At 43.1% G+C, this 112,158-nt stretch overlaps 1 protein-coding gene across 1 annotated transcript; it reads left to right on the forward strand.

Annotated features, from left to right (window-relative positions):
* The first annotated feature begins 43,128 nt into the window (after positions 1–43,128).
* Positions 43,129–103,095, forward strand: Ldah (lipid droplet associated hydrolase). The gene is made up of 7 exons (XM_040730774.1): positions 43,129–43,214; positions 57,370–57,525; positions 67,034–67,174; positions 69,419–69,588; positions 88,556–88,790; positions 94,893–94,975; positions 101,209–103,095. The coding sequence occupies exons 2-7, from the start codon at positions 57,372–57,374 to the stop codon at positions 101,398–101,400; spliced, it is 975 nt and encodes a 324-aa protein (XP_040586708.1). The 5' UTR covers positions 43,129–43,214; positions 57,370–57,371; the 3' UTR covers positions 101,401–103,095.
* Positions 103,096–112,158: the final 9,063 nt, after the last annotated feature.

Consider the following 112,158-nt stretch of genomic DNA (forward strand, 5'->3'; position numbering starts at 1 on the left):
GGCTGTACATGGGTAGCAGAGGCAGCTGCTGTGTGCCAAGAGGGTTCCTAAGAGGCTGCAAAGGAGGCTCTCGGGGCTTGAGCTTCCTGGGGTCAGCTCCTGTGGGGGATTGAAGGCCCTTGGCCAGGCAGGCATAGCCCCCTCCAAAGGCAATGTGTACTTACGCTTTGCCTTCAGATCTGTGCTGGCCTGTGTGTGCCTTTCACTGACATTCTTTGGCAGTGTGACAGTGACTGGACGTGAAGACACACACAGATGCTTCTGTTGGACCTAAAGGCACAGCCTGGACCTGCAGTGCAGCAGGAAGTCGGTCCTTGCTCCTAGACCAGTAGCGGTGGCCTTGGTGTGGAACGAGCAGGGTGCTAGCCTGTCTCCCATCTCCAGAATGTCTGCTCACACAGGTGTTTAGTTTGATTTCTTGGTGTCTGTCCTTCCTTTGGGACTTCTTGTCAATGGCTGGGAAAGAGAAATAATCTGGGCTGCACCTGTTGGAGGGCTTCCAGGACAGTGTTAACATTATGCTGTGTGTTCTCCTTTAGGCTGTGGGAAACTGTACTCTTGTCTTGGATGCCAAGGTCCAGAACGGTTTATAGGTATTTTAGTCCTTAGTGGTTATACTACTCTCCCTAGAGACAATAAAGATGAAGATTTAGATCCCGCAAATTTACTTAACAGCTCCAGCTGAGTTCTTTTCATTTTGTAAAATTCCCCCCTAAAGGGAAAATAACCCATATATAATTTACTCTTAAGATGAAAATTACTCTTATTTTAGAATGTGAACTTGTATGGCTGTGAATAGCTGTAACCAGAAAATGCAACAATTTCAGCTTTCTTTTTTTTAAAATTGCAAAATGGCTATTCTTGAAATAATTTCATCTTTTTTTTGGTGACTGGGCAGAGGTGTCTGTACAGGTTTCTGAATTCTGCAAAGGAAGTCTCCATCTTCCATTTTAAATGATGATTTTAATAGTTAGTGCTCTGAGAATAAAAATGGCACTGAAAGTTATATTAGAAAGTTTCAAAAAGTTAATGAAAATTACAGTTGACTATTAATTTTGAGGAAAATTTAGGGTATTTACTACTTTTTGGATAGAAACATTTTGTTGCCCCCCCACCCCATATGAGTAGGCCAAACAACTTTCGCATGAACATATCTTCATTTGATCTGGGCTGGAATACAGAGTGCTGGGATTTAAGTCTTGTGCTACTGTTGCCTATCAGGGAACCCTGCTCTTGAGAGCGCCAGATCCCAGGCTGCAGTGAGACTAGAAGCTGGTCTCTTGAGTCAGTAGGCAGAAACTCAGAGCTGTCATTGAAAACAAAAGCAAAAGCAAAAGCAAAAAAAATCCCAATAACCAGCCTGAATTTCAAGACTGCTCTGGCTGCTGCTGATATCCAATACTCCTAGCAGCAGGCCTGGCCAGTAAGCGAAGGTTCATTCCTCCCTCTCAGTGCTGACCTTGCAGGCCTCCTCAGCACCTGTGAAGCACACACAGGACTGGTGGATTTCACATGCATCCCTGTCAATGCAAGAGGGCTGTGGCAGCTACAGAAACTCCCTGAGACCCGTTTCTGTGTTCGCTGTGAAGGTGTGAGAAGCACATTGCGTTCATCAGGAGAACTTTCTAGAGTAGAAACTCTTCACTTGGAGGGAAGAGAGATTTTGTAGTCCAGACACTTCTTATCCTTTTCAGGGAATGTTAGAATAAACAAGGACATCAGAAAAGGCCCAGGGCCAAATCCAGGCACCGTAGGCGCTGTGCTATAGGCCTTTGGGATGAGGCCAGGCATTTTGCTTTTTTTTGGGGGGGGGTTCAAGACAGAGTTTCTCTGTGGCTTTGTAGGCTGTCCTGGAACTAGCTCTTGTAGACCCGGCTGGTTTCTAACTCACAGAGATCCGCCTGCCTCTGTCTCCCGAGTGCTGGGATTAAAGGCGTGCACCACCACCGCCTGGTCATCTATTTTGCTTTTGTATTTCTGTTTTTCCATCATTTGAGATGCCATGTGTTCTGCGTGCAATGCCCCCAGACTTGTGGCTGTCAGTATCCAGAACTATGTCTTGCTCTTCTGGTTATGAGCACACTGTGGACAAAATCAAGAGCTCTGGGAAAGCTGTTGCAGAAGTCCGGCTGAATTAGAAGTAAATGTGAACTGATCCACCAACAGCCACAATGTCAGCTCCCGTGTGGGAGTACCCATGGCCCTATCTATGCCTGCAAGCTGCTTGCACAGAGAAATTGCATATAAGCTGTCCATGCTTCCAAAGTCAGTACTTTCAGACCCCCTGACAACCTGGCTCCTTTCAGACAGCTCATGTGGACTATAGGCAGCCATTGTCTATGGTTTCCCTGTGTGAAGCCTGCTAGGCAGGGACATGATGTTGTGGGGGCCTTTCCCTGACACAGGAGTGAGGTCCCTGATGCCTCCCAGGGTATAGTAACAATTTGCCTCCTGGCTGGGAAACTAATGCTCCAAGCTGGGAACTGAGACCCTACAGAGAGCGGTTTCTGTGGCGTTCTCCACCTCAGATAAACCACAGACTAAACATGAGCACTCTTAGTGTAATTTTAATTTTGCATTTCACTTTCCACAGTGGGACAAACAGCTTTTGTCTTTGGTTCTTTGATAGAGTGTTATAATCTGGTGTTTAAGCTGCAAGATTTTCCACTCCAAAAGAATAGTTCATGCATTAAAAAACAAAACATGGCCTCCAAAACAATACAGAGAAACTCTGTCTCGAAAAACCAAAAACAAACAAACAAACAAACAAAAAAACCAAAACATGGCTTTTACTCTCGTCTTCCTCCCCATCTCATCTTCTCTCTTACTCTCATCTCCCCCCCCTCTTCTTATCTCTCTCTCAGCCTCTGCACGGATAGGTTACCTCTCACCCCCCTTTCCCTCCCTGTCCACCAATAAAACTCCATGTGGGATCGTTGAGTCATGGTCTGTGTCTCATTACTGGGTAAACCTATACATTTTAACAACATTGGTTCCCTGACCCGGACAGACTCTCCCTGCGGCTCAGGCTGCCTGCAGATCCGGCAGGTGACCAAGCAGGTAACCTGCAACATCGGACCAACGGCCCACTTTCCATCGACCAGAACGCTAAATTTTACATCCAACAGCGGCTGCAATTTGGTAAGGACCCCCCTCTAAGTTGGCATAAGCGTTTCCCTGAACCCTAAGGACTGACCGTTGAACATCTGGCACCCTTATGGTGTTCTTGGAAACGTGGGGAACTCACACAACCACGGCCTTCAAGGCCACGGTTGACCCCCATCATCTGACAATCATTTTCAGTTTGTTTTCCACTGGCACGGTCTATTGGTAAGTTTTTCGGCTCCTTTCTGAGCCTTCGGCGGCTTTTCATCACTCGGACTCTGGTTCCTTTTTTTGGGTAGTCTTTTCTGCCCTGGCTAGACTCTCGGGCTGACAAGTTCTGAAGAGTTGATCTTGCCATTTTATTTTCCTTTAGACCTGGCTCATGGGTAACAAACCGACAAAGGAAATTGACCCATCCTCTCCTCTGGGATGCCTCTTAATGCCTTAAGTCATCCAGACTCACTTATTTCAGTACATTTTATGGGACCTCTCTAGTCACTGCCAGCGATCTGTTCAATGGAAGGAGTTGCCCTATATTCAAGCTTTTCTCTACCTCTCTGTTAAACATTCTCTTTAACATTCTTCCTTCCTCTAAATCTCATTCTTCTAGCTTTAAAAGCGAAACCTACAAAACTCCATTGGTCACAGAGGCTTCCCACCACTTCCCATCTTGATTAAAACTGTCTCAGGGTGGGAACTGCCTTCCACCTGGGAGTGTCCTATTTTATCTCTCCTGTTCATTCAGCTTGGATTGGCAAATTCCTCTTTTCTACCCCGCTTTGCTTCTACCGTATTTCTTTTCCATACAGATGCCAAGAGCTTACAATGGGCTGGGTTGGGTTAGTGTCTGCTCGGGACACTAAGGAATATGCCTATGGATACAATTCATTTACTTTTTGACTCTAATTTCTTCTTTCACTGACTCGGTTTTTCATGGCATGTTTATGGAATACTGTGCCTTTCCAGGGTCCCCTGTTCTATCTGTAATAAATCTTCCTTCTCTTCACTAACTGTCTCTTTAAGTCTGTCTGTTTCCTATAAGTGTGGGTCAAATACTTTTACCCAATCCTGTTTAATGTATTTATATGTATGTGTGAAAAATAAGGTAACTTTAACTCAACCATACTAAATATCAAATATTTCTAAATTGTTATATCTTTTAAGTGATGATAAACATTTAAAATTATAAGGGTCTATTTCAAATTAACAAAGTATTTATAACACCCAGTCCTTCCTGTAAGCTGTTTACAAAGGTAAAGCTATTACAAAAGGGATTTTTCTGTAGTCACCAATGTACTTAAGACAAGTCACTAAAGATAAATTTTGTCTACTAAGATATACTAAACAAACAGTCCTCAAACGCTCAGAGATCTAGAGAGCATAACCTTTATTTTTTTTATCATGCAACTTTTTTTAAAATGTATTTTTCAGTTTAAATTTAGAAACAAGGTTGCTTCACAAGTCAGTTCCAGGTCCCTCTCCCTTTCCACCCCTCCTCCCGTGCCCTCCCCCCCCCAGAACATGGCCTTTAAATGTTTATTAAAAAGCTTTTTATAACAGAGAGGCAGGCCAGCTGTTGGCCCCACCCCATTTCCTCCAAGAAGACTGGTGGACACTGAAGAGACTCCACCCACAAAGTGGTAATGCTGGCCACTGAGCAACCCTACCCTTCACCTCAACTGCTTCAAAGGACTCTTCAGGCCATGAACAAGAGGACACTGGAATCAACTTTCTCCATGTTGCTTGGGCAACGGTAGGAAAGTCTTCCTAAAAAGTCCCCAATCCACAGGTCTCACTATCAGCAAAAAGCAGGTGTTCTTGTAGCCTCTGACTTCAACAACTGTGGAGGACCTTGGGGGTGGCTGTCCATGCAGTCAGCTACTAAGTCTCTCATTATCCTTCTCAAGAACTCTGATGCTTTTGACAGCTGGTAGCTTTGCCAGCTTAAAGTAACAGACAAGGCAAAGCTCTGTCATGAAACAGATTTCAGGAACAGGTATTCTAAGGTTTATCTATCTATATAAGATGGTAATATAATAAAATAAGTTGAGACATTAAAAAAAGTATGTTCCAGGTTTCTCTTTCATTATACTACTTTTCATAGTCTTAACATTAATCAATAAAGTTCTGATAAGCTACTAATCTAACTCCAACAGAGTGTTAAACAACTATACCACTATATAATCATAACTATAAGCTCAAAATTAAGGTACTTTTCATTGTGCTAAAAATATCTCAGTTTCAAAATGTTAATGTTTTCAGCCACATTATTTCTAACACAAATATGCTGCTGATATGTCTAATACTTATGTTTTCACAAACTCAAAGGATTCTTGTAAGTTCCAGAAAGCCAAATAGGACCCATCCAAACAGGTCAGATTCACTCCAGATATTATTCAACCTCTCCCTGGCCCTGGGACTCCCTTCCCTAATCTTGGGACCCTTCGGGAGCCCCTCTCTCATCTTACAATCTTCCCCTCAAGTAACAGGACCTAAGAAATAAAATTTTAAACATAACTTTGTCCTCTACTCTGCTAACATCTTGCCAAATCTACAGAGATGCCAGAGTTCCAGACAGCCAGGACTGCAATGGAGCAACCAGCTACCCCAGGATGTGGCAACACCCCAGCTTTCTCAAGTTCCCCCAAAGATAGTCAATGCCCCCTAGGTCAGCAGGAAGCAATCTTAAGAACTCAACGTCCTTGATCCCGAACCTGCCACGTCTAACACTCCCACCTCTTTTTAATCATAAATAAAGGTGGGAATGAAAGGTTCAGGCATTACGCTGGTCTGCCCTGTTACCTGGCAGGATGCACTCAGGCAGCACTCTGGCCAGCCCAGAGTTCTGTGAGAACCACACAGGTGCAAAGGACCCCTTTAAAGGGCTGACCCCTGCCCTCTTACACTCTCTCTTACTCTCCATCTCATCTTCCTCATCTTCTCTCTTACTCTCAACTTCCTCCCTCCCTCCGTCCCTCCGTCCCTCCGTCCCTCCGGTCCCTCCATCCCTCCGTCCTTCCGTCCCTCCGTCCGTCCCTCCCTCCCTCCCTCCCTCCCTCCCTCCCTCCCTCCCTCCCTCCCTCCCTCCCTCCCTCTCTCTCTCTCTTTCTCTCTCTCTCTTTCTCTCTCTCTCATATTATCTCTCTCTCAGCTCTGCACGGGTAGGTTACCTCTCACCCCCCTTTCCCTCCCTGTCCACCAATAAAACTCCACGTGGGATCGTTAAAAAAAACACAACAACAACAACAAAAACAAACCAAAACATGGTTTTACACACTATCTGTGACTTTCCCTTTTAGCGGATGATGTAAGTGGTCCTGGAATGATTTTTGTTCTGTTTTATGTGTAAATTAAGAGGCAGATCTTTCCAGTCCCAGCACTGTGAAGGCCATTGCTGAGTCCTGAACCTGCTTATGGTATGGTGCTGTGTAAGCAGGCCCTGGGTGGGCAGTGGAATGCAGCACACAGTGAGTGGCCCGGAGCTTAAAAAGTCATTTTAATCTGATTCTGACACTGTAATTTTAAGGAAATGGAAAAATGTGACGCGATGGTAATGCCACCAAGGCTCAAGTCCATGCTGCTCCCTCAGCAGCTAAAGACAGAATTAATTAGATTTAGGGGAAGTTGCTTTCATTTTGCAATGACACCTACTGTTCCTCAGCTTGGCTTCCTAAGAAGATGGGGCAGGCGCTGGGCAGGAGCCCTTTTGAAAACTGAAATCTCCTTGTTGGCGGTCTTCCAGCTCTTCAGAGGGTGATTCTGAGGAGGCCAAGCTGGACTTCTGTTCCCTCCCAGGCTCTGCTGTGCACAGGTTGCCCTTGGTGCTGTTCATTTCCGAGCAGGCTGGGGTGAAGGTGTCCTGCTGCTCCTCCACTGAGGATGGGGACTGCTGTGGTCACAGATGTGCGGAGCTCACATATCCTTGGAACCCGCACTCATTTGGTCAGAAAGACCAGAGATCTGGGGAGTCTTTTCCTCAGGGATATGTCACCAGTGCTGACTTCAGTGGGACTGTGGGTGTCTGCCGAGTCCTAATCACATGCAGGTGCACAGTGATGGCCAGTACCAGGAAGCCCAGATGTGCTCAGAGCCTGAGCTGGGTGGATTTGCAGAGGTGGGATTCTAGTCCCTCTGTGAGGGAGAGAGACCTTGCAGGTGCACCCACACCCTGTGGCTGTAATGGGTGCCCAGTCAGGGGTCACATTCCCATCCCAGAGAGGAGGGATTTTCCCATAGACATACCCAGGAAGGAAATCCACCCCACCGTGGGGAGGTCAGCATGAGCCCCTTCATCAGAATGTTTGAGGAATGTAATACAAAATGAGTAGGCTCTCCTCAGCCTGGCCATTGTCTTGTGTATTGTTCCTGTAATTCCCACTTGGGGTACACTGCAGGGTTAGAGCTCAGTAGTTAATAAGTCACATATTTGGTAGTTGCTAATACCTAAGCCTCAAAGGTTTTATAATTATAGAAGAAGAGAAGTAACCATTGTAGTCAGACCAGATGAAATGGGCCACAAGGGGTAGTGGCCTTGTTTGGTAGTTCCTTGGTGTCAGGAAGTGCACATCTGTCTTTGAATCTACTCTGATTGGGAAATGCAGACATGTCTCTGTCCAATACTCTCACTGTCATGCCTAAATTGAGGATGCAGAGGTCCTCAAATGGGACTTCCTGATAGTCTGACCCACTGGGAACCTGCATTCTGTGAGAGGTTGCCTGCTAGATATAGAAAAAAAAAGCTTAAGCTAATTTAGACAACCCAGCTCATACTGAAGTCTAGTGGCAGGACCTATCTCTGGCAGGCACAGAGATGATTCCAACTCCAGCCCACCTTCTAGAACTCTCCTTTAAAGGACAAGAAGGGATGACAGTAGGGGTCAGAAGGAGCTGCTGTCCCTGCAGTCATGATGCTGACAGGTCCAACAGTGTCATCGCAGCTCTCCAGGGGGCTGGCAAGAGAGAGTTAAATGGGGGCCCAGGAGGCAGAAGCAGTTAGCATTTTGGGACAAGTCTCAGGGCCTAGACATGATGGGAACTGGAAGCGGTGATTCTCAGGGATTAAGAGCAAACACACATGCAGAGGAGTGACTGTGTCAGGAACAGGGCACCTGTGCCTAGAAGGCTTGGCAGAGTGCATCCTTGATAGACACCAGCATGTGGGCTTTCCTCCTCCCAAAATAATCCTGAGAAAACTGGACAGTTACAGCTTTCAGTTCTACAAGTCTCACTCATGACCAAGCACCTCCTTTTACTTCTGCTTGTGTGTGTGTGTGTGTGTGTGTGTGTGTGTGTGTGTGTGTGTGTGTCTGGGGTGGGGTGGGGTCTCACTACCCTTTATGCGATTCCCTTTCCCATCCTTCCACTCCTGCAGGGTCTGCCCTCTGTGGCCTCCAGGAGGCAGCATGGTGTAGTAGAAAGAAGAAGGGGACAAAGCCTTATCTTTAGAGCAGTGGCAGCTCAACGCCTGTAACCTGCTGGCTAAAAAATGTTTTTAAAGTTTATTTTAATTATTTGTATTTGTGTGTGTGTGTGTGTGTGCATCTGAGTGCAGGTTCCCATGGAGCCCAGAGGCATCAGATCTCCCTGGATCTGGAGTTGTAGATGGTTGTGAGCATCCCAAGGGTGCTTAGAACTGAACTCATGTCGCCTAGGAGTGGTCTGAGCGCTTATTCCTTGAGCATCTTTCCAGGCCCAGCAGCTATGAAATCTTGAGTGAGGCAGGGCACTTTGCATCTAGGTTATTTGAACACTGGGTAAGTCAGAGCCTCCAAGGACTGGGAAGCCTGTATGTGAAACTGGGACAGCTCAGGCCATACCTTACCTGGACCTGTTCTTTATGCCAGACTGGTCCAATTGGGCCTGTTCTTTATGAGTAAAGGAAGTCCCTCCCACTCTCCCCTAGAAACTCCCTCTTCACAGAACTATAGCAACACCGTGTTCTCCATGGCCCTTGCCATGCTGCCAGGGTGCCACCTGGAGCTTCAGCAGGTATCATGTTCACTGACGACAGTCTTGGTCTGGAGGTGGTGGAGACCTACTAATTGTCCACAGCTGCTCCCTGCCTAGACCAGTGTGATCCTTTACCGCCATGTGTGTGGGGCCCAGACAGGAGTCACAACCTGTGAGAAAGCACAAGGACACGCGTAGGAGTCTTTCTGTCCTCACCAGGAGAGCTTTGCTCACATCCTTGGAGAAGTGTGTGTTCACAGAGCATGCTTGGCTCTAACCTTTGACCTCCCCTTAAGCCCCATGCCCAGGTGGAGGAGCCCAAGTATATCCTCCCCTTTGTGCCCAGTGGGAGAGCAGGGACAGTGATGCATCATGTTTTCTGAGAAACACTGTTTCCTGCATCCTTTGTAAGCCTTTGTAAGAGCATCCTAGGCTGTGAGGATGGGGGATGCATGGTCCACGTCCAGAAAGCTGAGTTAGGCCAGTGTTTCACTCCTGCACTGGAGCCAGGTCCAGGAGCCTGGAGACCACAAGCATCCTTACAACCTAGGCTGCTGAACCAGCATAGGCACCTCCAGTGCATTGGTGAGACTGAAGGAGTTTGCCATATTCTCTCTTTAGGTGTCTCTTATAGCAGGCTGGCCTTAAGGCAGACAAGATGTTGGCAGCTACATGCATGACCTCATTGCTTTATAACAAACAAAAGAAACAAAACAAAATGAAATAAAACATCTGTGACCCCCACCAAGCGTAACAAACAAACAAGCACAGCAACAAGAAAGCCCAATAGACAAGTGCTATTTTCATCCCAGCTTCACAGGTGAGAAGTTAGGAGGTATAGCAGGGATGAAATCTTATGTAGCATTGTGATGCTATGAATAAAAGATCTGGGATATAAACTCAGTTCTCCCTATACTGCACAGAAGAAATCTAATGTCTAGAGAAGAAACAATGAGAGAGAGATGCTGGAGAGAGCTTGCTGTTTTTGAAAATATTTTATACATCCCCAAATTATCACAAAGTTCCACAACATTGGCAGATCCAGAGGAAAGCATTTTCTTGTACATCATTCGTGAGTAAACTGACGCGATATATCTCAGTCTCTCAATACATCATTGTGTAACATATGTGTGGTGGTTTGAAAGGAAATGCCCCCCAAAGGAAGTGGTAATATTAGGATGTGTTGCATTGCTGGAGTAGGTGTGGTCTTGGTGGAGGAAGCGTGTCATTGTGGAGGCAGGCTTTGAGGTCTCATCTATGCTCAAGCCATGCCCAGTGACACAGCCTACTTTTTGTTGCCTTCTGATCAAACTGAAGCCAACTCCATGTCTGTCTGCACACTGCCATGTTCTACCATGATGATAATGGACTGAACTCTGAAGAATAAGCCACCACAGTTAAAGGTCTTCTTTAAAAGAGCTGACATGTTCATGATGTCTAAACTCTTAAGACAGTCATCATGGCCAAAGCAGAAAATCATTCCACGAGCATGCTAGCTCCACTGCATGTACTGACCCGGTTCCATGTGCTCCACTGAGTGGACTGACCTGTTTCATGTGACCACTGCATGGACTGACCTGTTTCATGTGCCCACTGCATGGACTGACCCGGTTCCATGTACTCCACTGAGTGGACTGACCCGGTTCCATGTGCTCCACTGCATAGACTGACCTGTTTCATGTGCCCACTGCATGGACTGACCCGTTTCCATGTGCTCCACTGCTGATTGCATCACTCAATCCCATGCCCGCTCGATGACTCCAGCTCCCTGAGGTGCCTCTCTACTTTATGCCAGAACACTAATTGCAGAGGAGGTGGGGGATTAAAAATAAAACAGGAGACCTACTTAATTTCAAATAGAAAAGAGGTAAAGAAAAGGGAGAGGAAAATATGTTTTATCTACGAAAGGTCTTAGTGTAGAGAGGGCAGAAGTACAGGTATTTCTAGTTTTATCAGCAAGTGAATTGAAAAGTTACAAGAAGTAAAAGCAAGTCCTCTCCCGCCAAGGACCCATGTGGCTCCTGGGATAGTAATAGCCAACATCTGTTGGATCTTTCCTGTGCCTGCGCTTGTCACTGCACTAAAGATTTAACTTGTGTTGCTTCACACAGTTCTCACCTTAAACCTTTGATGCAACTGCAGAATGGAGAAGTGGGGAACTTGCTCAATGGTACTTACATGCCAGGGCTCTTGCGACATTAGTCACAGTAGTCAATGTAGAGACCTGTCCATCAATACATAAACAAATACGCCAAATGTGAAATACACATACAATGGGAATGTAAATTGGCTACACAAGGAAATAAGCAAGCATCAAGAGACAAATACCCTATGTTTCCACTTACATTTAATATCTAGAATGGGCAGATTCTTTTTTGTCATTTGTAGTATTAGTCACATGATCCAGATTTCAAAGGTATCAAAGTTAATACCCTACTGGGGAGCTGGCTCAATGGGTAAGGCATGAGAATCTGAGTTCAGATCCTCAGCACCCACATAAAAAGTCAGACATTGCCTTGTGTGATTGTAATCCCAGAACTGGGAGGTAGAGACAGGCAGATCCTGGGAGTTCACTGGCCAGTCAACCTAGTCAAGATGGGGAAACTTCAGACTCTGTGAGAGTCCTGTCTCAACAGCATAAGGCAGAGAACAATAGAGGAAAAGAGTGGGTATTGTGTACACACACACATACACACACACACACACACACACACACACACACACACACACACACCAGTTAACATCCAAAAGCAAGTTTATCCCATCTTTAGTTTGTTTCCATTTGGAATCTCTACCCTTCCTCTACGCGAAGAATATTATCAATGTTTTTTTTTCTTTCTTTGGTGTTGGGAAACAAATGTAGGAACTTATGCATGCAAGGCACGTACTACACCACACTGTGGATATAACTCATATCCACTAAACTGTATACTTCAAATGATGACACAGATTTCATGTATTTTACCACATTCTTTTTTAAATTCTGAAATCACAACAAAGAGAACTTTGCAAAGTTCACAGCAGGCTTCAGGTTCACACATTTCATCTCACAGAGTTTTCTTGACAAGCATGCTCTTCTGCTGTCCAGAGGACATCAGCACTATTTCTGAGGATCTCTCAACAGGTCTTCAGTATCAGACCCTGAGATCATGGTATCCTTGGCCCACACACCTCTTTCTCGGATAGAATAAAGCCACAGCACCTCTCTACAACCATAAAGGAGAAGGTTGACCCCTAAATGAAACACATGTAAGTGGTTCTCAGCCTGCCTTGACCCTTGAAATGAAAGGGAACATGGTGAGGCATGAGGATGGAACCCTTTAGCCTGTCAGTGTGCGTACAAAGACATGCATTTTATAGACACTGCACTGTTCCTGGGTTCAGAGCAACAGAACAAAATGTCTCCATGGGTAGGAGATCCTCTCAAAAGTTAAGTGGAAACCACATGATACCAAGGAGAGGAGCCCACGCTGCACAGCACAGATCACATGGATGGATGAGCATGGGGTGAAGGAGACTTGCCTGCCTACCACCGTTCTCCCCTCCACTCTCAAAGGACCCTCATCCCATTCAGGCTTTCATTCTGATAGTTGCTTGAAATGGGTTCCCATTTGGTTCATGACCTCAGCTTTTGATGGTGCCCACAACTGTTGCTAGTCCAGAGGCAGTTATATGGCCTAGGCTTGATCAATTAGACCGGGGGAAAGGATTTATATGTAATCCATATTTTTTGTACATTAAAAAAGATTTATGATTATATGTGCATGCCAGAAGAGGGCACCAGAACTCATTATAGATGGTTGTGGTTTTTGGGAACTGAACTCAGGAACTCTGGAAGAGCAGTCAGTGATCTTAACCTCTGAGCCACCTCTCCAGTCCTATAATTCATGTTTTAAGGTCAGGTCTCTAGATAGACAGATAGACAGACATACGTGAGCAGTTAACCAGTCTGAAGATGAAGCAATGGCCAAGAACATTATTCTATGGATTCAAAGGTGGTTCCACTGCAGTGACACATTTCTGTACCTCTACCCAAAAATGTACATCATCATTTCTTCACTATACTGGTATTTTTATATGATTGTCCGGTGTTTTATATTATCCTAACTGTTCTTGGTACAATTGAAAGAGATTAAAAGGGCAGAGAACAGAAATATCATAATAAAATAAAATGACATAACACACAGAAACACACACACACAGAAACACATACACTCTCACAGAAACACACACACACACACACACACACACACACACACACACACACACACACACACATTCACTCATTAGGCTCCAAACCAGAAGCTGATCCTGGTATTCTGTTGGAGCTATCAGTGGGCCACAGGCTAAGAACTAAGCGGCCTCCCGGAAAAAGAGTTCAGGCTTTACCACACAGAGGTAAGATGGGTTGCAGATGTTGAAAACAGCCTCCATAGAACACTATAGAACTTGAGGAATTCCATACAAGTCTTTTACAGATTGGGAAGCACATTTACACTCACATTCAGCAAGACACTCATTTGGCACCAACACAGATTGCCACATACCAGGTTGCCACTTGAGGGCACACATACAATGTTTTCTATGTCTCCATGGGTTCACCACCTTGAAAAAGGGGCAGAAACAGTCCTAACCCTGATGACCTGTCACAAAGTTTAAGTTCATCCAGCAAGAGCAACCTTTATGCCAGTGTCCCAGAGCCCTGGATCGCTGGTTTTGCAAGGTGCCATGTCTTGTAATTGGATTTACCCTTGAAAAGGAACCATGTTCCACCCCCGTGTCTCTCTTCTCTTGTCTGTGGCAATCAAGGGCTTGGCTTACGTTCTCAGAAATGTGACGGCTTGACTAATCCTTCTTAATTCTCACAGTGGACAGGGGATGAGGGTGGCAGGCCCCTATTGTCACTGATATCATTCACTGCCATCTGGATCTTACCCTGTCTACTTCAGGGTGATGGAGGGCTAGGATGAGTACTAAGAGCACATGATGTGTTTTCAAAATATAAGCGTGTGCCATGTGAAGGCTCAAGGGCAGCTCTCTAAAGCCAAATGCCCTAAGGACACTGTGGATGAGAAGCTGGCTGAGAGCCTACACGTTTTCTCCTCCACCTGTTATTGTCACACCTGCCCTATCTCAGTTCCCAGCGGCTCCTAACATGAGAACAGATGCTAACTTCTAGCCTCGAGCCACTCCTACACTGGCTGATGACCACCTACACTAACAATTTCTCTGCCAGTTCACTGGAGCAGGGGCAGGCATGGGGAGGTAGGGGCTGAGTACTGGGGCAGGATGCCCAAGTTTCATCTCAGTGACAACTTCCAGGAGAATTCTGTTATAGGAGAGATGGTCAGAGCCACAAGTGAACTTCTACCCCCTTCTCTTTGCTTGTTTTTTCCTGGGCTTGAGTTTACTGTTGTTGTTGACCCTCCCAATGGCGAGCAGCAATTGCCACCCTTAGGAGACATCCATTGCTGTCTCTTTGAGTCTACAGGAAGCTGTTCTACAGACTGCTGGTCAAGAGTCAGACTGGAAGGGGAGTTCTGTTAGACAGTTCTCAGCCTTGCCCACACAGCCTCTTTCTACAGCCTGGGCCTTCTTTGTACCTGACTGCTCTTCTCAGCCTTCACATGAAAGAGGAGACAGGACCAGATGCAGGGGGCTGGGGGTGGGGACTGAGCCATTCCCTTTGCTGAAAGAATGCAAATGTGTTTGACAAACACTGAGTGCACAGGAAAGAGTGTGTTAATGAAATCTGATGGCATGTTCTTTTTTATTTTTTTTAATTTTAAATTTAAATTAGAAACAAGGTTGCTTCACATGTCAATCCCAGGTCCTTCTCCCTCTCCCACTCCCCCCCTCCTCCCATGCCCTCCTACCAAACACCCCTCCCCTCTCCCCTAATCCCCACTCTTTTCTCCAGGGAGGGTGAGGCCCTCCATGGGAGTTATCCACAGTCTGTCATTTCATCTAGGGCAGGGCCTAGACCCTCCCACAAGAGTCCAGGCTGAGAGAGCATCTCTCATTGTGTGATAGGCACCCAAAGTCCATTTGTATGCCAGGGATAAATATTGATCTACTACCCAAGGCCCCATAGATTGCCTAGACCTCCTCACTGATGCCCACATTCAGGGGATCTGGATCAGTCCCATGCTGGATTCCCAGCCATCAGTCTGGGGTTCAAGAGCTCCCCCTTGTTCAGGTCAGCTGTTTCTGTGGGTTAAACAAGCCAGTCTTGACCTCTGTAATCATCAGTCCTCCCTCTCTGTCTCTAGGTTCTTTGAGTTCAGCTCAGTGTTTAGCCGTGGGTGTCTGCCTCTGCTTTCATCAGTCATTGGTTGAAGGTTCTGTTTCCCAGACTCTCTGGAAGTGGGATTGTAGGCTGGTACTCCCCTGATCCACGTCTAAAATCCATATATGAGTGAGTACATACCATGTTTGTCTTTTTGTGACTGGGTTACCTCACTCAGGATGGTTTCTTCTAGTGCCATCCATTTGTGATGACATGCTCTTTAACATACTCTAGAAATACATCTTGTGCCACCTAAACTATGTGACTCAGTTGTGAAGAAAGCTGTAATTCTGGGCTGAAGAGATGCCCTGAGAGGAGCATGCCATTGAGAATTAAGTGCTCTTACCAGAAATGCATACATGCATCTAATAAGAAAACAATCAGACACATTCAGATTGAAAAAGATTCTACAGAATACCTGGTCAGACTCTTCAAAAATGTCTCTACACTACAAGGCAAACACCAGGGGACTTAGGGATTGCTTTAGACTACAAGATACTCAGAGACACGTGGGAACTTAACACTATTTGTGAGATTCAAGAAATTCTAGATTTGGCACTATCATCCACAGCAGACAAGAGGAAGAAAAGTGTCGAGTGTGTCCTTTCTTCCCTGGTGTGGAGTGGTATTCCACAAATCCCAGAAGGTTTTTTTCAAATTATAACCCTAGTCTAGACCCATCGCTCTCAGCTTGAGAGTACCTTTCTGTTCGGGGCTGTCTTTTATAATTCACCATTTTGATGAAGTCTTAACAACGAGTAGAAAGAGTCTAAACATTCAATCAGAGTCACACACTTGTAAATAAGGAAGATGCTCACATCCCTGCCTACCTCCTGTCAGTTTACAAAAACATGTGAATGTCAGTACTCATGGACATTCCCAGAACTTTGATAATCAAGTTCAACAAGACCAGAGAACACACAAGAAATGCTAATGGCTCTCCAGCTAATGCTTTGCTTTCTATTCTAGAGCTGCAACTAGCTCAGTCTGAATCCAGCATGAGGTGATCACTGGAGAGGGGCTGCAAAGACCCTGTCATTTACCAAACAATCTTTTTACCAAAAGGACTTTCTGTAATAACCAATAAGAATGCTCCCAGATCATGTGTCCCAGAGTTAAGGAAGGCAGTTGCTTTCCAGATAGTTTTGTGAAGTTAAGACGACTGAGACGATTGTATTGCACTAAAAAAGGAAAACACAGCAGCAGCCCTCTTCCATTTCAGGGTTCTAGTGAGACAAAGTGAAAGGGTGGGGGCGTGTTTCACAATCCATCCAACACATCTGGATCCGAGTGGTAGAGACAAGCACACTCTCAGACTATGAAGCGAGAATGATGAACTGCTTGCTGACTTTAACTACACAGGGTTCTGATGATGGCTAAAGAGTTAAAACACTGGATGACGACAAATGCCCGAGAACCACACGTTATTATTATTATCTGAAACAACTGCCTCATCTATTTCTGTGTGATCAAGTATTATTACTGAAAGCCCTGCAAGAAAATCTGATCTTCACAGAGTTTCAGCTTGGTTCTCAGAACAAAGCAACAAGAGTATCGTTTATCCTTGGAGCTGTGGACAGAGGCGTGGAGAGTATCTGGACAGCAAGAGAGTGTTTTTCTTGTTTGCCCATATTTCAACTCAAAGGAACGTTGTATTCATTGGCATAACCCAGAAAGCAATATGGTACTTTGGGAGAGGAAATAAAACACAAAAGATTTACATTCTAGAGTAAGGAGAGGGGAAAAATGGAACCTACCCAAACATTTTCAGTTGAGATGAAAACCCCTCCTGGCTATTTGAATACATTGCTCTTTAAGTAATTAAAACTCTAACCTATGCTCTTTAGTAAATTCTGGTAATTTCCACATACTTGGTTTCAAGTACTTTCTAGCTGGCAGTCTTTCCAAAGAGTACACCTGTGCATTAGTTGAACAATGTCTTACTCAAAGATGAAATGAACTAATTTTGTTTGATTTGGATCTTGGTTAGATATTTATACACAGAGTCACATAGAGAATACTGGCTTAAGTGATTCCACGGGGGACTGGAGCAAGACTTCCATTGAGCTGACAGAACATTAGAAAATGCTTAGCTAATGAAAATGATTCATCTCTGCTTTTCTATCAATCACAGTGGTGGGTGAGGGGAGCTCTGTTATTTTAGGTAAAGACTTGTCGTTATTTGAATTTTCTTCTCTTTAACACTGTGCCTTCTTAAGTATGTTCACTTTCTGTTTCTGAACTTTAAAAGTACTTGATCTGTTTTAATTATAAAAACTCAGTAAAACATTGTTTTGACTTTAAATTATTGATCTCCCTTTCCCATGTAAAACAAAAGCCTAATGATTCTTATTAAATGGGAGGAATTAAGTTTTTCACAATGACAATTTTCATTTTATGAGGACAATTTAAGGTTTTGCTTTTGCCCATTAATTATATGGGGGGATCTCAAATTCAAAAAGACAAGGTTTGTTTCCAATCTTTATTTCAACTGTGGTTATGATTTTGTGCATAATTCTTATGAAACAATTTCCTTCTGTCCCCTTAAGAGTACAGGTGTATTCAGTAAGAATCTAACGCCATTCACTGTGGTAATACAGTTTAAACAATCATGCTTTCCATGGAGTTTGTGACAGAATGGCCTCTGATGAGCTCCCCATCTTGCTGCCACATGTGTAAACCATCCTAGCTGTTCAACATGTGGGATTCAACCTGGCTTTGATGGAAAAGAATGTGGTAGCTTACCTGGTTGTGATCTGTGGAGCTCCAAACAATGACCGAGTCCAAGACTGAAAGAGAAATCACAGGTTAAAAAATGAGCCTTTGGATTGCTTTCAGAGTCCCCTAAGTTACTTCTCAGATATTTTGCAAACTGCCTTAAGGAAACAAATGTTTATGCATATTTAGAAGATTATTAAACCCTACAATAGTAATAAAAACTAGAGAAACACACAAATTAGGATAGGTGAAGAAAGGAGATATATATCTTGTAATAAACAGACAATGTAGATCATACTGTGTCCAAAATGGGTAGGAATGGATAAGAGAACAAAGAAAGAATGAACTCTACATGGCCATGAGATGTATTCCAAGTTCATGAGCAGCAAATACCTCTTAAACTCACCTTGCCTTAACTCACTACTTGGTTTGGAGTGCTTGGGGGGGTGTCAAGGGGTGGGGAGGCTCCTACTACGTAATTCTTCCACCTCATCTGTCTGATAGCTGAGATTATAGACATGCACTACAATGCCCAGTGTAGAGTATTTTTTTTTTTTGATTCGATGACAGTATTCACAGGACGTTGTAACTCTCAAGGACACTCATGCACCACAGAGCTGATACCCAATGAACAAAGTAGTCTCTGTAACTGAAGGTCATAAGTTTCTTTAGTTTATAAAACTTTAAACACAGGCATGCAGTGAAGGCCTAACTGTTAAGAAGAGTGCAGGTAGAGTTCCTTGACATAGTTCTTTAACTCTTACAAGCTGACCAAACAGAATTCTAGGCATCTGTAACAATGTCTTAGAGATGTCACACCATCCACTTACATTCTATGCAGCTTCTCCTACTCCATCCCTATCCTTGAAGTGGTAATGTCTTGACTGAAAAAAGGTCCACAGCCCTGAAGTCATGGTGTTTCATTTCACACATGAGAAAGAATAAAGCATTCTACCTCTGCATTACCCTTTATCACACAGACACCACACACATCATTAGCGACTAGAGCAAGTAACTCTAGACAGGGAGAATTCTGTTGTGGCCCCAACTAAAGATAGTCAGTTAGTTGTCAAGGGATCCAAAGAAGTAATGTTACCACAGAATAGTGAGAAATAACCTACCGGGGCTTATACTACTCTATCCCCATAATTTCCTTCTCCATTCTTTTCCTACCTCATCCTTAACTGACAGCTTGGACACTCAAATGTGGGGCTCATCAGCATGAGATCTCCGGGGAGCTTGTTAGGCATGGAGACTTTCCATTCCACACTGACCAACTCTACCAAGTTCCCTGGCTTACTCTGATGTACACTAAAGTTGGAGATGCAGCACTAACAGAGCAGAATTTGTGGATTCTGGCACCCAGTTTTACACATCCACTGTCACTAGCCCTAGAAGCGATGATCTGCTGTTCCTCCCTCTTTGTCCCTCTGCATAGACCTTTCTTTGCACCAAACTCTCCCGGGCAGCATTTGACTCCTGTGTCCATCCTTTTCCATTTCCGTAGCCCTGTCATGTGATCCTTGCTGCTTTCTTCCTGTTGACAGTGTTTGCACAGCTCCTGGGCTCTGATTGTCCTGGTCCCAGGCAGTTTGGAAATGCACCCCAAGGATTGGCTGTGGCTGCTTGATGGGCTCTGTCCACCAGCCTCTTCCTGTGCCAGATGTAATCATTCCCAGAGTACAGAAGTTTATGGCTTGTTTCTTGTATTTCCAAATTTGTGGTCAAAATGCCCTGGTGTTCAATTGGCAGGATAATGCCTTAAATGTTTTTCCAGTCCTGCTATTTCAGACCACTCCTTTCATGTTGATAAGTGTCAGTTGTATAAGAATATGAATGTCATGAAATATGGGGATTGTAGTCACCACATCTGCAGGTAAAGTTGATTTTGCTCTTTAGATACGTCCAGAAATAGTATCTGAAGTTCAAAAATGGAAGAGGTAACTTTTGGTAGTGATGTGGAGAAAATGGAATGATCATTCCTTGCAAGCCGGAACACACAATGGTGCCACCATGCTAGAAAATGGTTTGGTGGTTCCTCCTCACTGTAAACACAGAAGTTCCACACTGTTCAAGAAAGTTCACTTATAGGAAGCTCATGAAAAGAACTGAAAACAGACTTGGGTACTTCTATTATACCAATGTCTATTAGAGTACATCATTAGAGTCATTCACAACAGACCAGAGGGGGACATTCTGTGAACACTTGTAAGTCAATGGAGGTTTAATGTAGTTTATATACACACAAAGCAATATTACTCATTGAAAAGAAGGAAGTTGTGATACACGCAATGGCATGGATGAACCTTGTAAATTTAAAACTCAGTGAAATTATCCATGTCTCCATCGAAGGACAATGTCATATGACTTTGCCTTAAGAAATATCTAGAGTAGGAAAATGTATAGATACAGTGAGTAGGTGAAGACAGGGGAAACAGTTACTGGTGATGGATCAGGCTTCCATTTTTAATATGAAAACATTTAGGACACTCACAGGTGCTCCTTTGAGACACTGGGGCATTTTCAAAAGATTTGATAAGTCAACTTAAATTGGAACCACTTGTTGGCTGTGTGGCTTCATGTGTTTCTGAACGTCTTTAACATCCAACTTTTTATTCTGTATTCATTTTTTAAAAAAGTTTACTATGAATACATTTAACCTACTCTACCACATCTAAATTCTCGAACGTGTGATAGGGTCCCTAAATTAGAGGGCCATTGTGAAGGATTATGTATAACTGGCCTATCTAATACACTTTCATAATTAATTGTTATAATTTAAGTAATAATTGAATTGTTAATAACTAAAACTATTTCCTGATGAGTCAGGAAACAAAAGCCAAGTACAAGATGGTTGTGACCAAGCAGTTTATGTGTGTATTGTGACTCAAGGACAGAAAATAATGTACAAATGAAGAAATAACTGAGGATGAGATTAGTAATATCAGAAAAAAGGAGGGTGAGGACCAAGGGAAGACGGAGAAAGCATCTGAAATGATTTGGGTGTGGTCTGGCTCCACAGAAGTATGTGTTGAAAGCTGACTACTGATGCAAAGGTTTGAAAGGTGGGCAGTTAACAGAGATTGTTGTTCTTTGCTGCAGCTTAGGGCAATGAAACTTGATCCATCAAACTCAACAAACCCACATGGAGTTTATTGGGAAAGGGAGTGAAGGGAGGGATAGGTGTTTCTGTTCTGATCCAGAGCAGAAGTGGAAAGGAAGGAAGGAAGGAAGGAGGAAGGAAGGAAGGAAGGAAGGAAGAAGAGAACGAATAGGCGGTAGGTGCTTGCTTATATAGGGAAAGGGAATGATTTAGAAAGAGGCTCAGCAGTTGGGGCCATGAAATTGGAGTCATGGAGCTGCCACTGGCCCAGCTCCACAAGGCCCCAGTTCTATATGGTTTCTGCATGCATAGTCCTTATGCAGCCACCTAACACATGGCATGACACAGCCATGCAACTTTTGACAGCTTTGGCTGTTAGTGAGGAATGATCACCTATCAAGGATAGATCCTGGGGTGAGGGAAGGTCGCTGGGAGAAGAGCTATCCTGGGTCCAGGAGAGAGTTGGGGATTAGAGAGGCTCTGTCACCAGGAAAGAGTCCCTAAGGAGAAGGCCCAGGCCCATGAGAGGGCTGGTGACAGACTGATAGTTGGGTGCTGAGGAGAAACCACGGGGTGGGAGAAGGAGAGGAATCAGGAGCAGGAACAGGGCCAGGTTTCCCAGGACCTGGGGAGAGGGAGAAGCCAGGTTTCTCTAGAGACAGGATTCATCCTTAAGGGTGTAGATTATTCTTCCCAGAACCCATTTCTATAAAATGGGTGAGCCCCTTTCTCTCTCCCTTCTGTAAGTTCTGATTTCCCTTTCGCTTTCCCACTATCCATGGTGGGTGACATGGGGTCCTTATAGAAACTAAGCAAATTGTGGTGTCATGCTTTTGCAATTCCAAGAGCTAACTAAAGCCCATTTCTTTAAAAAGTACTTGATCTGCAATATTCCTTATACTGACAAAAAGCAGATCAATATACTGTGATCTCTAAGCCATCTGCCATGTTATCAGGAGCCATTCACTCAGGACAACATCCAGACTTAACTGTCCATCAACATTGCCTTACTTAATTCCTTGTGTTTGTGTTCATTCTTTCCTTTTTCTCCTCTCAAAACTAATCTAATCCTAGAATCAACAAAGGGGTGAAGTTCTCTCAGAGAACACACTAAATCCAGCCAATCTAAAATCAATACCTCTGATGCCAATTTACATATAACCAACTTGCTAATACGATCAACATTGTACTCCCACTGATGTTTATTATGATAATTCACCATTATAGAGTTTCTCATAAGGTAAGGCTGTTTGTCTTCTTAAGTTTTCTATGTGCTACATTGTGTTTTAGACACAGGTATTTCTCACCTCCCCATTTCTAATAGGAATTTATGTCCATCCACACATGAGTCATCAAATAGACTGAATTACAGTTTTTTATCTCTTTTTTAAATTCATATCTATGGGTTCATTGGCAGAAATCAGTCCAATTATTTGATGTGATTCTCAATGTGTTAGGAGAAAGTACAGGAAGCTTCCTGGCAGCAGTGTCTTTACTAGGTACTGCTAGTTTCATAGACATGAGAAAATAAAACTACCTTCCTCATAGCTAAGGACTGCAGGACCATGTTACAGTCATTTAGAGGTCGAGGCCACACATGCAGACAGAGACCTCAGCACAGGTTCTCTGATTCTGATATCAATGTTGCAGTCATAACACACAATTTTTCTTTCATTAACTCAAATGCTGACTGATTTGTACACCCAAACTGTTTGTTCTTGTTATAGTTAACTTCAATGAGGAAGATGCTTGTAGAATGAACAAATAGGTCACTTATGTAAAAGCTCTGGATCTCTGTCCATCAGTTTAACTCAGCACCAGGAAATACAAAGAAAATTAAACTAGGTCCTATGATAAGAAAAAAATAATAAATAAGATCAGGAAATAGTTGAGCAAACTAGCAAAGAAACACCCCCCTAAGAACCTAAGTCAGTACCTCTACATTGGAGAAGGTTTTATAATCTCATTGGACAGATATCATTGTCTAGAAACATTCTTTGTCACCACACCCTAGAGAAAGGGTGTTAATGGCACCTGATAGGAAAGGCCAGGGAGGCTACCAAATGTTCTACAAGAAGAAATGAGTATCTGGGTCCCAAATGTCAATTGTGTTGAGGTTGAAAATCCCCGTTTTCCAAAGCAGTTTATGTGCGGAGGTGGAACACAGTGTGCTTTGAAGATGGGCATTGACCTGGGAGAGACCCGTCTACACTGAAAGGCACCATGTCCTTCATCACGAGGCATTCCATGTTTTCACATTCATACCCACACGCCTGTTTCAGAAAGGAGTCTAGGTTCCTATGTTCATTTGCTGGCCTGAACCCTTGGGCGGGGCTCCGTTTGTCTGTCTGTTTTCTCTGGCAGCCTCTCCACAGACTCTCTTTATGAGGTTGACTATGGCTCTCCATGGAGAGGAAAACCATATTCTCTCGAGTTCTGTGTGTGCTCCCAGTCCCTTCCTTGAACCAGGCAGAGTGTGAGAGCTTCTGGCCAGCCACCCACTGAGTCCAGGGAAGAGTTCCTGTTCCTTCCCACTTGTCTTTCCATCATTGGCCTCCTAGTCTTTCTAGCCCTTTCCTCCTCCTCTCTGCTCTTACTTCAGAGGACCAGCTGCTGTCTTATCCCTGGCTGCTTGGTCAAACCTACTTCGTGCAGTGTCTGAGTCATGAAGCTATTTCTTTCAATTTTCCCTTAACCCCATTCTCAGATATAGTCACTTGGGATAGATTCATAAAGCTAATGACTGACAGGGCAGGTCATTACATCCACTCACAGAAAGGTCACTGCCTTTCACCAGTGACCCTATCTTAGCTCAGAAGCTGTGCTTATGGTCATCTCTAGGCTGTGCTACACAGAACACTCTTATTCTTTTCCTGTCTGGCACTCCGTGCTCCCTGAAAGGGAAACAGGAGCTTTGCAGGTGAAGTGTGTATAGAGCTGTGGGTTCCAGCTGCTTGGGTCTGCACACCCTCTCAGCAAAGAGCTCCTTCTTGGTGTAAAAGGGAACATATCCCTGGTAGTGTACCCTACATTTGTCCTAGAAGGCGCTACACTTTCCATCATCAAGAGGAGCCAGACTCCCTGCTTTAGGGGAAGGCACTGCCCTGCTCTCCCTCTGTCTCCTACCCTTTAGAGACACACAGGGTTGAGGTGATTCCAGAACAGCAACCCCTGGGAAACTACATCTTACAATGTTCAGTCACACCTTCCTTCCTCAGTTGGATCCTCAGAGGATACCTGCCCCATTAGAAAGTACTATGTACTGTCAGTTTCCATTCCTGTGATGTCTGTTCCTGTCAGTCCTTTCTGGAATGGAGTACATCAACCAAACAGCTCTCAGTTTTGTCTGATATTTGCTCTTTGCTCATTAAGCAATGGTGACATAAAAAGAAAAAATAAATCCCACATTTTATTGTTGGACAAAAGATATCAAAGCATTTAAGAAATAGTCTGAAGATCTTTAGGAACACCCGGCCTGTTCCAGAAACAAAGACAAGTATAGTTTGAATCGTTACAGTTAATAAAAGCCCAGAAGACTATAGGAGCACAGTGAGAGGCAGAAGCTACCTGGGCAGGTTTGGGGAGTAGGTAGAGATGCTGTACAGAGCAGCTGTCACCTGACTTTATCACAAAATAACATGCTCAGGTGACAAACACTTGTTGCAATGGCATATTAAATTAAACCTCACTTGACCTAGAAATGCTAATGCCATCTCGAGAAAGTTCTGCTTTTTTTTTTTTTTAACGAGACAGGGTTTCTCTGTATTGTTTCAGAGGCTATCGGTCCAGCCCGGCCTCGAGCTCACAGAGATCTGCCTGCCTCTGCCTCCCGAGTGCTGGGACTAAAGGAAAGTTATGCTTTATACAAGAATCATTTCCAAATTATTGTCCTTTATGACAGCAATTATAAGCAGACTATTACCTAACATGCTCCCCTCAAAGGGCACAGAGGCTACTTAGGGAGCCACTTCAATGTCATCACTGCTACAGTTGTTCCATTCTTTAAACCTTTTCAGCCCAATTTGCTGTCTCTTTTCCCTCCCACTTAAACTCCTCCAATGATACTATCATGATGAGTGCAAAATATGGTTCAGTTTACTTATATAGTTTTCTCCTTTTTAGCCAAAGCAAAACAATGAAGCTGTCTTGGTGGTTAGTTGTGAGTATACCCTACCCACAGATTTAGGGTCTAAGCCAAGGTCATAGAGCTTATGATAATCAGTTGCCCATTTAAAATTACATGTACAACCAGAAAGACTGGCTGTAGACACAGCCTGCCTCCTCATCAACAAATTTATCTGGACGATTGTCATCACTACACAGCCAAGAAAGCCCCCTGGACATAGAGGAGACGGAACTACTACTATAGTGCAAAGAGATGTGGGAGGAAGGGAGGATGAGGGATGGTGCTAAGCCTTGGAGTATTTGAAAAATACAGAACAGGAGAATGACCCTCCAAAGAGATCAGCACCTCAAGCAAAACGTCGTAATAGAGTAAGATCGGGGCCCACTATAAAAAGATGCATTGCTGGATCTGCACAAGTTAGGGCATGGAAGGAATAAGTCTCTGAAAGGTGTGTAGAACTTCTAATGGCACACTGAGACAATCCTGCAGGGCGGGATGGGGGGAGCCATCCAACTCCTAAAAGTATACCAAGAGAATGAGGAAAATACGATATCACAAGAGGAAGACAGAAAACTGTAATCTGAATACGAGCAGGAGAAAGAGTTGGAGAATGTCATACTACTTAAACTTAACAGGTTTCATGCCAAGAAGTGACAGCAAAGATATGATGATGATGATGATGAAGAAATAAATAACAGACAATGTGTGCCAAAATACCCTCACAGTTAAGTCTACAGTAAGCACTGAGCAAATGCCCCTTATCGCTGATGGTTTAAGGACTTGGGGTTCAAGTATAAATAACATCTACATGGACAGGGAAAGGAAAATTACTATTAGAAGGATATAATGGAAAGAGATTTTGATATGTTGTATGGAAGCCCTTGAGAGGCATCCAGTTGGAGATGGCTAAATGTTGTAAGATGGACATGCCTGGAGATCAAGTCCATATCTGGGATAGAAGTAAAGCCACCACAGTTTGTAGCGTAAATGAAGCCACAAAAGTGAGTGTTGTTCTTCAAAGAAGAATGTGCAGAGCCCTGAGACACAATGGGTCCTGGGAAGCATTGATGTTCAATGCTGAAAAGTATGTTTTGGATAGGCAACTAACTGTGCCTACGTTATTTCTATTTTATTTCTTGAGCCTAGCATGGGCCTGGTAAAGGGCAGATACTCGTAAATATTCTTTTAGTAATAGAATGAATGAATGTACAGATAAACAACTTCGCCAGAGCGGACATATAAGAGATCTAACCTTTTCTCAGCATCCACTATCTTCCCTGGTATCCAACTGACTAGAAGATTTTTCTTTAAGAGAATAAAATGATGCTACCTAAATGGTTACAAAGCTTAAAGCAGACCCAACTACTACAGTGTCCACAGTTTCCATGTCTACTCAATAACTCTCCCCTACTTTCAACACTTGTATTTAATTTTCTCTTTAAGAGTCAGTGCAAAATGAAATTCCTTTGAATTTAGGACACAATGTTCTCTTTCATAAAGATAGCTCTTGGGTTGCCAGAAAACTGTGGTTTTTCTAGGACTATTACATTTGTTCATTTATTTGATTAATTCATTGTTTTCAAAAAGAAGATACTACACATGTGGAAAAAAAGACATGATTCAGGCCACAAAATGCTCAAAATATCTTACTAGTGAATGCTCATGCCATTGTACATGTGTGTGAATATGAAGATATGATGTGAGCTCTACATAAATAATGTGTTCTGTGGCTATACTGAGAAGAGCAGGTAGATGAAGGGCAGAATATTTTCTTCAAGAAGAAAAGGCATGAGAACAGAGCCTTGAAGTTAGTGAGGTTTGTTGGCTTGTTTGTTTGCTTGTGTTTTTGTTTGTCTGACTGCATGTTTGTTCTTATTGATAGAAGGGGAGTCACATGAATAAAAACATAGAAACAGAAGAAGGCCTGAGTGTTAACTATTTGATAGGTGGGATACCTCTAGAGCAGAATTCTAGAAGAGTTGTGAATACATGTGGCATGAACAGATTTGTTTTTGGAGCCGATTATCCTACAGCTGATGGAGACACTGATCAAATCCAGAAGACACCTGGGCAGGGGTCTTTGAGACAAGATGCCTCTTCTCACCCTTCAGTGACCGCACAAAACTCCCCAGGTTCCAGAGAACATGTGCAAACTGACTGACTAGATAGAAAAGGTTGTGTAAAGGATGAATGATACAGCCAGCAGAAGATGAGTACATCTAGGGAAAGTAGAGAGCATAAGGAATCTTCTAGAAAGAAGCCCAAATAATATGTCTAATGTGCACTTGATTTTTGAGTCAACACAAATAAAATTTCTTCTACCTGACCAGATTTACACAAGAAGTTTACCCAACAGTCAACCTTGACCCTGGTTTCATCCTCATACCCAGAGAAAATGCAAACTCTCCTGATATGAAAGAACTTGGAGGAAGTCTGTCAACATGGCACATTATCTGTTTCTAAGATTATACCATAACTGACACTGTAACTATTATGTCATCTTAGACAGAATATCATGCTAGCACACTCAAGTGGGATATGCAAACATCTCTATGATTTTAAGTAATCTCTCAATCATGTGTTGCAAAAGGAGTTAACTATCTTATTAAGATTCAAGTGTCTTAGCAGAGCAGTGGAGGCACATGCCTTTAATCCCAGGACTTGGGAGGCAGAGGCAGGTGGGACCCCTGTGAGTTGAGGCTAGCATGATCTACAGAGTGAGTTCCAGGACAGCCACGGGTATACAGAGAAACCTTGTCTCAAAAAACAATAGTAACAAGAACAACAAAAAGACTCAAGTGTCATAAGATGGGTGTGGTTACACACCGGTAATCCACTCTTTGGCTTATATATTAAAGCAGTGTGAGTTAGATCTGGGCTTGGACTTGACTTCTCCCCTGCAGAGGATGATGCTGTTGGACCAGACTTTGCATTAGAAAACCTTCCAGTAACGATGTCCAACACAGTGTGCCTTCTGGGTTCAGCCTATGTCTTCCTTCATGCCTGGCTTTCCCTCTGCCCTTGTTGCCCAGACTGACGGTTGCAAGAGAGGATTCTCACAAAACAGGAACTTGCGTTTGTTATGGAGAGCACTACCATCCATCTGTGTGGAATCAGAAAGGGAGAAATCCCCAACAGAAAACTTCCAGAAGAACTTCCAGAGAATGACCCTTGAATGGAAGTGAATCACTGACATTTAGTATTTGTTCCTATATGAGTTTATCATTATTTCACAATGCTATCGTTTTCCTCATATCCCAACTTACAAATTCAAACCATTTGCCCACTCCCAAGAAAAGTGTTCTGCATGTTAATTTTAAAAATAGTCTTGATTCTATCATTTTTAAACCACCTATAAATTTTAACTTTTCATTTTTTATTTTCTTATGCTTTGGGTTTTTTTCTCCTGATGTTTTCATGAGAAATAGCATTGGTAATGATCCAGGAGATTTGAATTTGAACTCTGAATACAATTCCAGAAAACATTAGAAGGTTGATTTATTCCTCATAATCTAGGAGTCCTTACCATGCCTGTAAAAGACAGTGTTTCTCTGAGATGCGTGTCCTATAAGACAGTAGTGAGTTTGAGGCAGGAACCACATCCATGAATGCAATCTAAAACCCACCACAAGGCAGGGTTCAAGAAAGGACGTTACAAAGTTTCCATAGATATCTCCTATCAGACAACATGCAGCTCCAGTATGCTTGGTATTTTGATCATGATTTATAACCTTGGCCTTCAGATATTTCACATTGCTAGATGCAATTTTAAAACAACCTGACACCATTGCCCATGTCTTCTACAATATTCCTAAATAGCTCTGAATATGACTACTTCCCCACCAGAGGACCAAAGACTTAATGGCCATTTCTATACTGAAATCTACTCAAATTAAAAAGTTTATGGCAACTGATTATCATCTAAACCATTTCATATCAATGAGATTTGCCGGGTGTTGGTGGTGCATGCCTTTAACCCCAGCACTCAGGAGGCAGAGGCAGATGGATCTCTGTGAGTTCGAGGCCAGCCTGGTCTACAGAGTGAGTTCCAGGACAGCCTCCAAAGCAATACAGAGAAACCCTGTCTCAAAAAACAAAAAATGAGATTTGCCCATGTGTCAAAGGCTGTAGAGATGTTGTGTATTGAGGCCACAGAGGCTAGCTGATAAATGTGATAGCTACCTCTAGACTGTGCCTAGATTACAGAAGAGCTCTATGGACATTGGTTGGCTCTATTACCCAAACTGGAATGTAGATGACAGGACAATAAAGCTGCTGTATGAGGTTCACTTGTGAAGGTGACAAATACATTGCTACAATCAAGAGGACAGCCACATGATGAAAGAGACGATAGAGATGGACTGGAGTGGTGTGTCTATAAACCGAAGATGATGTGAAGTGGGAAACTAAAGAAAGATTTATAAGGCCTCCCCCAGAGCCTCTAAAAGATGTCTGGTGAGATGGCTCCATGGCTAAGAGTGCTTGCTTCATACCCATGAGGACCTGATCTGAATTCCCTTTCCACAAGTGGGGAATGGCCTCGTGAGCACCTGTAACCCCAGTGCTGGAGAGAGCAGAGACGGGAGGCTCATGGGACTTTCTACTTGTCAGTTTATCCAAACAGTGCAAGCTCTGGACACAGGGAGAGACAGTGCCTCAAAGGAGTGAGGTGGAAAGTGATAAATTAAAAGGATAGCCATGTACTCAAACGGCCCTCAAGCACATGCACAAAGGTGGACAAACCACATGTACATGTGCATCCATAACACATGCCAACACACACATGAGCACTAGCACACACACCATATTTACAGGCAAAGAAAGCTAAAAAAATTAGAGTCTGTTATAAAAAAGGAGGCAAAGTCTGATTGATGCCTTGATTCAGCTCCAGAATTGTTAAATAACTGTTTTAAGATACCTAGGTTGTGATGATTTGGTACAGCAGTCCCAGGAAACATATGTAAAAGGCAAATGTGGGGTAAGGGGATAGAGGTGAGCTATGTACAGCATTCTGTAAGCTTGAAGACAAAGTCAAGAAACAATAGAGAAGCAATGGAGCTGTTAAGAATCTTAAGGGCATCAGGGCGTTGGTGGCACACACCTTCAATCCCAGCACTCGGGAGGCAGAAGCAGGTGGATCTCTGTGAGTTCGAGGCCAGCCTGGTCTACAGAGCAAGTTCCAGGACAGCCTCCAAAGCAATACAGAGAAACTCTGTCTTGAAAAAGCAAAAACAAAACAAAAAAGAATCTCAAGAGCACAGTGTGGGTGACATCTGCTAGGATACATGTAGACAATCTTAACAGGGAAGTATACAAATTGATAAAGTAATGTTCACAGTTTTTTTGAAGGAATGTAAACTTAGATGGGAAACAAGAAATGGAACAAAAGGGAAAGAGACATTTGAATTTTCAAACTACTACTCAGCTCCAATACAGGCCATTTTATAGAAGAAAGGTGCCTTGGCAAGAGGAACTAAGAGCCTAGATACAGCCAAATGTCCTAAGGATCCATCTCTGGGCAGCAGCATTGAGACACTAGCCACGAAACTACATTTACTTATCAGAATTTCGCAACTATCCCAGATAAGTCACTGCTATTCTTCCTACTTAGAAATGGAAGAGTCTAAAGTTACTGTCTTCTTCCCACCCCACTGTCATATGTCAACCATAGAGGGGACACAAATCTAGTCTGTACTCTCCATGGATTTTAGTACATCAAGACCTTTACCAACCCTTGAACCTAATTTAAGGACAATTCTAAACTTCAAATCAAGCCCTAGAGGACTGGCTGACCGTGAACATATTTTACGTATGGGGTGATTCAGAAGCCATCGTAGAGTTGCTTCCAAAGGCTGACACAATATTCTTAGTCCACATACTTTTGCTACATTATGATTCTGACCTTTCTCCCTTGATACAGGTTGATTAGACTACAGGTCCAGCAAATAAAAATCAAGAAGCCTCTCCCAAAACTCGTTAGTATAAGCATGGTCCAAATATTGCATATGATGTCTTAATCCTTAAGCATGATCTGAATATTGCTCACGATATCTTAATCCTTCAGCATAAGCCAAAATTTGCACACCGTGTCTTAATGCCTAAGAGCTTATTTATTACTTGTCTGAAGTCCACATCCCCCTGAACACTGTGCATTTCATCTGGAAACTGAGGAGTTTCTCCCTTCTGAAATCCAGGTGGACTTGTGTTTGAGGTAAAGCAAGGGCAGGCAGGGAGATACAACCGCCTGACTCTTACTCTTGAGCCATTTGCTCTTAGAATACAGTCGCCATGGTGTGGGCAAACCCAAGCAACTGTGAAAGGGGGTACAAGTTAGGAAACAGGGGCTCAGCTCCTCGCCAGCAGCTCTGGCCACACCCACTGGCTAACTGTGTAAAACAGCTTTCAGTGGTTGTAACAACATACAGACTGACAGAAAATGGAAGGACTGGCTTTGACTCTCAGTCTCAGAGGTCCACGGTCTGTGCAGCCTGTTGCATTACAGCTGGCGGTGAGGCAGTACATCAGGGCGGACGCATGCGCAGAGGAAGCTGCCCGCCAACAGGAAGCATAGCAAAGACAGGGGAACCCAAGGACCTGATTTCCTTCGGCTATGCCATAGTTTCTAGAGATCTTACCACTTCCCAACAGGGTCACAAGCTAGGGACCAAGACTTCAACATATGGACCTGGAGGGAGGGGGAAGGCATCCAATATTCAAAGACAGTCATATTGTGTGAGAGAAAGCCAGCTTAAGTGGAGGTTTTTAACCCCACCCACACAGCTGAACATTTGAGCTGTATCTCATCAAGCAGAAGCAAATCATTCCCAGGGAATTTTAAACAATTTGCAAATTTGTGGTCAAAACAAATGGCTGTAAACACTAAATCTTAGAGTTGCTTGTTATATAACAATGACATAATAAACAAATTGTATTATTCAGGGTTCCCAAGAAACTGAAGAAACAGTAGCAACAGCATTGTGTGTGTGTGTGTGTGTGTGTGTGTGTGTGTGAGAGAGAGAGAGAGAGAGAGAGAGAGAGAGAGAGAGAGAGAGAGAGAGAGAGAGAGAGAGAGAGAGAGACTGTGTGCATCTGTGGGGTTTTTCAGGTGCCAAATAAAATTGGATGCTCTGTAGTGGCACCTTGCCTGTGAACCTGTAACAGTGGCCACACCCCTTTGGGAGTGGCTTCAGGTGTAGTTGGAAGCAGAAAGAGTAAAGCATGAGGTGCGCTCTCTCTCTTCCTCTCTCTCTCTCTCTCTCTCTCTCTCTCTCTCTCTCTCTCTCTCTCTCTCCCTCCCCCCTCTCTCTCCAGGGCCACCATTCACCGGAACACAGAACAGTGTTCTGAAACACATTCCAAATAGAAACTAATCTAGACCTAGGAATCTTTACCAGAAGAACCCCAAGGCAAATGGGAAGAGGCACTATAATATACTTGATTAAAGATGTACATATTTTAACACTAATCAGCAGAGATGAGGATGGAGAATGGGTTGATTTGCACCTCTACCTCTCTGCAGCCCATGGAGAATAGAGGAACACATTCAGCACTGCCCCAGCAGTGTTTCGGGAGTTTACCGCATGGGATGGCCATTGCAAGGAGCGTCTCTTCCCATCTTGTGAGGACAGAGTTTATCTTGTACACAGCTTTCCCATATTCATGTCAAGCTGTGCTCAAGGCTGAAATCTTATTCATTGTTTGTTGTAGTTTAGAAGTGGTTTGTATCCCGAAGTTTCACTGTCAGTTTGGTGCAGGTGAGACAGAGTCCTAAAAAGGTGGAAGCTAGTTCAAGGCAATTAGGTCATGGAAGCATGGCCTTGGGAAGGGATTAATGCAGTTCTTACAGGACCCTCAGTTCTCAACAAATCATGTCACTGTACATTGAGTTGCTTCTCTGTCATGATGTAATGTAATGGAAGGTGGTTCTACCAGAGGCCAGATAGATAGGGTTTCATAATTCAAAACCTGAAGAAGGTCCTTAGACTGTAGTGTGTGTTGTAGGAAGATAGGAAGACTTACAGAGCCACTCTTCCTTCTGTTTTAAAATGTGTTCCTGTTGTCCTATGTGAAACAGCTCATCAGAGTCTATAATCTCTATAACTACAGTAACATTAAAGGACGCCAATAGTAAAGTGCATTGTCCTCTAAAAGCTCCAGAATAGTACTAGAAAGTGCAGTAAGTCAAGTCAATGTCTGTTACGATTTGCATAACAGACCATGTTAAAGGTATTTGCTACTTTAGGAGATGAGAAAATGGCACTATTTTTTGTTGTTTTTTTCGAGACAGGGTTTCTCTGTATTGTTCTGGAGCCTGTTCTGGAACTCGCTCGGTAGACCAGGCTTGGTATCGAACTCACAGAGATCCCCTGCCTCTGCCTCCCAAGTGCTGGGATTAAAGGCATGCACCACCACCGCCCAGCTATTTTGTAAGTCTTTATCTGTTAGAGGTTCATTTTGAAGCACTCAAGGCTAAAGTATTATGATGTAAGAAATTGTTAATAAATGTTACAGCAAACAAACAACAAGCTATTGTGGTAGAGCACACAACTACCAAGTTGTAGATGAGTTCTAAGACCTCCAAGAGCTCACGAGCCTCCATTGACCTAGGAAAATTAGGGCCAGTGGTATTGAGTATTCAGATATGTAGAGATTATCTGTGTTATCAAGGAAGGAAATACTTTTTTATGAATGTTCCTCAGGACTGTGAGGTCCAAGATGTTTCAAAAAGCATCCTGAAATAGTCAGGAAACAGCTTGTGACAATTCTGAAGAGGAAGCTGCATAAAACCCAGTGAAAACATCTGAGGATAAAATAATACATTCAACTATATCATAATCATCATCATCACCATAATCATCATCACCATCATTATCACATTTTGATTTTGTGTGTGTGTGGTTTTGTTTTCTGTTGGTATTTGTTTGTTTGGTTTATTTTAGTTTTAGCAAGAATCTTGTTATATAATCTAAGACAGTCTTGAATTCATGACTGCCCTGTTTCAGTTTCCTAAGTACTGGGATTACAAGTATTTGCCAGCATTCAGAGCAAAGGGACATTAGTCTTTACTGTATAGAGTTGACAACAGCAGTCACTGGATCATGCCATTTCAAACCACTTTATATGTTGTGTTGAATTAACCACCACTGGATGCAACTTTCAGTCACCTCCACACAAACATTACCCTTCAAGGTGAGACAAAGAACTGTCTTCAGTCAGAAACCTCATTATCTAATCCATAGATCTGAACTTCTCCTTCTTCATAAGACCACACAGTTCAACCTGTCCATTAGGTTATTGGCAGCATCGGCATAATTTCACACTGGATAATTTCATCGCTTTGACTAGAAGGAGTTTTCCAAAATTGGGCCTTAGAATGTATTGGGACATTCTCATTCTCCAAATACAGAATTTCAGATGTGGGTTGCCAAAAAGTTCCCATATCTTCCTGGTTTAAACATACTTGGAGATTGATATTTCAGTTTCACATGTAGAGGGGAAAATTAAAAAGAGAGAGGAGGAATGGGAAAGGAAAGGAAAGGAGGAAAGAAAAGAAAGGGGGTGAGGGGGAGGAAGGGGAGAGGAGGGAAGGCTAGGGGAGGCTAAGGGAGGGATTGGAGACAAGGGGTGGGAAGACACAGGACCTGCTTTCCTAAATTTCATGAAGTATTACAAATGAATGGCTCTGGAAGCAGAAGCTGGGAGACTTTAAATATACCAGAATCCACCTCTTCTTTTCAAACTTGTTTTCACTTTTTAAATTTCGGTTAAGAATTTCACTGATAGCTGGGTGGTAGTGCATGTCTTTTATCACAGCACTTGGGAGGCAGAGGCATGCATATCTCTGTGAGTTCAAGGCTAGCTTGGTCTACAAAAGTGAGTTTCAGGACAGCCAGGGCTACATTGAGAAGCCCTGTCTCCAAAAACCAAACCAAACAAAAAAAAGTACCCCATAGATAACAATAAATGAAATGGATCATGGAAAGGATTTGAACTCTGTACTAACAGCATGACTACAGTCCTTGATTGGGAGTCCATCATGAGACTTTTAAAGGTTTCCACAGCTAAGAAGGCAAAGGTGCAGTAGAGACACCGTAAGAGTGCAAGACAGAAACGAGCACTCAGAAGTGTGATATCTATCCAGCTAATACCATCCACCCGTGTTTAAAGAAGAAATGGTCTGGACATCTGCTCGATGATCTATTACCCTGTTGTGACTTGAGTAACACATGCAGTCCCAAAACAACATCTGTCTGGAGGTCAGAACTTCAAAGTTTGTTTCAATGGGCTGAAATTAAGGTGTTGGCTACCCTATTCTGCCTCTGAAGATTCATTTTTTTTCTTGCTTCTCCCCAGCATTCCTTGCTTCTGTCTTCTATCTACAAGGTGGCAACACAGAGTCTCCCGCTGTGGAAGTGTTCCCACCATCACATCCCTGTCTCTCCTCCACTGCTTCCAATGTCGCAGTGTCTTCTGTGACTCTGCCCTCCTCCTCCCTCTTCCATCTATGATTTCCTTGGTTCCGTCTGAAGAACCCAAGATAATTTTCTCCACATCACAATCTTCAGCACATTGGCAATGTCCCTTTAACCATGAAACTTAGCATGGAGCAATTCCCAAGGTTAGGACATTAGCATCTCCAAAGAGTCATCATTCTGTTTCCCACATTTGGATAGACGAATTGGATCGCAAGGTATTTGTATCTATGAAAACCTTGACCTTTATTTTACTGGAGAATATGAAGTCTCCATTAAAAATTAAAAGGAATGATTTGTAAAAGTCCTGAAGTGCTGTTACTAGCCCACAAAAACCTCAGTGAATGGTGCAATGAACTTCTGAGGACTTCAATAAAATGGGAACAGCCTGTTCTGTAAAGTGGTGTCCATCTGTAGCTAATGCTGACCTGTTTGTTTTGAGTTTATAAAGATATTTGGACTACAGCATCCATATTTTTCCTGTCTTCACTCTAGCCTGCCCTGTCACCAAAAGCTTCTTTATGGTGTGAACTCACTGAAAAGGACTAAAGGACACAGCATGGATTAAGACAAAACATTTGGAGTCACAGTGAGGTTATATGTGTTAAAACTACCATTTATTGTCTCTCTACAATATACTAACACATGTACATACAGAGATTAATATATGTATATGTGTTGTATAATTTTTATGGCAAAGGCATCTAAATGTTGCTATGTGTTAGATTTTTGTTCAATTCTTTTAAATGCCTTTGCAAAGGCAATGAAAAAAACAGTTCTTTAGCAACAATCTCCAACTTTTATAGATGAAGTTGTTTGCTTTAGCATTATCTATCTGACTGCCTTCTATATTATTAACCATCATATAGAACACTTCAGTTAGATTAATGCATTTGGCAGTCTGTAACTATTATTTCTGTTTTTCATATACTTGTTAAAAGACAGCATACTTGTACTTTTTTCTCTTGGCAGCCGGTATAGAACCTTCCAGTATGGAGAGCTAGTCCTTGAGGACAATAATTTCTGGAAAGCTGTGGCTTCATTCCTATAAGGCCCGTGTTCAAAGTATGTGTTGTCTTACCTAGAGGTTCTACCTTCAAATTCTGAAGGGCAAGCAAGGAAGATGGCAGTAGCCTATATTGTCTGGGGAGTTTCTTAAACACCAGCCTCCTTGACCAACAGCTTCAAAGGATGTTTCCCATGCCTGGCACTCACATTTTCTCTAAGATAGTCTATTGCTCCTGGAGCTCTCCCATGTAGTACAACTCTACTTATCCTCTCTCTCTCTCTCTCTCTCTCTCTCTCTCTCTCTCTCTCTCTCTCTCTCTCTCTGTGTGTGTATGTATACATTACCTTTATATATAATGTATATGTATTTTTAGTTAAATTTCTAAGTATGTTTTCCTATGGTTTTTTAAACATCCTTAATGTGTCATTCATCTATTTCCTTCCTTCTGGGTTACCTTCATTCCCCTCCCCCAGTATCCACCCATCCCCTTGTTTTCTCCTTTGGCCCAGTAATATATCCCTGCCTTAGTTTTATTGCTGAGAAGAGACACCATGGCCATGGCAAATCTTATAAAGGAAAACATTTAACTGAGGCTGTCTTACAGTTCAGAGGTTTAGTCCATTATCATCAGGACAGGAAACATGGCAGCATGCAGGCAGACATGGTGCTGGAGAGGTAGCTGAGCATTCTACAAATGGATCAATAGGCAGCAGGAAGTAAACTGTGAGCCACTAGATGTGGTTTAAGTTTCTGAGACCTCAAAGCCCACCCAGTCACTCACTTCCTCCCACAAAGCCACACCTACTCCAAAAAAGTCACACCTTCTGATAGTGCCACTCCCTGTGAGCCTATGTGAGCCATTTTCTTTCAAACCACCACAATCCCTAATGGTACAATAGCAACACTATTATCTTTGGAGTAATCAATCACCTTCTAACTGGACTTAAGGCTTCTGTTATTGGAGGAAACTCATGTCTAATACTATAAACCTAGACAACTTTTCATGTGTGAAGAGGTCATAGACCCTAAAGAAGAAGCTACTGCCTCCCTTTTCCTTAACCAATATAATTTCTAGCTGTATTATAAATAACTATCCTTGTACACACAGATAAAGGTAGCTGTCTGACCTCAACAGAGAAGCTCAGGGAATATAGTGGAAGAGGAGGTGGAAATATTATAAGAGCAAGAGGACCAGGACAACTGCTGCTAGGCAATGTTTCCTAGACATGACAGGGAGCTGCATTCATGAAATCTCAACATATGGTTGCCTAAACAAGTCCTCCATGATTACAATACCATCCAACATGTCAAGATGAATAGAGGGAATTTCAAAGGTCTCATTGCTGGACAAAGAGTTACAAATACCCAATGGTCAGTGAGAGGGGGAAAACCAGTCTACTCCAGGGATGAGTTCCCTCATAGATTATCTGATCCCAAGGGGTCAGCCATAGACACATGTGCACAATTGAAACACAAAATGGGCTCGGTAGGTTTTTCATGTGTGAGAGATGTAGCGGTGATAGAAACAATTACAGAAGAGGTCATAAACTGAGAAGGGCTTGGGAGAAGTTGGAGCTCTAGAGAGGGAGGAGAAGAAATGATGCAAACACAGCATTCAAGTGAGACATTTTTGGGAAAACAGAAAGATTAAGCTAAGACAAAGAAAACAGGGCTCATATGAAAATTTAGATAATCCAATATCTCTGCAAAAAACACCTTAACTTAATATTTTATAGATTCTGAGTGAATTGCATCTAAAATGAACTGTTTTTCAAAGAATATATATTGTAAATATTTTTATTGAAAATAATATATTTCAGTTGGACAGTGGTGGTGCACGCCTTTAATCCCAGGACTTGGGGAGGCAGAGGTAGAGGCAGGTGGATCTCTGTGAGTTCGAAACCATCCTGGTCTACCTAGTTTCAGGACAGCCTCCAAAGCCACAGAGAAACCCTGTCTCCAAAAACCAAAAACAAAGAAAAAAGAAAATAATATAATATATTCTGATCATGGTTCCTCTCCCCAACCTTCTCCCTGATCTTCCCCACTGATCCAACTCCATATCTTCTTTCTTTCCTACAAAAATATTTTTGAAACATACTTGTACTATCTTTTACACTCTCATTATAAATTAATTTGCTCAATTTGTTTATTGTGGTTCTATTATGTGCAGAACTTTTCTTTGGATCTTCTTGTATCCCTAATCTTGAGAGGTGCTTAGGATGTAATAAGTAGTCAATAAAGATGCAAGAACACTGGGGTTTTAGATTTTTTTATGTAAAAGGTAAAAGCATGGCACTAAAATCACTATACAGTGACCTAATTTTATGGCCACTTATGCTTCTAGTAGACTTCTTTATGAAATGTCTGTCCCACTCACTATGATCCTTCATTTATGCTGGCAGAGGAACAACATGGCCATTAGCACTTGTCACTGCTGACTGGACAATTGTTGGACACCAGACCAAGCAGGCCCAGTTATATTTTCTGCCTCTAGGTACTTGGAATTAAATCAAATAGAAAACCAATCTCAGTGTGTATAGAGTGTAGCCTTCCCTGCCAGCCGCTTGGGCTCTGCTGTGCTGTCTGAACCCCCAAATAACACACAAGACACTGTATTAATTATGAAGCTATTGGCTGTTTGCTTGTTTCTTACTGGCTATCTCTGACTTAAGTATGTACCCCATAATTGTTAATCTAAGTATTTCTCTTACTGGAGAAAGGGTCCAGACCTTTTACTCCTCTGGAAGCTACACCATGACTCTGCCTGTGTCTTTCTTTCCCAGAATCCTCCTCAACTCTTAGTCCCACCTATTTTGCTTCCCTATTGCCATAAACACAGGACTTCCCCATCAAGTGTGGACATCCCTCTGCAACAACCTGGACAGGGAACACTGTATTCCAATAATTAACAAGAATATTAGAAACAAACCACAAAGGTTCTTTCTTTTTCATATTATGTATCCTTTGCAGGAAAGCAAATAGATGACAGGGAGCAGCAACTACTCAAGGACACAAGCTGTTGGCACAGACACCATCTCGAATGCTGCCATCTCCTTGCCAAGTATAAAGTTTCAGAGAATCTCACACAAGTAAAGAACTGTTGAACCCAAAGGTCACTTTTCGTCTCTCCTATAACTCCATGGGCAGACATTCATCACCCCTCCATCCCTGCCCTAATCCACCTGCCTTTGGTCAAGTGATTCAAAGTCAAGGTGTGAAAAAACAATCGTCTCAGCGCCATACTGTTTTTCAGCTCCTATCTTTATTTTATATTGGGATAAATCTATATCTGACCACTGGAGTTCCAATCAACAGTTGTGGATTGAGTACACTAAGTAACAATGCCCATTTGTATTTCAAGTGGAGACATTTGATGGGCTGACTGATGACAAGCTTGGAGCTCATGGCCTGTCAGTGTGAACTTGAGACTTATCTGCTTGCTGATAACATTTAAATACAAGGAACTGGACATAATCACCTAGAGAGAAAATTTAGACAAAAATGGGAGGCAAGGAGAATGCTGTGTGATACAAGGTGGTCAGACTAAAGGAGACAGAGGATGGAAAGGAATCTGGAGTTTATCTGTCACTAGATCATCAGGACTGAGAGCCCATGCTTTTCTAGTGGTCACATCTACTTCTTCTTACGTCATCCCATGCTCACCTGCTTGCCCACAAGAGAACAAAGATCTTGCTCTCTTGTTCCTGGCATTCAGAACAGTATCTGTATACTGTGGTACAAGATGCAGTACAGATCTATTTCCTCAGAAATATTCTGAAATATCTGTTGTCAGACATATGTTACAAATATAATAATTAGCAATATTTTCATATACCTAGTAATATAAATAAAAATTATCACCTTATCCCTAAGAATGTTCCCTACTATTGCTATAGAGAGAGGAGTCACTCAAAACATGGCCTAACACTCACCGGACGCTGAAGCACATGATAGCTTGTTTAAAATGTAAATTCTAGGTTCCATCCAAGACCTACAAAACTATCCTTTGTCTTAACAACCCAGGTGATTCTTACTTACATTAAAATTGAAGAAGTACTAGTAAAGTACTACTAACAAAAAGGGGGTGACTTCATTTCAAACTTCTCCAGACCTTCAAATTAGTGAATAATGCACATGGATTTTAACCCTACTTAAAACTCTAAAAGGATGATTTATAGGGAATCTCCTTTTAATGGGAACTGGAAATTGATGTTAAAAGAAAAGCATCCAAAAAAGAAAAAAGGTACATACATTGCGTCAGTCACTTTTCATCACTTTGACAAAATACCCAAAATAAATTTACAGGATGAAATCCTATTTTGTCTAGGTATGGTGGTGCACACCTTCAATCCCAGCGCTTGAGAGGCAGAGAGAGGCCTCTTTGTGAGTTGGGGGCTAGCTTGGAGTGCATAGTGAGTTCTAGGACAGCTATGTAGAGAGATAGCGCCTCAAAATAAACAACAACAACCACAACAAAAACTTATTTTGGCTTACAGATTGAGAGATCTCGGTTCACTGCTTCTGCCTGTGTGAGGTACAGCATTGCTCTGGGGAGTGTGGTATTATAAAGCTGCCTAGGAAATACACAGAGAGAAAAGATGATAGATCCTTCAAAGGCAAATTCCTTCCGTGATCTGCCTCCCTGAACCAGTCCTCAACTTCTGACAGCCCACTCAGACATGACATTATCAATGGACAAATCGCCTCTCAGAGGCTCCACCTCTAAACACTGCTACGTGGCAAGACCAAGTTTTCAACACATGAGCCATGTGGGGAAGGGAGGAGAATTTTATTTCCAAACTTCAATATATAATAGCTCCACAATTACAGCTTACCTGACATGTGCCAAATGAATTCTGCAGGCTTCAGAGAACACTCCACTTAACTACTTACATAAGCCACATCAGCTACAGCCTGTCACGTAGCAAAGGGAACATTGTGTGCAAAAATACGACTTCTTAATTAGTGAAAGCATGTCTATCCCAAAAGCAGAAGGCCCAGAGAAGACGTGAGAACAATTGAGAAGTTGCTGCCAGCAACCTGAGCCTAGCTCTCCCAACTGACTTTGAGCTAGTTACTTAGTTTCTCCACACCTCTTTTACACTGTGGGTGGATAGACATAACCCTGAGTATCTAAAGGTCAGAAAAGATGTTGTCACTTTAAAGACTGAACTTTCAGTTATTTCTGGGACAGGTGCAGTGACATAAATCACCTGAGACAATGCATTAGATGCATGGGCAACAATTAAAAGAAATGTTACATTAATGTGCCAGTGCATTCTGTCACATGGCCTGTGGATGAGAGAAGGATGGGACAGATACCCAGAGAGATTCCAAGCCGGGAGATGGAGACAGACTTGTACCTCGGCTTCCTTTCCATTTTGCATTGCCATCGGGACGCATCCCGCTGTTGGAGAAGGTAGGCCAGCAGACCTGAGTGGTTTCATATGAACATAGCTTTACAGCATTAGTGGTGGGAAATTTAAACACATAAAACTGCGTGCATGAGGGACACCACCTTGTTCATATCACATACTGCCACTGTAACATAATCACTTATTCAGTGTATTTATGTCTCCAGACTCTAATAATCACTTTTAATGCTGACCTCACCGAATTGTTGTGGGGATTTAAGATAAGTTCAAGAAAAACTTTATATTCATATTGGATACGGGAAGTCTAACTGACAAAGAAGGATAATGAAGTTTAGCAGTTTCCATTCCACAGCTGGCTGGCTGGTGGCACCATCTCTGGGGGCAAAGTTTCGCTTCCATGTATGGGTGATTTTACTGTAATATGGGTGATAATTACTGTGATTTTTTTTAATCTCTAAGTCCCATGTTACTTCTTCTGGATATAATACTGCCATATCGGCCACGCTACTTGTTAGAGTAGAAATACACTGATCGCCTACAACGTACCAAGCGCTGAGGATACACAATCTTGGAGTTTGTATTAGGTTGAAGGAGCCTCTGAAACAGTCGCATTGTCCTAAAGTGCAGAGTGTCTGAAGTGGAATACTAACGCTACGGTTAACCGAGAGTCAACTTTCCTGTCTTCATGAAGAAGGGAAGAAAAGCAACTGGTAACGGAAGAAAGGAAAGGGGGGCAAATGTAGAGAACACATGGAAGGCTGTCGGAGGAGAGGAAAACCTAGTTTATCAAAAACGACAAGGAGCAGAAAACGGGTAGAATTCATATGAAATAAGGGGAACTCTCTGTGTGCTCCCAGCGACCTCGCTGGCTAGGGACCACACACCTACCAAGCTGTTATTAAAACTCTCCAACTCCCAAGCCTCGCTTAGAAAGCATTTTAAGGGCGCCAACTTCCGGGACCGTCGCGGCGCGGTGTTGTGACGTCCCGATCGGGCGCGACTTCCGGTTTTGGTTACGCCTTTCCAGCATTTGCGGACAGCGTTGCACACCTTGCAGGTGGACAGGTGAGGTGCTGCTACCCGCTTTTGCCTGAGGAAGGTCAGGGGTGGTGGCGGTGGGCGGGGCCAGGATAACGGAGCAGCCATCACCCCGCGTGCAGAGCAGCCGAGCTGGACCGTGAGGAACTAGATGGTACTGCAGGCACCCCACTGTGGCAAGGTCCTCGGAGGCTCCCGGGAAAGGATGAGCCCGTGGTGCGTTGTTAGCCAGTCCGCTGGAAACGAGTCAGAGCTTGCCGTGGGGCTGCCCACGCATCTGAGGTCCACACTGCTTTTCTTGATCTCTTCCTGCCTTAGACCTTTGACGCCCTCTTCCCCCTTACAGCTCAGAATACAGGTTGAGACAATTCTTTCATGAATCAGTAATTCATCCCTTCCCTTTGAGTTACTACGCATTGTCTGTTCCCTGTCCTGTATGCTAAACAGTGGGAGAACTTACAGTCTGCCGTGGAAGCCACCCATCCTTCTTTGTCTCTTAAAATGCATGTCCCTTTAGCTGGGGTAGGGGTGCAACCAAAAGACCTGGGGGAGTAGAAACATGTCTATCTGTCTTTAGTCACAACGGTTTGTTTAAAACAAAACTTTGGAACCTTAAGCGGGAGTGTTTGGTGTCTGTTGAACGCTTTCTTGTTTTCCATATGACGTTGAAAGGCCTTTCCATCCCTGAGAAATCCACATGAGAATCCCCCTCACGGTTACAGATAATATGTTGTTGCTGTCTGTCGGATTTTAAGGTTTTTTTTTTCTTTGTTTTTAATTTTCCAAAATGCTCCTTTGGCATGCCTTGCATTTCTGTAGATTTCTCCAGCTTGAGGTTTGCTCAGCTTCTTGAATCTGTAGATTTATGTCTTTCTCAAATTTGGGAAGTTTCCAGATACGGTTTCTTCAAGTGACTCTTTTAGCCCCACATTGTCTCCTCTGGAAATCTGACTGTGTGAATTTTAGGTTGTCATTGTACCAGTTCCTGGGCTACTGCTAAGTCTTCAGACTATTTCCCACTAATTCAAGTCCTTTAATTCTGTGACTCTATCCAAGTTCTCTGATCTTTTTCTTTGTTGGTTCCACTTTGGAGTTGATCCCACTGTGTAGTTAATTTGTTATTTTCAGATCCCTTGCTCCTTCCCCTCCCCCCCCTCCTCCGAGACTGTCCTGGAACTCTCTTTTAAGACCAGGCTGGCCTTGAACTCACAGAGATCCGCCTGCCTCTGCCTGTCGAGTGCTGGGATTAAAGGCATGTGCCACCACCGCCTGGCTTTTGCTCTTGTTTCTTACATAGCATTCTTTTGGTAGCTTCCAAATTTTAGTGTGCACTTACATTTTTCTGGTGTTTTGCTATCTTCTTGTAAGAATAGCTTAATCAACCCCTAACTCACTTTTGGAAACTCTTATGTTCCTGGTGCCTTCAACATTGTCCCAAACTGCTTGGATGAAGTTGGGATGTTAGTAAGTAGGAGAGACTGGTAAGATCGTCATTGGAAAAATGTCAGCTCGCTTTCTGAGAAGTGCTTTGTTGTACTTATCTCTTAAATGCTTATCGGTGTGTTGTGAACGAATGCTACATGACTAGTGAGGTGAGGTCTTAAGAGGTGAGACAACTTTAATCTCATCCTCAGGAGACACTTGGGTTTGGATATCAGCCTGCCTGCACTGCGAAAGCTTATTAAAATAGGTCATGTGGAAAGTTCAGATAGGGATGATGTGCTCTGGTCTTCCAAACCAACAACCTATCATTTTGAAGCACCCATTGTAGGGTTATCAATGAAGTTACTTCCTGATGACTCCTGTCCCAGGGAGCAAGTCAAAGCCAGCTGTTGTTTTTCCTAGCTAACATACTTGGGATTGGACCAAGACTGACTTTGCACTATCCTTTTAGAACTGCTAACCTCCAATGTTTGTGAGGATATAGCATGTTGTCTAAAGGCATTAAGTGCTAGCATGGTGTGCCATGTAGCAAGAATACGTGGGGTTCCTGAGAACTTTTTATTTTTTAAACTGTAACTATAGTGTGTGCCTGTCTCTTGCAAGATATGGTCTGGAATTCCTGAATTTCTAACTCATTAGCCTGATATTCAAGACCTTCATAGTTTGGAGTAGGAGAATCTCAGTGCTGATGCAAATGTGTATCTGTGTGTTTCTGCACACCTGCCCCCTGTTGTCTGCATTATGCTTAAATCTTCTTTTTGTTTGTTTTGTAATGTTTTTGAGGCAGGGTCTTCTGTAATCCAGGCTGACCTTGAACTCCTGATCTTACCTCTCTTTCTAGTGATAGAAGAATTGGCATGAGCCAAAACACCTAGGGTTTTTGTTTTTTGGGTTTGTTTTTTAGACAGTTTTATACAGTGTATCCCTGACTGGTCTCAAACTCATCACATTCCTGCCTCAGTTTCCCAAATTCTGGGATTCTGGGCATGTGCCAGTGTGCCCAATGATAGTTTCCATATTGGTATTCTTTGACTCTTCTAGAAAGCCCTTATGGTTATTAACCATCTGCTTTTGGCCATTCTCTTTTATAAAGTGCCTTTCAATATTTTGCCTGTATTTTAACTGGATTCTCTCTCTCTCTCTCTCTCTCTCTCTCTCTCTCTCTCTCTCTCTCTCTCTGATTTGGAGGTGTTCTTTTCATGTTCTGGATATGTGTTGAGAAAATCTGTTTTGTATGTATAGATACTACACACAGGTAATATAAATATATGGACTGAAGATGTAGCTAAGTGATAGAACTATTTTCTGAAGTATGAGATGAGACTTCCCGTGTTCAACCCCTAACCCCACAAAATAGTAATTATTGTTTGAATAGATCTTATGCATAGAGATTAAGTAAATGAAATCAGTCACAGAGTGGGAGAAAACTGGAAATGTGTACACATCCATGCACACACACAAATGCATAATGGCAAATGAGTGGAATTCAAGATTCAAACCTGTTGCTGGAGAGTATCCTAACAACAGTATTACAGCTGCAAGACTATACATATGTGTGTGTATCTTCTCCTACTCTAGTTTCTGACTAAACTCTCACTGTCAATGTCTATTGATGGATGTAAGTTCTTAATCTAAAGGATGCATTTTAAAACTCCTTTATGGTTAAGGTATACTATACCTTGTTGAAATGACCTTCGACTGTCCAAAGGTCAGGAGACACGAGTCTCTGGGAAGCTTTATTGTTCTCTTTTCCTTCTAAGCTGTATGTGGCACTCTGTTATGGTTCACTCTTTTCCTTATTGATACCTAGTTGGACCAAGCTTTTTTAAAAGTCCATCTTTCCCTTTCTTCTGTCCATATATAGCTTCATTTTTTCACATTTTCCTGTTTTATTTTCTTGTACATGCAGACATCCAGTTTGACCAGCACCATTTATTGGAGATGCTTTCTTTTCCTCCCTCCCTCCCTCCCTCCCTCCCTCCCTTCTTTCCTTTCTTCCTTTGAGTATTGCTGGCTTCTTTGTCAGAAATCAGGTGACCGTGGGTGTGTGGATTTATGTTTTGGTCTTCACTTTGATTTCAGTGATCATCACGTCTTTTTATGCCAATACCATATGCTTTTTATTACTATAGCTCCGTGGTACAGCTTGAAATCAGGGATGGTGATACCTCTTGCGGCTCTATTCTGTCTCTGTGTCTTTTTATCGGGGAATTGAGAGCATTGACATTAAGAGATATCAATGACCAGTGATTGTAAACTTCTGTTATTTTGGTGGTGGGGTATGTGTTTGTGTGTGCTTGTGGTTTCCTGACTTTATTTAAGGGATGTATTATTTTCTTCTTTAAGGACCTCTATCATCTTCATATTGGTTTTAAGGTCTTTTTTTTTTTCTGTGCTTCAGCTTTGTTGGAATATTTGGGGCCTGCTGTGATAGGATAGTTGGGCTCTAGTAGAGACATACTGTACTGACTGTTACTGTGTTCTTACTCTGGCCTCTAGGCATCTGGGTTTGGGGAGCTTACAGGTCTAGATGCTGATTTCTGGGGTTTTCTTTCTTGGATGGGCGTTTTGTTCCTTGGTTTGTTTCCTCTCTGTATTTTCATAGTGTGATGGCTGTGTGTTGCCTGTTTTCCTGGCCTGCTCAGCTGACGTGGTCACGGGGACTGCCTGATGGTACTGGAGGCTAGGATTAAGTGATGAGTTGGGAGGAGGTCTGAAGGGATTGTGCCTGGGATCCACAGGAGTCATGGGCAGCTGCAGCAGGAAGGGAGCCCTCAGCTGGTGATCTGTTGCAGAGCTAGGGAGGAGACTGAGGGATTGATTAGGTCTTGAGGAACAGAGAAACCAGCCTACCTGGTTTTCTGGCAGGCATGAACTGCAGTTGAGCAGGGGACATCTACTTGCGTTGGGGGCTGGAGTATAGCAACGAGTTAGGTAAGGGAATATAGGAGAGAATGGTCTGTGAGATCCATAGGAGATGTGGGCAGGGGAAATGCAGACTGCAGCTGGTGTTCTGTTGCAGCATGAGGAACGGCCTGAGGCATGGGGTCTGGGGGAACAGAGACAGTGGAGGAGGCCTGTGGGCAGGGTCTGTATTCCATATTTTTATGTTATACTTTAAATCTACTCTCTGCTCTCTTCTCACTCAAACTTCACACTTGTTTCTCCTGTTGTGCAAATTTACATATTGTTGCACAATTCTTTTGGTGGTTACTGGTATTTTTTTTTAAACAGGCAGAGAAAAAAAAACCTTTTCTCTGGCTTTTCTAATTGTCATCAGTGGAAGATACCTGGGAAGCAAGCTGGTCTGCTATTGCAAAATCAGATTCACTACAATTTAAACTTAAAACAAACCTCAAATGGCTGGTAATATTGTTAAATTGTGAAACACTTAACAAGGCGCTGGGTTCAATCCCCAGAACCACTCAAAAAACAAAACAAAACCCAAAAAACAAAAACAAAACAAACAAAACAAAACAAAAAAAACCCTCTAATCAAAACCAACTACTGGTCCCTCCTCTGTGGTTTAAAACATAAATAATCAGCATGTTAGTGTTTGAAATAAAGCTTCTGCTATTTTTCATATTTCCTTCTCATATTTTCTTTCCATATGAATTACAAACTTGGTGTGTCTGCCCCAAACCTTTCAGAAGTCAATCTGTGCATGTCCACTCACCAAATATGTTACATATAGGTTAAACACTGGTTCCCAGGAACCACATGAAATAATTTCCATTCAAGAATCAGACATACCAAGTGTATGTTCTGCTGTGTTTCATGGTGAGACAATAAGTGGTATATGTGTTTGATGATTCACATGTAGACTGGCTTTTGAGGATGTCTTAGACACCTGATGTGTGTAGTCAGTGACACAAGTTATTATTAGTAGTTGGTAATTTAGCCCCTGCAGATTGGAGGATGGCTCAGGGGTACAAGCAGAAGAACCTGAGTTTGAATCTCGTGTACTCATTTAAGAGCTCTATTGCGACCCAGCATTGGGAGAGTGGGAGGGGACACATGGGTCCTGAAAGCTTGCTGGTCAGCCAGTCAGTTCAGTGAGAGCCTGTCTGAAAAAAACTTAAGGTCCCTGAGAGCAGTAGGCAAAGGTACAAAGCAGTACCTGAAGTTGAGCTTTGTCCTCCATCCATACACCCAACAGGCGAGGACACACACATACCAAAAGAGAAAGGCAATATCTGATCAACTCCCCTGGTGTCTTTTTGATGTGACTGGTAACACATTCTGACTCAAGCTTTTTAAGAGTTATCATTGCTAGTTCCTACATGATTGTGGGAATTCTGGGTAGCTAAAATAAATAGCAGACATTTGGATGCTAAAGCCAAATAAGATACACATGCAACTCTACATTGAATATTTTTGTTCAGCAGTTTAGCTTTATTGTTCTCATTGGTTTTATACAATATAAATAGTTTATATATGTGCATTATAAATATTATAATAAGTATAATGAAATATTGTAGGTTTGATCTGCTAAGATTTGTACTGATCAAATGCTGGTTCTCTGTTTTACATATTGCCTAGGTTTGTATAAGATTAAATTGGGAAAAATATGTTGCTACATAAAATTCAAAAATTATTAATATAGATGAGCACCTGTGTTTAGAAAAACAGGTTTGCGTAAGTTGCACAAGTCATAGTCACACTTGGTTGTCCTCAAGCCCAGCTCTTGGTGCTTATCAAATTGATATAATCCAGGCCTGCTCATAGGCTGAGGCTGAGGCTAAGGGTGGAGTTGCCACCCTCCAACACCCTATAATTGTCATAACCCTGTGTTTTGTTAATCTGTCACTTGCAGAACTGAGTTCCCACAGGCTCTTAGGTAAGATTTTCTTTCCTTCTAACTGCTTGGTGAGAATCAGAAGTACCAGGAAGGGAAGTCAAAGCTGCCCTGGGAACACGCGTGTGAACTCCCTTCTTCTCCATTCAGGTCTATTTTGCTTGAAGTGTCTTAGAATTGCAGTTGTGGTTTTTGTTTTCCAATTTTTTTGTTTGTTTTTATTTTTATTTAGGTTAGAAACAATCTTGTTTCACATGTCAATCCCAGATCCCTCTCCTTCCCCGCCCTCCCCACCAGGTCCCCCAGTCCCCCACCTAATCTCCACTCCGATCCCCAGGGAGGGTGAGGCCCTCCATGGTAGATCTCCAGTGACTGTCATTTCATACAGGGCAGAGCCTAGGCCCTCACCCAAGAGTCCCGGCTGAGAGAGCCTCCATATTGTGGTATTGGTACTCAAAGTCTATTTGTATGCCAGGGATAAATACTACCCAAGGCCCCATAGATTACCTAGGCCTCCTCACTGACATCCACATTCAGGGGGTCTGGCACACAGCCATCAATCTGGGGTCCAAGAGCTCCCCCTTGTTCAGGTCAGCTGTTTCTGTGGGTTAAACCAGCCCACTCTTAACTCCTTTGCCCATCAGTTCTCCCTTTCTGACACTGGATTCCAGGAGTTCAGTTCAGTGTTTGTCTGTGGGTATCTGCCTCTGCTTTCATAAGTCAATGGATGAAGGTTCTGTTTCCCAGACTCTCTGGCAGTGGGATTGTATGCTGGTACTTCCCTGATTCATATCTAAAATCCATAAATGAGTGAGTACATACCATGTTTCTCTTTTTGTGACTGGGTTACCTCATTCATGATGGTTTCTTCTAGTGCCGTCCATTTGCCTGCAAATTTCGAGATTCCATTGTTATTTTCTGCTGAATAGTACTCCATATGTAAATGTACCACGTTTTCTCTATCCACTCTTCAGCTGAGGGGCATCTAGGTTGCTTCCAAGTTCTGGCTATTACAAATAATGCTGCTATGAACATAGTGGAACAGACATCCTTGTTGTATGAATGTTCATCTTTTGGATATATGCCTAAGAGTGGAATTGCTGGGTCTTGTGGTAGACTGATTCTCATTTTCCTGAGGAATCTCCATACAGATTTCCAATGTGGCTGTACAAGTCAGCACTCCACTAGCAGTGAAGAAGTGTTCTCCTTTTTCCACATCCTCTCCGGCATAAACTGTTATTGGAGTTTTTGATTTTAGCCATTCTGACAGGAGTAAGATAGTACCTCAGAGTTGTTTTGATTTGCATTTCCCAGATGGCTAGGGATGTTGAGCACTTTATCAAGTGTCTCTCAGCCATTTTAGTCTCCTCTACTAAGAATTCTCTAGTTATGTACCCCATTTTTTGATTGGATCCTTTGGTGTCTTGGAGACTTGAGTTCTTTGTACATTTTGGAGATCAGCCCTCTGTCAGTTGTGGGGTTAGTGAATATCTTTTTGCATTCTGTGGGCTGCCTTTTTGTCTTTTTGACTGTGTCCTTTGCCTTACAGAAGCTTCTCAGTTTCAGGAGGTCCCATTTGTTAATTGTTAATCTCACTGTCTGTGCTACTGGTGTTATGTTCAGGAAGCTGTCTCCTGTACCAATTCATTCAAGGGTACCACTTTCTCTTCTAAGAGGTTTAGCGTGGCTGGATTTATGCTGAGGTCTTTGATCCATTTGGACGTAAGTTTTGTGCATGGCGATAGACATGGATCTATTCCGCATTCTTCTACATGCCAGCATCCAGTTATGCCAGCACCCTTTGTTAAAGATGCTTTCTTTTTTCCATTGTATATTTTTAGCTTCTTTGTCGAAGATCAGATGTTCATACATGTATGGGTTAATATCAGGGTGTTCAATTGGATTTCATTGGTCTACCTGCCTATTTTTGTGCCAATACCAAGCTGTTTTCAGGACTACAGCTCTATAATAGAGCTTTAGGTAGGGGATGCTGATGCCTCCAGATGTTGCTTTGTTGAGTAAGGTTGTTTTGCCTATCCTGGGTCTTTTGTTTTTTCATACAACATTGATTATTGTTCTTTCAATGTCTGTGAAGAATTGTGCTGGGATTTTAATGGGGATTGTGTTAAATCTGTAGATTGCTTTCAGTTAGATTGCCATTTTTACTATGTTGATCCTACATATCCAAGAGCATGAGAGATTTTTCCACCGTCTGGTGTCTTTAATTTCTTTCTTTAAATACTCAAACTTTTTGCGATACAGGTCTTTCACTTGTTTGGTTAGCATTATCCCAAGGTATTTTATGTTGTTTGTGGCAATTGTAGAGGGTGATGTTTCTCTGATTTCTTTCTCAGCCCTTTAATCGTCTATCTATAGTAGAGCTACTGATTTTCTTGAGTTGATCTTGTATCCTGCCACTTTGCTGCAGGAGTTCCTTGGTAGAGTTTTTTGGGTCACTTATATAAACTATCATATCATCTGCAAATAGTGAAAGTTTGACCTCTTCCTTTCCAATTTGTATCCCCTTGATCTCCTTTTGTTGTTGTATTGCTCTAGCTAGAACTTAAAGTACAATATTGAAGAGGTATGGAGAGAGTGGACAGCCTTGTCTTGTTCCTGATCTTAGAAGAATTGCGTTGAGTTTCTGCTCATTTAGTTTGATGTTGGCTGTGGTTTGCTGTATATAGCTTTTATTATGTTGAGGCAAGTTCCTGCTATCCCAGATCTCTCCAAGACCTTTATCATGAATGGGTGTTGGAGTTTGTCAAAGGCCTTTTCATCATCCAGTGAGATGATCATGTGATTTTTGTTTCTTAGCTTGTTTATAGGTTGGATTACATTGATGGATTTTCATATGTTGAACCAACCCTGCATGCCTGGGATGAAGCCTACTTGATCATGGTGGATGAGTTTTCTGATGTGTTCTTGGATATGATTTGCCAATATTTTATTGAGTATTTTTGCATCAATGTTCATGAGGGATATTGGTTCTGAAGTTCTCTTTCTTAGTTGTGTCTTTGTGTGGCTTGGATATCAAGGTTATTGAAGCCTCGTAGAAAGAGTTTGGCAAAGACCCTTCTGCTTCTATTGCATGGAATACTTTGAGAAGAATTGGTATAGGATGTTCTTTGAATTTCTGATAGAATTCTGCACTGAGGCCATCTGGCCCTGGGCTTTTTTTTTTGTTGGGAGACTTTTGATGACTGCTTCTATTTCCTTAGGGGTTATAGGTGTATTTAAATTACTTATCTGTTCTTGATTTAATTTTGGCAAGTGATATCTATCCAGAAAATTGTCCATTTCCTTTAGATTTTCAAATTGTGTGGAGTACAGGTTTTCAAAGTATGACCTGATGATTCTCTGGATTTCCTCAGTGTCCTTTGTTATGTTCTCCTTTTCGTTTCTGATTTTGTAATTTGCATGTTCACACTCTGTTGTTTGGATAAAGATTTGTCTATCTTGTTATTGTTAATTTGCATGTTCACACTCTGTTGTTTGGATAAAGATTTGTCTATCTTGTTGATTTTCTCAAAGAAGCAACTCTTCGTTACATTGATTTTTTTTGTATTGTTTTCCCTAGTCTCTGCTTTATTGATTTTAGCCCTGAATTTGATTATTTCCTGGCATCTACTCCTCCTGGGTGAATTTGCTTCTTTGTGTTCTAGAGCTTTCAGTTGTGCTGTTAATTCTCTAGTGTAACTATTTTCCAGTTTCTTCATGTGGGCACTTAGTGCTATGAACTTCCCTTGTAGCACTGCTTTCAAAGTGTCCCATAAGTTTGGGTATGTTGTGTCCTCACTCTCATTGAATTCTAGGAAGTCTTTAATTTCTTTTTTTATTTCTTCATTGACCCAGGAATGGTGCAATTGTGCATTATTCAACTTTCATGAATTTGTAGGGTTTCTGCAATTTGTGTTGTTGTTGAATCCTAATTTTAATGCATGATGGTCTGATAAGGTGCTTGGAGTTATTCCAAATATTTTGTACCTGTTGTGATTTGATATTATGGTAAGCATGTGTCGATTTTTGAGAAGGTTCCATGTGGCGCTGAGAAGAAAGTATATTCTTTTTTATTTGGGTGGAATGTTCTATAGATGTCTGTTAATCCAAATTGGGTCATAACTTCTATTAGTTCCTTTGCTTCTTTGTTAAGTTTCTGTCTGGTAGTCCTGTCTAGAGGTGAGAGTGGGGGATTGAAGACTCCCACTATACGTTGTGGGGCTTCATATGTGATTTGAGTTTTAGTAATATTTCTTTTATGAATGTGGGTGGCTTTGTATTTGGGGCATAGATGTTCAAAATTGAAACTTCATCTTGGTGGATTTCTCCTGTGATGAGTATGTAATTACCTTCTTCCTTTCTTTTGATTGATTTTATGTCAACATTTAATTTGTTAGATATTAGGATTGCTACCCCTGCTTGTTTCTTGGGCTCATTTGATTGGAACAGAAGGATGGGTTATGTATTCAAATCCATTGTGTTAGCCTGTGTCTCTTTATGGGCAAGTTAAGACCACTAATACTGAGGTATATTGATGACCATTAATTGTTCATTCTTGTTTGTTTTGGAATAGTTGATGGTGGTGGAATTATGTGTGGATTTCCACCTCTTTTCTTTTGGCTGTTGGTAAGGTGGGATTATCTATTGCCTATGTTTTTGTGGTTGTAGTTAACTCCCTTGGGTTGGGGTTTTCCTTCCAGAACTTTCTGAAAGGCTGGGTTAGTGGATACGTATTGTTTAAATCTGGTTTTGTCATGGAATATCTTGTTTTCTCCATCTATAGTGATTGAAAGTTTTGCTGGGTATAGCAGTCTGGGCCTGCATCTGTGGTCTCTTAGTGTTGGTAAAATATCTATCCAGGACCTTCTGGCTTTCAGAGTTTCCATGGAGAAGTCAGGTGTGATTCTGATAGGTTGCCTTTGTATGTTATCTGGCTTTTTCCTTTTGCTGCTCTTAATATTCTTTCTTTATTCTGTATGTTCAGAGTTTTTGCTATTATGTGGCAAGGGGATTTCCTTTTGTGGTCCACTCTATTTGGTGTTGTGTAGGCTTCTTGTACTTTTGTTGGCATGCCTTTCTTTAAGTTGGGAAAGTTTTCTTCTATGATTTTGTTGAATATGTTTTCTGCCCCTTTGAGGTGGATTTCTTCACCTTCTCCTATACCTATTGTTCTTAGGTTTGGTCTTTTCATGGTGTCCCATATTTCCTAGATATTTTGTGTTAGGGATTTGTTGGACTTAAGATTTTCTTTGGTCGATGAGTCTATTTCCCCTAGTGTATCTTCAATACCTGAGATTCTGTCTTCCATCTCTTGTATTCTGTTGGTTATGCTTGTATTTGTAGTACCTGACCGTTTGCTCAGCTTTTCTATTTCCAGCATTCATTCAGACTGTTTTTTTTAATTGTCTCTATTTCAGCTTTCAATCCTTGTACTTTTTGAATCGTTTCTTGTAATTTTTGCTTTGTCTTTTCCTCTCTTTCTTGCATTTGTTGAATTTTTTGGTTTGTCTTTTCTTCCATTTTTTGCCTTTTTTGGATTGTTTTTTCTTCCATTTTTTTGCAATTCTTGCATTTTTGTCCTCCATTTCTTGTAATTTTTGTTTTTTTTTTCCTTCCATGTCTTTAAGGGATTTCCTTATATCTTCTTTGAGGGCCTCTATCATTTTCATGAAGTTGTCTTTAAGGTCTTTCTCATCTGCTTCTTCTGCAATGGACTGTTCAGGTCTTACGGGTGTAGATTCCCTAGTTTCTGGTGGTGTCACATGGGTTTTTCTGTTGGTGGGTGTGTTTTTGTGTTGTCTCCTTCCCATCATTTCTTTCTGTGGGTGCAGAAGGTGTCTCTTCCTCCCCTGGTGGGTATGTGACCGCAGTTCCTTTCTAATGGGTGGGAGCAGGTCCAATACCTTGGTGGCTTTCCTCTTTCATGAATGGAGGCCGTCCTAGTATGGGGACCTTAGCAAACTCTGGGTAGGCTGGACCCTTGCCTCACCTGTCCGATGGGTGGAGACTGGGACTTGGAAGCTGGTAGTCTCTGGGCAGGCTGAATCCCATTGGGCTGGGATCTGGATCTGCTGTGTTTTCCAATTTTTATAGACTGTGTTTGAGTTTATTATCTATTCGAACTCTCATAAATCTTGAGATTAACCGAATGCCCAAGGTGTCATTTACTTGAAAATAAGTAGTTAAGAGTCAGATGGGTTTAATGACTAAATTTCTCTCTGATGAAAGTGTTAAGTGTATCCAGCCAGAAGCTTTGAGGTCAGTGCCCTAATTTATTTATTTTTTATTTATTTTTTATTTTTTGGTTTTACGAGACAGACAGGGTTTCTCTGTATTGTTTTGGAGGCTGTTGGTCCATCCTGGCCTCGAACTCACAGAGATCCGCCTGCCTCTGCCTCCCGAGTGCTGGGATTAAAGGTGTGCGCCACCACCACCCGGCCAGTGCCCTAATTTAACATTTTGTGCAGACCTCCATCCTATTTTGTTTCTGACACACTGTAAATGTCAGAAAGCCTTCACAATATATGTACTGTATTATGATAGTTCTGGAGACGAGGCTATAGTGGCATTTACTAGTATATTACATTCAGTCTGTATGTGGAGACTCAGTGTTTAACAACACACTTGGCCTCTAATCACTCTGGGCCAGGAATTCTCGATTCTACCAGTGAAAAATAGCTCCAGTTTTTGCTCTGTATCTTTTGGTGACAAAATCCTCTCCGGTTGGAAAGCAGCAGCATCTGGGGGATTTCACAGCACAGGGGAAAGGAGTGCGAGCTAGGAGGAGCCTGCAGGGGCAGCTCCCAGCTGCCTTTCCAACCACCTCCACCAAGAACTGAACATGGCCTCCCCTGACAAAGAAAACCATGCCTAAGACCAGGGTCAGAGCTGGAATGCAGTGATGAGAGTGGGGCTGGAGTTCCGAGGGGAGAGGCAGCCAATGGGTCATGGACAGCGGCGGGAGGCATTGCACAGTAATTGAAGATAATATGGTGGCCAGGGTGATAGTGGAGAAGCAGCGGGTGCTAGGGACAGGGCAGGACAGCCTGGAGGGTGGGGAGGGGCAGACTGGCGTGAAGGGGCTTGAAGTGTTGAGACCTGGTGCCCACAGACAGGGAGGGCAAAGGCGTCGGGGTGGGGGTTACTTAACAATTTCAGGGCCACCAGTTTGTATGTATGAAGCTATTCAGAGAATCATACCTACTCACTGCCTGGTGTCCTGGTATTCTCTGTCTACCTCTTTCATAAATCAATGACATAGTGCTTCTATTATGCAAGACAGTGTGCTTACAGAATTTGGACAGGAGAGAGTGACTAGAATGAGCATTCAGAACTCAGTGTTTTTCCCATCCTGGGAGAGCTGAGCTTTTTCCCCAGCCTTTGCCAGGTGAGGGTTGAGGGCCTGTCTCAGGTGAGGCACTGGGCTATTAGGGAACTCCAGACTGAGGGAGGGGGAAGTCATCCAAGGGTACTGTGGCTTCCAACTGAGGCAGCCACAGGGGGAATGCTAGTCTGTCTTTGACTCCTGCTCCACTCTAGCATTTTCCTTCCTGACCATGTGACTCCCCGTTTCTCAGTAAACCCCTTGTGGTTGGTGTGATCACCCCTCTCAGTCTCTTAGTGCACATAGATGAATACTCTTGTATCATTGACATGCCCTGTGGCATTCTCTTCTGAGTGTTTTTGAAATATCCCCTTCTTATTCTTCAATGCAGTCTTTGGTTCAAAGTCTTGTATTTTACTGCCTGTTGTGGGGGATGGGATGGGGGAGGTTGAGACAGGGTCTCTTGTATTCCACCTTAGCCTCTAACCTTATGTAGCTGAAGAGGCTAACCTTGAACTCATACCTCGGTAGGGCTGAGACTACATCTGGGCACCACCACTCCTGCCTTTTGCTTGCTTTTTATTTTGTTTCTCACCACCCTTTACCTTTTTATTTAGAGATGGACTCAAAAGTTCAGGAAGAAATCCCTGTACATGAGGAATTCTTTCTCTGTGGTGGAGTTGAAACCCAGATTATAAAATGTGGGCCCTGGACTAACCTCTTTGATGAACAAAGTGTCACCAAGCCAAAACTGCTTATCTTCATTATTCCTGGTAAGTATAAAAGTCACAGACACTCAAAACCTCCGATTTCAGAATTACTGTTGACAAACTGTGGAGAACCAAAGGGAAATTAAATCACTATTGGTAGCAGCCATTGTTACTACTGTGGGTGTGTGGCTGTTTCTTTCTTTCTTTCTTTCTTTCTTTCTTTCTTTCTTTCTTTCTTTCTTTCTTTCTTTCTTTTCTTTTCTTTTCTTTTCTTTTTTCTTTTTTGGTTTTTCAAGACAAGATTTTCTGTATTGCTTTGGAGCTGTCCTGGAACTCACTCTGTAGACCAGGCTGGCCTCAAACTCACAGAGATCCGCCTGCCTCTGTCTCCCTAGTGTTGGGATTAAAGGTGTGTGCCACCAACACCCAGCCTGTGTGACTTCTCTTTATATTCATATCTTTCATATTCACTATTATACATAGATGCCTTGTAGCACAAGAACAGTTTTGTAATTTTCCTTGTAAATGTTTTTTATGTGCTTTGTTTTTTTTGTTTTTTGGTTTTTCGAGACAGGGTTTCTCTGTATTGTTTTGTATGCTATCCTGGAACTTGCTCGTAGATCAGGCTGGCCTCAAACTCACAGAGATCCGCCTGCTTCTGCCTCCTGAGTGCTGGGATTAAAGGTGTGCACCACCAACGCCCGGCTGTAAATGTTTTTATATTTGTATCTTTATCAAAGTTTAAGGGTTTTTTTGTTTTTTGTTTTTTGAAACAGGATTTCTCTGTGTAGCTTTGGAGGTTGTCCTGTAACTTGCTCTGTAGACCAGGTTGACCCTGAACTCACAGAGATCCACCTGCCTCTCCCATTGCTGGGACTAAAGGCGTACACCACCACCACCTGACTCAAAGTTTAAATTTTTAACAACTTTCTTCCACCTTATTTTAAGATGAATATTTGCTTAATATGGAGTTTTATTCTGGGATTTTCTTCCTGGCCATTTGTGACTTTTCTCTGTCACTGTCAGAGATATCTGGTTGGTTGAAACCAATAAACTTTGAAATTGTGTTCTTCCTGGCACACATGGCAAGACTCCCTGTTGGTGAGTCTTTGTCATTATTTCTGCATTTATTTGGTTGTGCAGAAATGTTCACCATCATGAAAGTGGTCAAAATCCTCTTTTCCTTTAAGATTATAAAAACAGCTCTGTGAGCCATGTGTTTTCACTGTCCTGTTGAGAAATAATCCTTCAGACTGGATGACATCTGTCTCTCCTTCTCTCTTTAGATGGTCGTTAAGTGGTCCAGACTCCTTCTCTCTTTAGATGGTCGTTAAGTGGTCCAGACTACCCATTATATTGACAGCACTGTCGTTACAGAAAGCAGATTCTTCTGCAGCTGAGTCCTGTCTCCGTGTGCTTTTCCTCTGTGTTTTCCTGTTGTAGAACACCTTCACAGCTAGGTGTTTCTTATCCAGGGTATATTTTGCCTTTTCTTCACTTGCCTTTATCGTATGCTATTTTGTTATTTATTAATAGAGAAAAGAAACCTCATTTAACTGATCTTTAGAATTAGCTTTTTTTGTTCCAAGAAATCCCCAGAAACACTTTTAACATTGGTGTGCTCTTGGTGTTTAGTTCACATTTCCTTTTGGTCTTGTGCTACATTTATTTGGGGGGGGGTGTAATGAGTCTTTTTCTGTCCCTCCAGCCAGCTCCCAAATAATGACCCGGAGTCTTCTTATTGATTATGAAAGCTTGGCCTATAGTGTAGGCTTGTTCCTAACTAGTTGTATAATGTAAATTCACCCATTTATATCAGTCTATGTTCTATCACATTTCTAAATTATTTACATTTCTGTTTATTGTTCTATTAGGTGTCATCTATTCACTTCCACCTAGATAGAGAGTACATTTTCCCTACCTCCTTCCCATCCTTTTGTATTTTTCAGATTTTAATCAGATCAATGTTTAGTGCTTTTTCTGACATTAAATAGTACTCATAGTATCCTGTGCAACTTGTAGTATATTTTGATGACATTTCCTTCCTTTTTATCTTTGCTTGCTTTCATTGAGGTAATATGTATATCTCCTTCTTTAGTGTTCTCTGCTATGGTGCTGTGGGATGGCTTTCTGTATGCTGTGAATATGTGTTGTTCTCATTGGCTGATAAATAAAGCTGCTTTGGCCTATGGCAAGGTAGGATAGAGAGAGGTAGGAAATCCAAGCAGAGATACAGGAGAAGAAGGGTGGAGTCTAGCTGACACCAGCTAGACTGTGATGAAGCAAGAAACAGAGAAAATGAGGCACCAAACTCCGGAGCATGTGGCAAAGCATAGACAAATAATATGGGTTAATTTAAATGTAAGAGGTAGCTAATAATAAGCCTGAGCTATTGGTCAAGCATTCAGGGCCTGGCAGGCAGGAGAGCGATCCCCACATGTCTCTAGCAGTGAAAAGCAGTACCCAGGCCGCATTGGAGGAGTGGTTTCTTGCTCTTGGGGCTGTGGCCGCAGAATGTGCTGTCCTTTACACCTGGTCTGCACTGACCATGCTCCTGTTTCCTTCCTGCCCTCCTTTGAATTCCTGTTCTCTCTGCCAGGTTTCCTCGATCCCATGCTGTACTCTTGATACTCTCTTGCTCTTGATGAAGCATGTCAAGTTACTTTCTAAGAAGTGCAGAGGAAGTGATCTTAACTCAGCCCATCAGAAAGTTTTGTCAGGCTGGGGGTGTGGCATGATGTGCTGAGTATGCACTAGGGGTCTGATCCTTCCACCAAACAGGAAGAAAAAGTCAGTCATTGTCTTAGACTTCTAGCTTAGAAATAATTTTTCTTTGGAATTCAGAGCTAATAATCCCCTGTTTTTTTCTTTTTTTTCTTTTGTAATGTTTTTATTTAAATTAGAAACATGAATGCTTCACATGTCAATCCCAGCTCCCTCTCCTACCCCTTCTCCCTTGTCCCTCCACCAGTCCTCCAGCCCCCCACAACATTCCCCAGGGAGGGTGAGGCCCTCCTTAGAATAATACCCCCCTTTTTGGTTTAATTAATTAATTAATTAATTTGATTTTTCCAGATGGGTTTCACTGTGTGGCCCTGGCTGTCCTGGAACTCACAGAGCTCTTCCTGCTTCTGCCTCCCAAGTGCTGGGATCAAAGGCGTGCACCACCACTATTCTCCCCACCCCAGGGTTTGGGGCTGCCTATGAGAATTCTGGTGTCACTCTGATCTTGTCTCTTGTGTTTGTCAAGTTTCCCCCACAGTTCACATCTTGGAAACTTTTTCATTTTGTTCTAAGAATTGGTTTAGAATTTTACAATGAAGTATTGTTGGCATTTTGTACATTGCATGTGGGTTTGAGTGGGCCCCTTTTGAGACAGAGACTTTTCTGCCTAAGGCCTTGTATGATTGTCAGGCACTACCACCAAGTCTTTGGTTTGGTGTGTAATTTAAACTGGCTTCAAACTCCGCTGGGCTTGTGTAACCTCTTCGCAGGGTGGGACTTCCATGCTTCCCTGTGTTAAGAATCCTGACCAAGCACTTCTCTTCAGTTTAACCTTTTTCTGGAAAGAAACATACACTCTTCCAGGATTTAACATTCTTCTTGCAAATCGGTCTGGTAGCACGAGTTAAAATGAAAAATAGACATACTCTACCGGTAGTGAGTGAGAGTTTGAAGTTGTAGGCATAGTGGGTGCTACTGTATGTAGCTGAGATTTGGTGGGAATGGGGTATAGAAATAAGTAGACTAGTAATCCTGAACTGGAGGCAGGGTTAGTCGTGCAGCTAGAAGGAAGGGAGGGAGGGAGGGAGGGAGGGAGGGAGGGAAGAGGAAAGGGAGGGAGGAAGGAAGTTTGAAAGGATTAAAGAAGAAAGTGAAAATGTCTCTGCCCTGCCCCAAGGCTGTCTCTGTTAGGGGTCAAAGTCCTTTTCTGAGAGTGATGCCAGTGGGGGGGGGGAGGAGACTCCCTGGACAAGAGATAGAATAGCAGGTAGGAGCTTCATGATGGACTAGCAGATACATTGTGAGTACGGTGTAAAGAGGCCCAAGATGCACCTGGAGACAGGTCCTCAGAGTTGGGGTGCTCTGGCTGTTGGCTGTTTCTGACTGGGGAGAGGACCCAAGCTTGTAGTTCTTACCGTCAGTGTCAGGATGAGAGAGAGCAGCTGAGACACAGTGTCCCCTTGTCCCAGAACTGCCTTCTGATCCAGAAAACCTGGGGGTGGCGCAGTCGTTCTGAAAAGGCTCTCCAGGGCTACATTATGCCCCCCAGGTCACATGGTGGGAATTCGTTGCTTAATCTTAATACAAATACATCTTTTTGGACTTGATAACTGTCCTGAGTTATGGGACAGAGGTGACTCAGTTCAGCCGGGTTTCTTAAGATGTGCATAACAAGAGGTCTGTCGCTTAAGGATGCAGATTTTCAGGGACTATATGAGGAAAAAGATGATGGGCTGGAGTGGGCAGAGGGGGTCTTAAAACAGTGTGAAATAGTTGATGAAGGAAGACAGCCCACTGAGCCTCGCCACCCAGTGCTGTTCATTGTACTCATTCACTGCTTCTGAGCATGCTGAAAAAAAATTTCAGTGCCATTGAGCTGTGTGAAGCGTTAGAGAGTAGCCAGGGAGGCCTCTACTGAGGTTTGAAAGGCAGAGGACCCACAGGGAAGCCTTGTTTCCCAGGGTAGGTAGTAGAGGCACTGCGATGGAGGGGAGTGCAGCCCATGCGTGTTCTCTCCTCTTGTGGAACTTTGAGATTTTCAGATGTGTCCTTTATGCTTGCTCTGTTCCTCCGTGGCCTCCCATTTTCCTCAGATTCCCGAGAGGCCTAGGCTGGTTCTGCTTGCTAGATGGTAGGATTCTGGTGCCCTTTATTTGGGGCCTCAGGAAAATTAGGGTGCACACTTACGGGTGAAGGCACCCAGGGTGTGTGGTTTCTTCAGGCATGCCACTTTCAGCAGCCTCCGTGTGGCACACTATCTAGTTGCTCTCTAAGTCTTGTCCATTTGGGATTGGGATTGGTTGTACGGAGCCTTCACGGTCAAGACATGATTGCTAATGGGTGAAGAAGTCAGACCAGTCCAGCCCTCCAGCATAGGGAGCAGTGAAATGTGAACAGGATAGCACTGTACCCCAGAACCATGTCAGCTAAGATGGAGAAAACCTTACTGCATGCAGAAATAGATAAATTAGTTGGAGATATAGTCTGGACAAGGTGGTACATGATTGCAGTCCCAGCTTTTGTCAGGCTGAGGGAAGAGGATTGCTTTTGAGTTTAGGGACAGCCCAGGCTCCTTAGCATAGACCAGGGTGTGCTAGGATGTGAGAGACCACGTCTCAAAAGGGAAAAAGTGGATAAATGAATAGAGAAATAGACATTAATGGAAAGAGTCCAGCTTCACTAGGTGCAAAGACTGTGCACTTGCAGAATTTAGGAATTATGAGTCAGTATTTCATGTAGAGTATATTTAAAATTATACCTATATAGCTAAATATAGTTCCGTCAAAAGGTAAGTTCCACTTTTTCTATATCTATTAAGATGAGCATGTGAACCTTTCCGTTTATAAATATAACAGATAAAATTAAGTTTTAAGTGTTAAATAAATCCTGCCATCCTTTGACCAACTCTTCTCAGTCATAATGTACAATTTTAAACATTTCAGTGGGTTTAATTTCCTAACCTTTTAGTTTACAACTTTTCATCTATGTTCATAGTGATACTGGCCTGTAGTTTTGTTTCTCTAGAAGTTGCATCTGACTTTGATGTGAGGGTAACATAGACCTCATAGAATGGGTTGATAACTTTTTCTTCCCTGCATGTTTTCCTGAAGAATACATAGAAAGCGATAGTATTTTTCCCCTTAAATATTTGTTAGAACTTAGCAGTGAAGCCATGTAGGTCTGGGTTTGTTTGTGAGCTCTTCAATCTTTAAGCTTGACTTCCTTTAGTTCATAATAGACCTATTGAGATTATATAATTCTTGTTGAATAAGTTGTGATGCTTTCTGTCTTTACAGGAAGTTGCCTATTTCGTGTAAATTACCAAAATCATAAAGTTCCTTAATTATTCTTCTACTATAGAAAAGAAATGATTGAAATCTGATCATTCCTAGACAAACCCTCTTAACCTCCTCCGGTGTCGATTAGACTGAGAGGTAAATTTCCTGTCGTGGTCCTCAGGTGCTGACTGCTTTATTTCTCATTAGCTCTGCCGCATCCAGGCTTGGGTGTCTATCCATCCATGTTCCTTAGTTGTGATGATATTAGATGAAACAAGAAGAGCCAAGGGTGGAGGGACGACTTCTGTTGCTTTAATAACTAAGGCTTTTGTTTTACCTTTGGACCTTAGCTAAAAACATCACTTCCTCAAACCATGAATTTATTGATTTTTTTCCTAAGTTATACTAATCTCTCTCACAAGATCCTGTTTGTTTAGTTTATAGGAGTTATCACACTTGTGAATCAGGTCACCCAGTTGGTTATGTGTGTGTATTCTCTCATACTGTATAGACCCCAGGGAGCTCTTTGTATGACTGTATGGTACAGTGACTTCCAAACAATGAATACCCAATGCAGATGTAATGATTAAAATAATATACAGGGGAAGCTATAACACTGATAGAGAGATTGAGCAGGCTGTAGTTGGCATTGTACTTGATGGTAAGAAAGTATTGTACTAAAGCAAGGAGAATTAATTAAGATCTTATAATCAATAAGAGGAGGAACTGAAACTTACACCCTGAGGCAGGCAGAAAAGGCCTGTCTTGTACTCAAAATGCTTTTTCTATAACCCGTCATCAGAATTGTTGTACCTAAATAGTTTTGTTTAGTGTTGATTATAACAATAATTATAACAGCTACCATTTACTATATACCAAGTGCTGTATAAATGGCTCCTCATTCACTTACCTTTGCCTCCATTATAGATTTTTTGTAAGACTAACTACAACCAGGCACACAGAAGATCCTACAGTAGGATGTTGCCTTAGTTAATTTCTATTGCTGTGGTAAAATACCATGGCTGAAAGCAAGTTGGGGAGGAAAGGGTTTATCTCATCCTTACAGCTTTATCTTCCATCATCCAGGGAAGGTGAGGTAGGAACTCAAGGCAGGAACTGATGCAGAGGCCATGGAAGAGTGCTGCTTACTTGCTTGACCCCCTTGGCTTGGTCTGACTGCTTTCTTATAGCACCCAGAACCACCCACCCGGGAATGGCACCACCCTCAGTGAGCTGGTCCCAATTACCAATCAAAATGTATCACAGGTTTGTCCACAGGCCAGTCTGGTGGGAACATTTTCTCAGTTGCGATTCCCTCTTCCCAAATAACTGTAAAAGTTACACATCCTGCTTGTTCTCATTGCTACATCAAGTGAAGACTAAGTGAGTTAAAATGTGTAAGGCGCTGACAGCTGGAAAGAAACGGAAGAAAGAGCGTAGTGTGGGCTGAGGGTTTCCTAGTGTATTTCCACATGTTGAGTGACATGAAAATGTGACTGTGGGATAGAAAACACTCCCGGAAGGCTATTGTTTCAGGCTTTCTGCTGTTGTGAAGAGACACCATGACCACAGCAACTCTTATAAAGGGAACATTTAATTAGAACTGATTGTGGCGTGCAGGCAGACATGGTGCTGGAGAAGCAGCCGAGAGTGCTGCATTTTATCTGCAGGCACCAGGAACTGAACTCTGTTACACTGAGCATAGCTTGAGCAAAGGAGACCCCAAGGCCCACGCCCACAGGGACATAATTCCTTCTACAGAGCCACACCTACTCCAGCAAAGCCACACCTCCTAATAATGCCCTTCTCTTTGGAAGTCATTTTCTTTCAAAACACTACAGCTATAGTCAATGAAATCTCAGATCTTTCTAGAGTAATATGTAAATTAATTATAATTTCAATCAGAATCCCAAGGAAATTTTTAGAAGTGAAACTAAACTAGTTTGAGATCACTTTAGAAAGTTTTAAGTAAAGAGAAAGGATTTACAGATCTACCCTACCAGTTATTAAAACATGAGCATGCACACCTGCCTCCCCCCCCTCTCTTTCTGCCTCCCTTGCTCTGTGTGTGTGTGTGTATATATTCATAAGTGTGTAATATGGGATCTTTTAGCAAAGGAGAAAAGGTTAAAATAAATAAATTGAGTTATTTGATTAAAAAATAACAAGTTGTAGAAAGTTAGTGTTGAATCAGATGACACTTGAGATCAGTGCAGGAGAATATGTTCCATAATTGATGGTTTTATGTACCTGCCTGTTCAATGGAAAGAAGTTGAGTGTGTCTGCTGTTTTGTGTTCAATGCTTAGCAACATTCACATTCTGCATATTTGCATTTGTAAGGAAGAGGAAGTGTCATCCACAGGCACTCTGGGTTCCCACTTCCTGTTGCTATCCCCATCTCCTTTCCCTCTTCTTCAAGAGCACATCACTGCCCTTGAGAAAGTTTTCCTGTCATTCAGTAAAGTTGTCAGTTAGCACCACCATACGATGGCTTAGAGCTTAAAGCCTTTGGTCAGAATGCTGCAGAAGCAAGATAACAGTATGGATGATAAACCATTACAGAGTACCAGGATAGACAAGACTGTGCACGTGGAATAGTTAACATCTATATACCCATTACTGTGTTTCAAGTAGTGTTGAAAATATGCCATACGTCTATAAATTCACTTAGCGTCATGTATATTTGTGCATTATCCCATTTCATTGATGAGCAGTCAAACCACAGAGAGAATTAATGACTTGGCAAAGCTCACAGTTCATAGGGAAAGCCAGGGGTCCAGTCCACGAAGCCTACATTCTCAGACACTTTACTGTGCTACCTGCCTAGGGATCTGTAAGATGTGGACACTGGGTGTGGATGACAATTGTGATTTTTATACCAGTGCCACAGACCATGGACAGCTAGAGAAAAACCTTACAGCATGAAGAAATAAATAAATTAACTGGAGAATAGGTATTGGGGAAAGGTAGATGTCTGCAGAAAGGATACCATGAAGAATTTATACAGATGACTGTAAGCTGAAACCCCAACTTCATTGTCTTCCCCTGTAGATGCACTGATTATTCTGTTTCTCTCTACCAAATCCATGTCAAAAATGCCTTCTGTATACACATAAGGAAAATCATTTGTAGTGCATATGTCCATCAATGACTGATTTTACACACATACAACAAATACTTGAGATGACAAGATAACACTAAGTTTCCTAAGATTCTAACATTGATTAACTGGCCTGTTTTTTTTTTTGTTTGTTTGTTGTTATTATTGTTTTGTTTGAGTTTTGGTTTTTGTACAGCCTAGTAACTGTTGTTGTCAAATCTTGAAATGCCACAGAGACGTATTAGTGGTTTCGGGTTTTATTTTGGTAGCAGTGGGAAGTCATATATGGGTGATTTAAAAAGATTCTTCTATACTTTGGTTTGTGGCTTGAAGATCTTTCTTATGACACCTACATGTTACTGGATTTGTAGAGAATGCTGTGAGAAAACCCAGCGCCACCATTTTCGGTCTGTCCATCACTTTGCATGGGTGTGCTGTCTTTCTAATCCAAAGTCTTTCTTTCCTTAGGTAACCCAGGCTTCTCTCCCTTTTATTTGCCATTTGCAAAGACCTTGTATTCTTTGACGAAAGGCCGCTTCCCAGTCTGGATGACCTCTCACGCTGGGTTTGCTATGGCTCCCAAAGATAAGATTCTTGCATCACCAGTTGGTATGTCCTTTTTAACTTGTTTTGATTGATAGTAAAGTTGTCTTCATGTTTCTAGAAAGCCAGTTAGCATTCATATTTCACAAGTGATCACCTCTGTTTGTGGTTTTAGACCTCAGGCGCCACGTTTGTTTAATTTTGGAGATAGTTTGCCTCTTACTACAATAGGTGGCCAACCCTGAGTCACCGGCAGGGTAGATGTGAGATGCCACCTGAGAATCTGTATTCTAACAGTTGCCAGCAGTGTTTGTGCTGCTGATCCTTAACCCTTGAAAAGCTTAAGCTGTGGATTTTTCCCTACTATACACTAGTGCCCCAAACCAGGGAAAGGTGTGTGTTGTGAGTCAGCATTTCTAGGAAATGTGTTTAATTTGTGTTTTAACTTGATGCTTGCTTATTTGAAACTTTACCTTAGTGCTTATTGTTTGGATTGCTTCTAGACTTACTAATGTGTTAATAACTTAGCAGTCAGACAGAGCTCTTTGCTACCTAACGAGAACAGTGCCATCTAGAGGCCTTAGCCTAGAGGGCCAACAGACTCTGGTAGAGGGATCAAAGGGTGGTTTATCATCCCTGGGATTTATGATCAACTAGGCAATGATATATAGTACTGCAGGAGAATTAAATAGAGATGTCTACCTTCTGAGTCCCAAAGTTCCTCCTTCTCTTCTGCAAGGTTCCTTGAGCTACAAGGGGAAGGAACTGATGGAGTCCTCCAACCTGGGCGCTCTCTCCACCTAATGTTGGACTGTGGATCTCTGCATCCACTCTGAACAGCTGCCAGAAGCAGCCTCTGTGGTGACGACTGGACTTGGCACTGGTCTATTAGCATGTCATTAGGGATCATTTCATTGATTTTTTTTTTCTGCCAGCCCTGTACAGTTCTACCCAAGGGTTCTGGGCTATTCACCCTCTGGCTCCTGGTCATTCAGACACTATCAGACATGGACTCCTCCTCTTGCCATGGGCCTCAAATTAAATCAGTCCAGTCACTGGTGGGCCAGTTCCACAAGTTCTGAGACACCATTGCCCCAACACACCTTGCAGACAGGACACATATAGGATGAAGGTTTTGTGAATGGGTTGCTGTCCCAGTGCCACCAATGGAAGCCTTGAATGGCTACAGAAGATAGATGGTTTAGGCTCCAGATCCTCCATTACCAGGAGCCCTTGCTAGGGGCACCATCATAGATTCCAGGGAGTTTCCACTGCACTAGGTTTCTATATTGTCCCGAATACCCTCCAGCTCCAGTCATCTCTCCCATATTATTTCCTTCCATCCCCCGTACCCGACCTAATCCTTCCTGTTCTCATCCTCACCTGCCCCTATTCCATCTGCTGGATCTATTCTATTTCCCCTTCTCAGGGAGATCCATGCATGTGTCCCCCCACCCTCAGAGCCCTCGTTGTTACTTAACCTCTATGGGTCTGTGGATTGTAGCATGATTTTCCTTTACTTAACAGCTAACGTTCACATATAAGTGAGTACATCCATGTTTGCATATCTGGGTGGTGAGCTTAAACAAGTGTAGATTTTAATTAGGTCTTGTAGAGGCTAGAAAGAGTTGGGACAGGAAAGCCTATTTTAGGTCATGGTTGTATTAGTTAACATTGAGGTTTCTACTTAAGTCTTTAAGTTCTTTAAATATGCACACATTATTCAACATGGTCAAGCAGTATTGTATGTTTTCTTAGTTCACTGGATATGAGTCAGCTAAACACGGTGGTTCCCAGTGTATAATCCTAGACTCAGTGGGTTTTCATCTCCTGGAAACTTGGAGAGGAAAACTCTTGGACCTCTACCCAGACTTACTATGTCAGACACTCTGGGGTCAGGGCCTAGCTATCTTTCAGCAGACCTTCCCAGGTATTTGTTACGTGATCAAGCTTGAGAACAACTGGCCTGAACTAACAGGAGTTCATGGAATAGTTGAACTTCTGTGGGCTTTGAGAACAGACCTGCATCTGAACCTCAGCTCCCCTACTTCATAGGTCTACATCTGCTAGTCTCCCCATACTATCTATGAGTTGTGATGTTTCAGATAATGCTGCCATCAACTTCTGTGGTAAGGGTGGATTTCTGTAATTTAAGTGTCTAATACTGTGGCTAGTGTGTTTCAGACTTAGGGCAAATGGTAAGACTTAACTCTAAGTAACTGCTTTAAGTCTGGCTTTTTTTTGTAGATACTTTTTCTACTTGAATAAGCTTGTTTACTTATTGAAGTTTGCTCATACTTTCGCTTTTAGAGACAAATGCTCAGGAAATTGAGGATGTCTACGGTCTGAATGGTCAAATAGAACACAAGCTAGCCTTTCTCAGAGCTCATGTGCCAAAGGATGTGAAGCTGATACTCATTGGCCACTCCATAGGCAGCTATATTGCTCTTCGGCTCATGAAGCATGTCCCTGAGCTGCCTGTGAGTATGCCTTAGAAGATGACCACGGGTAGCTGATTGTGCACTTGCAAAAACCCTCCTGTTTCCTTTTCTTCTTGGAGAGCAAAGTGAGGAGTGCATGGTGGCTGCCTTTCTCTGTATCTTTATTTCCAAAGACCTGTGCATAAGAAATTCCCATAATGTTCCATGAATAATGGTGGGAGAGATAGAGATTTCTCCAAATGAATGTCTTTGAATCTAGGGTTCTCTGGAGTTCTAGAGTTGCTCTCTTTTATGAAACCATGTTTAAGAATGGTTACTGACACTGGCATGGAACGGACTCTGTCTTTATTGAAAGAGTATTTGGACAATACCAGTGGACTGGAGAGATGGCTCAGTGGTCATGAACATTGACTGCTCTTCCAGATGAGCCAAGTGTGAGTCCCAGCCCCATGGTGGTTCTCAGCCTCCTGTAAGTACAGCTCCAGGCATCCTACGCCTTCTCTGGCCCCCACGGGCACAGCATGCACATGGTTCACTGATGTACATGCAGGCGGAACACCGTAAAACTAAGTAAAAGTACATAAACCACCCAAAAATTGAAATAAGAAATTTTCCTGTTTCTTAAGAAGGAAAAGGATGTATCCTTGTCATCATCATCCACAGGTAAATACATGCTAAGTGATTATAAGTTTCAATTCTTTTCTGTTCCCGTAGTTTTCTGGCCCTTTTGAGACCCAGATGCATGCTTTCATTCACAAATTTTTTATTTGTCTGTCTTTATGTTTGTGGTTATGATGCTGGGGGTGGATTCAGGGCCTCGTGCCTGATAGGCAAGCACTGAGTTGCACGCACAGCCTCATAAAACTGCTTCTGACCTACATCTGTGGACACATGGTGAGGCATTGAAGTCACAGAGTCCAAGTTAAAGTGACCCCGAAAGGTAGGGGACTCTTTAAGAGCCTTAAAAGTGTGCTTTAACTCACGTATCATGAAATGACACATGGAGTGGGTACAATTTACAAGATATTTTATGTCTTCATTTGGCACGCATGTGTACAAAACCGCTTTTTTGCATCTTGAGGACACCCCAGGCAATATCGCATGTTTCTGAGCTAAGAGCCTGGAGTGTCATGGATGAGACAGCTAAGCAAGAGGAGGCGATAGCCCTTCGCAGCAGCCCCGTCCATGAATTCTTTCTCTCCATGTGAGGAAATATCTCCAGCGGGGTCTTGGATCCCACTAGGAATTTGCCTCCTTTCCTGCCAGCTTGCTACATTCAGTGCTCAAACCAGCACTTGGAAAGAGTAAAAGCAGAGTCTCCCTGTTTTTAATACCAATTGATTTTAATTTTCTTCTCTTGGATATAAGGAAATGTGTTTTTATGTCTAAGTGGGAACTCAATAAATTGGAGATTATAATCTATTCATTGAATTCCTACTGTACTCAGTTGTGGTTTTATTTCCCTAGGTAAGACATTTTATTCAAAATGCAGCTTTCCCTGTGATGCCAGCCTTGGTGACTTACAACCTCTTTTCTGTCCTTGAGACTCTGCTCACACTGTATGTGGCACCTTTCTGATTCCCAGCCTACATGTGAGCTTCTAGTCACACAGTACTGTGGGCTCTGGCTCAAATATGTTTTGTCATTTACGTTTGGTTGTGTGAACTTGAACAAATCATTGAGTCTCTGACCTCAGTTTTCCCGTCAACAAATTGGAAATCTTCAAGGATTTTGTGAGGAATTATGCAAAATATTAAGAGTGCTGCCTGGGATTTTCAAGTTCTAAGCATGTATTACCTATTATTGTTGTTGCGGAAATAGCACTAGATTTGTCTCAATCATTAGGTTAACTACTGTATTGGTTACCTACTGCCATGTATCAACTTCCCCAAACTAGTAGTGTGAAACGGTGTGGATTTAACATCTCTGTTTCTGGGCAGAAATAGGATCACAGCTTAACTAGGTCCCAGCCTGCAGAGCTTTCACTAGGTAGTAATCTTGGATCTTCCCAGGATTGCAGTCTCCTGTGAACACTCCCCACCAGTACCCATTGGAAGAAGGGATGGGAAGACAACAGCATAAGAACACACTTGAGTTGGATTTGGGGATGGGAAAGGATGGAAAGAGCTAGAGGGGACAGTGAGAACCATGAGCATCACAAAATGCATTTTCAAAGATAAAGAGTTTCAGAGAGCTGTGAATCTGTTTTTCCTCTTCTCTAATGGAGCTGGAGAGACAGCTCAGTGAGTGAAGTGCCTGATCCACAGGCATGAGAACCTGAGTTTGGATCTCCTGGTCCTACATAAAAGCCCTGTATAAACCCCAGTTCTGTGGGAGCAGAGAAGGTAGATCGCTGGAGCTTGATGTCTGCCAACCTCAACAAATCAGTGAGTTCCAGACTCAATGGCAGTGTCTCAAAACCTAAGATGGAACACAGCTGAGGAAGACACCAGCATCAATGTTTGCCCTCCACATGTACATGTATACACATGCGCACACATACATGTCCATATACACACATATTTATACAACATACATGCAGAAGAAGAGCCACACAGGCACCAGAGAATAATGTGTGACTGTACATACGAGGTACCTTTGGGGAAGTAAAGGAGCCATCTCTATGATTTTGTGTTTTCATTATTCAAGGGCTTTATCTGAGGCTAGAGAAATGGTTCAGCTTTTAAGAATGTAGCTCTTGCAGAGAATTTGGGTTCAGTTCCCAGAAGCCACATGGTACCTCCCACCATCTCTAACTCTAGATCCAGGGATGTGATACCCTCTGACCTTTGCAGGCACCAGCCATGTGCATGGTGTTCTTACTTACATGCATGCAGGCAGGCAGGCAAAACACTCATACAAATAAATAGATCTCCTTTTAAAAAAAAGCTTTATCTGGTTTCAATTATCTGCATTGCTGAAATTCCCCACCACTCACTACATCCCTCCTCCCAACCATTAAACACCTGGGCCTGTTAATCCGGTGGTGTGATCCATGCTGACTTGTTGAAATTTCACTGTGTCTAAGACAACACAGTTCCTGCATGCCTGAAGTTCACATGACATGCTCCATTTGAGATGCACTTGACAATCAAATGAGTTTGTGGAAGCCAAAGTGTTGCAATCCTAATCATTTGCCAAAAATAAGTTAGATGTTACGTTTTATAACATATGAAGTGTGATAATAAGAAACTTGTGTTTCTATCTCTTCTGTTATTTTTCTGGAATTTTTGACTCCCATAAGAATTTGAGGGCACATTTGCAGTGGGCTAGCTGATTTGTTTGGTTTGCTTTGGTTCAGCTCTCTGCAATATTTATGTGTAATTATTGACAACTTTGTTCTTAATCATTTGAAGAGACTTACTGCATAATGCCAGATATATTGTCTGACCTGTAGTTTCTTACAGAGCAAAATAATTGCTGCTCTTAAAATATGGAATCAAATTTTTTGTTTCTTTCTTATTCATGGTTGATGTATAAAAATAAAGAACTAGAAGTTTGTCAGATATTTTGATAGTAGTATCCATAATAGGAATTTTTTTCTTTAAAAAACTCAGTTGGAAGACTAGTAAGTAGTGGCTGCCCTGACTTGTCATGATAAACACAATTTTTTTTAGACCCATAGGATCTTAGAGCTGAGATGAGCTTAATTATCAGCCATCTTCATTTTATATAAGATGTAAGAGAAAGGGGCCTGGTCAGGATTCAGCCTCCTCTGAATCTTGAAGTGGGATGCCCTTCTGATCGCTGTGTTTATGGAGGGTCTAGGGAGGGGTCTGATGGCCCTTCAGCCTTTGGGTGAGGCTACAGTGTGCATGACTGCATTGATGTCAACTAAAGGTGTGGAGAGCCTGCAGGTGCTCCAGAAGTTGTGAGTAGCGATCTTTCCCTGCCACCTAGACCCTGCTTTCTCAGCATCAGCTCTCTGAGGGTTATAAAGGTGCCTTCTTATTGGTTATCTCCATGAAGTCAAGATTGGGACCTGCCCAGTTTATGGACAGAATTGGCAGGTGATTTCAGGTAATTTCATATGTGGTGATAATATCCTCTGGGAAGTAGCAGAACCTTCACAAATTTGTCTCGTGTTATTTGGCTCTCCCTGGGGAAAAGTGCATGGTAGCTGACAGCTGGCTTTTTCTGAACAGCATAAATGTCTTCCTTTAAACCGGATAGCTTCACCTCTCTGATGTACAGCGTGCTTCGGCTGGCCCTGTCCAAGTCAGGCAGGCAGTGAGAACTGCTTGTAGCTATGCTGTGTTCTGTTCAGTAGTTAGACTAACACAGGAAGGGAAGAGGAGACGAGTCATGTGCTATAGCAGCTGTTGCCAGAACCCTGTCCCTGGATCTACTGATCACAAGTGAAGGAGGGAAGAACTGGGAAGAACTGTGTTGAGAGGAGAACCTTCTTCCATTCCAGAAGATCATAACCAGCTTTGCTGGCCGGAGTTTCTAGACAGAGCTCTTCTCCATGGCCAGGATATATGAACAGGCTTCTAGAAATATTCCTTCCAATGAGAGGAAGTCACTGTACACGCTGTGCAATGAAACACTGTGGAAAAGAGAATTTGCTTTTGTCTCTGGGTCTCTGAAGACAGGAGAATAACAGGCTAAATGTCCACTTGGGTTGCAGGGTGATGCATCTAAAGAGGTTGGCCCATGAGGCTCTGCGCATGACAAAACAGCACTTTTCTTTTCTTTTAGTTTTTTATTTAAATTAGAAACATGCATGCTTCAAATGTCAATCCCGGCTCCGCCCTTCTCCCTCCACCAGCCCCACCCCTACCCTCAGCCCAATCCCCACATCATTCCCCAAGGGAGAGTAAGGCCCTCCTTGGGGGGCTATCCAGAGTCTGTCATTTTATTCAGGGCAGGACCTAGGCCCTTCCCCATGTGTCCAGGCTGAGAGAGCATCCCTGTATGTGGAATGGGCTCCCAAAGTTCATTTGTATGCCATGGTGAACACTAGTCTACTATCCAAAGCCCCAGAGATTTCTGAAGCCTCCTCACTGACACTACATTCATGGAGTCTGGATCAGTCCCCTGTTGGCCTCTTTGTCATCAGTGTGGGGTTCAAGAGCTCCTCCTTGTCCAGTCAGCTGTCTTTGTGGGTTTCACCAGCACGGTCTTGACCGCCTTGCTTATCACTCCTCCATCTCTGTTACTGGGTTCCAGGGGGTCAGTTCAGTGTTTAGTTGTGAGTATCTGTCTCTGCTTCCATCAGTCACAGGATGAAGGTTCTAGGATGTCACATAAGGTAGTAACCAACCTTATCATCACGTAGGGGCTATTAATGTAGTCTCTCTGCTATTACTTAGTTTTCCAGTTGGTGTTATCCTTGTAGATCTCTGGAGATCTCATTAGTGTCAGCTCTCTCCCCAAAGCTATAATGACTCCAACTATTATGGTATCTCTCATCCCGGTCTCCTCTATTCTTACCCCGCCTCAGCCTTCCTGCTCCCCCATGTCTTCTTCTACCCTCCTCTTATCCCCCTCTCTTTTTCCTGGTTCCCTTTCTTCTCCACCTTCATGTTCCCAATCTGCTCAGGAGATCTTGCCTCTTTCTACTTCTCTGGGGTATAATGCATATCTTTTGGGAACCTCCCTGTTTCCCAGACTCACTGGCCCTGGGATAGTAGGCTGACACTCCCCTGATCCATATCTAAAATCCATATATGAGTGAGTACATACCATGTTTCTCTTTTTGTGACTGGGTTACCTCACTCTGGATGATTTCTTCTAGTGCCATCCATTTGCCTGCAAATTTCAAGATTCCGTTTTTTTTTTTTTTTCTGCTGAGTAGTACTCCATTGTGTAAATGTACCACATTTTCTCTATCTACTCTTTAGTTGTGGGGCATCTAGGTTGTTTCCAGGATCTACCTATTACAAATAATGCTGACATGAACATAGTGGAACAGACATCCTTGTTGTATAAATGGGCATCTTTTGGGTATATGCCTAAGAGTAGAATTGCTGGGTCGTGTGGTAGACTGATTCCCATTGTCCTGAGGAATCTCCATACTGATTTCCAAAGTGACTGTACAAGTTTGCACTCCCACCAGCAATGGACCAGTGTTCCTTTTTCTCCACATCCTCTCCAGCATAAGATGTCATTGGTGCTTTTGATTTTAGACATTCTGACAGGAGTAAGATGCTATCTCAGGGTTAAAACAGTACTTTTAAAAAAATGGAACAGTGTGTATTTATATTGTAATATAGGTATTTATTATGAGACATTTGTTTCTCACTTTATAAGTGTGTGCTGCTATCTCAGATTACATTCTGGAATGTATATCTAATTGTGAGTTAAGGTAAGAGTTTTGAACGTGATTCATCCAGGCTAGTATAGCAAAGAAGTTTCAAGAAAAGAAAGGAGGTCAGGAAAGGTGCAGTGATTTTGAGGACTGAAGATTCCTGGCTCCCTGTCATTCATCCCTCAAAATGGAGTTGGTTTCCACGCCCCTTTGCATTTACGCTGGGCACCTGACCTACTTCCAGCAAGTCAGAGCAGTGACTTGGGGTGAGGTTCTGCCACTTCTAAGTGCAGACCTCAGGGGTCTGGAACCTTCTGTTTCCTCCATCTCAATAGGCAGCTGCCATATTAAAGGTCTAGCTACCCCAGCATCGCCTGGCTGTACACAGGAGAGGGTCCCAAGGCACTGGGCAAGCAGCCATTTAGACCAGAGTGCTGCATCAGTGGCCTGGCTGATACAGGAGCCTCCCAGCCACCTGCTGAGTCCTGCTGGAAATCCTCACCTGCAGAGTCCTGAGACAGAGCGGTATTCTACAGTGACGGATAGCTGAAACAACCTGATGCTGGCTAATAAGGGAAGGAGGTGGAAAGCATCCCATGGCTGGAATTAGCAGTTGGAGGTTCCCCTGGAGAGCACATTGTTGTTGAAATAAGAGAAGGAAGCAGTGGAATGTGGAACGGTAGATACTGATCTAGAAGCCTACCAATGAGGACAAAAATTCAATTAGGAGATAAGGAACTGGTGGAGGGAACAGATTTGTTAATTTCCCCTCTTTATTTTCATACATGTGTGTGTTTTGCCTGCATGTGCATCTGTGTGTCACATGTAGAGTTAGTGGAGACCAGAAGAGGTGTGGTGTCTACTGGGACTGCAGTGACAGCCCCTTGTGAGCAGCCACGTGTGCTGGAGTCAAATCCAGGTCCTCTGCGAGAGCAGCTAACACTCTAACCACCGAGCATCTCTCCAGCTCCTCTTACCGAACTGAGACGTTTACTGCTGTTTCTTCAGTACCTGACTTCTTCATGCACAGAAGGGAGGTTTAATGGGAAGTGGGTGGACATTTGCTTTGCTGGGAGTTCGGGGAGAATCTGGAGAGATCAGAGAATGTGCGAATGTTTTCGGGGCTGAAGGTAAAAGAAGGTGGCAATGAGACATGGCTAAGGGCAGAAACTGAACTAAAAGCAGGATCAGACTTGTAGGATTGAGATGGGGCTATGGGACAGTCCAGTGCAGGATACGGAATTCTACAGAGGCGGTGCAGTCATTTGACACTTGTTTCCACGTGACCCACTAGTGAGTCCTGGTGTGTGAAAACACAGCCATCAGACACTCAACCACGAATACTCTGCCTTGGGAAAGACTTCCGTGTTAGTAGAAAACAGTAAATCATTCTGGGGAAAGCTTGTATTAAATATACTACAATGCTGGTTCTCCAGTGACTTAACTTTACTCTGACTCCGTATATATATTTTTTTTTAAGTTTTATATTTTAATTTACTTTTTGTACCTGAGTATGCAAATGTGTGTGGTTTCGCATGCCAGCACTGCACGCATGTGGAGGTCAGAGGGCAGCCTGGGATCGATACACTCTGCACTGTGTGGGTCTCAGGGATAGAACTTGGGTCATCAGGCTGGGCAGCAGGTGCCTTTACTCATGAGCAGGTTTGCCAGATCCAGTATGAATGTGTTTATGTTGTACACACACATTGTCTACTCTGAACCTTGACGACTCCTTCATTGAAAACTGGACACGTGGAAATTTTCAACTTCAGCCATTGTTAGCTCTCTGAATATTTTTGCAAATCCCAAAACTGCTTTTAAAGTGGAAAGTTTATGTGGTCTTTTTTTCATCTTTTCTTAACTCAAAAACTATTTAATCTATTTTTCTCAAACTTTGCAAAAATAATCTCCTTTGGGCTGAAACTAAGCATGGAAAATTTCACCGCAAAAGGCTAATTTTTTTTGGAAAGCTGCAAGAAAGTGAAATCAGGTTTATAGTAGAACATTCTTCATGTGTGTTAGCGCCAAGGGCTCTTTCTAATATTCTTCATCTGGGGTTTCTGAGCTCACAGATCTTAGTATGCCCTGTTAGGTGTGCAGAGCTTATCCCATCCTTCCTGTGCTTGGTGAGCTGTGCTTAAAATGACAGATAAGACAGGAGAGGTGACTGCTGGGTGATCATATGTAGCGTTTACTAATGTTGTGATGCCACTTTCTGGCAGGAAAGGAATCATTTTTGTTTCTAAAAACATCCAAAACTTTACATTTTGTCTTTAGAATTTTTGAAGTTTTGAAATATTTCATAAAAAAAAGTCAAATTAGCACTGGGCAATGGAGGTCCACCCTTTTAATCCCAGTACTTGGAAGGCAAGGACAGGTGAATCCCTGTAGTTTGAGACCCACCTGGTGTAAAGAGTGAGTTTCAGGACAGCTAAAATTACACAGAGAAACCGTGTCTCAAGAAAATAAAAGAAAAAAAGTAGTAAGTTTCTTTTTCTCTTTCTCTTTCTTGCAATGTTAGCTTACTGTATATTTCACTGAGATAGCATAGTGCTGACTGTGGTTGGTCTTGTGTTTGTTTTAAGACAGAGTCTTAATCTAAAGTCCAGGCTACCTGGAACTCACTATATAGCTCCGCTTGGTCTCCCACTCATAGCAATCCTCCTGCCTCAACACCCTGAATAGGGAGATTACAGTGTGGTCTTCTCAATCTAGTTTTGAGTCTACCTTTAAGGTCCTTAAATTCCCTCAGCCAAAGCCTAATTCCTTCCTTCCGCGAAAGTGACTGTATCCTGTGTAATAGATGCTGACTTCACTACCACACTTAACAGTGTTAGGGCTCTAAGGCAAGAGGAACCCTGGTAGTGTGGGGCTAACATAGTGAGTTCCAGGCAACGTGAGCTATAGACTGAGACCCCGTTTCAAAACAAAAGAAACAGGTATATTTATCTGCAAACCATCTCAGCTAATAGCAGTATATGTGATTGTAGAGGGCAAGGAATAAATTAAAAAACGTTTCTTCATTGATAATTTCCCTTTTTTATTATGAAAACTTTAAAAAATCCTAATTACAAAAATTAAGGTACTTGAAATATTCAGAAATAAAATAATTATGTAATGAATCTATGAAACCCATCATCTGTAGTAGTATAGCTAATAATATTTATTTATTTTCTTGTAATATTTTTCATGAGTATTGAGCTAATTTCCGTCTTTATGGTAGTTCATCTTTATATTCATTTTTTGTCTGTATTAAGAAATGGATATAATCTGTGTGTTGATTGCCATTGTATACAGAATTTCTTTTTTAATTAATTTTTATGTAAATTAAAAACAATCTCATTTTATATATCAATCCCAGTTCCTTTTCCCTCCTCTCCTCCCATTCCCCCCCCCCATCTACTTCTTAGGGAGGGTGAGGCCTCCCATGAGGAATCATCAAAGTCTGTCACATCATTTGAGGCAAGTGTTAGGCCCTCCCCCATGTATCTGGCTGGGAGAGTAACCCTCCATAGGGAATGGGCTCCCAAAGCTCATTCATGCACTAGGGATAAATACTGGTTCCATAAACTGCCCAAGACCCCAACTGACACCCACGTTCAGGGGTCCTGGTTTGGTCCTATGTTGGTTCCCCAGCTGTCAGACTGAGGTCTATGAGGTACCACTTGCTCAGGTCAGCTGTATCTGTGGATTTCCCCAGCATGGCCTTGACCCCTTTGCTCATCACTCCTCCCTTTCTACAACTGGAGTCCAGGAGTTTCGGCTCAGTGCTTAGCTGTGAATCTCTGTTTCTGCTTTTATCAGCTACTGGGTGAAGGCTCTAGGATGGCATATAAGGTAGTCATCAATCTCATTATAGAGGAAGGTCATTTAAGGTAGCCTCTCTACTATTGCTTAGATTGTTAGTTGGGATCATCCTTGTGGATCCCTGGAGATTTTCCTAGTGCCAAATTTCTCTTTAAACCCATAATGGCTCCCTCTATTAAGGTATCTCTCTCTTTCCTTGCTCTCCTTCTTTGTTCTTCCCCTAGCTCGACCTTCCTGATCCCTCCTGTAGTTCTTCACAGGCAGAACCCACCTTTGCCATCTACCGAGTACTGGTGGTGACAAACGGTCTCCGGTCTTCTTGTGTTTTTGCTAGGCAATGGGGCATTCAGAGCAAATATTAGAACTTCCTTCTTATTTTGATCCACTCCCATGATTTCAGAGTGCACTTCAATTCTCAGTTTGTTTGGATATAGATCAACCAAATACAACCCCATGGTTGCTCGTGTGTGTTTAGTTTCCCTTGCTGCATGCAGTTTTGTTTTAACATGGGTCACAGTAAAGGACCATTTGTAAAAATAATGGATTGCTTCCTGTTTCTGCCAGCTGATTTGATCAGCCCAGAGTTCCCTAAGGATTGTGGATTACACAACTAGTGTGGAATCTGTGTGATACTTTCAGTTTGGTAGTGACTGAATTAACCATTTGTAGTCTTGAATCTCTGAGGACAACGTAGTGAACACAGGCATCTGATTTGAAGTCAGTGAACTTGAAACTGAAATGAACAATGAGTTTCCAAACAAGACTCAATTATCAGATATCTTGGAAAACAGATTGCTTTCATTAATTGATTTCACTGGTTATCTATAGGGAAAGTTAAGAATAATCATTTCCAGTATCACCACTTGAAACATTTGCGGTGTGTGCTGTCACATTTACCTGTGTTCAGAATACAGTGGGGTGTGCTTTGGTTCTACTCTCCTAAAGGAAGAGCAATGGTGTGAATGCAGGTAGGTGGAATTCTGCATGCTTACTTTTTACAGATGTATTTCCTTGTTAATTATGTGTGTATGCGCCTGTGTGGTCATGTGAGCACAGGTGCCTGCTGAGGTCAGAGGAGGGCGCCAGATCCCCTGGAGCTGGAATTACAGGCAGTTGTGAGCCACCTGATGTGGGTGCTGGAAATGAAATTCAGGTCTCTCTGGAGAGCAGCAAGTGCTTATTGACTGCCAATCCATCTCTCTACACTTCTCAGTTTTTACTGAAGTTACTTGTTTTCTGATTATTGATTTGTTGAGTTCCTCATGTGCTTTGGAGATTTATCACTCGTTAGACACATGATGTGTAAATATTTTCTCCTGTTCTAGATTATCTATCCACTTATCAGTTGTCCTCCTTACTACACGGAGTTCTTGAGTTGGATATAATCCTAGTACTTTGGTTTTTGCTTTGGTTGCCTGTGCCTTTAGAATAATGTCTGGGAACTCCTTGACTGGAAGACAAAGACTGTCTCAGATCTCTTGAGGGCGGAGTTGGAGTTGGTTGTCAGCCACCTGACAAGGGTGCTTGGAGCTGAACTCTGGTTCTCTGGAAGAGCAGTACATAATTTAAACTGCTGAACTTTGTCTCCAGCTCTATTGATTAGACTCATTCTTAAATAAAAAATGGAGTTGTTTTCCTGATATCTTTTAGGGAGAAGTTTGTTGCTGGCCTATAGAAACATTATCAATCTTCTTTAAGTACTGATTTTCTTATCCTGCAACTTTACTAAAGTAATGTTTTATTCAGTTCAAACAGATTTTCAGCATGCCATTAGGATTTTCTGTCTGCAATAATTAAACCTCATTCTTCTGATTTATACACCTTCTGTTTCTTGAACCTTTAGTAAGGATTCCAAGTTCTGTTGTCTTCTTCCCGATAGAAAGCGTCCAACTCCCTGTCATGGACTGTGATGCGAGCATCAGGGATATCATAAACGGCTGTAGCTGAGACACATTCCTTCTACACCTGATTCATTGATAAATTTCATTAGAAAAGGATATTATATTGTTGTCAGATGATTTTTCCGCATTGTTGCCACGATTGTGTAGTTTTTGGTTTCCATTCTTGGAGTGTGGCCTGCTGCATTTATAGACTCCCATCACCTGTATTATTGTCTATTAAGATGTGATGAGTGAGAAAGATAAAGCAATACTGAGAAAGCTGAAAGGGGGCTGGGAGAAGGGAGTTGTGTTCCTTGGGTCCATACCTAAAATAGTGACCGTAACCTTGGATGAAAATGTACTCTAACTAAATTATGAGATTAACTAGAGGAAAATTCCAACCATATCCTGTACAGAAATGTATAAAAGAAAAGAATAGGAAAAGTCTTATCTTGTAACTCTTGCCAGGAGAAAGCTGTTTTAGCTGTGTAATACTATACAAAACAAGCCCCAAGAGAAAAAAATAACTGAAAACGAAGTGCCTTGCTTTAAAGTAATAAAAGTTTGCTCTTTCAGGCACTACAGGCAATATAAGAAATATGAGTGGTGACATCATTACTAGTACAGAGGGAAGTATAATAACAGGATGCTGTAAATAACCTCATGCAAGTAAATGTGGAGCTTCAAATGAAATGGACTCAAGTAAATGTGGAGCTTCAAATGAAATGGACGCAAGCCTGGGGGCAGGGGATTTAGGAATGCAAATTCAAGAAGAAATATCCTGGATAAGCTTGAGTGAACTAGTATAAGTGGAATAAATCAATAGTCCATCCTTTTTGAGAGAATAAAAACCCAGATCCAGATAGTTTCACTGAATTATTGAATATTTAGAGCATAAATAATTGTGTTATGTTACTAACCCTTCTAGAAAGTGGGGAAGGGCCTGTGCTTTCAACTCAGAAAAGTTTATATACTAATGAGCATAGACACAAATGAGAAAAGTGACAGGCCAATCTTACTTACCAGCATACAAAAGTCTACCCAAGAATTACTGAAGAATACTGACTGTCCAAGAAGAGCCTGTGTGGCCATAACGATGGCCAGCCCGGCTTCCTGACCACATTGTCAGCAACACTGAGACTTCTGATTGTGTTGCTCCCTCAGCTGCTACTAAGCAGCCTGCTCGTTGGCCTGGATGGGGAAGGGAGGATGCTCTCTACCTGGGAATCCTCAACAAGACATAGAAGAAGCCCTAGCTATCTCAATATGAGTGACGACTTTGCACAGACCCACCCACTTGAAATCTGTTAAGTCTCCTTAAGTATAAAACAGCACCAGGCGGTGGTGGTACACACTTTAATCCCAGCACACATGAAGCAGAGGCAGGAGGATCTGTGTGAGTTCGAGGGCAGCCTGGTCTACAGAGCGAGTTCCAGGGCAGGCTCCAAAGTTATAGAGAAACCCTGACTTGTAAAAAAAAAAAAAAAGTCTAACACAGCATCTCTATTGCTTCCAGGAATGACGTTAGAATTACCTAAAATGTAGAACTCAGAATTGGGAGGTGGAAAGTTATTGGTTAATATAACACCACCATTCTGAGTCCAAAAAGATTTTTATTAGTTTTACCCCTCAGACTCCTAAAGCATGCTGTTTTAGTGTTGAAGTAACATGAGAAATACCTACTTTACAGGATTAGAAAATGTACAAAAAATACTTCTGGGTCAGTTCAGAATCTGTCTTTATATTGTGGCTGAAAAGCTGCATGTTGTCTAAGAAGCATGTTGCAGCGCTTACAATACACTGCTACCAAAACAGCAGTACAAGTTGTCTGAAAATCACCCCACACACCAAAGCATTTTCACTCATCATCTAGGCCATGCAGGAACTCCAGGAACAATACTTTCTTACTGGACAGAGGAGGAAACCCAGAGAAGCTCAAATTATTGTGACCAAATTGGAAACAAAATATTTCAACTATTGTGGAGGAAAAATTTACAGGAAATAGCTGAATACTTAGCTGAGAGATAGGACCAAGAAAAAACAAGATCTGACTAGAAAGAAAAAACCCTCTTCAGTTTTCACTCTCAAATCCCTGTTCTATATTAGTGAGAAACACAAAGGGAGAATTCCAGGGGACACCTGAGGAAATTCAGCCTTTGGGCAATGTCATGAAACAGGTGACCAATGAGAAAGGCCCTCAGCAGGAGATGAAAAAGAGCCAGAAGCACAGCCACAGGAAAAGTGCATTGGTTTCACTCAGAAAGAGACAGAAATACAGGAAAACAATGGTCAAACATTTGATGACATCTGAAATCAGAGAACAAACCCACAACTGATATAATGCAGCCAAAGGCTTGGGACTACATTGTAGAGAAGATAACAGCCAGCATATCTAATGTAGTATAAAGAAACATTTTGAATGGGAAAACAAATTCTGGATTAGCAGTTAGAGAAGACTTTCTTTTAAAAAACACAAAGAGCAGTAACTGGAAAAGAGAAGACTGGGTGAGCACTGCGGCCTCTTGGGTAAAGGCTGGGACCTTCACCTGACTACCAGATGAGATCCCCGATGGTGGAAGGAAATGGCAGATGCCTTCCCATATGTTGTAATCTACATATGTGCACTTTGTGTGCGTGTGCATGCCCACACACATATACAGTAACTAAATGTTAAAATGTAAGGTTTTTGTTTTTTTGTTTTTTGTTTTGTTTTGTTTTGGTTTGGTTTTTCGAGACAGGGTTTCTCTGTGGCTTTGGCGGCTGTCCTGGAACTAGCTCTTGTAGACCAGGCTGGCCTTGAACTCACAGAGATCCGCCTGCCTCTGCCTCCCAAGTGCTAAAATGTAAGTTTTAAAAGAGGAAACCAAACCCAATGTAGAAATGGTCAAAACTTGATTAGTCTTTAAAAAGACACATCATGGGCAGTACATATCTGAAAATCAGCATCACTAATCACCAGGGACATACAAATCAAAGGCACACAGTTGTAACCCTGAGGATATGTCAGGATGACTATTGTCATGGCACACTCTCCTCTAGACATGATTTGGCCATTGCCCTGTTGAGCAGTATGCAGCTGTAATTCCTGGAAGGACACTGAAACAGAAGTGAGCTCGGTAACTTTCCCTCATATGGCAGAGGAGGGGCTCACACAGCCCTACTCCCTCCCCAGGAATGTTAGCCATAACAGTTGCTGGAAAGACAGTTTTCCCTAATGGTGTAGCACCCATAAGTTGCTGACAGTCCTGAAAATGACTCCAGGTAACCTCACTGGGTGGAATCATTTCTTTGTTTTTGTCATTGAGGCTCTAAATGGGTGAGCTGATGCTGATTCGTGTTTCTTTGGGAAAAAGTTCTCTCAACAGGTATATAAAAAGCAGGAGGGATCTGGGGAGACGACTCAGCAACCAGAGCACTTGCCATGGATACTTGAAGACCAAGTTCAGATGCCTGGATCCCATGTAAAGCCACCAGATGGCCACCAGATTTCAGAGTGAAAGATGGGTGCATACAAGGTGTGACAGCTTATCAGAGTGTACAGTCACAAGTTGAAACCTTGGTGAGAGCCAGCAACGAGGAGGGAGAAGCTGCATAGTGGTTGACTAAATGCTGAAGACTGAGAAGAGAACTCTGAAGCTTAAACATTTCAGGAGGGCCAGACATGCATGAACTCTATAATTTTGAGATTTTTCTCCCAAGAGCTCACCCCGCTCTCATTAGATATTGTAGAATTATCCCCCTGTACTTCTGGCAGAAAGAATCGACAAAGATTCACTGTGAATTACACAAGAGCACTGTGTTACTAACACCATATTCGCAGCAGCTAATTATTCTTGGTACACTGTATCTAGCTAGCAGGAAAAAATATTACAAGACAAGCTGAGTAGCAAAAGGCACAGCCTGAGAAATGGAACAAGCAATAGACCCATATATGCGGGTATATGAATATTAGCGGGCCAGGAATTTTGAACAGTTATGATGAAGACATTAAAAGTTCTAATAGAACAAGCAGCCAACGTAAACAGATATGGGACTCCTATGAGGTGTGAGGATGTTGCCCATCCAAACTCCTGAAACAGAGATGAAGATGGCCTTTTTGAGTAACTTGAACATGGTGAGTAAAGGATTTCTGAGCTTGAAGATATCTCAATAGAAACCTCTAAAGTCAAAAAGCAAAGAGAACCAGGAAAATTAGTATCAGGAGACTGTAGGACTCTACAAAAGATGTGAGAAGAGCAACAGGAATACTGAAGGAGAGAAAGCAACAGAAAGTAACTGTAAAGGATAACAACTAAGTTCATGTCAGACACCACACAAGAGACCCAGGGGCTGAGAAGACACCACACTGGATTAACACCTCCATAAGTCATGCTACAGTCCTGCATTAGTTTCCAAACTACAGGAGGTAAAAATAATGAAATCCTGAGAGACAAGGAGAAAAAAACAAGCTCTTTATTTACAGAGAAGGGAAGGCAGGAATCATTTCCAACTTCTCAGAAGTCACAGTAACGGGAACATAGAAGATGTGATATATTCAGTGTGGAGGGGAAGAAAAGAAAAACACTGATAAGGAATTTTCTACGGTGTGAGATTGTCCTTCAGAGGCTAAGGAGTTTTAATGACACTTCAGATGAAAACAGCTGAGGAGAGTTGTCCGTACCAGCCTTTGCAAGAACTGTGCTATTTTCTTCAGACAGAAAACACTGGATCAGAAAGCAAGATCTGAATATAGATTGAAAACAACTCAAATATCTATCAGTAAAATGAATAATGTTTGTGTATTCACATAGTGGATAATTAGCAAAGATGGCATCGCCAAAGATGAAGTTTATAAACATGAGGTTGGATAAGAGAAGCAAAACTGAAGTGTGCTGTTACCTACAATTCATTAACAAAGAGCATCTCAGGTGTGAAGGACAGTGATCACTGAAGTGACAGGAAAAGAACGGCCCTCATGAGGTGATGGATGCTGACATGAAGCCTCGTGACTGGAGACACCCAGGCAGACTGTGCTTTGCATCTTCTCCTGCTTCCTGATTGGTGTATAATGACTCGCTGTGTTGCATGTTTGTGTTTGACATGCCTCACTGTATGTGTGTGTGTGTGTGTGTGTGTTTAACTTAAATGTTGAAGACTAAAGCCAGGCCTGGTGCCCAGCTTGACATCCTCAGTTCATAGTGGAAGGAGTGAATTGACTCCCCCATGTTGCCTCTGATTTCCAGATGTACACGCTGACATACATTTGTTCAACCATGTGTGTGTACAAGTACACACATGTGTGGATGCATAGACACACAAACACACATTTAAGAAATGTTCCCCGGGCGTTGGTGGCGCATGCCTTTAATCCCAGCACTCGGGAGGCAGAGGCAGGCGGATCTCTGTGAGTTCGAGGCCAGCCTGGTCTACAAGAGCTAGTTCCAGGACAGCCTCTAAAGCCACAGAGAAACCCTGTCTCGAAAAACCAAAAAAAAAAAAAAAAAAAAAAAAAAAGAAATGTTCAACTGTATTTAAAAATTAAGGGGATAGTTCTGGAGAGATAGCTCAGTGGTTAAGAGCACTTGTTGCTCTTTAAGAAGACCTGCATTTGATCCCTAGGACCCACATAATGGATTTCGACTATCTGTAATTCTAGTCCCAGGGGGACTCACTAGCCTCTTCCTGCTTCTGCATACACATGGCGCACAGGCATGCATGCAAGGAAAACACCCATACATATAATATAAAATAAAGGTCAAGAACCTTAAATGGATAGATAGCCTCTGTTCTCATTTTCCTATTCTATGATCTTTTAATATTATTGAGAATCCCCATTTATATTCCTGTTTATACATTGTACTTAACTTTAACTATTTTGGCTTTTCTGATCTCCTATAGAGATCATGTTCAGTTCAGTGATAACTATGAGGTAAATACTGTTTGACTTATGATTTGAGTGGTGCTCATTTTCAGCCACAGAAGTATTTGGGTATATTTCTGTCTTCTTATTGAGCTATATTGATGATTTTACCCTTCAACACTCTGCAATGAAGTTAAGAGAAACCCACATTGCAATATACCTGGTAAGATCCATTGTTGGGAACATATGTTATCCTGTTGAGTATCCTTGGCTGTCAACATTAGGAACCAAAGAGCTTTTGTAAAGGTGACTATTTCCAAGTGTAATCAATAAAGGCAAGCTGATAGCAATGGAGCCTTGCATGTAGCCCTGCTCTCTGGGGTATCTGGACCATATATGGAAATCAATTCCATCCTGTCACCAGTTCAAAGGGCTGAAATCACTCCTACTGTCCTTAAGACATTAGCTTAATGGCTTTCATGGTGCCCTGGTCTCAGTAGTGAATGTCTCCTATCTAAATAGACTTGAGCAGGGTGGGGGGGGTGTGGGGTGGGGTGGGGGTGGTGTGACTCTCACCCTGAAGGCTAGGTAATACTTGCTGTTATGAAGTGCCTGAAGGCCAAGTAGTACCTGCAACTACCTAGTGTCTTTAGCATTAGGGGAAGTAGTTGCTATTTGCCCTTTATACATGATAATAGAAATCTTCTGCCATTGTCTCCAACTTTGGTTGATTACTTAAGATGGTGTATGGGTAAACTGAGGCACATTCAGTATGAACTACTCTGTGTCTCTGATTCTTAACTCTTTTATCTAGCCTTTCCATAATCCACACACCCCCACTCAGAAATGTACCCGGGGCTACTTGGCTTGTCCCAACTGCAGCCCCACAAACACCAGTCCATGACACTTGGGTACCATCAACGTCAAGTCTGTGTGTTAGTTCTTGCTGCAGTAATCCTTCAAGGGAATGGTGAATTACCATCATGTCCTAGGAAGTGTCTACCATTCCTCCTCCTTCCAGCAGTTAGCCACAGTGCCTCCAGGAATTACCTCAGGGCCTCTCCAGAGCAGTCATGGGGTAAGAATACAGTTGACTTCAGTTTGGTCTGATCAGGTCTCTAGTGTTGTTCTAGGCCTGGTCACTGTCAGGACAGTGTAGGAAGAACAGCCAACCTGGGGGCTATTGTGTAAGAAAACCTCTCATCCAAGCGTCTTTCTCTCTGGTAGGTCATCCACACCTTCCTGCTGTTTCCCACTATTGAGCGGATGGCGGAGACGCCCAACGGCAGACTTGCTACTCCAATTTTATGCTGGTTTCGGTATGTGCTCTATGCTGCCAGCTACTTAGTCTTTAAACCATGTCCTGAAATAATAAGGTCCTTCATAACCACAAAAGCCCTTCAAAGACTGAACTTTACCTGTGAAATTCCTGTGAAGAACGCTCTTCAGCCGTTCTGCCTGGGTAAGCATGATTTTAAATGGTGTGTGTCTGCTGTTGTCTAGGGAATGTTTACAGAATAGTCTTGGACAGTTCATGTATATCAGGCGGTTATGTGTTTGTATGAAAATCGGATAGACAAACCTCAGGGAGCTTCAGTGTTCCCTTCTGGTTCTGCACTGTGGCTACAGCATGAGGAGATATACCAAGCATAGTGCACAGCATGGGTGGAGTCCTCCCAGGAATCCAGAGGTGCCCAGTGGTTCAGTGTCTGCAACAATGGCCCCAGAGAGTGGACAGGAAACACGCTGATGTTGATCTTTTAAGTCAGGTTAGAAGAGTTTAAATTATGACAGTGAATAGCACCAGACTAATACATTTAGTACTGGCTGCGTTGCTATACATACTTTCAGAACATGCCAGTGATTAGTTTTCCTAATCTGTATTTTGCAGAGTAATGATTCACTGGAATTTTTAAATGATTTAAGTATTTATTTATTTTTTTGTGTGTGGTTGTTTTCCTGCACATATGTCTGCACACTATGCTGACTGCTGGCCCAAAGAGAGTGTTAGATCAGTATGTGGAACATAAGAAATTTTTTTCTTTAATTATGTATGTAAGGTCTAAGTACAATAATTAAATGACAGGTATGTGTTAAGTGAATAAATAATATATATACAATCACTTAATTTTTTGTTTAAGCAAGTGTTTAATGTAAAGATATATCCAAGTCTTTTCTACAAAGGAGTCATGAATGTTTTCCTGAGAAACATCCCTGAAATCACTAGAAAGGAAGGAATCTCCCTTATAATTGCAGTGATTGGTACTCCAGCAGCCTGGGTTGTAAGATAGTTTAACCACAGGACACATTCCCCTTTTTGACAAGGTCATCTAAAACCATCCAGTTGCATTGTTTCAGGCTTTCCCTCACAGCCACAGTAACATCATCATCTTCAAAATACACGCTAAAAAGCAGAATGAATATTGTTCATCTCTTCAAAATACCTACTTGCATACAGACGTATTTGTGTACATGGCCCTCTTGCTGCCTGTTTCATCTGGTCTCGCAATTCCTCTGTTCTGGGTCTGGACTTACAATACCCATGTGATCAGTTGTTCAGTGGTCTCAGTTTTTCCTAGTCGAGGTAACTTTGGTTACAGGGAAAGTAAGCAAGAACTACTTCTCATCCTTTCTAGTCCTCGGCTCAACTCTGCCTGGACACTTACTCCAACCTTGTAGCCCTGAGCTGATCATTACCAGTGTCTCAAGCATCCCAGCCAGCTCATCCCCTTTCTCCCCTGGCTCTCAGCACCCACTGCCTCCTTTGCCACAATCATTGAGATGGCCTTGACTGAGGGTGGTAGTGGGCCCTGCCACGTCTCAGGCCCTGTTTATCAAGGTAAGCAGTATTCATAGCGGCCACCTCAGTGGCATGATTAAGAAGAGTTATCAAATGATCAGGTGAGACGTCATCCTCAGGACTCCTTTTGGTCCAGCTCCATCCTCCCTGTGTGGGCCTGCTCGATGTCTGATGGCCCTTCAGAGGATGACCTGTAACTCACTGCTTGGACTTCAGGCCGCCTTGCAGTGTTTGTGCATTATGTAATGTCTGTGCTCCAGGAGAAATCTTATGGAAACAAATGGAGGAAGTTTGCTAGTCCAAGTGGTAGATTATAAATCCTGCCCTGTCTAGATAGGGTGTCCTCCAGTGTCCTTTAGTTTGTGCACACATTTGTTGTTATAGGCTCTGAAACTTCATAGACCAAAATATTTCCTCATTTCAGGTGTCGCCACGCCTTGGCAGAGACAGCACACCAAACCCTCTACTCCATCTTCACATTCCCCCCTCTATGACATTAGAGAAATGTCACTTCCCATCTAGAGAGTGGCCCTAACTCAGCTAGCAGACAGCATAGGCATTACCTCTGCATCCACCAGGGCAATTTGATTGTGACTAGACTGTCTCAAATGTTTTTAAAGACTATATACATGGATTTACTCCCTTAATTTCAACTCTAGAAATTTGCTACTACATATATTCCCTGCTGCTGATGTGCTTTCATTTCATGTGACGTAGTCTTCCCACTAAGACAGCTAAATTAGATTTTTCTGAACAAAACTAAAAGAAAATATATTTTAACTCAACAGTATCAAGGTCAAACAGCTTAAAATGTTTGAAGGTCTTTTTGTTAGGCTAACCTGACTTTTCATCCTTTCCTTTACCTAATGAAAGAAATATAGCCCAAGGATGTCCTGCCAGGTTCCAGTACTTTGTCAAATAATTCTTGTGAAAGAAACTTTCCTCTTTCTCAATAAACATGGAAATAACTTTTTAAACTGTTTAAAGAGCTAATGATAGCAAGCTTCACAACTGATCACAAATTTCTCAGAATATTTTCAATTAGTCCCAGACTAATTTTTGTTACTACAAAGAAACCAGACATCAACGTGATCTACTTGGTCACTCAGGTGAGCCTGTGAAAGTCTGTTCATAAACAACCTGAGGAAAGTGCGACTGGAGGAAGCTAAGCCTAAAATCCAAGAAAAAGGAGCAGAAATATTTTGTCTGTGCTAGATTTAGGTCAGGGGTAATTAATAGGGCTCTAGGACCTCATCTTTCTTCTAAAATTAAATACTCCTATGAATGTTTCCTTTTTCTCCAAATAGTTTTTACTTTCATTTAAATTATCTTCCTGTCTAAACTGTGGTAGTTTTTAAATCATGCAATAACGACCCCAAGTTCTGTATTTCACTGTGGTAAATATACTGTTGTTTCTGTTTCAGACGGGTCTTCCTGCATCTCTTTAGAACCTTGCATTTTTTACTTCCCTTTAGTCATCCCTGGGAGTTATAAGTTTATGGCAGATGTCAACAGAATCTTTTACAACCCCTGCTATCCGTGCTGATCCATCCCACCTGTGTACCTGCTTAGCTTATCATGGGCTTCAGCCTCCATGTTTGGTCTCCATAGTGATATCAGATCCCAGACCACTTTAAATAAAGGATCAGGCTCTTCCTCCCCACCCCTCCAAACATACCTAGCCAGGCGACAGTCTCCCTCAGCCCCTTCCCATTTGTCACTTAGCCCTTCTTTTTATATACCTGCTATAAGCAACACACATGATAGACTCATAGAGGAAGAACATCCATGCCTGTAAGTTAACAATGGAGCAGGAGAGGCAGCTGTGGTGATGTTAGTGTGTGGCAGTGGCTGCTGTCAGAAGAACAGATACGGGATTAGAGTGGCACTTAGAGAAAAGCAGATCTGGGTCATTTTCACAACAGAGGTGACTGAGGCTGGCCGGGAGGATGGTATCAAGACAGGCCACAGGAGTTACAGAACAGAGGTGACTGAGGCTGGCCGGGTGGATGGCATCAGGACAGGCCACAGGAGTTACAGAACAGAGGTGACTGAGGCTGGCCAGAAGGATGGCATCAGGACAGGCCACAGGTTATACATAAGGCAGCCTTTGTGGCAGACTGTGAGCATTTGGAACACCCAGTGACGCTGTGCTATGAGGTCAGTGCCCTATTGGTCCTCAGCCATCAGGCCTCTCTCAGCTTCCCTGAACCCTCCAGCCTCTCTCTCCTGGACATCCATGGTGACACATGAAGGTGGAATGTTTCAGAAGGCGGTGGTAGCAAAGAAAACAGAGCATCAGGTCCTTGTGAACCATTGTGCACCTGTATTTAGACTTTAAAGAAGCCTAGGTAAACAAATGTCTTCATTTCCATTCTCCTTGCACTAGACATTTCCTTCTCAACAGTGCTGGAACTCTGATATCTGCTGGGTTGCCAGGCATGCTGTTGACAGTCATTGCCAAGAGCGCTGTGTTTTCCCCTTCGGAATTTACATTTCTTTTTGGTATTATTACTTCTGACCACTGTATTGCACTGGGGGCATTGCTGAGGAATGACAAAGGTCACTTACACAGAGCTGTTACTAGAGATGAAATGAGACGTCTTGCTTAAAATAAAGGAAAAAAGTAAACTTAGGTGGAAAATGACAGGAAAAAAGTAAAAATAAAAATAGGTTGGAGTATATTTCAACAAAAACATGATTTTCAGAATTGTGAGCATCTCAAATTGCTCTGATTTTTCCATTTCTAGTCCATACCCATTCGGTGTTTGTTCATCTGCCCCCTTCTTGTTGACTTCTAGAAATTTTAAAACGTGTCCAGATGCCAGTACTTTTCCATATGGTACACATCTCCTTCATTCTATATACACTCTCTTAATGCCCAGAATAGCCAGCTTCTCTCCTCTTCTGAAGACATACATGTCCACGTCCCAGATCTCCTGTGTGATGTGGCCATGGCTGAATGTAGCATGGCTGAGCTAGCCACAGTGGAGAGTCTGACTTCATGACTTGGTTCTCCAGAGGCCACCCTGAGTCCTCTGGCTACTGTGTTCATCAAGAGGCTCTTCCCTGGGCTGGCAGAAACAATCATGGTATCTAGATTAAGGATTGTTCCTGCAGCCCCTTCTGGAGGTTCATTCCCTCAATTCTATTTGTCACATGAAATCAAGTGAAAATCAAGGATGACCCCTTGTAGATCCCTGGAGCTTGGGTCACTGTAGCCGTGTCCTCTCCAGGGCTTTGCTCTACGAAAGTCACTGGATTCACCTTCCCAGATGCTGTCTCTTTGATGCAGAATGGCATTAGAACTGTTTCAGTCATGTATGGTAGATGATAGATATGCAGACAGCTGCCTTTGAAAGGAAGTTATTGCTTGCAGCTCCCGGTGACAGGGGACATGCCACACCAGACAGGTGCGCACAAGGATGCACCCCATTAAGTCAGGAGGCAGAAGAGTCATGTGACGAACAGCCTATGTTGTGGATTCCATGGAAGGCTGGGATGAGACAGGCTGGGCACCTGGGTGGGGAGATCTAGGATTGGCTGTTATAATTTCTGAAGTCTCAGGGTGGTCTCCTGTCTGGTACCTAGCCCTGGAGTGATTTCAAGGGGGGAAGGGTAGGATGCTGGGTTGCTCTGTCAGAGCTACAAGAGAGTACATAGCTGGGGTTTGAGACTTTGGTGGGTGGCCTGCATAGGAAGGTTGTGGTCAGTGGAGTCTCTGTCCCTGGGAATGGGAGCTTTGATTTGATACCCCCATCTTGATGACACTCCAGCCTGTGAGGACGGTAGGAAGACCCCCTGGAAATGTTGTATGATGACTGACAAAGCTCTCTGTGGGCCGTGAGAAGGCCTAACCAATACATGGCAGCCATGGAGGGGTCTCCCAAGATCCCACATGTGTGACTTGAATTCTGCTTCTCTATCACTAAACGTGTGACTCGGTGCCTTGTGTTTGGTATTTTGATAATAAAACCAGGGAGCCAAGAAATATCTCAACTGTGGCCAACATCAGTAAAAATGATTTCTGAATGTAGCAAAGTCTTCCTCATGGAATCTGAGGTGTGTCATGTTTCTAGATGCTTCCAGAGACAAAAGTGTAATCTCTTAATGAAGTCTTCTGAACATAAAAGTAGCAGCCAAAGTGTTTACATGCTTGTTTTCAAATAGCTCATTTGGGAAAATTTCAAGTGGATTTTTCATGTCAAATGGAAATAACTTCACCTAGCTCCCCCACTGCTGAACTGAATAAGAAGGACTTCATTTACCCTATTGCCAAAAGCAACTGAAAAATAAAATGTGAAAGCAACATTTTAAGGCAATGGATGTTGAACAGTGAGGCAGAGATTCTGAGAAAAGAGAAACCAGTGAAGTGAGTTTTACAATCATCTCCTTTTAATGGTTGATGTTTCCAGGCTGTCATGCAGGGATGAAGAATACCAGTGGAGCTCTTTCACTGCCCAAAGGGTGTTGGTCATGTTCTTATCCCCTAGGATGCATTGGTATCTTGGGGCCTTGCTGGCCAGGGTAGGCTGCCCCTCCCAGGGTTGACTAAGACATAGTCCTCTGTAAACACACCTTGCCTTTGCAAGCCTGCCAGGGAGCTCATTGTGTCTTTTGGACCCACAGTGTCTAATGTCAAAAAGCACTTAGCCTCTAGAAAAAGGAGTCATATGGATTTGCTAAAATTAAGTTGACATATGTGTTTCTTCCGTGTATTCTATGTGTTTAACTGTTAGTCTGTTCGTTTGTTTTTTAATGAAGCTAATGCTGCCTACCTCGGGAGCCAAGAAATGATCCATGTGCGGAAGAGAGATGATGAAATCATAAAGGAACATTTACCTAAGGTAACCACTTTGAGGCTGCAGGTATGCCAGTTGATGGGTAGAAATACTTACTGAGAGATGAGGTTAGAATTGGTCAAGAACTGAAGACTTTGAGCCTGTGTAGATTCAGACGGAGTTCTGTTACACTTGAAAGTTAGATGGAGTAACTAGAGCGGGTTACAGCTACATTAGTATATTTTGACACTTGTTTTGTTGAATTGACTTTTAAAAATCAGTATGTTCTATTTTAACAGTGTATTAAGCTGAGAGTTCTCAGCAGCATCTGTAGGATAAATGCGTTATGTGGAAATGTAACAATTAAAACAGAAAAAGAGCTAACATTGCATATGTCTACTCAACAGGAAGCCTATCTTTCTCATTCTCCAACACATAGGGCTCTCTTGTTTTCACAAAAACAGTAGCTTTCTGATATATCAGGAGGTATGTGTTACCTGCAAACAGGAGACTCACACAAACACATTTGAAAGTGCCAGTCTCCAAAGCTATAAAGCTACCATACACAAATGTGCTCATATATGGATATCTGTGGCACTTCTGGGACATCATCTGTCTGTGTCATCCTGAAGAGGGTAGATCTGCTGTGTTTTTTTTAATGTTTATCTGTTTTTATTTGCATTGGTGTTTTCCCTGTATGTATATCTGTGTGAGAGTGTTGGATGACCTTACGATGGAGTTACAGACAGTTGTGAGCTGACATGTTGTTGCTGGGCATTGAACTAGGGCCATTTGGAAGAGTAGTCAGTGCTCTTAACCTCTGCACCATTCTCTAGCTGTCATTTTCACTCTTGTTCTGTTGCTTGAGCCCTGCAAATGACTTCCTAGGGCACATGACCTGCAGCTGAACTTTGCCCACTGCCCGGAGCTGTTCTGTTAAATTTCAACACCCACACATCAGAAGTGCTATGTGTGGTTAGTTTGAATTCAGAGGTTTCATTAGTATAAGTGGATGCCGACCCTCAGGATGTTAGTACCGTGTGCTCAGGGTATAGAACAGTAGTGGAGTGCTTACCTGGTATTGTACAAGACCTGAGTTCAACCTCAGCACAGGCAGAAAAACATTAGTATCTTTTTTTAAAAAAATAATTTAAATATTTTTATATTTTTAAATTTAAATTAGAAATAAGGTTGCTTCACATGTCAATTCCAGGTCCCTCCCTATTTCCCTCCCCTCCTCCCGTGCCCTCCCACCAACCCCCTATTATCCCCTCATTTCCCCAGGGAGGGTGAGGCCCTCCATGGGGGTATCCATAGTCTGTCATTTCATCCAGGGCAGGGCCCAGACCCTCCCCCAAGAGTTCAGGGTGAGAGTGCATCTCACATTATTGGATGGGAGTCCAAAGTCCATGTGTATACCTGGGATAAATACTGATCTACTGCCCAAGGCTCAATAGATTACCTAGGCCTCCTCACTGACACCCACATTCAGGGGGTCTTGATTAGTCCCATGCTGGATTCCCAGGCATCAGCCTGGGATTCAAGAGCTACCCCTTGTCAGGTCAGCTGTTTCTGGGGGTTAAACCAGCCCAGTCTTAATCCCTTTGGTCATCAGTCCTCCCTCTCTGTCACTGGATTTTTTGAGTTCAGCTCAGTGCTTAGCCGTGGGAGTCTGCCTCTGCTTCCATCGGCCACTGAATGAAGGTTCTGTTTCCCAGACTCTCTGGCCATGGGATTGTAGGCTGGCAAAACATTAGTATCTTAAAAAAAGAAAAGTTTCATTAATATATTGATCACATGTTGAAATATTTTAGATACATTGTAGTAAATGTATTTTAAATACATTTAAGCTAATTTTACTTATTCCTGCATACTCTTTAACACTGTTGCTAGGAATTTCTGTAGACAACACTACGCAGCTGAACTTTACAGTTAGTGTGGAACACTGACATCTGCTGGGTGTGGTGGAATGATCCCTGGTGGATGAGAGACTCTGATAGGGCTGGAAGTCAAAACCTAGAGACGGCACTGCATTGAGAACCTCTTCTTAAACTGTGACACACTAACATGAAGCTTGTCCACAGTGCTGATTCCTAGCTGCTTAACCCCCAATACAGTCTTCTGAAAGCAAGCATTATGTAATATTGGCTTAGAAAATATTTTATTGTATTAAAATATTTATTTCAATAGTCGCTGGGGAAATGCCAGTATCTGTTTGCTTTATGTTATCATATCATCTTCCTATGTCATCATTTTTCCTAATCAGCAGTTGTCGAGTGAGAAATTCTGAATTAAGATAAACTGTTTCTAGCTGACTGGAGAAGGTTGGGCAAAGAGGACCCACTACTCTCCAGGGCTGTGCAATACTTCCAGCCTTCAGGGTATAAAATGACCATAGAACAACAGTTTATTTGTAGTTAATTTACAAGCAAGTCTGTTTCCAAACTGCATTTTAGTTCTTCAGGTTGGAAGTTTATAAAAACAATTCAAGTCCTGCTTTATAGCAGGATTGCCAGACCCTTGCTTCCAAAATTCACACTTGGGGAATGACTGGACCTGACATGTTAGAGCTGGTCCTACCACCTGGGGAAGTCAGCTGCTGCAAAATCCTGCTCGGTCCAGATCCTGTTCGTACACTGTGCTGAGAAGGAGGTCAAAGAAGGTGCTAACTTATCCCTGTGCTAAGTTAAACCCAGGTAGTCATTCCCAGGTGAGGTGTGTGCTCATGCATTGTGGCAGGACTGGAAGTTTTGACACTTTCTCAGGGGAAACCTGGGAGTGTGCTGGTACACAGTCAACACTTGAAGGTTAATATTAGCACAGGCTCCAGAGAAGCTCTCCAACTCCAGGGAATAATTGTGTCTCTACGACGACGATGACATCAAATGCATGGTAGAATTTAAGGCATGTCCGGTGCTGTTCACCATGCTGCGGTGCAGCTCCAGTTCTGTCTCACAGTAACTCCTTACGTGGGTTCACTGAAATGCCTTCTGCCAACCAAAGAGCAGCTCTCCACTCAGATAGGGTTGGCTCTGTTCCTCAGCATTCCTGAGCTAGCACAGAGACACAGGAAGTGATGGCAGCTTCATGTGATGTAGTGAAATAAGAGGAAGTATGCTGCAACTTAGTTTTGATAACAGTGACTTAACATAATGTGTCCCCGTCAGCTTAGGAAAACAAGGGAAGTTAACTGGACACATAGTTCTAGGAAGGTGGACATTGCCTCCCCTCTTCTGGAGATCGTTTCTTCCAGTGGTTCTTAGCCTTCCTAGAGCTGTGACCCCTTACAGTTCTCATGTTGAAGTGACCCCAACCATAAAACTATTTTCATAACTACTTCATATCTGTAAATATCTGTGTTGTGGATGGTCTTAGGTGACCTCTGTGAAATGGTCCTTTGACCCCCAAAGGTGTGGGGACCCACAGGTTGAGAACTGCTTTTAGTCAAAGCTGGAAGTTCCTGAGACTGCAAATGCCTCTGTTTTCAAAGCTGTACTCAAGGATGCCCTCTCCCCATTTCCACCCAGGCAGAGGAACGCAGAACCTTTCTGCTTATTCACACCACCCAGTATGAAGTTTCTGACCCATCACTGATGCAAAAACTTTCACATCAGAGGTCACACTGTCTCTTCACCTGGCTCAATCCCACTTTTCCTTAAACCTGGCTCCCACTGTCAGCTCCAGGAAGTTTCCCCAGCTGCAATCATCCCTGTAGCTCTCACGGCTCCCTGTTTAGAGTTAGAATATCACAGTTGTCACACACAGTGTGTAAATGAACAGCCTTTGACTTGTCCATCCCACGGAGGAACTGTCATTTTCATCTGAGGGTCCGCCACAATTCATAGTGTCTGGTGAACCAGCAGTGAATGCGTGCTAGATAGGTTGGTGGAAAGACAGGTCAGTCAGGATGCTCCTATAGACTATGGATTATGTTGAAATACAGTCAGCAAAATACTTTAAAAATTAATTTGTGATACAGTTCTGTGTGCATCTTTATTGACGCATTGGAGAGCAAGAGGGAGTAACAGGTACTGGGGAGATTGTGCAGCAGTTTGCAACGAATGCTGTGCTTACAGAGAACCCAAGTTCAGATCATATATCCATGTCAACAACTCACACCCGCTGTACTCCAAGTCCGGGGGGATCTGACACCTCACGCCTCTATGGGCACCTCCACTCATGTGTATACACACGCACAGACACGTGTGCACACACACACATGTAATTAAAACTTAAATAAAATTAAAGATATAGTAGAGTTGCTACTGTGAGTTTGTAGAAATGAGTGTAATTTTGTGTTTAGTCATCTACAGTAATTTTACTACAATTTGAGTACATATGTATTAACAACATTGTGGCTTATTGTCTATTTACAATTGAATGAAATATTAAATTTTAGCTAGAAGTAAATAACAAGGTTATCCCAATCACTGGATCTAGGTGGGCTTGTAGACTCCAAGGTAAAAGCCCCACATTAGGAAAAGAGAGGCTGGGCTGCATGAAGCATTGGTGTGGACACTGAATAAGTCATAAGCAAGGGACAGCATCAAGAGCAGCCATTCTCAATCTGTGGTTCACACACATTTGTGGGTAGAACCACCCCTTCACAGGAGTAGCCTGAGACCTTTGGAAAAACAGATATTTACATTAAGATTCTTAACAGCAAAATTACAGTTATATAGTGGCAGTCAAAACAATTCTATGGTTGGGGTTCACCACAAAATGAGGGACTGTATTAAAGGGTCACAGCACTAGGGAGGCTAAGAACCACTGATCTAGACCGATATAACAAATATTTAGCAACCACAAGATACAGCCGCTGACCAATCAGAGCACATAGCACCTGCCAACAGCTCATTCTGATATCCCAGTATCTTCACTTGAGAGATAATTGGGGAAATGTTAGAATATTTGGAAACATTTCATTTTTCGGTGGCGTGTCTGTTAAGGGTTTTAGAAGACTGGATGCAGTGGGGTTGGGAAGAAAGGATTCAGGAGGAGGAACCAAAGACCCTTAGTTCAGGTGGGGCATTAGCAGATGGGTGAGGGAGTCTGAGACTGTGGGTTGCCGTTGGTCTAGATTTGGTGTAAGGGAGGATGGGGAAGTAGCCCAGGCTGTGGGAGGTGGTTGCTGCTTGTGTGTGAGACACCTATGGCATATCCATGCCCAGATGTCTGCTGTGAATCCTAGAAGGAGGAGTCTGGGCTCAGTTTTGGTTTTGGCAAGATAGGCCTGTAGTTGGAGCTGTGACCACGCATAGTGGCCACCTACGGAAGTCTGTAATATAAAGAAAGAAGCCATCTGAGGGTTAACGCTTGGCCATTCAAGTTGAAGGTTGGGGAAAGAGGAGCCAGTGAGCATAATGGGAGTAGAGGCAGGAAGGGGCACGAGGTGAGCTGTGGACTAGAGTAGCCAAGGGAAGGAACAAACTGTACATTTCACCTCTCTGCTTGTGTGGGAGCCTCCGGGGTCTGCTGTGCTTTATCAGTCAGGTACCTGGTGTGTCTGGAGTAACGTGAAGGTCTGCGTCCCCTATTCTGTCAGGAGATACAGGTCCCCTCCAAAGAAAAGTGAATTAGTGTTTGGTTATAAACTTGAAGTTTTCATTTAAAACTCACTTAGGAGGGAAATCCTACACTGCCGTGACCATCCTTGGCCCAGGCTTTGGAAACAGCTGTTGTGTGCTGCTTCTGGACTAAGTCTGAGCATCACTCTGGTCCGCAGGAGCCTTCAGTTGTTCACACAGGGAGCACATTGGCTGCAGCCCTGGGAAGGAGGTGGGCAGCTGTGGCAGGGCAGGTGGTGCTGATGCTGCCCCAGACCAGGGCTACCATGTGTCTTTAAGAAGGGACAGAATGCCCTCAGGGAAGGAGCTGTCTGTCCTGTTTCCATCCTCTGCTTAGCCTGTCCTAGGCAGAGGTGCCAGCTGCCTGTGGGAACGACCCTGTGCCTACCACAGGGCTATAAGAAAACAGTGTGACCTCTAGGTTTGTAGTGACTGTGTCTACTTAACTGTCTCACTCTCCTTCACCTCCTTCTCTCCTCTGTCCACCCCAGTCTCAGTACACATGATGTGGCCAGGTGTCTTTTAAAGAGTTAGAGGAATCTGCCACACAAGATTCCAGGGAGGTTTCTTGCAATCACACTCCTTAAGGCATCCCATGGTCTCTAAGGGCTCTGGAAGTGACCTTAGGACAGAGGGCAGAGCCGGGCACAGGTATTGCTCTCCACACCCTGCAGTTCACTGGTGTATGTTGATATTGGGAGCGTGGATGAAATGCTGTTTCTTGTCTTTCAGCTGACATTTTACTATGGTAAAACAGACCGCTGGTGTCCAGTAAAGTACTATGAAGACATGAAGAAAGATTTTCCAGAAGGCGATATCCGACTCTGTGAGAAAGGAATAGCACATGCTTTTGTCCTCGGCTTTAACCAGGAGGTGGCTACCATAGTTGCTGACTGGATAAATAATAAGCTGCCCAAAATATAAACGCTGGCTCAGGGGAAACGCACCTACAGCCAGTACATGGGGGTGAATGTCTAATCTTAAAGCTTGAAAAGGAAAGGTGAGATCCTCTTGGCTAACAGACCACCAGCTCCCAGATTCCTGTGCTTACACTAAAGTGAACACAGTCTATGACTCTTTCCACGTCTTCCCTAACTCAGGAAACACAGTCATCTCCCCAATGATTCCTCTGTTTACAAGAAGCCCAACAGCACTGTGCGGTGCAGTTTGCCCAACATGATCCGTACAAGCTGCAGAAATTGTAAATATAGGTGATTCCCATTGAGTTACTGCTTTAGAATTGCTTGTCCTGGATGCAATTATGAAACACATACTAGAAAATGAAAAGCCACCCATGAATGTGAAGTGTGTGTCAGGTGTGTGAAATGTTAAGACAGACAAGCACACCCTCCTCTTCCAGTTCCCAGGAGCAATGAGCAGGGGACACTGGCAGTGAACTTGACTTTCCCTTCAGATACTGGTTAAAATCAGTCCAGACCTTGTGCAGATCGTGGCTGAGGTCATCAGCATGTCTTCCTGATCCTCCCGCAGTAACCAGGAATCAAGGTTGCCTGACATGTATCAACTAACTAGACACAGTTCCTGACTCTGACCTGGCCCTGGATGGCTAGCAGACTCCTCCTGAACCTTAAAATGCCAGTTCCCTGCAGGCTTCTCTAGAGCAAGAAAGGAGGGATGGACTGTCCACATCAGATGTGTAAGGCAGTGGAGTCGCTCATGGGTGTGAATCTTCCAATGGAGCTCCATGGACAGGAAGCAGTGAACCACTAACACCATTCATGATGCCGTTCACTACCCTATGGTCCTTCCGATTTGAAAATCTCCTAGAACATAATTTTTGCAAAGGTTATAAATTGTTGAGTAAAACTTTAACATAAACTCATTCCCCACTTGCCTAAACTTTGTTGATTTGGAAGAAATTTATGAGTGAACAGAAGTAATCCATTAAATTTTGCATTTCTTCACCTCTGAAAACATACTCCTGGCTGAGAAGGGGAGGAACTGCTATGCTGCCTGCTCTTAATTGACTCAATCCTAGAATTTCAGACCCAGTATTCCCCATGGTCTGTAGTGACAGTGACCGTTGATGCATAATTGTAAGTGTTCCATTTTCTTCTAGAGAAAAGCTCTCATAGAAGTATCATTCCTCATGGTCCTTCCTCTCAAAAACCTAAGATGCTGGTGAAAGCTTTGGTTTGAAGTACCGCCAGCTCGGTGGTGAGTGATGGATGAATTTCCATCCTCTGCATGGCTTCTGTATTGGAGCTCTAACTTCTCAGAGGGGAAAAGCCAAACTCCAGACAGTGAGTGTCTTAGTCCATGTAGAAGACCGTTAGCTACACAGTGAGGTTCCATGCTGCACACAAGTCCTCGCTGGCATCTGCACACAGAGGCCTTCTGGAGAGCTGACCTGGGAAGCCAGGAGTCATGCTCTGAGCCCCTTGCATATAGGACAGGTCCAGTCAGTGGTAAGAAATCAATGCATAGGAACAAGTCCTGGTGAGTCAGTGCTCCTGGAACAAAATGGCCTTCAGGATTGCCTCAAGAATGATTCTCCGTTACTCTGTTTTCCAGACTTCTTAAAAGACCCAGTGCCTCATTCCCATTCCTCCTCTAAACAACTAATGATATTTATAATAAATGTTTTGCCTGTGGTTACCACTGTGTCTGGTCTGATCTCCGTGTGCTGTGGGCAAGGATACAGTGTAAGCAGTACAGGTTTTAGAAGAGTGACTCCTTAAGGATTATAGAGGAGCTGGAAAGAGAGCTCAGTGGTTAAGAGCACCAGCTGCTGTTCCAGAGGACCAGGGACCTACTACCCTCATATCAGCTCACAACAGTCTGTACCTCCAATCTCAGTGGATCTGACACCTTCTTCTGGTCTCTCTGGGTACCACGTATGCACTTTGAGACCATTTTGAACTACTTGGCAAGACCCTGTCCCAAACATAGAAGGAGGAAGAGGAGAGCACAGAAGACAAAAATTTATACCTAGTGGATGAGATCTGTTTCCCAATAGTTGTGCCTGTATGTTCCAGTTAGCTATGTGATGGTCCCTGTGGTCTTCACAGGACTCCTAGAAAGCTGTGTAGTGCTGTGTGAAAGATCAGTTGGAACTTTGTTCCAGGTCTGTGATGAATCCTTAGCCATGAAAGAAACTCCAGAGGCAGTTCAAGAGGGCTCATGACTGGACCCTTTCCCTATGTCCTTCTCTCACGCAGTATCCCTTGGACAGCGAGGCAAGTCCTCTGTTTTGATCTTCCCTCATACTTATATTAATGCTGTAATAATCAGACTAAAGGAGCATAACCAATGGACACAACCCCTGGATTGAATGTTTTCTTCATAAAAGAAATCTTGGTGACGATTTGGATGATGTCTAAAGTTAGTAGCTTTAATTTTTTTTCTGACATCAGTAATTATACTAAGTAAATTCAAGAGAATGCCTGTGTTACATATTGTGTCAGGCTTTCTGTTGCTATGAAGACACACCATGACCACAGCAATTCTTACAGTCCAGGTGTTCAGTCCATTGTCATCCTGCTGGGATATGTCCTGGTGCTGGAGAAGTAGCAGACAGTCTTAAATCTTGTAGGCAACAGGATGTGGTCTGTGACACTGGGTGGTATGTTGAGCATATGTGAGACCTGAAAGTCACCTCCAAATAGCACACTTTCAGCAAGACCATACCTGTTCCAGCAAGGTCATACTTCCTAATAGTGCCTGTACTATTGGGGGCCTTCTTTTTCAAACCACCACATTCTACTCCCTGGCCTCCAAAGTCTTGTAGTCATATCATATTGCAAAAATGCTTTCAGTCTAAGTTCAAAAGTCCCTATAGTTGACTTCAGAGATGACTAAGTGGTTAGGAGCACTGGCTGCTTTACCAAAGGTACTGAATTCTATTCCCAGCAGCCAAATGGAGGCTCACAACCATCCGCAATGAGATAGGGCATGCTCTCTGACCTGCAGGCATACATGCAGACAGAACACTTTTTACATAAATAAATAAAACTTTAAAAAAAGTCCTCATAGTCTTTAACAGTATCAAATTTATTTAAAAATCTGAAAGTACAAAGACTTTTCAGAGATTCATGTAATCTCTTAACTGGAATCCCTTGTAAAGTTAAAATAAAAAAGCACTTAAAATAAAAAAAAAAGCACTTCCCATACTTCTAACATATAATAGCACAGGATATACATCACCATTCCAAAATCTAGGGAAGGGAGTATAGTGAGGAAATACTGGACCAAAGCAAGACTGAAAACCAGCTGTGCAAACTCCAAACTCTGCATCTCCATGTCAGATGTCAAAATGCTCCTCACATCTCTTAAGTTCTTCCAGCTTTGTTGACTGCAACATGCTTCTCTCTCTTGGGATGGTTCCATTCTGTTAGCAGCTCTCTTAGGCAGCTATTCCACAGCTCTGGCATCTCGAACATCTTGTGGTCTCCAAGTCATCCAGGCTTCAACTGACAACTTCACACAATGACCTCTCTAGGCCTTCATTCAAGGACACCCCTGACACATGCCTGGCCTCAGCGACTTTCCCTAGTCTCTGGGGAAGGCTCTACAATGCCTCTCTTCTGTCCTTCACTCTAAAGCCAGAACCACATGTGTAAAGAGAGGCTTTTTCCTTGAAAGAAGCCTTCCTGCCAGCCTGGTTCTAGAGCCGCATCAGTCCCAAATAAACACACAGGAGGCTATATTAATTATGAAGCTGTTGGCCTTGCTTGTTTCTTACTGGCTAGTTCTGACTTAAGTAATTACCCCATAATTGTTAATCTAAGTATGTTTCTTACTGGAGAATAGTTCCGGGCTTCCTACCCCATGGCGTTACATCTTGACTCCCTGTGTTCCTCCTTCCCAGAATTCTCCTGGAGTCTTAGTCCCACCTATCTAGATTCCCTATTGGCCAGACAGTGCTTTATTGACAAATGCACAGGACTTCCCCAACTCACGTGGCTGAAGCTACCAAGTCCTCCTGCTTGCTGGGGCTGGAACCTGGACCCTTGTTCTTTTACATCTTCACCAGCTTTCTTTCCTTCACTGCCTAAGCGTGGCTGTTTTTGAATTTGCTCTGTAAAGCAGTGTGGCCTCGAAATCTGAAACCGGAAAGTCTGCCTTGCGAGTGTTGTAATTAAAGGTGTGCCCCCACCACACTAGACTCTCTGCTTTTCTTTAATTCCCTTTCACAGCTTGGAAACTTGGCTGGGCGAGATCTGTGTATCTTCACCTCCCTAGTTCTGGGACTAAGGATGTACACCACCACACCTGGCTCTAATCTTTTCTTTGATTCCTTTTCATAAGTTAGAAATTTAGCTGGGTGGGATCTTGCCCTGAGGTCACCACTTCCTGTATTCTAATTCTTTATCTGTTTATTTCCTTGAACACAGGACTTGGCTTTGTTCCACTTCCTAGTGCCCCTGTTCCCAATCCGCTCACCCTGTTTCGTTTGCTCAGTTTGTTCCTATTCATTACACATCTGCAGGGTTACTACTGATAACAACACGACGGAGTCCACACTGGGCTGTTTGAGATTCCCTCTGCCAAGGGCATTAATCGAAAACTCTTCACTTTAGCCTCAGGCAGACTCCCTGAACGAGGGCAAGAAGTGGCCACATTCTTCACCAAAATACCATAAGAATAGACCACATATGAACATTCTCCTCTGAAATCGCTTGAGCCAGGCCCCCCAAGTTCAAATCACTTGGCATCAGCGTCTTCCCTTCTCCTAGTGTGCCCCATTAAGCAGAGCTTAAATCTTTCCTAACCTAAACTCTCAAAGTCCATTATTATTCCAAACAGAAACATGCTCCAACCTATCATGGCAATATCCGTCTCTGGTACCACCTTCAGTCTTAGGCTTTCTATTGCTGTGAAGAGACACCATGACATCGGCAACTCTTACAAAGGAAACATTCAGTTGTGGTGGCTTACAGTTCAGAAGTTCATGGTGGGACATGGCAGTATGTAGGCAGATACGGTGCCAGAGAAGTAGCTGAGAGCCCTACATCTTGCAGGCAACAGGAAGTGATCTGAGATACTGGGTGGTATCTTAAGCATATATGAGACCTCAAAGCTGCCTCCTCAGCCACACATTTCCTCCAACAAGACCACACCTATTCCAACAAGGCCATACTTCCTAATAGTGCCACTTCCTTTGGAGGCATATTCTTTCAAACTACACGATGATGATTATGATAAAGAGAATACATATTTATCTAATACTTAGAGACACACCTTAGAGACATTTCCTCCATTCCGAAAATGCACAGGCTAAGATGTATCATTGACATTTGTGAGACCAAGAGAAACTACATTAACAAACTCTGTAATGACTTTAATTGTAAATAAGAGGATCCAACAGCCTTTCTATAGCCAATATCCAAGACTTAGTTACCACTTGAGATCAGATCTGGCAGCTTAATAGTAAACTGTTTGTGGTGTTACATGAAGACCCACTGGCCTTTAATACCCTGTTCATAAAAATTTTTGCCCATATGATTTTGTGGCATAATATATTGGTGTCTTTGAAAGCATGTTCCCTGGGTTATATGGATCCTTCAAATGTAGACAAGAGTATTTCATTAGACAATATGATATACAGCCACATCTGCTAATAACTGCTGCCCACCCTTTCAAGCTCACAGAGATAGGAACATTTTCCGGATTTTAGATAAAGATACATTTAAAGATACAATGCCATCTATTCTATACAATATCAATTAAAGATACATACCATCTATTCTACAATCAATACAAATGCTACCACAGAAATAGACAACTGGTATCTTGGTATTGTTGTGAAAACAGTCCTTTAAAGGGCAATGAGAACCCCATGTCTCCATGTACCATATTGGGAACCAATGGGACAGAAGCAAGGACCAAACTCCGATATCTTGGCTTTGGCTGTTCATATGAAAGAAACACAAAAGCTGGAGCTGTATATTTTGAGAATAATATACACCTCAATTAATTTTGGACACATTGGAGCCCGAGTCATGGCCATGACCCCAAACAGAAAAGAAAAATGAGCCAGGCGCTCTTTGGAGACTGATTTCAAAGATGGTTTTGTTTAGTGGCATACCTGCACATCCCATTGAAGGGAAACACCATGGAGCTGGGCGAGTGGCTCAGGAAATGATTATGAACTCCCACATCAAAGCAGAGAGGCAGGCAGATGTCCATCAGCGCCATTGCCAGATCAGCTGATAGCTCATGGGTCAGTGGGAAGGGTCGACTGAGATGGGCAATGTTGAGTTTGGTCACTTGGTTAGAGTTGATTCTGTGTTTAGAGTAGTCTATATTCGTCTTTCAATGTGTTTTTCTTTTTTATGAAGTGCCAGTTGTGACTATGACTCATGATGGTTTTAACAATTAATTGTACTTAGAAAAGAATTTCCTTCACAAGTCAATATGCACACATTCCCTCTAAATATTCTCATTTACTTATTTACGTATGTTTATTCACTCACATGTTCTCCAGCCATTTGATTTGCCTGAAAAATATGTGGGCTTATGAGTTTGGTAGGTGCAGCATTTTCTGTGGGGCAGCCTCAGGGAGTACCTCCTGCAGACAGATGCCCCAGAGAGCTCTACCACCTGAATCTGCTTGCCTATCCCCTGGATCTGTTGCAGGAATCAGAAGGCTGTTTCCATCTGAGACTGGGAACCCCTCCTTCTACTGTCTCTATCCCTGCTCTGGCTCTTCCAGCCCCATCTTCCCAGGTCAAAATTAACTTTATCTCTATTAGTTTGCTTCTCTGTTGCTATGGTAAACACCATGACTAAAAGCAAGTTGGGGAGGAGAGGGTTTATTTTGCCTTACAAGTTATAGTCCATCATCAAGGGAAGCCAGAGCAGGAACTCAAGGTAGGAACCTGTGGCTAGGAACTGAAGGAGATCGTGGACAGACACTGTTACTGGCTTGATTCCCATGCTTTGCCTAGCTTGCTTTTTTTTATACAACCCAGGACCACCTGTCCAGGCGTAGCACCACCCCATATTAATCACTAATGAAGAAAATATCCTTCAGACATGCTTGCTAGCCAATTTTATGGAGGCAATTCCTCAGTTGAGGTCCCCTTCCCAGGTGACAATAGTTTGTGTCAAGTTGACAGACACCAACCAGCACTATTTCCTTCATTATTGTGTACCTGGAGCAGAAACCCTGGGTTCTTGGACCAAGGTTGGAAGACTGGACCTTCCAAATTATCACACAATGGCAGCTTTGATTGCAAAAGATCTTGTTGATTTTTAAGTTTGGATGCTGTCTTAGTTACTGTTCTATTGCTGTGGAGAGACAGCATGACCACGGTAACTCATAAAAGAAAGCATTTAATCTGGAGATGGCTTACAGTTTTAGAGCGTGAAGCAGACAGGCGTGGCCCTGGAGCAGGAGCTGAGAGCTTTATATCCTGATCTGCAGGGAGAGAGAGGGAGAGAGAGAGAGAGAGAGAGAGAGAGAGAGAGAGAGAGAGAGAGAGAGAGAGAGAGAGAGAGAGAGAGAGAGAGAGAGAGCCTGGCATGTGCCCACCCCCAGTGACACACCTCCTCCAACAAGACCACACCCATTCCCATCTAAGAGGCAGAGAATGCTAGACTTTGCATGTTTAGAGAGACAGAGTCTTATTATTCAGCCCAGGCTCTCTCAAAACTGAAAATTACCTCCTGAATGTTGGGATTATGGGTGGAGATGAACTCTATCAGGGTCACAAAGGAAGTCCACAGTAATGCAGTTTGAAGACCAGGTCCTCCTTCATACTGCAGTGTTTCTCTTGGCCTCACTGGACTTGGTCATCTCTTCTCCCAGGACACCTCCCAAAAGGGAAGTTTAGAAGCCTCGTTTTAATGAGCCAGGCGCTGTTACATACTCTTGCCAGCAGATGGCACTATCCACCAGTCCTCTGCGGTTTGTCCCAAATAGGGGCACTGAAAGGCACCCTAAGGAAGGCCCCTGGGAAAGAAGCTACCATCTCCCATCACCTCTCCTCCCCTCCCCCACAGGGTGGTCTGGGCCACAGAGCAGGCCACGCCCAGAGGCTCGAGGCCAGGGCTTTGAGGACCCCAGTGTGGATGCCAGAGCGGTTGCTTGGGGCAACCTGAGCAGCCTAGTTATAGGTTAAGCATGGGAAATCCCTGCAGCTTGAGGTCCTGGCCCAGGGCAGACACTGGTGCTGTGGCAGAACCTGCTGGAATCATTACTTCTGCTGCTGCAGTTCTTCCTGGGAGAGACTCCTGAAGCCTTCCTAGGGGCTGAGTAGAGGAGCCATTGCCATGGGAAGAGAGGGGAGAGGCAGTAGATGCCTCTGCAGGTGCTGTCAAGTCTCTCCTCCATCTCCCCCAGGGAGGCAGACCTAAACCAGTTACACCCCCATCAGAGGTCAGAGGTCATGGTGGATCCATACAGAGGGCACACTCCTGGTCCCACTGTTGTGGTTCCTTTCACTGTCCCTCGGGTGACAGGTGACTGTCAGTTTCACTATAGCTGACAGAAGCATGGCCAGGTAGCATGGTGAGGGACTTGCAGCCAGAGGTTAAAGGGGTGGCTTGAGTTTGGTGTCTTGGCTTTCTGGAGGACACATTGAGTGCTTTCAGTTTGTGTGGCTGCGGGGACCCAGGGTCCCTGACAGTGACCAGGACTGAGGTCTTCATCTCACTTCTCACTTCCTTCACTGATGTCCTGAGCAGTGCAGAACCGAGAGTCTCGGGACTTCAGTGGAGAGCCGAGGGTCAACTAGACTCACAAAGGGCTTGTTGGTCCAGATGGCTGAGGTGGCAAATGGCAGGCTGTGTGTCAGGCTCCCTCTGGTGGATAATGCGAGCTGCACAGCAGGGTACTTCTAAGGGACCCCTAGTTCCCTTGTCAGCACAGAGGAGGGAGGGATATCTGGGTGTGACAGGAGGACCATCAGGGTCATGCCTGTTGCCCACAGCTGGGGCCTCTTTAAGTTCTGGTACCCAGAAGTCACTACCACAACTCCTGTGATAGGATCTTAGCCCAGATTTCATAGTAAACTCCCTATAGGCCAGGTGACTGAAAGTCATGGCTCTTATGGGTGCAGCCTATAAAACTGCTTCTCATTCAGCGATGAGAAGGTTGCTTGGGATACGCAGATGCAGCTTGGGCAGCTACTTGTTAGACTGAGGCCTGGCATGGGAGAAGATCTGTGACTGAAGCAGGGGTTCCTGGCTTCTGTCGCTAACTAGTATGGGCTGCTTTGCTCTTTTGAGCTCCAGTGACTTTAATAAATCATAAGCAATATATCACACATCAGAGTGAGAGTGAGCCAAAAGCTTCTGTAGGGGTGAGAGGCAACTCATCTCCAGGGAAAGAACTTGGGGTTGAGAATGCAGAGCCCCCCACCCCTCCTGACTATGCTGGGGACTGATCACCACAGAGAAGGAAAAAAAAGCGATGACTTCCTGTCTGGTTTGCTCCCCACCATCGCTGAGCTCTGCCATCTGTCACTGGGATGCCATAGCCACTTTTCAACGAGTCCTGAGGCAAAGCCCAGGACAGGCACTTCCTTCCAGTGTGCTTAGCCAGCAGCAGAGCACAGCTCCAACATCTTCTGGCTGTGATCTCTGGCTCGATACTGCCTACACAGTTGCCAGAGGCTCCCTGCACAAGGTGAACCCCCCCCCGCTCCCAGCATGTCTGGGCTAGGTTTGTGATTGTGGGTCCAAGAGGGATCATCTACTCAATAGAAGGACGTGAGCTACACACGGCTAAGGGTGAGTGGCTGGGGAATCTCTTGACCTCCCTTTTCTGTGTCTTCATTTTTACCCCAGATAGGAATTCATTCATGGGTCTTGGAAGGCCTCAGCAGGCCTCGGCAAGGGAGTCAGAGGAAGGACAGGGGAGCCCTATTGTTGGTCCTACAGACTGTTTCTCAGCACAGTGAGTTCCCAGCTCATGATCCTCACCTGGACCTTAGAGTCATTAGAGAAGCTTCCAGATGGCCAGAGAGGGTCATGGAGGGAGTTAGCAGACCAAAGCCCCTCACAGTCTCCCCTCCTTAGGGCAGCGGAAGCCAAAAGCTGAGCCAAGACAGCTTGCCACTGATCAGAAAGACCTCGCCCCTCATAACGGTGCCCAGAGCATTCTTGACAGTATGTTAGGCACTGTGTGCTGCTCTGGTTGTTTCTTCTGCCCACCTTGGCTCTCAATGAATCTGTCTCGCAGTGTTGATGAATACATAACACACAGAAGGGTGCCTAGCAATAAGGAAGTTGCTGCAGGAAAGAAGGAGCAGAGATGGATGAATGGATCTACAAACAAAGAGGTTGTACCCTGCTTTACATACAGTGGGTAAGTTGTGCTGAACCCCCCCCCCCCGTGCCTTCCGTTCTCTCCCAAAACCTTCCAGTGAGCTCACAGAACCTACTTCTTCTCTGGAGTCACTTTTAGCAGTCAGGAAAGGGGACAAAGTCACCAAGCCACGTCTGTTCCAGCCCATATCTTAGCTACACACAGACTCAGAGACCAGAACATTCAGTCTCAAAGCAGCTACATGGCTTACTCGAACCCACTGCAGGGAGGATCACCAATCTATCCCAGCTTCCTGAGCCCTAAGCTGGCCTAAGGCCAGAGGAATCATGTAGAGCCAAGATAGTGCCAGATCCCGTCCACTCTCCCCTTTATACAACTGGAGAAACTGATGCCAAGACAAGTGAGGGACTTGCCAAGATGGTCAAAAGCGCAATCTGGAACCA

Source organism: Mesocricetus auratus, unplaced genomic scaffold (genome assembly GCF_017639785.1).
Source record: "Mesocricetus auratus isolate SY011 unplaced genomic scaffold, BCM_Maur_2.0 Super-Scaffold_100024, whole genome shotgun sequence".
Lineage (NCBI taxonomy): Eukaryota > Metazoa > Chordata > Mammalia > Rodentia > Cricetidae > Mesocricetus > Mesocricetus auratus.

Bases quoted from the DNA above. Each gene is read 5' to 3' on its own strand.
- Ldah (XM_040730774.1), top strand. From the start codon at position 57,372: ATGGACTCAAAAGTTCAGGAAGAAATCCCTGTACATGAGGAATTCTTT. The intron at 67,175-69,418 runs GTATGTCCTTTT...TTTCGCTTTTAG, and splicing joins GATTCTTGCATCACCAGTTG to AGACAAATGCTCAGGAAATT. The intron at 69,589-88,555 runs GTGAGTATGCCT...TCTCTCTGGTAG, and splicing joins AGCATGTCCCTGAGCTGCCT to GTCATCCACACCTTCCTGCT.